This window comes from Cydia pomonella, chromosome 1 (genome assembly GCF_033807575.1).
Source record: "Cydia pomonella isolate Wapato2018A chromosome 1, ilCydPomo1, whole genome shotgun sequence".
NCBI lineage: Eukaryota > Metazoa > Arthropoda > Insecta > Lepidoptera > Tortricidae > Cydia > Cydia pomonella.
Genome location: NC_084703.1, coordinates 35,708,588 through 35,816,179, shown reverse-complemented (window position 1 = coordinate 35,816,179; position 107,592 = coordinate 35,708,588). Strand labels below are relative to the sequence as shown.

Genomic DNA, 107,592 nt, shown 5'->3' with positions numbered 1-107,592 from the left:
ATGCGCATATACAAAGTTTCAAGTTCCGCATTCGATTTTTTTTTATCTCTATACTAATTTTTAACCCCTTTTTCTCCACCTTAAGAGATTCATTTTCAAAAACACTGAAATTAGTTTTCTTGTATTTTAATAATATATCTTTTTAACGAAATTTTAAATCCCTAGCTTAAAATAAAACTTAAACCCCATTCAAACTTTCATCTCCTTTTTACCCCCTTAGGGGTTGAATTTCCAAAATAGTTGATTTTTTTTGTAATCGGGTATTATGATTCAAACTTTCAACTCCTTTTTAACTCAGTTAGGGGATAATTTTTTAAATACGCTGAAATGAATTTTCCTGTATTCTAACAATATGCATATATGTATACAAAGTTTCAAGTTCCGCATTCGAAAAACATTTTGATCTTCATACAAACTTTCAACCCCTTTTTCACAACTTTAGGGGATGAATAATATGCAAATATACAAAGTTTCAAGTTCCGTTCTCGAAAAACATATTGGTGACCATACAAACTTTCAACCCTTAGAAATGAATTTTCAAAAACGCTGAAATTAGTTTTCTTTTCTTTTAATAAAATACCTTTTCACGAAGTTTCAAGTTCCTCGCTGAAATTAAAATTTGATCCTAATACAATCTTTCAATCGCATCTTGTCCCTTTAAGGGGATGAAACACTGAAACACTGAAATCTGTTTTCTTGTATTTTTATAATATATCTTTTTACGAAGTTTCGAATTCCTAGTTTAAATTAAAACTTGAACCCCATACAAACTTTCATCCCCTTTTTTACCCCCTTATGGGTTGAATTTCTCAAAAACGCTTCTTAGCTCTTGTACTCTTTATAAATGCAACCTAGTGTGTAACTTTCAACTGTCTATCATCTGTAGTTTCGGCTCTGCGTTGATGAGTCAGTCAATCAGTCGGAACACGTGCATTTATACATATACATATAGATTACAACTAGCCCCGAGATCACGCTAACAGGCGTGATAAGAAAACCGCGCAATAGTAAAACGTATTTACATATGTCATGATAATCACGGCGATACAAAATGGGAAAAATAACAAATTGGAAACTCGAATAAACTTTATTGTTTCTATGAAATCTTAGACTAAAAGTACCAAGAAATACACGTTTTCGCTTTACCATGCTGTATACATCCGTTACCTGTGCGTTACCTCTAGAAAAGATTCCTTGATTTTATAAGATGTGTGAAACATGACAAGGTTTTATTTCGCTTTGAGATTGTGTCGTAGGTGGGGGTTTCAGACAAAAATTTACCCGTTTTGCCTTAATTATCCTTAATTTTTCATACAAAATGTATTACTCAGTTTTGTATGGCTACGTGCGAAGTGCATGGTGGGGGTAAGTTAAGCGATCCAGCGCATAAGGTGTTAAAAATTAGAACTGCGGATAGCGTCTTTAACATTTCGTATAAGTTATATCATTATATGGCTCGAAATTAAACTTTAATTTACTATTTCTCCTGAAATATTCATTTAAATTGTATGGTGAAAGGAACCATTGTAATCTGTAGGAAATGCTTAATATAACAAATGTATTTAATTTGATAATTATTAATAATGTATCCGTGTGAGGTATAAGGAACCATTGTAATCTGTATGAAATGCTTAATATTACAAACGTATTTAATTTGATAATTATTAATAATGTGTCTGTGTAAATAGCTTTGCAAATGCCACATATTACGTGATCTTTTTCTATCAGTTAAGAATGGGTATAATAAGTTATCCTAGATATACATTTAACATCGCGGACTTTTCTGTAGACCTATGAATGAGAGACAATCTCACCAGTCACCATACATTGTGTTGTTATAGCTCAAACGGATTAGGCAGTGTTTTCGATTAAAGCTCCTAGCCAGGGTGTTCTTCTCCGACAACATTGTTATATTAAAACCAATTTACACAAAACCTTAACAAGTTATATACCTAAGCCTTTCAAGAATTAATCGACGTTTTCCCCTAGACTTGCGTTGCGGACGCTAGTTGCGTGACAGTCGTGCACATAGGGAATTACGACCTTTATGCTTTACCTGTGGTTAGGTATTTTTGTGGTATTTAATTTCTTATAAAAGTGCCATCTCTTGTTGAGTAGCAGCACCAAGAATGCAATGGCGAATCCCTAGATGGCGCTACACGCTTAATCGGCATGGCAAGCGCTTCGATTTTTGTCTGTGGTTTGTTATAGTTCCCCATTTTGCGTTGGTTTAGGTGAAGTGAAAATTGTGCTAAAGCATTTTTATGTAGTGTTGAAGCATTAGAATTAAACAAAAATGGAGAAAAGAAAGGAATCTTTAAGTGATATAAAACTGTGTAGATTTTGTTTAACTCAGGACTCATCATTGACCAGTTTATATGATCGAAGTCGGGACCCCATATTGGTGACTCTACCTTTGAAAATTATGGCATGCGTTTCTATCGAGGTAAATACAGGATTTTTGTATTAAATTTTTGTCTAGATTCTAAAATTCAGCGTATAGCTTAGTTGAATAAACGCCGCTATGAAATACTTAGCTGGGTTAGTTTACCGACAATGAAATGGCGCTTTAAAAAAGCATTTGCTCCGAGTAACTTGCATATTCGTATAGTTTATTTAATATTATTATTAGATATAGATAAATATCAAACGAAGTTTTACTCTATATTTTACTGTTGTTCAAAGTATTGATTAACGTAGAGCAAGCTTTTATAAAGAAAGCTGCTTGGTGCATCCTAACCGCCATCTAGCGAAATGTATATTCTTACAAATGTTTTATACTCTAATAAAATATAGGAATATAAATTTTAATTCTATCTTTGCTTCATTTGAGTGAAATATTAAAAATTTGTCTTATAAATATTTATTTTTATTTGACTTAACCTTATACAAAGATGAATAGAGCATAGGGCCCACCAACTAATTAAACAAGTTGTAAACTAAGTTACTTAGAAATAGAATATTTCAACCTGGTTTAGTTTGTTCTACTAGCGAGAAAGTTAAATTGCCATTACTTAACGCATTCATAGCCAACAACTCGCTAGGTAGGTTCATTTGAAATAGGAATTGGGTGCTTGGCAGGGTTAAATAAAAACTAGTAAATGCTATGCCAACTCTAGTAACCACATAGCTATTCATGAAGCCCATCACAGATGCGCTAATATATATTAATATACCACAAGATACCGACAGATACTGACGGATATTTTATAGTATAGCTAAGTGCCACACACACCAATGATATCAAAATATATATAGCTGTCTGTCTAGCACTAATATATATAACTAATTGTGAGGGAGTAATATACCAAGCCATATATCACAACATATCTTTTAAAATGCCTAGCAATAAGATATTGTAAGATACCAAAATATATATTATACCTTCATGTGTGGACTCTCAAATGGTACAGTCACATCTAAAAATATTGGTACAAACAAAGTCCCAATTATATAAATACACAACCTTATTGACCGTACTTAAAATATATTGTAAGATGCCTTGCTATAACATAACTTTTCTTATATTATCGCTCTGTCTGTGACGGGCTTTAGATGCATCTGCGAATGTAATAAGATAGTGTTTAAAATGATCATATATTATACATTTAGAAATAGTAGTAGAACTCCTAAAAAATCCTCTTCTGGTGTTTATGTACCTGCTGGACCAGGCCTAGACTGAGTGCATCTGCATTGTAAACAAGGAAAAAAAGAACTAGGGATTAAAATCACCTCAAACAAGGCGTGTAATATTTGTATATTTTTTTTATAAAAAAATTCTGAATATTACAATGAATTATGCAAAACTGAGACAGTAAATTACGTTTAATTATAATGTAAGTAAGTAATTCAGCATTAAATAAGCTTTCAACCCATATATATGAATTAAGATCCCTTGATCTTAACCTATAGCTTATGACCTGACTAAAACTTTATGGGCCTGATTTAGTTACATTATGTTTTATCCCTTTCTCACAAATACATTAGTCAAAATGACAGATAAAGACAAACAATGCATAGGTAATTCAAGTTTCGGCATTCACTGTCCCCCTGTAATCCCCGCACAGACGTACATTATCATCTTGCTTAAGAACTGGAACTATAGGTGTGGCCCATACGGAATGTAACGTCGCCTCTAACACGGCTTTTAGCCTATCCAACTCTTCGTAATTCAGCCTTTTAGCCTATCCAACTCTTCGTAATTCGGCCTTTTAGCCTATCCAACTCTTCGTAACTCAGCTCCTGCACATAAGGCAAAAACAACTCAAGCCTGGTTTCAAAGGAACAAAATTGACTTTATTGCCCACGAAGACTGGCCGTCCTCCAGCCCGGACCTTAACCCCCTGGATTATGCCATATGGCAGGTTATTGAGGAGAAAGCCTGTGCTAAACCCCACACTAATCTTGACTCAAGCGGGCCATAGTTAAGACAGTGACGGGATTAGACATGATAATCGTGCGTGCCGCTATTGATGACTGGCCTCGTCGTTTAAGGGCCTGTGTCAAGGTCAGAGGAGGCCATTTTGAATGATATTGTCATATGTAATTCCTGATTTTGTGTACTTCATTTTAATATATAGTATATTCAACTTTCGTTCATATATTTTATGTAGATAAAGATTATTGCAGTAACAGAATTTAGTAACCAACTTAGTATACATAACAATTTACAAAACACACTTTAGGATCAAATGCAATAGCCATGTGATTTACTTTTATTGATTGCATCCCTTCAAACATTAATTCAGAAGATTTCTTTGCTTTAGTTTACAAGATCCAAAAAATATGCGTGCTGAACTTCGATATTCCGGTAGGAAAAACACATTTAATAATTCTCAAATGCAGTGGCTATGTGATTTGTTTTTAATAATGGAGTCCATTTTAAATATTTGTTAGGTTATTTCTTTCTCTGGTGTGTCTCTTGTGTTAGTTTACAAGATCCGAAACTGTACTTGCTTCACTTTGATTACACTGGTAAAATTATATATTATCATTACCTATACCTAAAAATAGCCTAATATATTCAACAAACTATTACACTAACAAAACCCTCAATATTGCCTCATTAAGAACATGAGGCAGTTTGAGATTATCTTCTTGTCATAAATGTTTCTAATCTTCTCCTAATTAAGTACTGAATAAATAAAAATAATATTGCTTTCTCCTAGAATATGGATATAATGAAATTTCTATAAATTTGTACCTTTTCTACAGGTATTTCCATCAGATAAAATGCCCTCCTACATCTGTGAGCGCTGCAGGGTGTTCATGGACATTTGCTATGACTTCAAACAAATTTGTCGGCGGGCTGATGAGTCATGCCTACAATTTGTCCAAAATGGGGTCCCTATCAGTGCTGTTAATTGGCCTTCTTCTCTTACGAAGGTAAGCTACAAATGTTGTATACAAAAAAGTTGAATAGGCGTTAAACAAAAATACTGTACTTTCATTTAGGGTTGCCATCTCTAAAATTTGGAAACCAGGACAAGACGCGTGAAACCCCGGATTTTAGAGTCCAGTACCCGGACATGTCAACAGGTATTTTTGAATAGGTTGTGCGTGTGTCACGGGCGGCTTAAGGCTTGAAATTTTTAAACCTGGACTACAAATGAAGTCCTCCCCGGACGCCCTCTAAAGTAGGACAAATCCAGGGAAATCCAGACGGATGGCAACCCTACTTTCATTTGATACTGGATTTAATTTCTAGTATATTATAATTAATATAATTTTTGACTTACAGATATTTCAACTGACGAAAAGAACAGCATCTAGGCCAATTAACACTGTAGTAGAAGGAGGAGCAACAATTGCAGTTACATCTCAAGATATGTCCGAAAATGATAATGAAGAAGAAGAGACATTCAATATAAAGGTTACTTTTTCATCTTATGTATTTTGCCGCACTAAGCATAAGAGCAGTAACTCATTTTGAAATCTCTTTCATTTGTAGAACATATCATACAAGTTCAAGGTATACAATTGAAGACATTTCAAAATGAGTTACTGCTCTTATGTTTAGTGTGGTGTGGTTATTCTTAACCACACCACACATTCAGTTGTTAAGTTAATATAACATTCAGTTGTGCTTTTCCTCAACTTAAAGGTAGATTTCTAGTGCATTATATAAAATGCATAAATGGCCAAAATAATTACTTTAAGCTATACTTTGTTCATTATTGTGTATTGTTAGTTATCATAACATGTTTTGACAGATTGATGCTTCCCGTGATGGATCCAAGCGTATCAAAGTAACACCTAGTGGAGACAAAGAAAGTTCATCTGCTAAAAAAGCAGGTAAGTCATTCTCCTCAGCTCTTCTCCACATGGTTTAGTTGTTTCTATAATTATTTTCGTACTTTTTTTTTTATTTATATCTGCGTGTGTTCATAGCTTTCAATATTTTCCATCATGTTATTATTTTTATGTCTAGCAGTGTTTTTTTGCAGCATGTTTATCCAGCTATTGATTTTGAGTTGTGGTTCAATTCAAATAAAATTTATTTTTATTGGATTGGCCGTAGATACTTTTGCGCCCTTATCGCCCCTCATTGACACTGAAAATATAATTTACATGGTAAGTATCTATATTTCTACACATGTTTTTTTTTTCTTTTTATTTAATTAATATGTGAAGTGAGAAGCTGTGTGAAATATGATGAGATTTGAATGATATATTGTTTCGTTTGAAGTGTGTTATACTCGTACATTGGGTAAAATAAACGTGTTGGTGGGAGACAGCGGTAACGAAGGGTGTGATGGTGCGCGTGCGTCGGCACTCGAGCGGGCTGGGCTCGTGGCCGTGCGACGAGTGCGACAGCAGCTACTCGCTGCACCAGCTGCTCGACATACACAAGGCCAGGAAGCACCGCGCCAGAAATGTACAATGCGAACAGTGCCATGCGTAAGTCTTTTCATATTCTACCTGAACCGATTAACCTTCCTTTTGTCAGATTTTCCATCTGAGATGTACGAGTAGGTGCGCTGAAGAGTCTCTAACTAAATTGCAAGACCTATACATACATATTTTTACGGTACCTACTTACAACTTTTGTTATAGCTGAAATTACAACATAAATAAATAGCTGCATGACGCAGGGACAAAAAAATATTGCCTTGATATGAATTGATTACTCCTTGTAGACATGCGTGCACGCATGCAACCTTCACGAACAGCTAGGCTCAGCTAAACTATAAAAGCAAATAAAACTAGTTACTGTTAAACTCATAAAAAACCTAATCTTAGCACAAATGTAATGGAAAAAAGTCTCATCCTGAGATTTTTTAACAAGGTTGGCACGCAGTCGTCTTAATTGTGACGTTGTTTCTTTATTTTATTTCGAAGATGACATTAAAAGGGCTTGGTCTTGTTGCTATGATAGCAACATCTAGGTGTCTATTTATACTGTTTTCTAATAAATGCGTTATCTTATCGTGAAAATATTCAGCAGAAACCAAACATTTTCAAAGTTTTTATTTTGTTTCAGTAAATTTTTCTCCAAATATGACTTACTGACACACAAATTACGGCATTCCAACGAAATGCCGTTCCAATGTGTTGCTTGCGATAAAAAATTCAAACGGCTTATTTTGCTTAAAAGACACGAAAAGGTAAACTACTTGGTTCGCCGATTTATTATAACAATATTTTGGCCTCGATTTTAAAGAATACATGAACTATCGTGATCGTTTTCAGATGATGCATTCTAATTTACCGCTACATTTGTGCGAAAACTGCCCCGCCACATTCCTGTCCACCGTGGAACTGGAAGCCCACAAAAAAAGGCACGAGGGCTATGCAAATCGGCAACATGTCTGCACAATATGTGACAGAAAGTAAGATTATTAACGTATTGTTTACCTTTATTCATTCAGTACAGGAACTATGCCTATGAAACTACCGAATGAATGTCCTGTCTGGTGTTAACAATGCAGCATTTGGGTTACTTTGATGTTTTCTTGTAAACCTATTCTTTTAGGGAGAGCTGTACCAACAAAAATGTTTTAAAAAAAGTGCCAGGTAGCAAACGCAATGAGAAAGTCTTGCATTCTTGAAAAAGGATCAAAAATATCGTAGTATATTGCTTCAGGACACAATTGAGTATGTGATGGGCAGAAATCATAAACGTTGTCATTGATGTTTTAACATTAAATATAAGTATAATTTCAAACGCATTATCAACGTGTTGCTTGTTTCTAGGTTTCACAAAAGAAACACTCTCATTCGGCACCAGGACGTCGTGCACGGGAACAAACAGTTCTCTTGCGAGTATTGCCCCCAGCGTGAGTCTTAGAGTAGAGTGCGTAACTGCATAGGACACCTCACCTCATCCCACTCATTTTTATTAGCAAAATCGAAGCTATGAACATGCGCAATTTATTTACAAAACTATCTAGAAGTCGGCATGGTGTTACAATTTAAATGTTTCCTATTGGTATCCCTGCTGCCTTCCAGATCTTGAATCTGTTCCGCGTACTTTGAAATTACATTGTGTGTGTATGTTATTTCCAGGATTTACGTCCGTGTCCAAATTATCACGACACGTGAGGGCACACGCCGGCGACCGGGCGTACCCGTGCAAATACTGCAACAAGAGCTTTGTAAAGTCGCATCATTATACCAGGTGCGTGATTGTGCCATATCTTTTCTGTATAAAACATAAACATATTTTTTCAAAACGCGTATTCCATGGTTATATTCATATAAAACACAGATTTAAAAATAGTGATTGTGTACATGCGCCTGAACTAAACTAGGATTCGCTGTGTTTCAGGCGACATATATGGCAAACATTGTTCATGAAAATTAAGTTTCACTTACAAAGTACACAATAAAATTTAGCAACTTAATACTATAAAATATATATTAATCGAATAAATATCCCATTGTAAATCCAGTCACTGTTTTAAAACAATGCTTAAAATAAATAATTGTCTAACATTGAGTACCCCGAAGGACTTGTAAGGAAGGTTAGAGGGGATGAGAAACAGATTGTTATTAAGGATAGGCTAAGGACTAGTTCACACAGTTAAAGAGCGTACTCATGGAAACAAAATTTCTGTTATTAAGTACTATATTATAAGTAATCCACGTCAATATAATATGACGTGCCTCTGTGCGCATGACCTGAACCGATGGTACGACCTACGATGGTACCATCTACCTACGGTACGGTAGGTACGACGTACCTACGAACCCGCTTTTCTTCAGAAATTCACCCGCGCAAAAGTTTATTTATTTTACGAACTAAAAACAATAAATCCGCAATACTAGTCGCCCTAAGATAAATCTGTCGCAGGCATCTCCGCTTGAAACACGAAGAGCAAGTGCGGCAAGCGCGCGGCGGCGACGCGGAGTTCCGCTGCGAGCAGTGCACCGAGAGCTTCAGCACCCAGGACGAGCTGTACTACCACTCGGCCATCCACGCCACGCAGAACCTCACGTGCCCGCTCTGCCAGGAGAAGTTCGAGAACGTGGACGCCGTCACCACGCACATCAGGACTCACGTCAATGGTAATTACACGTAAAGGTGTACGGTATAATTGTTCCCTTTACTACATAATAACATCATTTTAACATACACTCATTCCGGTCACACTAGTTCATGACAGTTTTGTAGAATGGATCTTTAACTCGATACATGTTTGTTTGAACAGGAATAGAGTTCATGTGCGACTTCTGCGAGTTGGTGTTCACGTCGAAGGAGAAGCTGGACGCGCATATGAGTGCGGCGCACGACGACGAGGCTTGGCCTGGCAAGGTATGACATGGATACTATCCGCCATAAGTGTACACTAAGTCATATCTTAGCAGCATGGGCCATAGCCTTATTCCCTTGCCCAAACCTTTAAATTTTATGTAATACAATGAATCAGTGCTTAATGTAACTAAGACTTGTTAGTCATTTTTGAGATTGCTTCTCTTTCTTAGTTCGAGAACAAGAATATAATATCTAGAAATACTTTATTTGTGTGGGTTGTCGATACATAGGTTATATCATAAAGAATAGGTCTGTATGTGAATATTTTTCGCGGAGAGACTTTAGACAAAGTTTGTATATGCAGGAGATGGACGAGTCGTCGCTGGAGGCAGACGCGATGGACGCGGACGTGGACGATGACGACGATGACAATGGACTCAATGGTAATATGCATATCGCATGTTTTACTGTATATTTTAACACGAATCTCGCGGTAGACGCCAAAAGATTAAGTTTTTCGTCTTGTATTGATTAACAAAGTTTTTGATTCGTCATGAATAATATCCAGATATAACAATTAAAATATTTTTTCTTACAGTTAAAGAGGAAGGCGACCATATGGTGGTAGAAATTAAGAAAGCGGATGGCTATATGGTATGTTTATGTCCAATTTAATTAGTCGCTAGATATTATCATAGAGTAAAATACTGATACTCATATGATTTGATGGATGATGAAGTAAGAAAACGCATATTTAAATGATTTTAATATTATATTTAAATATTTGTTTACAGCTAAAGAAAGAAATCGAAGTTGGACAAATCGTTACTACTAACTCGGAAGGCAAGTAACTTCAATTTGGATTTATTATATCAAAGGTATATTATAAGTAAAGCTCTAATGCAGAATGCCCGTGTTATAAATCTGGAAACGGAATTGAAGTTTTTCTTAATCTTCTGTCTCATCTCAACCGAGATTTTGGTGTGGATGAAGTCATTATGACGAAAACAAATTTATGTCATTTACACACTCAATTGACGATTGGTACACTTGAAGGCATTGCTATTGTTAAGTTGACTGTGTGGACGATGGTATAATCATAATTATAATGTCGGTCTCAATCATACATCAATTTTTATGGTACAATAAAAAGGCAAATTTTCTGTAATTTATAATCTGTTATAGAGACCGTGCGTGTTATAGGGTTTGCCATCTCGTGACCTGAATCGAAAGACAAAACAATTCACACTCCTAACCAGGTGCTGCCCCCTACACTAAAAGCTGGCTCTATTTTGCATAGTATTTGCATTTTGCTTCTATTTGCCATCTAGAGGCTTAAATATAAAAATGGAAACATGCCATAATTCTTCGCGCCAATGAATATGTGGCTTCTGTGCTGTACTGTCGACAGTTCATGCACGCTCCCTTTCGGTACCAAAGTTTCGGTCCCTGATTATATCATTATTAGATTATAAACATAAGACTAGAAAAGAGCTACAAGAAAACGTTGATAGTCCCAAACGCAACATTGCAATTCAATCCTCTCAACAGTCCGATAAACCATTTTGCCAGTAGAAAACGGCGGTAAATTTGAAAAAAAATAGGCGTGACAGGCTGATCTCTCATATAAGTTTTGAATTCGCGTCTCTTCCACTGACTATTGCTTCGCCAGAATACTAACTTAATAGTTGAAATGGACTACACACAGGTTCAGGTGCGAGTGTGTACACAGACAGCGACGCGGTGGAGTGCGCGGAGGCGCCGCGGGAGCCCGCGCGCCGCCCGCCGCCCGCCACCAAGTCCGAGGCCACCTCCTCGCGCCTGCCCGCCGCCAACGAGAGGGTACGGCACACAATACACACGCAAAACATGTGCATTCTTCAATTTACCAAGGCATCCTATAAAATAACGTTAACATCCTCAAAATTAGAATGTGATTTAATCCAAATTTGTGTATTTTTCCTACAGATCAGCATTTTGCGCAAGGCTGAGGCAATGAAACGCAAAGCAGTTGTAAAAGAAGAGTCTGATGGTAAGTCCGGACTTTTAAGATTTTTTGCATGCTTTTATTTACCTGTGCCGTTTCCTGTATGTCTTTAATCTAGTCTTGCAAGCTATAAAAAAAATATATTTCAGAACCATAAGAATTCCATAAAACATTTTTTACAGTACATATGGGGCTACTTTATAGCACTAGTGCGAGAAGTAGCATATTATGTTACTGTGTCGAACATTTAAAGGGCCATATGTACTGTAAAACGTTGTACGATACATGTGCGAATAGGTAATTCGCAACTCGTGTCGATTTAAAACACTCCCTTCGGTCGTGTTTTAATTTATCGCCACTCGTTTCGAATTTCCTATTTTTCGCACTTGTATCGTAATGTACTATAGTACCATCGTTATAGCTAGGGGTTAGTAAGTACAATAAAAAAAAATCCAAACATGATATGAATAATAAATAATTCATAATATTGACATAATAACAATGAAATCACTATTCAAAGTAAAATAAAAATTAGTTGAAATAATTAATACAAAAATAATTAATAAATTAACATGTCAAATTCAAAATAAAATAAACTAGACTAATAATTACGATGTCAAAATTTACTATTTTTAATAGTCCCCACTCCCACTTCCCATAAGTAAGTTGGGTGACATTGCAATATTTTTCCAAATATCTGGCATCTGTTATCTAATGACAGTTAGTTAGAACTGTCTGGATAAGTATTAGTAGACTGTTGAAAAAAAGTAAAGTCAGCCATAAAAAATTGTATTTTTTTTTTCTTCACAAAATAACTTATTTCCACGTAATACATTGTATTGATATGTGACGTGTCTTTAACCCTTTAAACGCCACGACTATTTTATTGAACACTTCATAGTCAATCTTGCTGGAATCAATGAAGGTTAATAAAAAAAACGGCACCCGTGCACTTTTGCGGTACATCTTTGGTGGTCAAAGGGTTATGTATAAATGGAGCCGCTTACTAACAATTGTGCATATGTAGTGCCCCAGAAGAAAGAGAGGACTGCGAAAGTTGACAGCACCACCAACAACGCCGGCTCCAGCGACAAGTCTCTGCGCATACTGGAAAAGGAACTTCAAGAGCTTAAAAGGGTAGGCCCTGTTCTATTTTAAAAATTTGTCATATGTGTACAATACAATACAATTGCACTGTCTTTATTGCACACCTCACACATTTACAGAACCAAATAAAGACAATTGGAAAATGTGTACGTACGCGAATAAAAAGTTACCAATATTACCAATAACAATACTACAAAGTCAATATTACAAACTGTAAATAATTATGTAGTTGTCACTACAGCATATTACAATGTTTTAGACTACTACAAGAGTAGAAGGCAAGCCAGCAAAAGCAGCGGAGGCGAAGAGCAAACGGCAAACCGTTCATACTTCGACGCCAAAACTGAGGTTGGTATACGAACAGAATTGTTCCCGGACGAAGATAGTTTTGTTCTCTACTTGTATCGTTTGCATCTTACAGTTTTGAAAACCATGCAAATAACGCATTTTGCAATCGATACATTCAGAGAAACAATAACGTTATTTTGCAAATTTTTAACCAAGCAAGATAATACAAGTAGTATCTTTTACCAGAGAAACCACTTGGATTACTGAGTAAGTAGAATAATAATAACAAATCACTAAGTACAATTATATTAAGAGATAGGTTTGATATACAGGCTCGATTTTAGATCTGGTGACGAAAAGAAAGCACAAACTACACCCAAGCCCACGACATCAGTGGAAAAGAAGCCTGTGGAGCGCCGCATTCTCAACAAGGATCCTAAAGAGGCCGTGGCCAGGAACACCGTCACGAGCTCGAAGGATGACAAGAACGTCTCCAGCACCAAGGAAGACAAACCCGTCGCGGACCGTGACGACGCCGCCAAGGACAACAATAACAAGAAGAGCAGCAGGGAAGATGAAAACCCGCACGAGAAAGCCAAAATGGCGGACAAGAATGTAGCCGAGAAGGAAGAGAAAGGCGCCAGTAAAGAGGCCAAGGGTAAAGTTACGAAGGAGGACGTACCTAGCTCCAGCAAAAACGAGGCTAGCTCGAGCACCAAGACCGAAAAGAGCGCTCCCGCCAAGAACGAAGACAAGGTTAGCTATCGCATACTTTAAGGCGTAGACGACTGCTTTGTGACTCAGAACAACATATTCATTTGTTATTATTCATTACTGATATATGCATATTTTGTAGACCGTCAAGAACGGCGACACCAGCGGCTCTGAAGACAGCTCGGTACGTCGATCAACTAGGCCATCGAAAATCAAAAACTATGCCAGCATGATTCGTGACAGGTAAACCTTGGACATTAGGGAACTTGGGATTAATGTGCATTTTTCATCAAAAAAATTAATGAATTATAATTTAAAATTTCAGAACACGGATGATTCGAGACGAGGATGATGATGAAGAACTTTCGGATATGGACGAGGAATTCGTTGGACCAGAGCCTGATGTATGACATTTTCTTCGAATTTAAATAGCAAATCCACAGTACTAAATCTACATATTGATATCATCAACCAGGGACCCATAATATGAAAGCTTATAACTTCCAAGTTTAAAATAAACGGAAGTCTCTTTCTAATAAAAGTAGGAGCCTAATTCCAAAATCTGTTATTGATTTGCTATTACTAGGAGATCATCACGCTTGCACCAATATAAGTACTAGCGAGATATTTGGGTGTCATGTCATGTCATGGTACAGTCAGCATCAATAGTAGCGGATGAAACAAGGCGCCAAAAGTATCTGATATTCCTGATAACTTTACCAAAAATCGATAAATCTTTTAATTTCACGCTTAGAAGTATATCTTTTACTGTCTTAATTGCTTTACATATAGAAACCTCCATTTTTGTTAAGCTGTTACAGAATGGTAGATACTTTTGAAGCGTTGTTTGATCCGCAACTTTTGATGCTGACTGTACAAGTAGTCATTAATTTTAAAATTCGATTGTAATTAAAGGCTTGTTTATTAAGTTTTTCGGTAAGTTAAAAAAAACCGGTCCAGTGCGAGTCGGTCTCGCCCACCGGGGTTTTGCCTACTTTTTAGAATAGCGGCAACAGAAATACATCATCTATGGAAATTTCAACTGTCTAGTTATAATGCTGTATAAGATACAGCCTGGTGACAGACGGACGGACGGACAGCGGAGTCTTAGCAACAGGGTCCCGTTTTACCCTTTGGGTACGGAACCCTAAAAAGAGATAACTGTAATGTAACACAGAGTCAAGAGCCGCCCGCGCGCAAGAGTCTCCCCAAGCGGCAAAAGTCGGCGACTCCCGCCCCGGCCGCCGCCAGCACGCCGGTCGCCGCCCCCGCCGCGCGGCGCCGCGGCCGCCCGCGCAAGGACACGTGAGTTTACTACTATTATTATTGTATACAATCGTGATAATGGAGAGCTTTTCAGTTGAGTACCGTGTTTAAGCTTGCTGAGTGGCCTAAGTAAGGTACGAGATTGAAAAGCATGATTATATCACTATAGACCGTGTCATTCACGAAGACGCGTGCCTTGACTCAATCATGTTATTAAAGTTTAGATTTAGTAAATCGTGGATGACACGAACTATATTGTATGTAGGTACAATACTTTAGCTACGAGTCATAAATAATTAAACAAAGGTAGGTAAGTATCGCAGTAGATAAGAATATAGCTCAAAAACATCAACGCACTTCTTATTCATTAAATAGTAGCGTGTAGTACTTGTTTTATCATTTGGCGATACGTGATTGGTGGAATTAATTACAGTTGAGTAAAGCGTTTCCTAAGAAGCCTTTATAGTTCAGTCCGGAACCCATAGTGAAAAGTATGCGATTACAGTTTGGTATACGATGTCTTATTAATTCAACCATTAAAGTCGACTAGTAGAAACACATGTTTTTCATGCTCGGAATGTAGGTCATTGTTTTATATATGAAGTGTGCAAGGCTCGGAAATCGGTTAAATTTCCAGACCGTTCTCATGTACTTACTTGGCGCAAAACCTTTTAATTTCGGCTTCGCTCGAAAAACCGTTGTTTTAAAACCGGTTTTCATGAGAACAGTTCTTGTCTGATTAACTTTACGTCAAATTAAAATTGATTAATTAAAAGAAACCGGTTACGGTTTAGAACAATAAAAACCGGTTTATTCCTATGTCGGTGTCTATGTTTACGGGACACACCACCAGGCCGACCGGCCGTTGGGTCGCTCGTCGAATAAATCGGTTTTTCAGGTTACAATACAGTTCTTAAAACATTGGCGTCATTGTAAAAATTCGGGGAAAACCGAAATAAACCGGTAATTCAAAAACCGGTTCCGAGTCTTGAAAGTGTCTTATTTTCTAAGTACGTTTTTTCACTTTTTTATTTACGATAATCAATTGAACTTTGGTTTTAAATGGATTTATGGTACAAATTCCATTCTGATATTTAACTCCCCATTGCATAAATAACGATAATTTTACTTCCCTCGTATTCAAAATGAAAAGTAAGTGTTTGACTCGTTTGAAAGACACAATTTCAGTCTCGGACTATTGGCGCTCTCACTGCGTTCGAGTGCCAAACTACCTCGACTGGAACGAATCCCTTTCATCCCTTGGTTAACAATCTACTATTGCACGCTTTGTGCTCCAATTATTGTTGTCTGTACTATATGAAGCTTTGAATTCATGTGTTTAGCACAATTTACTTATCTAGTTTGTCTAACAGGACTCCAAAGGAAAGCGTTGAAGACGCTGAAGTAGACACTCCAACGGTTAAGGAACCTGAGAAGAAACCAGAGGAACCCACCAAAGAATCTGAAGTTACGAATAAAGAAATTCCTGCAGAAACCCAAACCACTCCGATACAGGTAAATCGAAGCTAGTTTGCGCTTTATAAAGTATTTTTTTTTATAAGACGCCGACAATTCGTGTGAGGCTTGTCATAAGGGGCATTGGGGTAATTTTATAAATGGTACCTAGTATCCTTGAAAAAGAAGAATTTATAAATGGTATAATGAAACCTTGAAAAAGAAGAACCTAGAAGAAGTGCTTAACACTTTAGCAACTCACCCTACTGCTGCGCTTACCGATGGCATCTTGCTTACTGTTGCTACAGTACACAGTGCTTCTAGTTCAGTTGATAGACTTTATGATTATAACAACAAGGTAAAAAATGAAATGTATAAAAACTTCCGTCTAGCACAAACTAACAATAAATTGGTGCATGTTAGACTCTGTTTTAAAAACATCCTTCTATTCTAGCCAACGACGCCGCCCACGAGCACCGAGCCGCAAGCGAATACGCTAATGTCGCCCACGGGACAAACATTGAAAAAAGTAAGTCCTTTCAAAACTTTCACAGCCTCAGTCTAAAAGGGGAACAGCTAATTGTTGAAAATTATGTTACAATTTCTTACAACATTCTTTATGCATTATTTATTATTGCGTATGTATATATGTAATAAGAAGTCTTCTGACTGCGCTTTAGTATTATATGTATTGTAACACTGTATATGTTCCAGGTGCCTGTAAAAGCTTTACCGCCGGGAGTTAAGCCTTTGCCGCTTCCCCTTAACGCAAGACGTAAGTTCAATAAATATTATGATTAGTATAAGTAATTAAATTATATTAAAAAAGAATTAGAATAAAAATTATTACACAGAAGCTCAGTAGGCATTGACTTGCAAACTGTGATTTTTAATCTTTTGACCTCCAAAGAAGGCTACAGATGCGCATGGTTACAGTTTAATATTAACTTTCAGGCGTGACGTTCAAAGGGTTAAAATAGTAATCCCTGTGTTTAAGTAATATATTAACCCATATTTCTATTCAGCAGGCGATCTATGTCAAATGCAAATTGGAAAGAAAATGGTGAAGGTGCAGAAGATCGTTATGACCAAAGCGGAAGTTGAAGCGATGGCCAAGAAAGGGCTTTTGGAGTTAAAGGTAATACATTCATATTTAGCCTAACGATAGTGTTTTAATGATAGATCTCCCTCTAATCTTAGCACTTTGCCGATTGTCTCTAAAAAGAGCCGCGGTCTGCTTTAGTGACCCCCACCACCACCAAACCTACTGCCACCTAATCTTCAACTCGGAGGGCAGCAGATGGATGGGGATCGGTCCGGTTTCCATAAGGTGTTTCCTTCACTTGTCTTGCACCTAAGTAGTACATAAATTCCAAGAAACTCATTTGGTATAAGCCGGGATTTTAAACCATGACTTCAAATTTCAAAGCTTCTTACTTCTAGGCTACCGGCGCTCGTATTAAGCGACGTGTGGCACAGTGTCGTGTTATGAAGCGTTTGTTAATGTTTATACACTTACAGGACGGGACCATGGTGCTGAAACAGGGCATCAAGCTGCCGGGCGGCGACCCAGCCGTCCTCAGGTCGGGGCTGGTTAGCCAAGGAGGTGAGTGACGCGGTGAGTTTAGTTGGGGTATGTTTTGTATTTACCTGAAAATCACGAACGTCTTCGTGTATGTAATCGACAGATTTAATTTTAAATTGTGCCGAAGGATTATGGATAGTAATATTAATTAATAACATAAAGATTAGAACATAAATATTCGAGCTCTTTGAAATTATAAACCACGATCATATTTTTATTGGATTGTACTATAGTGCCCGTCGTTAGGGTATGGCAGGCTGCCGGAATGCTCCTAACGGCCAATCCAATTAAACGAGGCTGGAATGACGTATGCGGAGTGAAATCAAGACAAAGTTTAATATTTTTGCATCCTTTTTCTTGGCAAAAACTACCGCTAGAAAGTCTGGTTCAGGGAAACATTCCAGCATTAGCTAGTTTTCAGGGAGAGAGATTAAAGAAAATGCAAGCCCACTGAGAACGAGGCACAAAGTCTTACAGAGAGGTCACGAGAACATTAGAACATTTGGCAGTAAAAATATCTTGAAGATAGGGCATCGGCAAACATTCAAGAAAAGTTAAGCCCACCGTCTCCGAAAATATAAAAAATAACTTTGAAATTGCAGGTACAGTCGCCATCAGATATTTCGGAGCGGCCAAGGTGTTCACAAATATCTGAACAAGCACTTTAACGCCTTGACAATAGAGGCGTCATTTGGTCAAAGAAACAGCTATTTTTGCGTTATAGGATTTATGAGGGAATAATCATTTGTGTCTTAAAATGGAATTCCATTGCTAGGTTACTATTATTTTGTGAACACCAATGGTCCAACGGACGAGAATGTTAAATATGCCGAGCATACGAAGTTTTCTAAAAAAGTTTTCCTAAGAAAAAACCAACATTTGTGTTTGCAATTATGTGATACTTTAAAGCCAACGGTGGCCTTAAAGTATCATAATTGCCGTTAAAAATCTTGCATTGGAGTAAACTGTATCGTGCATTTAATGTTTTTACAAGCTTTATATTAACTTGCAATGTACCTATGTATGTACGGGTCAAATCTTGCAAGTTAAATTTGACCGACTTCCCGGCTTCTAAAGAAGCTGTAAATTTGCATACGTATGTAAGTTGGGTGACAATGTAATATTATGGTACTATCGAGCTGATCTGATGATGGAGACAGGAGGTGGCCATAGGAACTCTATGATAAAACAACGCAATTGTGTTTGGAGTTTTTAGAATTGTCTCGATGAGTAATAGTTGCCTGTGGAGAAAAGTACAGTCAGCAATAAAAGCTTGTACTAAAAATGAATTTTTTGCCAAAAGCTTATTAAATACATTATTAAAAAACATGAAAATGTACAGCAACTAACCATGTTGTTCTTATTTAATACGACATAGAATTTTGTCTAGATTTCATACCGCATACGTTATGCAATGTTCTCGGTGAAACATGTTTTTCCGTGCCGCATGAATACGTGGTATGCGACTGAAAGAAGCCTTGATTCGGATCTGTCATACTTCGGGTTTGCCTTGGACGTTAGTACTATTATTATATATGTTTATGTTGATTTTTATTACCTTTTTATACAGTTATTGTAATTATATAATTTGTTTCAGCGATTCGAAAAGTGTCAGCCACTCCGACGCGGTGTAATTTTGAAGGCGAAGAAGCATAATAACTTCTTTAAAAGACCGAAGTAATGATTGTCTTTTTAAGCGTATCATGAGCTCTAGCAAAGAATTACGTGCGTATCTATGGCCAAGCAATAAGAAGGTATAGAGGGAAATGCTTGGAAGACAACTTTTGACTCCGTAATTTTGTTTGGACTAGTTAGGAGGTTATCTTATACCTTTAAACGAGCAATTCTTGTATATATATATGTATATATATTTCCGGGATCTCGGAAACGGCTCTAACGATTTTGCTGAAATTTGGTATATGGGGGTTTTTGGGGGTAAACAATCGATCTAGATTAGTCTTATGTTTGGGAAAACGCGTGTTTTCGAGTTTTCATGCGTTTTTCTTTCGACGCAGAATATGATCGCTAATTTCGTGTTACCGGCCACTGTCCGTCTGATCCAGCGGGTTAAGACGCGGACTGCTAAACGAGTGTTACGGGTTCGAATCTCGCCCGGTGACTAACTTTTTTTTTTTATATGTTCAAGTTTATATATAATTTTTTAATTTTTATTGTTTTAGACAAGTTTAATGTAGTAAAAAAATGTAGATAAGATTATCACCTATACACCACCATATTACAATAAATAGTTATAACCGAGCAATGCTCGGTCGCCCAGGTACTAAATACTTAAATACATAGAAAACACCCATGACTCAGGAACAAATATCCATGCTCATCACACGAATAAATGCCCTTACCAGGATTTGAACCCGGGACCATCGGCTTCGTAGGCAGGGTCCCAATAGGCCAAACTGGTCGTCAAAATTAATTCAGCACCTCCGATTTATACCAAACACGGCCTAGCAACTTCAGTGATGTAGATATCAAGATAAAATTGAGAGCCCTAGATCAGCTTTCAAGAGCGGATATCTCACAAAACCTATACAATTATCGAAAAACTTGACTAAATAAAACTTGTAACAAATTTAATCAACTTTCATTTTATATAAGTGGCTATGAGATATAATCGAAAAACCGCAAAAAGGGATCTTCAAAACCCCCCCTCTCCCCGACAGCTCAAGGGCTACAGCCGGAGACTTCGGGGACCTCCTAACTAGCCCAAACAAAGTTACGAAGTCAAAAATTGTGTTCCAAGCATTTATTTATTGAGCATTCATTGCCTGGCCTACTACCATTCTCGATGTGATTCTAAATAATGAATTTGCATCTTATTAGGTTAGGCGCTTAGATTATGTTACTTTATATACCTAATTATTAGTTAATTTTACGAAAGTATTTTGTTTAAAATTATACATCGTTTTTTTAGCATAACAAAACGGGTTAACAATCATGATGTATCTTTTTATTGAAAAACGCTCTAAAGAAATAGTAACTTTTACTTATGAAACCAAAAGAATGTATATTAACATGTACATTCCATATTTGCTGTAACTTATTTTTCGATAAAAAGACACGTCAAGATTACCATTTATCTAATGCTAAAAAACGAGGTATACAAGTACCATTTAGACTGTGTGAATCTTATTTTGAAGAACGTATCTGAAGGAGTGAACGTATCATACATATGTATGTTAAATATTAAATGACATAATCAATAACCGTAGAGCTCTTATGTAATTGTGGAAAATCAATATTACTACACATGATCTTGTATAGAAAAATTAATGCATCATCAAGTAATCTCCATGTACTATTATATTTCAGTATTTATTGCATTATTTAATTTGTTTCGTTTTGCGGTAGTATTGTGGATGTTCATCTTGACACTTCCTTGGTAACTTTTCGTGAACAGAGGGCTTACCACGAAAATCGAATTTTCGCTATATTGCTCTCTACCCTACCGCTCTAATTAACTAAAGCGATAGAGGCAGATAAGGTATTCTCGTTGTTCGTGGTAGGCATTCAATCATAATATTCGTCGATATAATCGACTGTTTTTAATGAATATATTTTTTAATTATGTCGACTAATTTATACAGATACATATACCTTGAGGGTCTCAACAGAAAATAAGTAATTTTAATCAATTGTTGTCTGTAATCGAATAAACTAAGGATCCATTTGAATGCAAAATACCTAATTACTATGTGAAACATGGAATAATTTAGTTATGAATTTTAAATAGTGTACATTCATTTGTTTAGATAGTAAGGATGACGATAAAATAATTATATAATAAAGGTGCATGCTGCAACAATATGTATTGTGTTTTTCCTAAGACTGCGCTCGAATATCTATCTCAAAATATGAAGAAACCTTTTTATCTTAGACATTTGTAAAATAAAAGTTTTGACGTCCAGCCGTAGCTAGTCGGTACGGTCGGTAGTGACCCTGCTGAAGAAACCGATGGTCCTTTGTTCCTGGGTTAAAATCTCGGTCCGGGTAGGGTTACCAGACGTCAGAAATGTTTACCGATTGTCAGGAATGCGGCCAAAATAGGAAAATGCAAGGAATTTTAATGAAAAAAATATTTTTTTAGAATAAAGTTCTTAAACCATTACAGACTCTTTCTAAATGTGCCATTTTAGTTACATTAATCCAAGACAAATTTAAACAATGTAAAAAAATTACAAATGATATCAACTATAAGCTTAATTTTAATTTTAATTTATTTGGTTAACATTAATTTTTCATTTATTTGCATTAAACATGGTACAATCGTTCTTATACTACAAAACAGGTATATAATATAGGTATATTTGAAATATGTTGTATACAACATAATCCAAATGTCAATACTAAAACTAAGAACAATGAAGTAGAAGGAACCATCTATTTAAAATGTCATTAATATTATACATTTTTTTTTTTTTTTCAATTAGTCATTTATAGTCTTTGGCGGGTTCAAAGGTCAGATTGTAGTCGCTTTCGTAAACAACTAGTGCATACGCCAACTCTTGGGATTAATTACCAAAGTGGACCCCAATCAGCCGGGGACAAGGCTCGGAAGATGTGTACTGTCAGCATCAAATAGTTGCAAAATGCGCTTAAACAACCGACTTTACAACACCGCGTTCCCTGCGTGCCTCATCAAGTCATCACTGGTGTAAGAGAAGAATAATGTTTTGGTTCCCTTATATTCGACGACTCTTCTGTTTCCGCACAGCCTATTTTTAAAATGCTAAAGCTGACTATGCAAATAGTATGCGGAAGTGTCACTAATTCATTATAAACGTCAATATTCTATTAAAAATAGTACGTCTATGGTGGCACTTAGCTTAATCTTTTTTTTATATACATTTTTCTGTCTACTCTAAAATGTAAGAATTTTCGGACGGAATCTAACGTAAAACTGCGCCTTTTGGGGTACGAATCGCAGGGTTCCATTTACTCCTCGAAATTTATGTTCCCCAAAAATAACGTACCATAGAACTTACAGCTATTCCACAAGAGATGGCGTGGTCATTAAAGATACAAATGTTTCCAGTACTTGCGATGGGTGGCGCTACTGTCGGCGATTATAAAGCTATCGCCCATGGACGCGGCTTCTTCAAATGTGCCGCTCAAACGACATCAAAAACTCGCGACAAACGGTTGGGGTGGTTGGACACCGATACAACTTTATAAATAATTACACGTAAGAAAATTTTAAATCAAAACGTGCAAAGTGAAAAAAATATTTTAGTGGTTATATCTGCTTTCCCAGTTGAAGATATTTAGACGACAATTCATTGTTCGTGTTTTAGGTAAGTCATAAAAACTGTAAATGTTCTAAGCAGCAATTTATATTACATACTATATTATTATTATACTAGATTATTTATTCATATTTACTACATATAAAAAACCGCTTGCCTAGTGTTCTCGTAATGTTTGTATTCGTTTAGAAATGTGCCAGAATGTAATTGGTGAATTGGGTTAGATAAGATAACTCTACGCGATGATAATAGGCCAAGTATCATTTCTACTTCTATCTTTTGAGAATACCTGTTACCAAAAACTAAACATTGTAATCTTACATTCAAGTATGGAAAATCAAATTTTTTTTTTGAGTTTTTATCGTGGTAATATCTATGTATATTACAGTCTTAATAATATATTTAGGTCATAATCATAAAAGTTTTCTTTTTATCGTGCTCAACACTTCTTACACCTTTTTTTTTTCTTTAATATGTAAAAAGTTTGTTTAAAATTAACCTCGTAAGGCTAGGTTAATTTTTACAGCTCACATCTCAGGGTCCTGAAATAGGATGTTTTTTTTTTTTCTTTCTATTTTCTGTCATCGAAACTGAAATAGTTATCTACGATACAAGTGCAGAAAATAGGAAATTCGCAACGAGTGGTGATAAATTAAAACACGACTAAAGGGCGTTTTTTAAATCGACACGAGTTGCGTATTACCTATTCACACGTGTATCGTACAAAGTTTTACAATCCATATGGACTGCACTGATCTCTCTAACTTTCGACATATGCACGGAAAGTGCTTATTCCCGCACATGTGCGGGAAAGTAGCACCGTATGTACTGTAAATATTTTTTTTTATTTGCACATAAGTATATCCGTGGACATAGCTAGCTGTTGGCCCTTACGACGTTAAGATGCATTTAACGCGAAGTGTTTTAAGATTCTCGTTCTGCAATCTCGCGAACGCATTTTTAATTTAACCCTTAATGCATGACTTTTCTTTATCTCCAATGAATACGGGACATAATTGATACCTATTGATTGCGGAAAATAAAGTTAATAAGTAGTGTACATACCTGCCTAATAATTTACACTGCATGTACTAATATTTTTATCTCCACGATACATAAACACGTAACACAATGGAATCACGGTAAGATATAGTAAGCACGGTTATACTCGTACATATAAAGGTGGTGTAAAAAGGTTATTTCATGTTTAAAAGGATTGGCTCTTACGCGAATGTTTATTTTTATTGATGATTACTCTGCCGTTATCGAACAGAAATATTTCTAATGCACAGATAATATCTGTAAAAAAATCTCAAAGTGTGAGTCATACTTAACAATTTACATAAAGCGTTATTATACATATGTTTCATTACTACCTACTCAATGAAAAATCGCGGAAGTGCAAATATAGATGAAAGATAATTATTTTCTATGAATATTTTCTAATATTTGTTTCTGCATACTTGACATAACTCTTACCGTACGGTCAGAGCGCCATAAACTTTCGTATAAGTCCGCTGCGGCGACATTTACCTACCCTAAAAGATTATCCATCGCTAACAGTACCTAAAAATATACGTGACGTACTCTTGTTAATGTGCAATAATTAATTTTCATAATTATTTGAAAACGCGTCACGAGCACGAGGCCGGCCCCATAGGAAGAATTAATCCATTTGTCCCTGACGTGAACAAATAGGAGTACATTAATTCCCCCTTGTCCCTGCGGAGGGCAATGGCAAATAATATGTTTCTATTTTTCCCTATTGTTAATCAAGTCACACCTCCATTTTTTTGTTAGCTACCTTTTTGTAGTTGTACGAGTAGGTATGGCATTAAAACAACGGCCATGACCATCTCAGGCTCAGAGTAGAGTTCCGTGGTTGCTCATTCGTCCGTAGCCAAAATGGCAAAAACAGAACCCTTATAATTTCATCATGTCCGTCTGTCCGTACTTATGTCACTGACAGTCGTTTTACTAGAAAACTATAAGATTAAATTTGGAACACAGCGGTGGCAGCATGGTTCCATTTTTATCACTTGTCACTATGCCCGTCACTTTCGCGCTTACACACTTGTTAGAACGTGATAGGCATGGTGACAACTGACAAATGATAAAGAGCCGACCATCTTAGCCCTACAGTAGGGCTAAGATGGTCGGCTCTTTATCATTTGTCACCATACCTGTCACGTTCTAACAAGTATGTAAGCGCGAAAGTGACGGGCATAGTGACAAGTGATAAAAATGGAACCATGATACCGCTGCTGGTGTATTTTAAAAGTATTGTAGAAATAAAACCAGTAAAATGCAACGTGTACACTTTAAAACAAAGTTTTTTGATTAAGTAAATATTTTATTAAATAACCGCTTCGAAAGACCAAAACAAGTGCATTCAAAAATCTACCTTTTGAACCGGGCGTACACACATTTTCAAAAAGTAAACATAACTTCAGTAAATTATATTTCACTTTAAAAACAAAGTTTTTTGATTAAGTAATTTTTTTTAAATAATCGCTTCGAAAGTCCATAACACGTGCATACAAAAACCTACCCTTTGAACCGGGCGTACACAAAATTTCAAAAAGGAAACATATGAATGCTTGAATGGCTTTTTCATATCATATCCTATGAAGGTACGGAACTATAGAATATGGTAATATATAATAGACAAAATAAGACAAATGTTCACGGCACTTCCGTTTTCGTAAGAAGGGATAACTTTTGCGAAAACAAAAAAAAAGCGGCCAAGTGCGAGTCGGACTCGCCCATGAAGGGTTCCGTACCATTTATGACGTATTAAAAAAAAACTACTTACTAGATCTCGTTCAAACCAATTTTCGGTGGAAGTTTGCATGGAAATGTATATCATATATTTTTTTTAGTTTTATCATTCTGTTATTTTAGAAGTTACAGGGGAGGGCACACATTTTATCACTTTGGAAGTGTCTCTCGCGCAAACTATTCAGTTTAGAAAAAAAATGATATTAAAAACCTCAATATCATTTTTGAAGACCTATCCATAGATACCCCACACGTATGGGTTTAATGAAAAAAAAAAAAATTTTATGACGTATTAAAAAAACTACTTACTAGATCTCGTTCAAACCAATTTTCGGCGGAAGTTTGCATGGAAATGTATATCATATTTTTTTTTGTTTTATCATTCTCTTATTTTAGAAGAGGGGGGGGGGGGACACATTTTACCACTTTGGAAGTGTATCTCGCGCAAATTATTCAGTTTAGAAAAAAATGATATTATAAACCTCAATATCATTTTTGAAGACCTATCCGTAGATACCCCACACGTATGGGTTTGATGACAAAAATAATTTTTGAGTATCAGTTCTAAGTATAGGGAACCCCCAAATTTATTGTTTTATTTCTATTTTTGTGTGAAAATCTTAATGCGGTTCATAGAATACATCTACTTACCAAGTTTGAACAGTATAGTTCTATAGTTTCGGAAAAAAGTGGCTGTGACATAAACGGACAGACAGACGGACATGACGAATCTATAAGGGTTCCGCCATTTTTGCCATTTGGCTACGAAACCCTAAAAAGGCTCATTCAATTATATTCAAAATACATAGTTTTGACTGATAGTCCTTAGGGTAGGGAGGATTTATTCACATTATTTGGATTGACGATTCAGAAATTTAAAAGGCTGAGGTGGTGGATTTATTTGAACTGCTCTTTGAGGAAAAAATGCTGTAAGTAACAAAAACTCAACGACTCCCTATATATAGGGAGCCAACGTGTAGGTAGGTACCTTAATTTTATTATCTGGTAGGTAGGTTACCTTAATTTTATTGTGGGCGTGGTTGATATATGTTCCATTTCAATTTTCAGCTAGGTATCAATTAAGAGAGGCTAACGAAAAACTATAGGTATTGAATATTTACAGTTTTAATCACACGGAAACTAAACTATATTTGCAGGGCAGACTTCCAATTCTAACCAAAACCTTCAAAGGTCAAAGTTGGCTTCATAACGAAAAATCACAAAAACAATCAACATATCGTTAATATATTTTTACATCCGAGCAATTTTTCCACCCTTTCCGAACAATCTAAGTTTCAAACATACGTATTCATCGCTCCTTCCTCGGATCAACAAATATAGTCTGTCAAGCCATTTCCATCAGTAGAAAAAAGCGGCAAATTTTAAAAAAATTAGGTGCTAACGGGTTGTTGTCCCATGTCCATATAGGTAGAAAATTTGAAATTCGCGCCTTTTCTACTGATAAACTTGTTTGACCGGCTATTGTAGTTAAATTAGTGAACCATAATTATATTATTTACATTATTTCATAACTCATAACATCTTTATTGCTCATATATTACATTGAATACAGACCCTGTCAGGGCACAGCAATTTATTCTTATACTATAAGTACTTATACTTAAAACTAATCTTATTAATTACATTGCACAGCTATGTAGGTAAAAATAAACCTAAAAAAAAAAAAAAAAAACTAGCATTCTATTTTGTCGGAAAGGTATCTTCAAAAAACTCTTTCAAAGAATAATAACTTTTATCTAATAAATAATTATTTAAGGCGGTTTCAAATGATTTAGGTTTTGCTACTGATTTTATTGCTTGTGGAATTTTGTTATATATTTTAGTGCACATCATGTGAGGTCCTGAATGATATAATGTTAGGTTGGATGTGGGTAGCGCGAGGTTGTTATTGTTTCGGAGGTTTAGCGGTTTTGTGTGTCGTTCTTTGGATTGTAAGAAAAGATTGCTCTAAAATATTTAGATAACAGAAAAACCCATTATGTACCTACACGTGTCTACTTAATAAACATAGTCTAGGGTGGAAATTTAGCTAAAGCCCCCCTTGTATGTGTGAGAATTTCCAATAAATAATTATAACGGACGGCCAATTACGGAACCCTACTCTGAGCATGGTACGACATTCTTGTGGCCGGTTTTTTAACTTCTTTGTCCATACCGTTATTGTAGAGATTGATTAAACTGATGCATTTACTTAAGTACCTATCAATACTAATATTATGCATCGAGCCAGCGGTAAAAATGACCATATAATCCTTTCCAGGTTAACTCAACTTTTCAAACAAATGCTACAAATGAAATGAGGATACCTGCATTTTTTTATACCTGCCGTTAATATTATTAACAAAAAAATGTTTTTCACCTCAGCAGCTCGAATAAGTCTATGCCTTAACACATTAATAGTGGATGTGCTAGATTTTTGGGAAACAAGTGGCTAAAAAGGTAACGGTGTAGAATATTTCTAGAATCGTCTCATAATGCTCTTTCATTTGATATCCCACACGATAGGTTTTGCAACAAAAAACAATTTCTAATCCCATACAAAAATTTAATGACGTCATTTCTCCCAACCTCAGGGGAGGATTTTTAGGAACTAGGGGAAAAATTAAGTGTTTTGGTCTAAAGTACCTGTGTACCAAAAATCGTCGATGTAGATAAGTATGCGGCAAAGCAGCTTTTTTCCATTGTAGCACATCCACTATAAGTTCGCGTTTTGTACGTTACGTTACGTACCCGGATTTGGAACCGGGTACGTCGCTACGTCCTTAAACTACATCTACAAGAGAGGTATGGGCATTGTGAATGTCATCTCGCTTCGTGTGGTAGGGCACAGCACAGCGGATGTCATTCCAGATCTAGAGCAGACCCCAACTGGAGAATTACCTCCAACTTACAGAGAATCGCAGCCAAATAACACTAGACCCTACTCATAGTGTTGTGTTCCTGCCGGTGAATAAGGTTGCCAGAGCTCAACGAGGGGCGGGAGGGGGTTAGGGTCAGCAACGCGCATGTAAGGGTATTTTGCAACTTAAAAACGTGAATATCAGGATGGCGGGTGAACCTCAGCGAATTTTAACGATGTATTTATAAACATATTGTACCTTTTGTGTACCTCAGTGTACCTTTAATAGAATCCAGTTAGGGAGAAGTATACTGGTTTCGTTTCTATTGAAGGCACACTGAGGTACAGTAATATAACCACAGACATTTTGCGTGAAATAAAGGAAGATTTAATAGGTCCACCCGCCAATTCGACGTCAGTTTGGTTCACGCAAAATGTATGTGGTTATACTGTACATGTTTCGAAGCTAGCTTGTAGGGATATATACCCTGATGTCTATGAAAGGTTTCCACACTGAAGGTAAAATATAACTGCATAATTTTAGTGCGGTATATAATGCAACATTTCATAGGTGGGCGTTTTCAGAATTAGTGCCCGTAGCGTAATTCCACCCGCCGGACTGCACGGACGCCAACTAAAAATGGGTTTAATTAAATCTACTATTTCGATATTTTATGAAAACGTTGCTTCCTTTCGAGATACATTTGTAATAAATCACTTTGAACGTAATGACAATGAATGTGAAGATCCATTACGTCACAAATTTTAGGTAGGTTTTAAGAAAAGATCGAAGTATTTTAAGTGAACCAGTCTTTATTTATTAAAATACAAAACAAAATTAATCTTCTAAAAACGAATAACATCTGCAATTATGTATTACAATAAAGTTATTTGACAAAGTCTTTTCAATTCGCTACATTTTTGGTTTTAATCGTTGCTTTACAATCATCTCAGCATAATTTTTTTTTATTATCTTCTTGCAAATAAGATCCAAATCAGTTTCAATTATCCTTATAATTAATATAAATTCTTATAAAATCAATCACAGCTATAGTAAGACAAAGTGACGTTATGGACCATAATGTGCCGTTTAGAAATCAGATGAAAGGTTTACATGTGCGGAAAATAGCTACTTAATTCGGTACTGAATTCGGAATGTAACGATACATGATTTTGTCGATACGAAACCGATAATTATGATGATACTAACAATGTTTTATGAAAATTTTAATATTCTGAATTAGTTTTTATTGTTGAATTGTTTTGTTTATCTGATAATAATGTAAATACAGTTTGTTTCCTTTAAAATAATGTACTTAAAGGTTCTAAAGTGAACTGTAATTGCTGATTTTTATTTACTTTTTCACACTTCACAAAATCGAGCATTTTTCACATTTCATACTAAATATATGACTCGAAATGCAACACCACACCAGTTAATTTACCTACTAGTTAGGTCGCAACGAATATAGCTAGAATAAAATTATTTGTGTCTTTTTAATATTATGATCTACCTACTATATTTTGGCAGCTTAGTTATTACTAAAATGACGGCATGTAAATCGTGCGTTTTTATTCCATACGTCACGTTTTTTTGTTTCACTAATACAACACGTGACGTATAGGATGTGACGTAGGCATGCCGGTTGGTAAATAAAGCGAAATAGCGGTTTGATCCCTTGAATTTTCTTGATTCTAATTATTGGATGTCACACAACACATAATAACCTACCAAAATCCATAAATATTTAGTCAAAATTGGTTTCTTACCTTCAGCTTAATCTAGTTCGTAGTGGAAAAAAAATCTGGACAGCGTGACGCACAACCTAAACCTTGCTTTATTCGAGCCCAACTACCTTGTAAAACCCAAACACCGGGTAATAGAGAATCATAATGTTACAATCATGTAAAAATGCGTTAGATATTAGTAGATTTTCGCAAAGAAGTTGGTAAAAACTCCGTGACATAGGTGGAATCTTCCACTACATCGCTATTAAAAGACAACCATAATTTACACTTTAATGCAATTTTTTGCTTTAGGTGCTATGAAATGAGGTTTTAAATTGATTTTGGCTGATACAATCTTATCACACAACAACAAGGTTCAAGCCTAAAAGGAGATAGATAAATAATACTTGGGTCCAAAGTTTGCAAAGTGTGCACTCAAAAATCAGTTCCCTCTCTTCAGTTTTTGCATTTTTTTGTCTTTAAAGTAACATTTTATCAGTTTTTAAGTCGTGGGACAGTGATATTTGACCCAAATATTTATTTCTGAAAACGCCCAGGTCCACCCGCAATCCTTACCTCAGAATGACCTCAGGGTTGCCTTTTTTGTTAAATATCTTGTTTTAGGGAGAGGTACAGTGGATTCTATTAAAGGTAGGTACAATATGTTTATAAATATTTCGCTTAGGTCCACCCGCCATCCTGATGCTCACCAAGTGGGATGTTGATTCGACGATCTTTGTCCCGATGGTCGTTTCAACAAACGGTCTCATAGCGAAGAGTCTCGACCAACACCTTGAGAGACTCTGGTTAAGTGGCTGGATCAAGGGTCAGATGCAGAAGGCGTAGTCTTGGACACGGCGCGGATAGCCCGGAGGTCCCTCTCTGCGCGCGGCCCATCATATAAAGAAAAAAACATATTTCTATCTCTTACTGTAGACAATTAATATCCTTATCCAATGTCGTAATAAATGTATGGGGCGTTTAAACTTAATATTTTAGATATAGTTTTTTTTTAAGTTACTTATATTAATGTAACTTACGTCCTGCTGGGCACGGCCGGCACAGGCCTTTCAATTAGCCTGCCATAGTGTCTGTCATCCTGGACTGTACACGATCCAAAGAACACGTTTTCTCAGAAATCTAATAGTTGTCGTATGAACCGAGGCATATCCTTACATGGATGTATATTGTAAATAAATACATATTGGCAAAGTAAACTTTACAGCGCGTACTTAACTAGGGCTGGCATTGAGACGTGAAAATCAAAAGTTATATCGGCAATCTTGTTGCAATTATCGCAGTGGTGTTACATTTTTAGTATCCAAAGCGTGATAATTGATTAGCCATGAGCTGCCGGAACCGCGCCTGCGACCCGGTTAGAGACAATGTATGTTCGAATATTTCACGCCGCCCCTCACAATACCCATCGACTCATCCTTCCATGTTATATCATAATACCTACTTATACACCGTGTTCTTTTTTCCCCGTTAATTTCACGGGGGCATTCCTGAGCTTAAATTAAGTAACTTTCTCTAAGACACCGGTGTTCTAATGAACTCCATTTCGAAGATAATCAATAATTTATATTTATCTTATAAGGCCCTTACGTGTGTATACAGTTCGTGCGTATACGGGCCTTAGGGTCTGTTTACATATTGATTAGTGTGTAGTACGAGTGTATATATTTGCTACTAAACGTAAGTAATATCTCGGATTGTTGATGTTCTAAATGACATTTTCAATTGTTTGGTTGAATTAAATGTGATGCCCGTGTTACAATATCGCTATATGCAACATTAAATTACTTAATATAAAAATTAAAAAAATATATCAAATCATATTTTTTTATTAACTATGCCATTTAGTTTCCTTAAACGTACTTACCCATACCCGGGAGTTAACGGAATTCAATAAAAACACGGTGTAGACAATAAGTATTACGTAAATACGATTTTGGCATTCTTTCTTATTTCAACTAGTAAGTAACGAAAAGTCGCAACCTGCAGTAACCAGCCCCAGCTGTTGAATTAATTTAGATACCTTCTTGATGCTTTATCAACGTCATAGGAATGCAACTATCTGTCTCATATTGAAAAGATCATACAATTTATCCGTCTTCATACATATCCACTGTAACAATGCAGAAATGATAACCATGCGACATGTCATGTGGCTGCTGGCAAGTATTCATGTCGGAGTGACGATTGGCCCTGGCACGCAACGGCGGGCGGCTTCTTAGTAGATTTGTCTTACATGACAATTACACCGAGACGAACAAAACTGCTCCAATAACCCAAGTACTACGGCCGTAGCCAATTTGACGTATTCAAGTTGCCCATCACACGGGTGGCTAACATTCTTGTTATATAGTATCGCTATCTTTATGTCTATCTCAATGCGACACGTTAGGACCTAGAAAGAACTAAGTATTTTCAAATAAAATGAGTTGTGTTCTTAACGAATAATCTGAAATTTTGATAAGAGTCCAAGGTTGCTAAATCAAACAAAAGACGCGTAATTTTCTTTTCCCTTGATTAGCGTATCCCTGACGAGAGATTGACGTTGTCATCTCTCTACGTGTCATAAAAATAACCATTAGTGGGTGTGATAATATTTTGCAATAAAACAAAGATTAGGCCTGTTTACTCTAGATAGTAATTACCGCCACTTGAACGATGTAGCTACGTAGGTATCATTCAAGATACTTAAGGCATATTTACTTTGACCAGCTGGAAATATTTATTTAAAGTCAGTCATATCATCTGTATTTTCAGAAAGCGTGTCTACCTTGAAGCGTAATGTATAGAAATCCGTATCACATTGTTGTCTCTACCTGGTATGGGTCACCTCCGACAAACAATTCATAGTATAAAAATTCAATTGCATAAAACACTGAAAATCTTGTGATGCGTAACCACATTCTGAGTGTATCTTATGACTTACGAGGTTTTCGTGCAAATATGTACATAACTTTTCACTTCAGGCGATAAGGTAAAAGGTTATTCTTATAAATAGTCCAAAACGGTGCAAAAATTATGTAATAGTAATATTTATTTAATCTGCAGCGAAGGCGGTCGGGCGGTCCGAGCCGTGAAATACGATATGGAAATGCGGACCGGACTTCCGGCGATGTTAGCGCCGCTTTTCCATTTAGGTATTTTATTAGACTGTCCTTGAACCCCCATAATTTATCACTCACGAACAATAAGAAAAATACACTATTGTATCTACACTCATTTCCTGCTTATTTCGTAATAGCTTATCGCCAAAAATATCCCGTCGTTGATTGATCATGATTGCATTGTTATGAATAAATTATTTACTTTATTTATATGTTTATCCACGTATTACAAATCAATGATAAAGAATAATTAGCATTTAACGATTTAGTTAGTCATGTTGCTTTGTTTGTGCTGATACCTGGATAATAATGAGAATTACTGTGCATAAAACAAGCGTAGTTATAAAAAGCTAATGATCTAAGACATCTAAGTGATAATTAGTGCAGGTCACGCAAGGTGCATGAACATAGTACTACCTGTTCAGAGTACCTCATAGTACCTACATTACTTAGGTACAAACTTAATCGCTGCGTGAAAGACCTGTCTGTCTTTACTTTATCCTATATAGGGTGATAAACAGGAGATACGATACGGTACCGTTTAACCTCTCGTCTGTGTATGATAAGAATCCTGACCAAATTATTAATAAACTTTTTGAATTTTTTCAAGAATGCATTTTTCTGCTCTTCACGTCACGACTGAGGTTTGAACGACACGATTTTTGACCACTACACACATGCAAAAGGGCAACATGCCGAACGCATTTTAAAGATTATAAATTTAGATACTTACTTGCATTTTTATTGGAATCAACGATCGTAAGCATTATCGACCCGTGCGACAAATTGTCCAAATCCTTTATTAAATGTATAACTTTTGGCTGGATACTTAAGTAGTTTACAATAATATTTCCATCCAGCCAAAATGCTTGTCTACAAAAACACAAAGTCAAAAATGACGGTCGACTACAAAATTACGTATTACCGCAACGTCATATTCAATTATTGAGTGAGATCGTGACAGGCAGCCTTGACATTGGAAGCGGAACCAGTTACTGGAGACCAGCAAAAAGCACTGGCTACTGAGCGCATAGATACTTAATCACCTCAGTGATTCATGCCGATTCTCTCATGTTTATGTCATGTTGGAGGCAAACGGCCCGCTTGAACCACCTGCAACTTAAAAATAACCAATTTGCAAGACCGAGGTGATTCCAAAAGTGTTCCGTGAACAAAGTTTTGTACGGAACACTAAAAATAATGGTGTAAGGATTCACAGCGTTATCGCAATATGGAAGAGTGATAGAAAGAGATTACCGTTTCGATCGCTGCGACGCAAGCAATTGACATCTTGGCTACGCCCTCTGTCATATAATATATCGTATTGTTCTCAAAGTATCTGGCTGGAATCATCTAAAATCCAAAGTAACAAGATATTTCGCATGTGTTGTCATTTTCTTTAAAAGATTGCGATTTACAAAACTTTATTTTATTACAGGCTTGCCTATGCGTCTATAGAATGGAATGAGAAGTACAACATGCTATTAAGTCTTGTGTAATTATTCAACTTGAATCACTTATTACAGCAGCATACCTACGGTAATCATACGGTTCATTCGTTTGCTGCCCAGCGGGTAAACTTAATCTAGCATCAACTAAAACTCTTTAACAAAAGATGGTTCTTGAAGACCCATATAAGGTCCTATCCAAGGAAACCCCACACCACAGGGTTGAAGCGAAAAAAATCATCCCCATTTTACATGCAGAGGAGGTAGTCTAGTACTTTTTATTCAGATTTTATTTTATCATTTGGTCAGCGTGGCTGATTTATATACCCATCCATGCCAAATTGCTGCTTTCTATCACAAACGGTCAGTGAGCTAAGCCGACAAATGGACAAACAGACGAACATGGCGAAACTATAAGGATTCCTAGTTGATTATGAAACCCTAAAAAGTATTTGGTTCAGAATATAGGTACCCATTGGACTTTATTCTGGTTAGATATTAGTTAATTTATCACACATCAACCTATATGTCAAAATCTCAAGTGGGAAACTCCAGTGGTAAGGTGGGCGTAGCATTCCTACAAGCAGGCTCCACCATTGTGCTTAGAAAGCGTGTCTGACGAACAACAAAAAATTAATGGAAGTCGAATTTATATTCCGTCCTATTCTTATCCAGCCCATTTGAACGAAACGATATACCGAAGATTTTTTTTTCCAAAATAACTGAGTCACGGACTCTCCAGAGCGTAACCCCGACGTTTTCCTCCTCGGTTCTGGGATACAATTATGTTGGTACGTTGGCCGCGTGATCATTTATGCTCAAGAAACAAAAAAGCTTCGGATAATTGACACTGCGGGCCTCAAGTTCGGCCGGCGTACTCATACATCTCTACCTACGCCACTAGTTGAATTATATTTTACCATTGTGAGTTAAGAGCAGCATCATTGGCGTGGTAAAAGTAGTTTTTAATTTACCCCTATTTTTTTATTTTAAACGACTTAGTGGGTAAAATCTGCATATAGAAACAGGAACTTAAGCATTTCACTGACTGCAGATCATTTTGAAGAACTCTCTTGCTTAATTATAGGATGTCTCAGAGTACCTACAAGATTTATATTTGTGTATTATATTTTCATGTATGTGTCAACTCTGAAATTTGGCAGCTGTCATCTATGATTGTTCCGATTAATAATAAAACCGGTCAAGTGCGTGTTCGTTTTACTTGCGCACTGAGGGTTCCGAAGAAACTTTTAATTATCTCGTGTAACTATAAAGGCAAAAGACTTTTGAACAGAAGTACCTAGTATATTTGTGTACAGCGCCATCTATCGGCAAATTGTCTAACTAATTTGCGCGTATGTTGGTTTTTCGATGATAATTCTCTATCATGTGAACTGATTTGAAAGATTTGTCTTTTATTTGGAAAAGGTGTATTTAATGTAATCTCATAGCCATAGTTAGCGAAATCTTTGTCCAAAAGGCCTCGAAAATTTCATGAAAAGAAAGAATGACCTGTCATCAGAGCCGTGGGGGCCATTTGTCGGATATTTTATGTCATACATAATCGGAACATGTATTCTTTATAATGCAATATAAATATCACAGCTTACTCAAAAAATACGTGTTCTTATTTATAAACGAAAAAGTGCACTCTTATCTGTCTGTACTAAAATATTCTTCTTCAATGAATACGAACAGTTTTGATCAAAGTCGCTTGATCTGGCCTCATTATTTACTATTCTTGTAGCTTCTAGTATTCGTTATTTACCTACCACTAAATACTCGTAGATGGACGAATGCAAGAGAGGACCGGTGATCAATGTCCCTATCCCTATGCAATGTACAAGTAAGTATCTAATGTTAATATATTAAGTGTGTTATAAAATTTATCTTTATTTTAAAAAGATGAGGTAGTGTATTTATTTTATCCTACTACCTAATTTGATTCCCTTCTGTCGATTTTTAATATCAATGGGCATATAATTTGATAGTTGGTTAATCCCGACTTTATATTATTTTAGATTAAACAATGATAAGACGTAAGCGTTGAAGTATTTTCCAATAATCGCTATAAATCTTTCAGAAAATGTGTTAAACTAGGTCGGTTACAGTATTTGTCTGCGCATAGGAACCTATGTCAGAGCGAAATTTCTTTGCGAAAAAATAGCTTGATACGAGTAGGACGAGTAGGCACATTTTGATCCTATTTAGAATACCATAAATATTCGATTGAGTTATTACATACCGAGTTGTTGTAAGTATGTAGTGTTATGTAAATCGATAAGAAATAACCGACTCCACTTGTCATGTGCAAGGTTGTAAGCGGTGCGTAAAGAATCAGATTTCCATCTCATTTCGCTAAGCTAACTGAAACACTTTATGATAAGTGTGGTATATTCTGGGTATATTGCCGCCGCGTTGTTAAAGTATATGCTGTTTTGCTGATCTACCGCTTGTCTTAGGTGATTAGGGAGAAGTTATTATTGTTGACTACATTGCCTACGTAGGGGTCAAAAGAGCTGGTGGCCTAGCGGTAAGAGCGTGCGACTTGCAATCCGGAGGTCGCACCCGGATTCAAACCCGGCTCGTACCAATTAATTTTTCTGAACTTATGTACGAAATATCATTTGATATTTACCAGTCGCTTTTCGGTGAAGGAAAAACATTGTGAGGAAACCGGACTAATCCCAACCAGGACAAGATTGCCTAAATAGGGGTCGAAGGTTTCACGAAGTCGCTAAGTACCTAAGCTACCTCGCCAGACAAACACCCCATAACAACCCCGCCAACCGTCTGAGTCCTTTACCTTCAATCTATGTACATGTAGACATTAGGCACCTAGTCGATGGGGACATCATAACATAAAATCTTTTTAACTTTATACATCATTTAATGTACAATGTACTGCAAGTACATCGTTAATAACATTTTTCGAGGAATCCGATATTCTCAATTATCTTTTTTAGCTGTAGTACTATTCCGACGCGACCGTAGCCGCAGGGCGACGCTTATTGTTCGAGATATAATAGCTGTGCTGGGTAGTGAATAACAGAAAATGAATCTTTGATCACTCAGTATTCTAGCTAGGTATGCTTTACTGGTAGGTTATTAGGTTTAGATTGTTAGAATTCAATTTTATATTCAAATATATGTATATCTAGTACCAATTAAATAAACTTTATATATTTACATATCTAATAAATACGAGTAACACAGTTAAACAAACAACATATTATATGGAGTTGACTTATAAAAGTTTTTTATGTTCCTAGTTGCGTTAGACTGCACGGCTGGTTGGCATTCGACATGACCCACTTCGTACCACCTGTAAGGCCCGTCTTTACGAAGTAATATATAAATATGGCAATGAATTTAATCAGTTACGTTGTTAACTTTAGCATAAGGCCTTATACGGAAGAAAATACCCGGAAAAATGAGCAAAAATTTGCTAAGCTATACATATTTATATTGCTTTCGGTACGAGTGAATCGTAATTTTGTAGTACCTAGCGAGCTTCGAGCATGTCGTGACGAGGACTCTGAGAGCATCGCTCTGTCGTGCCACGGCGTGCCTGCCGCAGGATCCTGCGTGAGACACTACGCGGAAACAAAACATCCAGCATTCAATAAAATTAATATCTTAACAACAATTACCATTATTGTGTACTTTTATTTTGGCAAAAAGGAGAAATAACGGTGAGTCAATTGACATAACACTCAATGGAAGCTTACTTGAAATTCAATTCACAATCTCCTTAAGCGCTGCTTCGGTCAATATCCTTAACCGTGCAAGTATGTATGTATGCATGTTTAAATGAAATTCTCATTTCTGTAAACAAGGTACTTTATTTCTATTTTTGGAAGCATATTTATGAGCATGATCTTGCGAGTCCGGTCCGCCGCCCGCGCCTGCTCGGAGGGAAGCCGGCTATTACCTTATTTCCACATGCCATTTCTAGTTTCCTATGTCTGTCGTATCAGTCACTTAACACTTTATTTAAATAGGACAATGCTACTATGTAAATAGAACGGGGAACGGGCGGGCGGGGGCTCGTGCGTTTATGTCTTTGTACTACAGTTTTGCCTACTGGGATACTTACCAATTTTCATTATTTATTTAGGTTTTATAGTAAAAAAGTATTATTTTTGATGATAGAAAAAGTATTGTATACAATAGTGATATAATCAAGCTATTCAATCTCGTACCTCACTTAGGCAACTCAGCAAGCTTCGTTGCCTAAACGCGGTACCCGACTGAATAGCTCTCTATTATATCACGATTGTATAAAATACTATTATAGTTGAGTTGGGAGCCCATACATAAAAAGTACGCAATTATAGTTTGGTATACAAAATCTTAATTCAACCATATAATATAGTTGACGAGTAGATAAACGGAATAATTGTAGTTTCGTCGTACCTAACCGTAGTCATACTTAAATATATACAGTATATTTATATTGATCTTAATAGAAAACATGCGCAATATTACTAACGAGACAGCTGGTTTAGTAAAATCTTCTTGTTACAATTTGTCCTAGAGATATTCTTGCAGGTCATGCTCATTTTAATGACTAAGTAACCTTCGTGGAAACTTTAGATAAACCCGCGTTACATGTATTTTCCATTTATATGCAATTATTGCATGCCTTTACCATTAATGATTGTATCATTTCCTATTCGCTCACAATGTGTCCGGTGCATGTCATACTCATAAGGCCTCGTAGGTTGCATGGGTTTCACCAGGTCTAGGTATACGGTAATGCATAATTAATAAATAATTCTCGCTACAGCAGTGGGTAATGATTGCATGCAGGTAAAGGCCGCTGGCACTGCGCATCTGTCAATTATGGAATCACGAAGGCTGACAGTAACACGTTTAGTCAACACTTTGCCCTTTGGGACGTTACTAATCAAGGATTCGTTACCTCGTATCCCCAAAGACTGCTTGCGTCATGTTGGATACTTTTACTATGATAGATATGCTTCATTTAACTGCCACCGATGAATTTAAAAATAATCTGATTATTAAGTGCGTCGTGCTACCTATCTACTTGCCAGTTAAATTCGCTTTGTTGTATCTTATGGATCCTTATGAACCAATATAAATATTTATTTTCTCCCTCTTGTAACTTTGTATCTATAAGACGTAAAGAATAAATACAACAAAAAAATTCTTTTGAAATTTTATTGTCTTTATAGGTACTTCTCATATGAATTTTTGTCATAGTCATCTGATGAAGCTTTAGAAAATAATATTAATCTTTTAAAAGAAAAGTAAAATCGAATTCATAAAGATCTAAATAAAATACTATCCTGTTTTATAGGCGCTAGCAACTGATACGTTTGAAGTCGATTTTTTTTTTATACTACGTCGGTGGCAAACAAGCATACGGCCTGCCTGATGGTAAGCAGTCTCCGTAGCCTATGTACACCTGCAACTCCAGAGGAGTTACATGCGCGTTGCCGACCCTAACCCCACCCCCCTCGTTGAGCTCTGGCAACCTTACTCACCGGCAGGAACACAACACTATGAGTAGGGTCAAGTGTTATTTGGCTGCGGTTTTCTGTAAGGTGGAGGTACTTCCCCAGTTGGGCTCTGCTCTAGATCTGGAATGACATCCACTGGCTGTGCCCAACCACACAAGGCGAGATGACATTCACATTGCCCATACCTCTCTTTTGGACGTAGTTTAAGGACATACCCGGGTCCAAACCAAATCTTAAAAACGTTAACACGCCGTCAATCCGAATGCTAGCCCTGGTGTAGTTCGATAAGAAAGCAAGAACCAGTATTGTAACAGTTTGGCTTGGCACAGACTTCAAAGCACAGACTTTGTTTTTTGTGTTATTGATTAGTTATGCATCATTCTGCAAGACTCTTTCTGTCTGACCAAACTGTCATGTTCCTAAAAAAATATGCGCTTTGGTTACATTTCATGTTTCAAGGCCTGGATCTGAAGCCATCAAGTTTTGAGGAGTTGGAACCGATCATCAGAAATAGACCTTAGCACAAATGTTCAGAACTTACTTGCTCACTTACATAACGAAGAGGACAAATCGCCTATTAAGTGAAATATGCGTTGTTAAAGAGTCCCTTTCTGGTCATCATTAGCATTCCACTTTATCAAATGGCACTGTTTTGGATGTAAATGCTTGATTTGATGATGAAAATACTAAGATCGCTATATAATATTTGAGGAGTTCCCTGGATTCCTCGTAGAACCTATCATCAGAACCGAGTTTTGAGTCAAAACTTTTGACAATAACGGGACCAACTAGGGCCTATATAAATAAATAAATTTCTTTATTTCAACTGATCATAGACACAGAGAGTACACAATACACAATTACAATTTAAACAAATTTTGAATATTCAAGTAAAATAAAATTGCATAATACATATACATTTAATAATTACATAATTGAACCTTTAAAATATTTCTCCAAATCTGTTCAGAAATGACGACATACAACGAAAAAAAAATTGAGTCGAATTATTAACCTCCTCCTTTTTTGAAGTCGTACATACATACATACATAAGCAATACCTACAAATTAAAACATTTTCTACACCACCTTTTATAGAACCTGCATACTGGATAATAATAGCAACGTTATTAGACTTACGTTGATAATTTCTCTTATTTTCATCAAATCTATTTCATGAATGCCTTGGTCCGACCACCAGTTTTCCTTTCATATGGAAAGGGTGTTCGATATTACTATTGACTTCAATATAAGTGTTGCTATTATTTATTACATGATCTGTACCCAGGTTTTCCATCTTGAAAATATACCTACCTTAGTAGTACCTGTGCTATCTAGCACAGGTACTACTGACCCAAACGGACTTTAGTTAAATTAGCACATTGCACATTTTTACCTGCGGACTTATTAGTCCCGCTAGATCCTAGTTGCTGTACGACTATTCCAGGATAAAATTAAAAGCAAAGTTATAGTATCATGCGTATAGAGATAATTACAGGCATGGAAGTACCCCGCTCTGCTTATAAAAATATAGCACATCTATTTGTTGGCATGTTGTCACTGAATATCTGTGCACTATTACGATCTGGCCAAGGCTTGCAGTGGCGTCAACAGACGCGTTCCGTACACAAATCATAAACGTTGTTATAGACTACAACTACAGTTATGACTGGAATTACAGGCACGTGGTCGGAGCTGTTATCCAGCGTCCTAGATTTAGCCCGCGCAAGTGCTTCATATAACTTTTCATACTCATAGTCATAATCGTTTGATGCAACAATAGTGTGTCGATTATCAATACAGACACAGATCTTATAAACTAGTAGTTCGCCCCAAACTGAGAACAAACTAACGGTTTTCCAAAAACTATATGAAGCGATTGTTGCACCTACTTATTTGGCAATGGATCGAAAACCGCATGCAATTTATTACAAGTCCACAGACCTTGCCCTTAACTGATATATTTTAATCACCATAGAGCGAAACGTCGGGCTCTAACGTTGGGCCCGAGCAAGAGTATTTTTCCGTTTCACCAAATATCATGTAAAATATACTTTACAAAAAAAAAAAAATTAACAAGCAGGCAGGCAGTTATGACAACTGATATGACCTGTATCCAGTTTTCATAAAGATAGTTATCATATGAACGAGTAGTAGATATATTATAATATGCTTGTCTAATTTATTTTTAAACTGGTTCACATTTTGTGCTGAAACAGTTCACATCTTCTGGGAGTTTTATATACAAAAATATCAAACATTGAACATTATTGCAAGTAGATGCAAAGTATATGCTAAATTAAATTCGGCTAAGGTAAAATTTATAATAACAGAAAAACTTAAACGTCAATATACGCACTGGTGCGAGCATACCCTTGAGTCAAACAAGTTTTGATAACATCTACTCGTAGTAATATCCCGTAAAAAAACAGGAGCGTAACGTATAATTATCAAGAGATCATTGACCTCTGTTTCATAAGTCATAGGTAATCATATAAAAACGCTATGAATAAATAATAAATACATTTTCAACACACCAACTGGTAAAGGTGTTCTTGATTGTTCAAAAAATAATGAGAAAGTTGCAGTTTATCCACATGTGGGCCAAAGCAATCATATGCAAATTTTAGTTGTTTCCTTATGTTAGTTGGTGGAATTGTCTTTTAAATTATACATTTTTTTTACGTTCATTTGGATTATATTTGGTTTCATTTTTTACGTTAGTGTGCTGAACAATTTTGTGTTTCACTCGGAAACAAAGTTTGTTTAACCCTTGAAACCCTCGCAACCCCTTAAAACGACTAGCTATATTGTTCTAATACTTTGTACTTACAATAGAATAAGGTATATCCATGCCTGTATTAGTTTATGTAGCTTCAGATACCATAGTTAAAAAAATACAGAGAATTTAAGTTATTCATACAAAACTTGTTCTTGTTTGAATAACGTAAAAACCTCATGCCATTGAATGTGCAAAGTTTCATTACAATCCAACACGTCCTTTTAAAATGAGAACGAAACTCTGTTTGTATGGGAAGGTGAAATTGGCCTTTGAAATTGGCGCTGATGTTTACGTCATTGACTGACATCTGATCTTCCATCCCTGACGAGTGCCTAGGCCTTATTCGGTTCGTCCGGTTTCCTTTGAGTGTTTTCATTCATTACATACTCCGCAGACCAACTTTAATTAGAATTAGAACATACAATTTCTCTCTCAGCGGCAGAATTTGGCGGTTCCCTTGCAATTTTTGCCATCGAGGTTCCACTGTATATATATAGTATAGACGAATTCCTCAGAGACCAACATTAAATATTACAAACCTCGTATCGTAACGTGTATGTCATTTTGATGTTCACGGGCAAATTATATTCAGCACACGGTACGCGATACGCAAATGTATTATAAACACACGCTCGCGTTTAATTGTGCAATCAAGGAAGTTCAAATGAAATTTTAAATAAACAATTAGGTACAGTCAAGGTATTAAATATCGATACGGACAAAGTGATAAAAATATGTACACACTACCGTAATGTATTGCCAATAAGGTCGTGTATACATCTTTTTGGCACTTTGTCCGTATCTATATTTAATAGATAGAGAGATGGAGATCTTTATTTGCATACCAGTATGATACATAGGTACATAAAGGACCCTGGAAAGACCTGGACCCCTATCTTACTTAGATAATAATTTATTCAAATTTACTAAATTTCACTTCCTTACTTGGTTGGAATAAAAATATTTTAAGTTATAACAAGTATCATTAATTATAACTACTACCCGTGAATCATTCAAAACTGTAATTATAACTATACTTATTTACCTATATGGACTAGAGTATACTATACCTATTAAAGTATTATATTTAAAGTACAAGTTACATATTTACCTTGACTGTACATCCGAAATGTAACGCCGACATATTACTCCGGAAATTAACCATGTACTTACTTAACATACTACATTAGGTAGGTACCCACCAAATTTATGATGTTTATATTTTGAAAATAGATAAATCGCTTTAGTGATTTTAAATAAACCAAAAATTACCTAATCAGTAAAAACTAAGCGACGTACATAAGCGAGTTGGGTACTTTCCATTTTCACTCAAATATTTGTTCAATAATAGTCCTTGAACCTCCTAGCTAATGTTCCCCCATGTCAATATCGACATCGTTAACTTTATTTTATCTGTAACTACATATCTAATCATAATATTTGAGCCATAACGATATATTTAGGTCAAAAAAAACATTGAGGTATTGGAGGTCGACACGATCCGGGGACAATTATTGTGGCTGGAATATTCCTAGATTGTCACCTCCGTAAATATGAATTAAGGGGTAGGTACAAGTAGATCATTGAAGTGATAGTACAATATGTCTCATGGGCATTAGGTTCAGCTCAGCAGCAGCAGCTCGAGGATTGTCGACAACATTATAAAGTAGCTTCATTACCTACACCCATTCTTACTTATTTAGTTACAATTAAATTGTTATTGATTGTAAAATGTCGCTACGGATTATAACATTTTCATAATTTCAAGCATATTACTTCTCGGAGACTTCCTTATCATATAAAATATAGATTCATTAGAACAATACGTACCACGTAATCGTTCTACATAACTACAATTTTTAGACTCAAACTTCAGTCATCTATAATTTCCGTGAATTTAACATTTTAAATAATTATCAAAAATACAGGCATAAAATTTCTTGAAATATACCGAATGAAGACTAGAAAACGTAAAAGGCGCTATAATTATATTATCAATGTTTTCATAAAATATTAGCGACAATACGTATATTTGAACCATGAGCAAACAAGGTAACGTTCCAATATTATCGTACTTCTTAATAAGCGTCGAAGGCGACGACTGGTCGTCCAGCTCCCGGCCAATGGCAAAAATACTATTCATATTAGTTTCGTATATGGATATTGGTTACTAATGCTTGTCGTGAGGTACTCCTACCAACAATGTGTTGTTTGCTTTTATGGCAAGACGTAGGGCCGCGGCCAGGGCTAACCGCCTAAGTAGCAGGCCTAACGGCTGAACTATAGCTAGGTTAAGTATTTAAATTCATTCTGAGGAATACTCGATAAACTTGTGTAATATATATTTTTCATTTCTTATGCTTTGAAACTGGGTCATTGTTTTTTATGAAGTGTGCAGAAAATTATACGTTTCTGCTCTAGACCATTTAGCTTTCAAGTACATTTTTTTAATTTTTTTATTTACAATAAGCAATTAAAATTTGGTTTTCAATGGATTTATTATACAATTTCCATTGTGATATTTATTCATATTTAACTCTCCAGTGCATGAAAAACGATACTTTTACCAACATTTTTAATTGAAAGTATATACCCCAAGAAATACTATAAAGTTTATACTTTGTCATGCTTTGTTTAAGCACTTGTATTTTACTTCCCTCTTATTCGAAATAAAAAATAGGGTGTTTAACTCGGGTGAAAGGCACTATTTCAGCCTCGGACTATTGGCAAATTACCTCGACTATAAATTTCCCCCTCCTTTCATCCCTTTAACATTAGTACTATTTCACCACACCAGCTCGTAAAGGCTCTCTTGATTGTTCAAAACTCATGAAAAAGTTGTATTTTAACCACAAGAGTGGCAAGGTAATTTGATGAAAATTTTGAGTTGTTCCCTTATGTCGGCTGGTAGAATTTTCTTTTAAATGATAATTTTGAATGCTAAATATTAATAACGTTCACTTGGATTTATTTTGGATTCATATTTTACAGATTTACAGTTAGTCTTTTACTCGCGTCGGTGTGGTTTTTTTTTTGTTTCACTGAGTGGCAACATTTGTTTAACCCTCGTGCCCTAAAACCCTCGAATTGCTTTAGATTCCACTTAACGAGCCTCTCGCTATGCTCGTAGTTCAATTTTGGAATCTTTAGCTTACTCGAGTGTCAATATTATCACGAGATTCACGAGCAGTTAAACAACAACCTTGCCCCCGTGTAAAACAAATAAATGTATGATTTATAATTTTTTTATAAATTTTATAAATTTTGACGACCGGTTTGGCCTAGTGGGTAGTGGCCCATTTATTCGTGTGATGAGCATGGATATTTGTTTCTGAGTCATGGGTGTTTTCTATGTATTTAAGTATTTATAAATATTTATATATTATATATATCGTTGTCTAAGTACCCTCAACACAAGCCTTATTGAGCTTACTGTGGGACTTAGTCAATTTGTGTAATAATGTCCTATAATATAATATAATATAATAAAATTTAAACTTCGTATTACCTATTGCTGTAGGTTATGTTAAATGCCTAGTTAAAATTATTATCTCGCGATAACGACTTATACTAGTATTTTTTCTACTCGTCGACTGTAATGGTTGAATTAAGATTTCGTTATACCAGACTATATATTGACCAATCACGTGCCGCCGCGCTCCCATAAAAAAAGACTAAACAGGGTACAGGCCAGGCGAGAGATGGACTTCGCGCGTTTATGTCTTTTGTACTACATTTTTGTCTACTGAGATACTTGCCAATGATGAATGTGATGCTTCGATAAGCATCATTAGTCGATACTAATGATATACTGTTATACAATCGTGATATAATAGAGAGCTTTTCAGTCAAGTACCCTGTACCGTGTTTAGGCAACGAAGCTTGCTGAGTTGCCAAGTAAGCTACCGAGCTTGAAAAGCTTGATTATATCACAATTGTATACAATACTTTTTTTCTACGAATCATCTAAAATAATACTTTTTTAGTAACCTGAACCTAAATAATGAATGAAAATTGGCAAGAACAAAAATGTAGTATTAAAAATGTAGTATTAAAAATATAAACGCGCGGCTATTAATCTTTTCTATGGGAGCGCGGCGGCATTTATAGACTACAGCGTATCGAAATGAATACTATAGTTGGGTTGGGAGCCCATACATGAAAAGTACGCAATTATAGTTTGGTATACAAAATCTCAATTCAACCATTACAGTCGATGAGTAGAAAGAGATATATATTATGTAGTGAGCATTAATATAATACTTATATGAACATGTCTTAGATAAGTACATTAACAAATTATACAGTATACTAACCTGGCAAAAGCCAAAATCCAGCTTTTCCCAAATTTCTTACATGGGACTTCAGAGATTGCGGTAGCGTTTACTGGACTACTGGATAGTTTAACCGCGTTAAAAAGACATTTTAATATTGAAAACAACCATAAGAGGAAAAAGTATTTATAGATTAGAAATGATTCTACAGTGGCCACGTTTCCAATTGTTGACTCTACATCGTAATTTGCTTTTTTTAATAGGTACCAGTACAATACGGAGTATTACTTCAATGTTCTGCCGCCAGAGCGCAGCACTAGCACGTATCTTAAACTATAGTTTAACTTATACATACTGTACCTTGAACTGTATTTTGACAAGTTTTCATAGATAATAAAATGTGACATTGCTGCAGCAAGGCAGTTGGTTTACAAGGAGCCTACAGGGAAACGCGAAAATCGAAATTTAATTATCTGCCTCTTTATCGCGCAAATATGCAAGAGTGATAGAGAGGTTTGATAACGAAATTTCAATTTTATTGTTTCGCGGTAGACCCTCAGATTGTGATGGATTGTGCTAGTGGCGCCCCCTATGCAGAGTTTCGCGTAACATTCCCTATTAGTAGATTATGTATAGGTAACTACCATCATACCTACACCTACCCAACGCTCTATAATTAAGCTTATACAGGAACATGAAATGGCCACCATCAATTAAATTTAGGCCCCGTATCAAAAATGTATAAACGTCAAAATTAACAATGCGGAAATTAGATTTCCCAGTTCCTAAACTGTCACGCGAGCAACGTCGCATGATGGCGCTCGTCGGGATGATGGGGCGCATTCGGAGCGTGAACCCTGTACTAATTAGAATAATTCACGTCCCACCACAATACTACTCGTACCTACGAGTATTCGGCCATTAGCCAGTCATTATACTAGACGGGTAAATTATCGCCGAGTCGCCGACGCTCTTTGTTGTCCACACAACGAGCTCGTGGACGAATTCACTGAATAATGTTAATCGTCGGAACCAACGAATGTTATCTGATTTACTAAACTAGCGAACTATGTCGTAAGCCTTTCGAGTAATGAAGGGGCGTCGAGATTCATACTTATCAGCGTATTCAATCATCAACCAATTTACGCGTTTCCTGCATAAACAGAGCATATCATTAACAGCGTCCATATTTTTTTTTAAAGCTCCACTCGATCCACGGGACGGGTTTATAGACCATTTAACAAAAAAAATGTTAACATGTTTAATTTTTTACAGCATAAACAGTCATGGGTGAGTTGGGCACGAAGCTTGGTTTTGACGAGTTGGCGGGAGGAGCAGCGGGCATCAGCAGGGCGCTATTAGCCGAGTTCATAGGTAAACAAAACACATACTTACAAATACATTCCTAGCTAAAGTCGACTCCATAATTAGGCGGACTAGATTAACAAGTCAATATGCACACATTTCCCACAGTTTGGCTAGTGTTGTTCATAACGATATTATCAAAAAAAATATGCAATAGAGACTACTGCGAGAATTCGCCGCTGGGGGCGCTACTGCCACGCGGCCAAAATAAATGCCACTTTATAAGTACATATCTTAAGTGGAAATACCAGCTGAGCCCCTTTTCAGATTTAAGAATTTTGGGTAATTATTATCTACATCGCGCTGACGGGAGCGGCTCCTAAAATTGCAAAACAACTCCCAAGCAAATTACGTGAAAATCTCAAAAAAAAATGTCAGAAATAATTTTTCGTTCTCGACATATTCCTCCTCTAAAACTTAACTAATCGTAACGAAATGAAAAATAAATTGTCTATCTGACCGTTTTGATTTTTGCGTTTATTGTTGCCGATTTTGTATGCTAGGCGTATGTATACGGCGCATTCGTTTGGCCGTGTTTAGCCCTGTTTAAAGTAACCTAATTCTAGTAAAATGAAGAATAACAATAAAAAACGGATAAGTGCGAGTCGGACTCGCCCACCGAGGGTTCCGTACTTTATAGTATTTCTTGTTATAGCGGCAACAGAAATACATCATCTGTGAAAATTTCAACTGTCTAGCTATCACGGTTCATGAAATACAGCCTGGTGACAGATGGACGGACGGACGGACGGACAGCGGAGTCTTAGTAATAGGGTCCCGTTTTACCCTTTGGGTACGGAACCCTAAAAACGTACAGACACAAGTATTTGGTAATATTGAACTTATACTTATGAAAAAAATATTTATCTAGTCCCAAAATTAAGAGAAGAAAATGTCGAGAACGTTTGTATGGAAAAATTACCAATAATGTTTCCTCTTAAGGTGTTTTACAAATATTCGTAGTTATCTCACAGTAATAACGACAATCATATTATTATAGGATAAAAATATTGTGATTAGATAAATGTTTTGGCAACATACGAAGGTCAGGCCGGCGAGACAAATGTTCAATTTAATTGTGTGGCGTGGTCGCAAAAATAAAAGTAAGGTTGGCGATCTTGTTTCGATTGTAAATGCCAGTCCAGACCGGGCAATCAAATTTTAGATTTATGGTTAGAGTCAAGCGCTCGAAATGAAAAACTTGCCCACAAACGCAACAAGTGTCGATAATTGGTATTTTTGCTTCTGCCCCTCCTGATTTGGTCGGTCAATCGATCAATCAATTTTCTTGTCATGTTCACAAATCGAAATTGTTTATATACCCCTTTATAAGAATTACATGGATAGTGATACATACAACGTTGGTACTTAGGTATCGATATAATCTTATCGACATACGAGTATACCCATGACCAAAGAGTAAAGTAAGCCCGTGACTATGCAGCTATGTTTTATTTGCTATTTCTGGTATCATTTTTATCTGTTAATCTAGTCCACGTAAGTAAAAATAAAACAAGTAAGGTGCAGAAGGCGGTGATCTTGGACACGGCCGTATAGTACGTCGGTTCCTCTTTCTGCAGCCCTGACCACCGACAGCTTGGGCCCTGCCCCGCTGCTCGCGGCACCCTAGGTTAGGTTTATTATAATGTGTTTATATATTTTTGTATTGTTTTGTAAGTGTTTTTATATTTTACTTTTATATCCATATTATAAAAAATCCTTAACTAAGGTATTCAATGAATAAAGAAAATAAATAAATAAATAAAATAAGGCTGGTATTTAACGTATTAAAATAGTAGTAATTTTTTTTACTGCCATATATAATAAGTGATTACCAAAATTAAGACTCCATTTTAATATGAAATTATAACCAGAATTTTCACATCTTGCTTCCTATTTAAAGCAAATGACTCCAAACTAATCTTTGTTAACCCAGACCACCTAAATTTTAACCACATTTTTATTAAATACTTAACATTATTCAATTAATTAATCCACTTTTCTGATAGCAGTTCGGTTCTGCTGTCGCAGTTCTAACCTTTTCTTGTAGCATTTCGTTTCTGTAAGGGTCGCAGTTCGAATCGAACCTAACCTAACCAGAGGAGGGAAACTGCAGCGTTCGGGCGTTCTCGGCTCCATTCGGCTCAGTATGCCTATGAGCAATTATTATATTAGGGTTAGCAAAAGTTGACGTCCCTGTGCGTGCACATCCACAGAAGGGATAATGACTAGAATTTTGACAACCCTAATTAGCCGAAAGGGATAGTGCGATACAAGGAAAGGGACAACATGATTCGACCCTGAATCGCTGTCAAACTTCGGTTTTGTAGGAAGTTCCCTTTCTGTACGGTAGTAGTATTATCCGACTGTTATTTATTTTGCAACCTAACCTAAGCCACTTTTTAACCGACTTCAAGATTTCAAAAGCCGGTTCTCAATTCGGTTGTGTTTGTTTTAAATGTTTGTTAATCCATAACTGTCATTTCTGAACCGCTTTTGAAAATGTTTTTATTGATTATATATATAGGTTGGCCCCGTTTTTGTCAAATTGCAGTTTACTGAATTGTCGTCTTCGTTATTTTTGCTAGGAAATTAGTTTTCAAGACACATTTTTATATTTCTATCCTATTTATTAAATAGAACTTGTGTTTGAAAATAACTGCTACGATTTTTTTTTTCATTAATTATCTGGTGCTTTATTTCATGTCAAATACAGTCGAATACCCTATTGCGGGTATCTTACCAGTCAATAAAATAAAATGTGTCAGGGAGGGTGCAATGGCAAAAAACATACCTACTTTTCTACAAAATTAGGCGTAGGACGCTGTCTTTTTAATATCATAATCAACAATAATGTTTCTTTCACCGGTCTCCCTCATTGAAGTCGGATTTTTTTTTCTTTAAAATTATCTATTCTGTAAAGGACGCCGTTTTAGCACTTTTTTTTTTAAGAGGGGAAACGCTTTTCGCATACCACCCAGGCGCGGGGACAGGCCTGGGATGGTTATGTGGGACTCCCATATAGGCTGATGAGACCCATGGTTTACCCACTAAAACCCCTCTGTTGCCGCCTCCGTGCTATAGGGCGAGGTCCCAGGAACGCCGAAGTACTCTTCCGCAACCTCGCCAGCCGCCGTCCGGGCTCGAACTCGACTCGTGGGGAATAGATCACCCCTTCATCTCAGTGGGCGCGTCGATCATACGTCGCACCCGCCCGCGCAGGGACCCATGTGTAGGCGGCAGACGTCCCCGAGCCTGCCGCCCACAGGTACCTTTATGGGGGTAATCGGCGGTCGTATGCTAACCGCCGCCGCCCCAAGCGGTTGCGGCGCATTGGCTGAGAGGCCGGATCTTCCTCCCTGCCACGCTCCGCCGCCTCCTTCTGCGTCATCACGTCCTCGCAGAAGGAGGCCACAGCTTCCCATCGCCTCTCCTCACCTAGCATGGTTTTCACCACCGCTGGCAAGGAAAGGCCTCCTCCCACTACGGCCACGAGTGCGGCCCGCCGCTCCGCCCACGCCGGGCATACCGCCAGCGTGTGTTGCGCCGTGTCTTCGGCGTCGCCGCAGTCGTGACACTGCATCGTCCGTTCCCGTCCCGCCCTCCTAAACAGGTATCTCCCCAAGCAACCATGCCCCGAGAGGACCTAAGTAAGGTGGAAGGAGAGGAAACCCCCCCCCCCCCCCCCGCCGTTTTAGAACTAACTTAACCTAACCTAACCCACTTTTCAGATATAGCAGTTTGATTCTGTAATGGTAATATCGATCAATTTTATGACAATCAAGTATAGTAAAACATAGTGGTTTATTTAGGTGCCACTTGCGCATTAATCTGCTCGCTAAGATTTGCTGATCATTAATAATATTTGGTATTTGAATTGCAGTCGTGAAAAATAGCTAGAACTAATGTAATTTTAGACTTAATAATATTGGTGTTTAGTATAGTATATAATATATGTACATATATATATATATATATATTGCTGGTTTTAAGTAGGTATATTTTTTTTGTGGTCATTATAATTATTGCCTTTATAAATTTACTTTTGGTAACATCCTAGGACCATCTACGTAGAAGTTATATAGGGTGATATTGACCTACTTACTAGTTATCGGAATGGCATGAAATTTCCCATGCGTGAGTTCCAATGATAATGGACAATCTATAAAAAGCTACCTTGCCTATGACTACTATAGGGAAACAGTAAAGTAGTACCTCCCTAAACGACTTTGCTGCTTGAGTAGTTTTTGTCAATTATAGGTAAATTTTCTGGTGATATTGTAAACAAGTATATTGAAAAATAATAAATATATTAAAGCTATATCAAACAGAGGTTCCAATCACTAACTATAAGATGATTATTGTGAAAGTAAAATTAACATTTTAATTTATTTATTTGTTTAAAAAAACCGGTCAAGTGCGAGTTCGTTTTACTGGCGCACCGAGGGTTTTCGAGGATAATTCTCTATCATGTTGAACCGTTTTCAAACATTGTTCTTTTATTTGAAAAAGGTGTATTTAACGTCATCTCATAGCAATTTCCAGTGTAATAAACACACGTAAAGTTGGTTAAACTGCAAACTAAATTCGGAAATGTTTTTTTGGTATTTAAAAAAAAGTTATAAAGATAGAGAACTGATTATATTTTTCCGGAAAACTTATAATAATGTTAATATAATGTAAAAAAAACATATTTCTTCTTCGGTAAACTTCGGTGGGTATTTTCTTTTTTCACATTTTGCTCCATAATTTTTTTTACGACTACTAAAAAAAAGAACAAAAAATGGTTTTGGAATGTTCAATTTTGAGCCCTTTTAAATGATGCCCCATTTGACCTAATCTCTTGACTTTGAAATTTTGCCTCCTCTTGGTATTGAGCATTTGCCATAGGTAGTTATTAAAAATGAAACAACAAAATAATACTTTCAATGTGTTTGGGTTAGCGTTGTGCATCACTATTCCAAATTTCAAATCGGTAGCTTAAGTGGTTCTCAAGATATTTAGCGTTGTGACAGACGGACGGACGGACGGACAGAGTCGCGCCATAAGGGTTCCTTTTGTACCTTTTTGGTAGGGAACCCTAAAAACAATGCGCCAAAAGCTTCTGCCACCCTCAATTACTTTCCAGATACATAGACATATATCCCGACAGTTCGCGTTCGATAATATTTGCAATAATTTAATTCTTCTAGTTAGGTATATTATGTATGTCACCGTAATTGAAGGGTCTCGGCCCGTATTTGTACCTGTCCCGTATATCGATACCGCATAATTATAGCAACCCAATATATACATATATGGAGACATATTTATTATTTTTGTTAAGCTATCAGACAATGGGTAGGCCATTGATGCTGACTATACAAAATCAGTAGGTTTTTAAAACACACAGAAATAAAACATCTCGTCTGTCTAGATCCGTATTATATGATCAAAGGTAACACAATCGATAAAACTGAAGGGTGTAATGGTACTTATATCTACGACCGTAATATATGTTCTCTCATGCTTATCATTATTATGCATCCATAGAAATCATGAGGTACTCTTACATTTGTTTCATGACATTTAGATTTGATATAAACTTATTTTGAACAGGTAACCTGATCCTCAACCTGTTCGGCTGCGGGGCCTGCGTGAACATCGCGCAGTCGAACGCTGCGACAGACATCGTGCTCATCGCTCTCGCCTTTGGTCTGGCCGTCTTCGCCATCGTCTCAGTGAGTACCTACAAAGTGTAATCTAGAGTGTTTTTACAATGTCCGACCGAAAATACTCTAAACTCATACAGCGCACCTTTATACTATCGCGGGCTGACAATACATCACCATGAATGAGAACCAGTGATAGATACAGGTACTAGTATGCAGTGTATGTTGTTAACGTAGTCGCTACAGACTACAGCTACGATGCCTACGATAAACACAAAATAATTGCATTTAATAAAGAGTAGAAGAGTTGGTGCCTAAATCTGTAGTATCCCACGTTTTCCTACATATATCAGTTATTTCATCATAAAAAATAGTTATTTGGATTTGCCAAACATTTGCATAAGTCCCTAACAAATATATTAATCACCGGGCAAATGTCAATTTTACCCGATCGCTACCCAAGTACCTACCCGAGAAATCAAGTTGTTTAAAGTTCAGCTGGCCTAGGCAATGTGACAATCGTTATCGCTACGACTACGAATCGCGTTGTGTTTCTCTATCACTCTTCCATATTAGTGCGACAGTGACCGTTGCGTTTCGATTACTACAGAGCGTAAGCGATTGGCACGTTGGCTACGCGGCCTTATGTAATAATATTTCTCAAAGTATATAAAATCCTATTGTCGAGCTGGTGAATTGTAAAATAACCTTTAGATGAACCTTTGATGAACCTAAACAAATGTTGTCTTCTAAAAACTCAGGTACTTTCCCTAATAAAAATAGGTAGATGTTTAGAGCCGGTGTAACCTTATTTGACCTTCATATGCGCATTGTAATATGCCTACTTGAAAAATAAACTATCTTTATAATGACATACCTACCTAGCGCTTATACCCTTAAACGTAGTATAGCGTTTCTAAAACACCTTTTATTTATTTATTTAGGAAACAAATAGTCACATACAAATGTGTTTAAACTAATAGATATAAAATTGGATCTATAGTAAATTAAATTAAATGAATAACAACTCGCCTTGTATAATATAACCGTTAATTTGCCCACTTGAATATACCTACAGGTTTTACTTAAACAGTTACACCCACTTCTATTGTTATTTCCAATAATCGCGTCGTTTTGTCAACGCAATGCACGAGAAATGTCACACCTCACCTTTAAAACCCGGAGCTGTATTTGACTTTTACTTGTGATATCTCGTGTTATCGGAAATATCTAAAAACCGGCCATATTCGTATCGGGCCACATATAATGGAGGTATTACATATGTGAGAGTTTTTTTTATTTTTTTATTTTTATTTATTTAAGGTTTACCAACAGATACAACACTACAAAAAATACAGATAAAAACCCAAAAATACATGAGTAAGTGTCTATCCAATAATAGGTAAACACAACATGCGTTAATACTAATCAATCAATTAAGACCTAAAGTATAATGTAATATAACATACTTATCGTTAAATTTGGTACTTCGTTTACATGCAGCTAGCGTTTTTATACTATAGCATTTTTATACAAATAATTCTTATAACTACTTTGACTTAAAAATAATATGTCGACTCGGGATGCTTTAAATAACTTAGAGTTACTTTCATACAATATTTAAAAAAAACTCAGTAATGGATAAGTTTGACTAGATAAGATACATTATTTTGATTTTTGTAGCGATTATTTTAAAAAGTATTCACTACTTATATCAATATATTTTTTAGAATACAAAAAGGCCTGCTACCTAAATATTGTCTGGAAAAGATCGCTTCTTAGCGATAAGACCGCCTGTTGTTACCTAGCTTTTAAGTGTTTTTTTTTTTTCATTTCCTTCCTATTTTTAACTGTATGGTGCACAATAATAGTTATTTACGATACAAGTGCGAAAAAAAGGAAATTCGTAACGAGTAGCGATACATTGAAAAGGATATTTACTTACTTATATTTACTGATTTTTTTAAACTTTCAGTTAGATGTACGTAGTGAAACTTAAAAATATTTTTATTTTATTTTAACTTAAAACATAGTAGCAGCTCTCGAAATATACCTATGTTCCAAATTTCATTCAAATATACATTATATTTTTTTGCGATAAATGGATGTGACACGGAAAACGGACTGACACGACAGACGGACATGACGAAACTAATTCTTCCGTTTTTACCATTTTGACCTCGGAACCCTAAAAATGGACATCCATACGAACATGGTGAATGCGAAAGTAACTCTTTCTGTCTGTCTGTTACCTCTTGACGCTTAAACCGCTGAACCGACATTTATGAAATTTGGTATGGAGATAAGTTTGAGGCCCGGGAAGGACTTAGGATAGTTTTTATAAATCATCATCATCATTTCACGCTGATGAAGTCGTTGGCAAAAGCTAGGTAATAAATATAACATTATTCATATATAAATAAATAAAATATATTATAGAACATTATTACACAAATTGACTAAGTCCCACAGTAAGCTCAATAAGGCTTGTGTTGAGGGTACTTAGGCAACGATATATATAATATATAAATATTTATAAATACTTAAATACATAGAAAACACCCATGACTCAGGAACAAATATCCATGCTCATCACACGAATAAATGCCCTTACCAGGATTTGAACCCGGAACCATCGGCTTCGTAGGCAGGGTCACTATCCACTAGGCCAAACTGGTCGTCATATATCTACTTTAACATTCTTGAACTTTAATGCATTGCGCACAACATTACTGAGCAGTTTCTCCGACATTGTTCATTTTTCCAAAGTGATATGGCAAATAGCCATGTGGCCAACTATCATTTATAATGTGGAATAAGTACTGGTATAGTCTAAGCAGTATACTCATATTCTATAAACAAATGCTGCAAACTTGGCAAGATTTGAATTGGAAAGAAAACAAGTTTGTTTTATTTAGCAGAGAAACAGTGGTTCGTAACCACTGGGCCTTACCGACCGGTACTAATAACGGAGCCAACTAACGTCATCGGAGTATGTGCACTATGCGACACTGCTTTGCACCACCTGGCAATGAGCCCTAGCCATTTGACTAGTAACTCTAATGACAAAAAATAATTTTATTTCTAAAACTATGATTTTGCTTTCTAAATTTTTTCATCCTTAAAGTCATTAGTCAAAGTAATAGGCGTCCAATATTTGTATAGTCTGTATAGATAGTGTCTCACGATTCAGGATTATAGGCGGCACTAGTAAGTGTCGTAATACTGTGCAAATGATAATAAGTGTGTAAAAATAAATAAGGGCAACTGTTGGATAGATACTTAATTAATGTCGTTATGGGTCATATTTAGACAGACAGAAAGCCCTTGAACATACTGGAGCCTAATTTCTGCTTGTGATGTACATTCGGTCCCGACGTAGTGATCGGGTACTTCTCTCTTCTTCGATTATATTGAGATTTGGTTTCCCACACTACCGAAAAGCTATAAAAATGTAAATGTAGTGTTCGACGGCGTTATGTTCCGGAGAGTCTTTCTGGGTAGTGGTCTTAGTCGGAATGTTTCGTCTTAGTGCTATTCAACTTTTGGAAATACCAACGTGTGAGTATGTATATTCCGTTGAGTTAGACTAACCAACTACATATTTGGCTCATATATCGACATAAATATGTCCAAAAATCCTCGTTTAAACAATATCGATCAAAAAATATCAGCAGCATCATCAGATAAGATAATTCATGTTGTAATAATTTACTGAACGAAGCCACTCGCCAGCGACATTTGCTAATGCTTAACAGTAATCGCAAACAGATGTAGATAACGTTCCTTTACTCTCTCTAAAGCATCTGATTTAACTCTGCTTGCTTTAGCCGTATATCTTTGCACAGGTAGCTAAACTAAGGCGATATTTGTATTGACTTAAGAGTGTACAGTAGTTTTACGCCTCTGTTAGCAGCTCATTGCCTGGCTGTGTTGGAAGTTCTTCTTCAGTTCGGGCTTCATTAGTCGCTTATACTTTACCGTGATCGTCCACGGCAACGGCACATTTTACCCTCACAATAAAGCAGGGAAGTTAACATAAATAAGTAGATGTTCACTTTTAAATTACCGTGGCTGATAATTGACGTCCACGATTTGCCTTTAACATTCACGTTAACTAAAAGCATGTGCCGTTGCCGTTTACATCTTCGGTAATGTATACAAGCAATCACAAAACCTGGAATAGATACCTAATCAATAATCATAGAATATAGATCGGTTGGTACTTTGGTACATCCCGTCTTGTAAGGCACAAATTGGAGGCAATCTTTTAAAGTAAAAGCAGTGAAAAGGCTCAAACCTTTTCACTGCTTTTACTCTAAACACCTTATCACTAGTGTTTAACAAAAACTAACCTAACAAGAACCTACCTGCCTCTTTATTATTTTTGACCACCATTTTCATACCATACCTACTTGACGCATTGAAACTAGTAGCAGCGTCGACAATGGCTTTATGTCTTGTAGCTTAGCAATTTTAATATGATGGTTGTGTGCAGGCGATAGGCCATGTCTCGGGAGGACACGTAAACCCGGCGGTAACAGCGGGCCTGGCGTCAGCGGGCCGCGTGAAACCGGCGCGTGCGGTGCTGTACGTGATCGCGCAGTGCGCGGGCGCTGCCGCTGGCTCCGGCCTGCTGAAGGCGCTCACGCCGGAGCGCGCCGCGGGCAAGCTCGGAGTCACCGCCCTTGGCAACGACGTTACTCCGCTTCAGGGCTTCGGCATCGAGTTCTTCCTAGGTTTCATACTAGTCTTCGTTGTATGTGGAGTAAGTATTAATTATTTGTTATAAATTATATTCAATGCAGTGTTCCAGACATCGCCATCTGTGAAAACCCAAAGTCAATTTGTTTCCAATGCCTGTAACAAGCTGTAATGTCACTAGAAATATAAAAATAATACACTTACCTCTGTTACTTGAAATGTCATCAACTGAGCTGTGCCTCATGCGAATTGCGAATATGGCTTTTATAAATCCATTTTCATAATCTATTAAATATTTTATGGCTTGTAATAAGTAACCAGTAATGCCAGCTTTCATTTAAAATTTTTGCTAGCAGTATTATGACGGTTTCATGCATTTTAAATAGATTTAATTGACGACATAATGGTTTTTTCTACTCAATCTATTTATCGTAGTCACCATCGATTAGTCACGAACACGGATTATATATAGATACTGCAGTCATAATAGGTAGGTACGACTATGACCTCCAAATAGTTGCATAGTTATTTACTTAGCTCTTGCATTTATTCTTTTTTTTTTTTGACACTATAAAAACAAAGGACATTAAATAGGTAAATACATACATAGTAAATGAACGTAAAATGTCGTCGACGTGATACGTCTTCAGGTATGTGAGGTACCACATACCTATAGATGTATCATCATTATAGGTATATATTAATATGATTAAATCATCAACTATATACATAGAGTTAAATGCCGTAACATTATTTATATATATTGATTTTGTTTGTAAAAAAATCCACAGCTACATTACCGGCTCAATGACAAAACGTTATCTGCCAGCAGGTAATTATTCAATGTCGAATCCTCGCGCCTGCGGGCTACATGCCTTTTAAAATAGAACCTAATGATTATAATGATATAATAACGTCTACGTCACGCCATGAGTACTTTGCCTATTCTCCATTTTTTATGAAAACACTAACGTGGGCCGCGGGCAAGTATGTTTTTTCTTCAATCTATGCACACTACCACATCAATTATTAGAACTGTATTATTTATAGGCAGGTACAAAAGGGATTCTGGAAAAAATACACAGCTGACCTTCAAAACCTTAACAGTCGAGTCATGCATAAAAAAATTGTTTTTCCTTTAAATCTTATACCTTTAAACGAGCAATTCTTGTATATTTATGTATAGTATACCTGGGCGACCGAGCTTTGCTCGGTTATAACTATTTATTGTAATATGGTGGTGTATAGGTGATAATCTTAACTACATTTTTTTAATAATTATATATAAACTTGAACATATAAAAAAAAAAAACAAAAGTTAGCCATCGGGCGAGATTCTAACCCGTAACACTCGTTTCTAATCGTAGCCGTCCGCGTCTTAAGGTCTTAACCCGCTGGACCAGACGGACAGTGGCCAGTTATTCGAAATTAGCGACCATATTCTGCGTCGAAAGAAAAACGCATGAAAACTCGAAAACACGCGTTTTCCCAAACATAAGACTAATCTAAATCGATTGTATACCCCCAAAAACCCCCATATACCAAATTTCAACGAAATCGTTAGAGCCGTTTCCGAGATCACAGAAATATATATATATATATACAGGGTGGACAAATAAGAAGTATACATTTTGTTTTTAAATTTTAACTGTATTAAGTTCAAAAATTATTAAGTGTTGTTTTAAAAACATATTCTTCAGGGTTGGCAAATTCATGCGAAACATAATGTCTGACATATGTCCACCTCTAACAGCAGGCAAATGTAAGCTCTTATCATCCCAATGTTCAGCATCTATTCGCACATTTTTCGCATTATCTTAGTACATTTGTGTCGAATAGTCGGTTTTAACTGTTTAAATTTCATCAGCTCGTTAGCATAGACACGTAATTTTAGATAGCCCCACAGAAATAAGTCAAGAGCTGCAAAATTTGGGGAATTTGGGTGCCAATCACTGTCACTTTTACAAACAGAAACATTTGAGATAAAATTGCTTGCTGCTAGTGGTAGACATTTGGCAGAAATTATCTTCCGTATACAATTGCCAACCCTGAATAATATATTTATGAAAAAATATTTAGTAAAATTTCCACTTAATGTAATTAAAATTTAAAAACAAAGTGTATCATTCTTATTTGTCCACCTGTACAAGAATTGCTCGTTTAAAAGTATAAGATATTTGCTGTCTCAGTTTTGCACAATTCTATGTAATATTCAGAATTTTTTTATAAAAAACATACAAAAAATACGCAACCTGTTCGAGGTGATTTTGATCCCTAGTCATTTATTTTTCTTGTTTACATGGTTGAATCTTAAAATATACAATTCCTGTATTGGTATTCCCAACCTGCAACTCTACGTGTTTTACCAAACGTACTCGTAGGATGGCAGTCAAAAATTTGTATATCACTGAAAAATAACCTTAGTTTAACGGGTATTAGCTGAAGTACAGACTTGTTGGGAAACTAATTGCAGGTGATAAAATAACATTCTAATAAAGTAGGTTCATACAAATAAACGATTGTACGTATTTTATTAATGTGACTCTGATTTTTACTTCCTTTGGCAAAGTATAATTTTTCACAATCCAGCCGCGTATTTGCGTCTAACGTCAATCCCAAAGTAAACAAGTAGTACGAGTAAATTAAGACGCGATCTAAATTTTAAACTAATTATATTACGTTTTGATCAGTATAAAACAAGTTTTCAATTCATGGCAAACTTTTTTTATTAAAAGCTTTGTATTACATTTTATAAGTCAAAACCTTTGTGACAGAACTTATGGGTCAACTAAGTATAATTATGCACGTCCGATAGAGATAGTAACAGGCCGTCCAAATACGCAATATTTTGTGCGTAACGTCCTTACTTTAATTTTTTACAATCCTGTTCCGAAAATTGATCTACTGAACTGAACGTGTCAATTTACCTGGAAGCCGCATTAGCTGAATCATTCCATAAAATGTTTTCCGACGATTACAAAGAACTAGGTAGCAGATAAATGAGTCATTATATAAAAACCGCAAAGAATATCAATGATACGGCGTTGATTACTACTACTTAATCAATGGCGTCAGTTAATTGTAGTAATAATATTAGGTATACAGTATCAAAGATTACAACTGACTTGGTGCGAACCACGCCTTTATAAGATTACATTTAATACTTACTTATACTTTTTTTTTTTTGTACTATTCAAGTTCCTTCAAACGACTTGCACGACACTTGACCCAGTAACTAGACTGAAATGTTTCCCCCCTTCATGTTGGGCATTTTACATATCCATATCTAATAAAAATAATTTTAAGAATAAAAACTGACTTCACGAGGGAGACCGGTGAAAGAAAGAAGTTGATTTTGGATTTCATCAAAGATTTCATACAATGAAATTAAAAGAATTGCCTTGAAAATCTAATTTACACAGCGAAGAGGACAAAATTATGTCCTATTATTTGGCGAGTTACTAACTCGCCAAACGTGAACTATGCGTCTTTGAAGAGTTTCATTCTGATCATCATCAGCAGTTCCACTTCATCAAATGTCACTTTTTTAAATATAAATGCTTGATTTGAAGAAAATACAAAAATCACTATATGTATGCCTTTAACATTTGAGGAGTTTCCTCGATTCCTCATAGATTCTGAGACAAAAACGGGACCAATCTGTATACATATAAGTATATAAATAAAATCAAAAAAATAATATTCGAAATCGGTTCTGAAATGACGGAGTTATGAAGTGACAAACATTAAAAAAAAACAACCGAATTGAAATGTTGAAGTCGGTTAAAAAGAATAATTTTAATGCGTCTGGGTTAGCCTTGTTCGTAACTAATCCAAATTTCAAATCGATAGTTCTCGAGATTATTAGCGATGTGACAGACGGACGGACGGCAGAGTAACATCATAAATAAAACCTTTTTACCTTTTTGGTACGGAACTCAATGTAAAATAGTTCCATAACAACTTATTAGGATTCTAATTTGCTAAATAAGTAGGTAAACTGTTAACAGCAAAACCATCCACGCCACTTTATGAAACCTACATTTTTAATACAGGTACCTAATACCAACGATATCACTCAAACTACTTTTACGCTGATTATCGTCAGTAATTAGAGTATTGACAAATTCTGCATAGGACACAATGAATCAGTGTATTCGCTTTAACTTAAACGAGCCGATTATATGTGATGTGAACCTTCGTGTTCAGGTGTGTGATCCGAACAAACCGGACGGCAAGCCGACAGCGCCCCTGGCGATCGGCCTCACCGTGACGCTGGGCCACCTGCTTGCCGTCGACTACACGGGCTCCGCCATGAACCCCGCGCGCTCTTTCGGCTCCGCGCTCGTCGCCAACGACTGGGCCAACCACTGGGTAAGTCAATAACCGCGTCTTATGTCTGTTTCAATCTCGATAACATTTAAGTATATTGAATCCTAACAAAAAAGTTTGTAGTATAATTCTGAGGACAAAGTATCTTAGGTAAGGCTCCTGACTGGGCGAAAATGTGTCTAATATACCTAGAGTTGATAACATTTTTAATTTTGACATGCGTTTAACTAAAGAATTTAGTAATATTATTGCTGTATTAGTAATACATTCTATTGCTTCCTAACTTCTGGTTTTCTACTTTCTTTACATCTGTACAACTTTATACATGTAATATAATAACCTAACCTAACCTAACAGAAAACCAACAGAACAGCCCAGTGACGGTAAGCCTCACTGTGACGCTAGCTCACCTGCCGGTCGGCGATAAAAGATACACCATAAAGAAATCTCTCGGTTATTACCTAACTGCAGAACGCCTACGTTTCAACGCTTTAATTAGTGTTAAAGACTGAATCGAATCAGAAAAATGCAGTTCCTGTTATGTGATAGCCAGGGACGATATTGACAATGACTTTTTGACTTCCAGGTGTATTGGGCCGGACCTGTCGCGGGAGGCGTCGCGGCCGCTCTGCTCTACGTACACGGCTTCTCTGCGCCGCCCGTGGACTCCGCGCCGCCGCGGTACCGCCCCGTCGCTGCTGATGAAAAGGAGGTACCTATCAACTTTTAAGCCTCGACTGTGAAAAACTGTATGCGATCGGAGGGTTTTTCTTGGCTCTTAGATTGGAGGTTACGTTTTCAGTTGTTAAGGAACCCTTAATAAGGGTTTTTCGGTTGTCAGACCGGTGCAATTTTACGTTTTGATCTCCTTAAAAATTGGTATTTATAAGTAATCACAGCAGTCATAAAACCCTTACGAACCACGCCGACTGGTCTCCAAAACCTGACCTTACCCGACGAAGCTAAGATCTTTAAAATATGTACGAGTGGATCCTGCTTCCATCCGGTAGTTGAAAAGTTGAAATTTTGTCACAGTGTGAACTTTGATTATTTTATTATAAGACTTTCAACTGAACACCTAGCGTTTAGCGGCCTTTGCCAAGGAAGAGTTTGACCGAAGGTGTCAAGTTCCGGCGGTTCCGCGGCCGGCTCCCTGACACCGCAAGGTTGTGGAACGCATTGTAGGCATTATATGTTAGATTTTCAAGTTTTGTTTTGTAATAATGTAGAATTTTGAGAGATTTTACATGGCTAATAATTATTAATATTTCGAGGGCCCAACTGATGTTAACGATAAATCGTTGGCACATAGGTGGCTACCTACAAAGATAGGTACCCCAGTAAAGTTCATTTTACATGGGATGTGCAGAATATACAGGGTGATTCATGAGACGTGAGCAGGACTAAGCCTACACAATCAGTAAATGTTAATGAACCGTTTATCATCATATTTAAGTAAAACAATCTCGCTTTATTTCTGTTATTTAACTTTTTGGGAAGGACGAATTTGATAATCTACAATCATGGACACCCTACAACACTTAATTAAGAAAGATAAAACCTCTTTAACCGTTATGACAGCAGTTTGATTATGAAGAAAACATAATGTCACAATTGAGTGAGATACGATTTTTCAAAAGTAACCAGACTCCGATGACATTCAATTTGTCACTTGTTATGAATAAAACAAAGAGGGTGACCATACATGGCGTAAATAAATTAAAACATTTTTTTTGAACAGTAAAAAATAAATGAACGTTAATCTCACAAATACTGGTACAAAACAGTTCCTTATAACTTACTGAATGCTCAAGCTTGATCCTGCTCACGTCTCCTGAATCACCCTGTATTTATATTATTTTGACTGTATTACCCATTCTTATCAAGGGTATAAGTACATTCCTAAGTATTGCAATTAGATAAAGTAAATTAGAAAAACCTGCGTGACATCAGTCGACCTACCCAGTTTAAATGTAAAGTAATGAATGGCTAATAACATAAATTGGAGTCATTAGAAGAAGCCATTGGCGTGAATATCAATAACCATCGGGCGTGAACTACTCGACTAGCTCGAGGCCAGGGCCGCGGCGCTCCCCGGGGCACACCCTCGCTTTCCAATACTTTATTACCACCGTAGCTTTTCAAATCAACAAACACTCATAAACTTGCTAGTAGGTATAATAATACACTGAATTGTTTATTCTACTCGTATGTACCCCGTACCCCGTACAATTTCAATTAGTTTTAGCTCAATCAAGAGCATTGAAAACGTGTCATTTACTTCTAACTTGAAAACGTGTTACACTAGTATTTCTAACTCTACACTAGTAATTTGAGCCTCTCTTCGCGGTAATCTATAACACAGTGGCATTAGTTGCAATATTATCCGACTGTACGTAGGTATTATAATGTACATATTTATTTAAATGGCACACAATACAGCCAAACCAGCTTTATGAGTATATGAGGCTATATTACGCCTCCTAGGGGTAGAGATGGCATTTTAGCGATAATAATTAAGGCTGTTGTTTACCCCTGCTTGTGTAAATATCTTAAAGGACTCGCATCCAGGCCATAATTGTAAAAAAAAAACTCTTTATTGTACACCTCAATAGGTGTGCAATAATAGTTATTTTCTCCAATATGCTCGGAAATATTCACCTTATTGTAGCAAAAATTGTTCGAGAAGTTCTTCATTATGGTTAAACTGAAATTAAATTCAAACCATTATTGTCGTGTTTTAGCGGACGGGCTGTTATTACTGTATTGTTTTTTACTTTTCAAAGCATGTATCCACTAAGACAAACGCAAACAGCCAATTAATATAGCCGCGGGCTGCGTCTACATGACCCCGCCGTCAGCATCATTTCAAGCTATAGGATAGAGTCGTATCCTGTAAGACCGTCGTGTAAGATCGTGCGAATATTACTTAATATAAAATCAAAGACTATATAACTTTTATATTTTTTTAAGGATCTCATGCGTGCACATACAGCTTTAATTGCACAATTATGTTGAATGAACGAATGTTGAATGGTACTGAATGGCAGAATAAGTTGTGCCTTTAACTTTTTAAAATATAATTAAAGAGGGAAATTGATTTTGACATTTGGGTTCGATTTGAGTGCTGGTTCATGCTTAAAGTATGATTATTTTACCTTATTTCCTCGCATGTTTGGAAAAGCACTATATATGCCTCGACGGGAACAGAAATTCGTGGATTCGTCTTCTTTGTCGGACAACGCGAAGCGGAAATCGAAACTCATCCACGAATTGCCCTTTCCCGGCCTCTGCAATAATGTACTATTACGATACAAGTGCAGAAAATAGGAATTTCGCAACGAGTGGTGATAAATTAAAACACGACCGAAGGGAGTGTTTTAAATCGACACGAATTGCGAATTACCTATTCGCACGTGTATCGTACAACGTTTTACAGTACATATGGCTCTTTAAAGTTTCGACATATGCACGGAAAGTGCTCATTCCCGCACGAGTGCGGGAAAGATGCACCATATGTACTGTAAAGAGTATTTGTATTGTATTGTAGTTGGGTTCATCTCTAAACCTGCTAGAGTTGCTGGGTGGTATGTATATTATATTAACTTGCCCTGTTAGTATGTATCTAAGTTGGTTAGTGTTATAGGGGGGTCAAATCTTGGAAGCCAAATTTGACTTAATTCCTGATTTTCGATTGAGCCGTAAATTTGCATACATATGTAAGTAGTATGTATGCAGTGTGTATGTATTATGGTACCATCGGGCTGATCTGATGATGGAGACAGAAGGTGGCTATTGGAAGTCTGTGATGAAACAACACAACCTAATTTTGTTATGGGTTTTAGAATTGTCTCGATGAGTATTAGTTGCCTGCGGTAAGAAAAGTACAATCGGCAATAAAAGCTTATTTATCCAAAGTTTCAGCTTTTATAGAAGCGTTTAATGAGTCATAAAGATTGAGTCAATTCTAACAAATTCAAACTCAATGACGTTGCGTTGATTTGTCACCTAGATTCTAGCTACTTACTTGTCAATAATGGAATGGAATATCGGATACCTAATGGATCTATGGGTCATTTAACTTCCAAGACTTGCCTGGCACAAACATATTAGGGCAAACCAAATCAATTAAAAATATATAGGTTTCATGTTATGAAATATTTTATTCCACGTTGTATATTGTATCTATGAATAACTGAATGACTTGTATTGCAAGCGCGCTGGACGCCTGCCCGCCGCCACCACGGCAGCTGCCACTGCTTGGACAGTGGAGCAGAGCGTAAGTTCTCGTGTAGACCTTTAGAGGCAACAAGATTGCACTTGCACTATTAGGACATGCACCATACCGATTTACAACGTCATTGAATTGTTTTGTATGAAAAAAATAGGTATAGTTCTCTTTGACATGACAGCTGCCGTCGCCGTATTTAACGTTGAACAAATCGTTCATTGTACGAGGTGCATCTCACCCTTAAGATTTGTCTAACTACGCCTCATGAAATCTATAGATTGCAAAAAAAATAGTGGGCCCCTTTATAAAGTTACTCTACAAGTGAAACTGAGAAAAAGCCCAAGTTCACAGATCAAGAGCGTGTCAAATGCGTCGATGTTGCCGGAGTACACCTGTGGGTACAAGCGTTTAGCATTATAAAATCGAGTCCAGCTCGTGTTACAAGTTTTCATAAAATTAGCCCAAGATTTGGCGAAAGCGCCGCGACTGCACCTGCTTGGAAAGTGCTCGCTAACTGCTCGGGTGCATTTTGGTGTATGATGTGCAACTCGCGTGCGGTGCGCGAGCGGTTTGTGAACAGCGACAGAACATTGCTACAGACCTTTAGGGAACTGGCTCGTAATTTGCACTTAATTGTCGATAGCTTCGTATATAGATAGACAAATTAGTGTGCCCAGTGAACGGAGTTAAGTTCTTCTTTTTTGAATTAGATAATATTAAGTTTAAGTTTAGTTCCTCTTAAAAACTATCGTTGGTAGTGGAACAACTGTTTTATACCTATAATTAAAAAGCACTTGTTTCAACTATTGCCATGCCATGGCCAACTCCAATCTATTTTAAAATAAGCTCACGCCATGCTACGTCAGCCGACTACTTAATTTACTTTATTCAATTTGTCTTGATGATATCTTTTAACATAATTGTATTGGGCACATTTTGTTAAATGTGTATCGCATCAGAACAGCAATAAAAGTGTAAGTAGTTATAATAGTAACATTAATGAATCGTCGATATTTTTGTTGAAATTAAACTACAAATATCAAGCATCGCGATATCACGACCATGTCGCAAGACCATTCAACTCTGTCGAATTGAGGAGTCCCTAAAAATGTCTAGTCTTTGCTTGCATTACCTAGTAGCGTTAAACAAACTGTAAAGCAATTATTGTGAACGATGCACCTGTATCAATTTATCAAGTGATTCAATCATGTGTGTTCTGTGCAGCTGAAGCGGCTGGATGGCGGCAAGGCGGAGGAGCTTGCCTGAAGCCGCGAGTCGCTCGCGCGGCCCCGCCCGCGGCGTCGGCGTCACCGTCCCCAGCGAAACAAAACCCTACTACCGTCAGCAATATTGAAGCCAATGCTCTACCCGCAGACATATAGCTGACTAGACAAGCACACGCAAGCACGTACTACGCGTGCCAAATAATGTTATATACGGCACCTTGCACAGATTCGGAATAAATTGAACTCTTGTTCTAACCGTTTAAGACGTTGATAAAGAATAGATTCTTCTGTGTGTGCTCTCGAATTAGTCTCTAGATTCGAATTATAATTTTAATACAGAACAATCAATAAAATACATAAAACTGTAAATAGTTGCACACGTCCGATTCGTTAAGTTTTCATATAAATCTGGATACGTGCGATCGTCTATTTAGATATATGTCTGTGTACTTTGATTTACACCGTTCGTTATAACACTGTCTTTAGCATTTTTTCATGTTCACATAAACATATTTCTATTGAATTAATTTTATCTTTACAATCTGCATTTGTATTCTCTAGCCACCAATACGATTTTTCAGAAAAAATATTCAAAATTGGTAGAATGGAATAGAAGACCTTTTTGGGGGGCTAGAGGGTAGGTGTGTGTGTCTTCCAAGTCACCTCATAACTCTAGTTACGCTCTATATCTGCGGAGCTCTATCTTGCACTTATATACTCGTACCTACATTTACGATTAGGTGCAAACTTTCCATGAATCGATTTAGTTAAATCAGCACTGGATTACACAATTTATTAACAGTAGGAACAACGAAACAATACGTATTAAGTTATCTTTTTGTATGTTAAAGTGATTATGGAATATTAAAATGTAATATCTTAATGCTACTACCTCTATTAGCACTAACTAATAATGAAACAATTTCCCAGTGCAGAGAATATATATTATAATTATAGTCCTGGTAGAGGCCGTAGTGAATATAATTAACCATATATTTTACGTAATCAACTTTTTACCGAGTATGGGAATCTTCTGATACAGTATGAAGAATGAAGTGAATAGAAAGTTTCCTTCAATTTGAATAGTACATTACGATACAGGTGCGAAAATGAGGAAATTGGCAACGAGTGGCGATAAATTAAAACCCGACCGAAGGAAGTGTTTTAAGTCTACACGAGTTGTGAATTGCCTATTCACACATGTGTCGTATCGTACGTTTTACAGTACATATGACCCTTTAAATTTTCAACATAGTTATGTAATGTGCTAATTATCGCACGAGTACGGTAAAGCACCATGTGTACTGTAAAATAATATAAATGCACGTGTAGTTAGTAAGTTATCATCTATTATTATATAATATTAAATTTCTTCTGTGTATGTATCGAAATTGCATAACATTACCGTACGATAAGTGTATATAAGTATTGAAGAGATGGTTTTTGCTTTGTGAAATATTTGAAGTAAGCTTATCAATATAATATTCGAGATTACTCACTGTCGCCTGTACTTATTGTACCAACTCTGCATGTGTTCAGGTTGCGGGATATTCATCTCAGAGTCTTTTGACCGCCGCGTCTATTTTATATAACACACAATTGTAAACTTTATTAGAATGAATTAAGGTTAGTTTTATACTGTAACCATTGTCGGTTAAAGCCAGCTGTGGCGGTCAAAAGGTAGGGTCGCCTCACTAGAATTTCCGTGAAATTCCTTCCCGCCTAGTGAAGTTTTACCCGTCAATTTATACGTGTGTATCAGTTTAACGATGTCTTAGCAAATAATTTTGAATAAAATAACTATATTTTACCGATCCAGTGTTTTCATTTTATGTTTTTTTTTTAACTATCGATCTTTACTATATTTTTACAGTCGAATTTAATAGTACACTGTGCAAAGAGGGGACTAAGAGAAATATTGTACACGAGGGTGATAATTCCCGATAGCTCCAGGGTGGAGGCAGGTTAAAGACCCGAGTTACACGCAATGTTTTTCATCACATTGGCGAAGAACTAAACTAAATTTTAAGCGAATGAATTCTTAAATACGGTGACATTTTAAACATTCGTCCCCCATATTGTCATTGTTTGACAGGTTAGGCATCGAAGGCAGAGACCTATCTGACATTCAGCCACGATTGAAAATTGTGTAAAAATATTTTTAACGGCTAAGTATATAATGAAATTAAATCTTTTTATACATTAACAAAAATATTAAATTAGAAACGTAGGTTTTAAAAAGTAAATCTACATGGTTTGTATGCATTTTCACAATCCATATATCCCGCGGGAACAATGTAGGCCCTTTTCCTTTAGTATACCTGCATGAAATATGATCTATTTGAGCAAGTGTGATGAAAAGATTTTTACAGTAGTACATATGGTGCTACTTCCTTCACGCGTGCGGGAATGAGCACTTTCCGTGCATATGTCGAAACTTTAAAGAGCCATATGTACTGTAAAACGGTATACGATACACGTTCGAATAGGTAATTCACAAACTCTCACAAACTCCCTTCGGTCGTGTTTTAATTTATCACCACTCGTAGCGAATTTCCTATTTTCTGCACTTATAAAAACTATTACAAGGGACTGCGGCTGTTACAAAGCGTGAATTGAAAAAGTTAAATGTTTGATACAAAATTTCTATTGCAGGCACTTGTCTTTTGTAATTTATGCTAGTAGTTTTTTTTATAATTTATATGGTTATGTAAGGGGTGACTAAATTAAAGGCATGTTTATGTATAAATGCATATTTTATTAAACACGTGCAACATTATGTGTCTATAAAACTATTAAATATGTACATACAAATTATGATAGTTTTGAATACCCGAACAGCTTAATAACATATTCCGCTAAAACTTTGCTGAGAACAAGTTCTAATAAGCACTTACGCTAGAGGAGGTGTACCAATACTACCAATCATTCTAGAATTCTAGGGAAATTCTGGAATTGCCGGCCTAGTGTGACAAAAAGGGCCGAGCGAAACGAGGACAAAGCGTGAACAAAGGGCTGCTAATTATTATCCTGGCTTCGGTAGATATCGTTTTTTTTAATGAGTGCATGTAACACTACCACCTAAAAGCCAATTATAACCTTTAGTACAATTTACGGCGCGGTTGCCGTATTGCGGCGTAGGCCTGAAATATTCATCGAACACTAATGCACGCATGTCGGAGAAAAGAGATCATTTATACAATAAACGCGGAAATCTTGTTAATGTACCCCCAAAAACTTCAGATTACTCGATTTACCTAAATACCGCTTAGGCATTGCTAACGCAGCGTTATGGTTTGATGAAGTCAGAGGATTCACACACTTTCCTTTTCTTAAAGCCACACCGATGGAGCAGTCGTTAGAGTGGAGAATTAACTGCAATCCCAGTGATTTTACCGAATCTTCTGAAATTGTCTAGGCGCAAATGAAGATTAGGTATGGTATTTAAAGTGGTACACATTTCGTTTTACCTCGACGCTAAATTCATAGTAGCCCAAATTATCAGTCTTTAATTTTTTTTACGTCAAAACACCATTTATTACTTAATGGGAATGATCGCTGCTGGAGATGTTTCACAAAATACAATCAATTCTCGTTCTAATGTATTGTAAGGGTCTAATTTTAAATACCTTTGTATAATATTTTGCACGCTTAAAATAGTATAAAATAAATTATAATCAAGGTCTTGTGTCACTTAGGTAGTTGACGTTTTTTTATCCACAAAAATTAAACGAATGACTAAATATTGTCTGGGTAAACAGAGTTGTCATATAACTAAAATATAAATGATTAAACAAATATTAAAATAAGTGTTCTTTGAGATACATTTTACATCAACAAACTAGTTATAGTGCCTACTTTATATTTACAATAGAAACCTAGAAAAAACCAAGTTGTAATACTTAAGTACTCTCTATTCGATAATTGTTTAATGATTGATTACCAAAATCAGTTATCCACCATACGTGTGATGTCCACTAAATCAAATAAGCGTGAACTGATTTTTAACCTTATCATAGCATTATCTACGTAGATTGATGTTAAAACTACAGATATACTTAACTATTTTTTCAGTATAAAAAAGCATATAAATTATAAACTAGTGACTAAATTCTTAATATCTAAGGGCACATTTAGCTAGTGCGAAAACTCGCATTCGAGTTTCATATTCGCAACATTGGGGTTTTTGATCGGATCGCTGACTTGAATATAGCCTCAGTAGTCCGCAATGTAACTAAAATCGCATGCGAGTTCGCGCGCCGTGTAATTGAGCGTTAAGATGGCGAACTGTTAAGAGTATTAGAATTAAGGCACAAAATATAATTGCCAGGATTGGCTGATTGTTGATATTACCCATCTGCTCACTTGCCAGATTCGTTCATTTCGGCAGTTGCAACTTTAATCATTAGTGCATATGATATATTATACAAATTAAACCGATCCTTACTTGACTTTCATAGAGATTTTTGTTATATTGTTTAGCCATAAGCATTATAAGCAAACATAGAAGTTTTTGTGGCAAAATAAAGTGATAGACAAAATCAAATATCGACATGTCTGTTGTCGATGTTCCCTTAGCGTTATCAAACAGAATTTGAAATAGAGGTGGATTGTCAAAGAAAATTTTGTAGCCATAGCAAATTTACTTCCATCTGCACCATCGCTCGCAACGACGTCGCCATACCTTTGGCCTATGATCTATTAGATGGCGCCACTTTTTGATATTTAACAAATTTAACACATAATCAGTGAAAGAATAAGGATCAAAGTCAAATGGCGTTCTAAAAGTTTTAGTCATGTGTCAAAAGATGGCAGTAAATTTACTGTGGCTAGAAAATTTTCTTTGACAACCACCACTATTTCAAATTGGCGTTATACATATTTAACATTGTATGTATAAGATAAGAAAATAGCTACTGCGAAATACACAAAACGTTCGATATCTTCTTTGATATACCCATTAGCAGTTAACCATTTTTTTTACACTGTATTCTAAAGTTTACGTATTTATTTTTAAGTAATATAGTATTTTATACAATCGTGATATAATAGAGAGCTTTTCAGTCGAGTACCGTGTTTAGGCAACGAAACTTGCTGAGTGGCCTTAGTGGGTATGAGATTGAAAAGCTTGGTCATATCACTATTGTATACAATACTTTTACGTACATCTAAGAGTCATCTAATTTTGTATTAAATAATTCATGAAAATGTTTCATTTTCACATACACTCGTTTTTTTCACAAATATTTATATATCATGTCTGGCTACAAGTGAAGATACTCGTTTGATAATTGAGATAAGTATATGCACGACATGGTTAATTACCCTAGAGGAGAAAAACATGGACCGATATGTCACGTTTACTGTCGCGCAATCATTTACAACTGTTGATTAAGACTATCCAGAACAATCCCCGTTTTCAAATTCTAAAGCAGCTTACAACAATAATTTGAATAAATAAACCCCATCCAGATTCTGCTGGAATAGATACTTATTTGTATTTATTTACGTACTTAGATTACTTATACACTTTATTTACACTCCCAACAATTCTACGAGTATGTTCTACATTACTGACTCGCCATGCAACTGAGTAAGTATTTACATTATAGGAGTACATTTTTTATTTCAAAAACATAAGTTATATTACATGTAGAACAGCCCTATATTTCAAAAGAATAGTTTTATACTTTGACCCAATTGTAATACATATATCTACCTGACAAGATTCTATTCGGCCCTGATGTAGTGTCGCTACAAGCAGCTTTCATATAGCAATAACGTCATGTATAGTCATATAAAATGTCAGTACCGGTCATGTCAGCGATTAAATTAAGCTACACAATCATTCGTTCTTTTATTGTCTTCAGTGTAAATGTTTTATTGTGTTCCAACGAGTTTTTCTTGCTTCTTTTTCTTATTATTTTTTGGCATTTTGGGGTAAAATCGCTTATAATTGCGAAATCGTATCTTCTTGTTTACATCGGTAAAATTCGATAACTTTTCTGTTGTCAAAGAGTCTCCTCCTTGCCAGTAAATCATTATTTGATTGACAAGGGGGCAAAGTCGATTTTTAACCGCTTGTGTTAATAATGGTATCCGAACAAGCGAAATATTCCAAAATTGAACCACGAGCATGGCGAGTGGTTCGAAAAGTGGGATCTTGAGCGTTGCGGGGGTTTCAAAGCCTAGTGCATCTTGGTTAAACTAATTTTATCACCGAGTAAAACACAAAAATGTTCACAACACCAACGCGAGGAAAAGAGTAACCCCCTTATTCATAAACGTGTACTGAAGTTACGATGCCGCTAATCATCGTTTGTCCCTTTCCATCATACCGATACGTCGGAAAGGGACAAACGATGATTAGCAGCATCGTAACTTTAGTACACGTTTATGAATAAGGGGGTAAGAGTAAAAGATTAAATAAAATGAAATCCAAATTAACGTTATTTTATTAAAATATTTATCATTCAAAACCAGCCAACATTAGGAAACAACTCAAAATTTGCATCAAATAACTTTGCCACTCTTATGGATAAAATGCAACTTTCTCATCCGTTTACGACAAGCAAGTCAGCCTTTACGAGCTGGTGTCGTGAAAATAAATTAGCAACGCAGAAAATGCTCAACATGGCGAAGGCCAAATAAAATGTTGCCGGGGTATACTATTTTTTGATAATAAATATAATAAGATTCATTTTTCACTCGTTTGATAAGTCAATTCGAAATATCGATTTAATAAAAATAGCATCCGTACAGAGACCATAGTCATGGTATTAAAATAATACCAGTATAATAATACCTACCTAGATAATACAAATAAGTATAGTTCATCATAATCATCATAAATCAAAAATCTTACAACAGGCTACAGAACAAAAGTATCAAATTAAATAGGATTGCACCACTATCACTAGGTATACGATGTATACCCCAATAATATATAGCCTGACCAGTAATATAATATGATCAGCGCCATATTGCGGAATTTCATTGGAACCAAATTTTTCATACTAAACTGAACTGTCACCACATGAGAATAACAGCGCTGTCAATGATTATAATATTTATAATATTTCTGATCGGGCTATAAACACAATGCAAATCTTTAAAAAATATTATAGAACGTATTGGTCATTCTAACATAAAGCCTCGTTATTATTATTAAAGTTACACATCATCAATATTTAAACTAAGTGTTCTAATGTGTCATTCACAAATTATTTACCATAGTATAATTAATAAATATGTACGTATAAAAATCAAAGTCAACATGGTCTGTGTACATATTCTATAAAATATAACACTAATGCGACATGTTTCCGGTGGGGCATTCCATGAGAATGTCGCTTACGAAATGCTTTGTAATGCTCAAGAAAATTACTTTATTAACCAAAATTGCTAAATTTCGTAAGCGACATTCTCGTGAAATACCCCTAGTATATTACTACTCAGTTTTTGTTAAATAAACGTATCTAAATTTTAATCTGTATGTTTTTTGTTAGAGCTTGGCTGTAACATTTTAAAGTTTTTCACCTACCTTTCAATCGCCACATAACTTGACATCTTCACTTCCCATATTATAGTTCAAATTTTCTGAGGTGACTTTTTCGGCTCTAACCTTAATCTGTGAAACAAAAGGCATTAGTTATTTTATACAGTGCAGCTAGCTATTAAATCCCTCACGACTAAAAAGAACAAACCCATTCAAAAATAGTTATTTACTATACAAGTGCGGAAAGTACGCACTCGCACGTGTATCGTACAACGTTTTACAGTACATATGGCCCTTTCAACTTTCGACAAAAGCACGGAAAGTGCTAATTCTCGCATTAGAGCGGGAAAGTAACACCATATGTACTGTAAACAAATTTTACAGTTCTACTCATATGGTTCAAATTCATGTAACAGCTCATTCGTAGCTAACATGTTTGGATAATGTCATAGAGAAATGAGGAGAGGAAGAAATGAGTAGTTAGGAAGTGGTTTGCAAATTTGGAAGCCAACTTTCATAGCGAATCAAATAAAAACTTGTAAAAAAAATCTCGTATTATTTGTACCTAAAATCTGCCTTTTACCATGAGAGGCAACTTTTGTTTAAAACCGATGTATGACCCATAAATTTCCTTTAAACGATTAAATAACCTTATATAACGTATTATTCACAGAGATTATCAACTGTTCTGCATCATACTACGTATGACTGACCGCTGCGCGTTTCGTGAAAACGGCTGATCGCATAACAAAATGTTTGATACGTAACATGTAGCAAATTTTATGCTTTTCAATCTTACCTAAATGGTATCATCATTCATTTGTTATGGTATTTGACCTTGAATAACATCCAACGCACACAAGATCTATGCTATATCTATATTATATTATTCGGTACAAAGAAAACACAAAAAACTTAATGTAGTGTAAAGACACACACCAGTGACAACGACAACTCCCTTCTTAAGTGCGGACTGCGCGTCACGCGGTCGGGTCGTACTAGTAGCACAGGGACACTAATCTGCACTTAACTGCTAAAGGAAGACGGTAAATTATTGCATAACCGCGGGATGGATTTATCTTCGCTTCAAAAGTTTCGGTATTCTGGATGATATTTCTTTTGGATATTTTGAATTTAAGTGTATACGTTATGTATATTGTTATTGTCAATAAATACTTACTAGATAAAAAAAAAGTGTATACGTGACTAGTTAGTATATATTTAAAAAGAATACAGGCTGAGAAATTTTCCACTCTCAGTTTTTAATACTTGTAAAATACATACATTTGGGTATGTATTTTTTGGATATTCTTACCCACTACGCCAAATTATATTCTAAGATCATATAAGAAGAAAAAAATGACAGAGCAATTTTCCGATGAAAATGAGCGTCAAAAAAAGGAATTATCATTTTAAAAAAATCTTGTGTTTGACAAAATTTATTGATTTTTTTCTAGTATGACATACTGATACAAATAACTTATTTGGTAAAATAATTTTGGACAGAGGAACTACTCGGTTAAACATATAAACAAATTTATATATTTACGTATAAATACCTAACTTAGGAGTGTTTTTTTTTTGGATATTTATATGTTAGTTTCGGCTCATACTATACAATAATCAAGCAAAATTTCATCGACTGAGAAATTAATGCATGGGTTGCTTCATTTCCTACACTACTTAGCAGCACATTTTGCGATTCAAGTTTATTTTCACGTCAGCAGCTCGAACAAGGGTATTTTGCTGCTTAAAAACAGTGAGCAAAATCGCATTTTGCTCACCGAGTGAGACAAAATAACATTCAAGTGACCTTTAGATTCGAATGTCATTTCAACGTGCGGGGCCTAATACAAGTTCGAAATATTTGGATTCTATTGTCTTTGTCCCTTTTACGTCATTAGCAAAAAGAAAGGGACAAAAAAGTGCATACGTAATTCAACGGTATATTGACGGTTTATAATAGACCCCGAAATAAGTTAGACTGCATCGTTCCAAAACACCCTACGAGTCTTCATTCGTAATAATTAATTAATGTAATAAAAGTTTAAAATTTAATAAAAACACCATATTTTGCGTATTTTATCATACAATCAAAACAATGAACTTATACAAATTTACGCAATTGTTACGCAGTAAATAATTCTACTTAACTACTTTTAACGATCTCTACTATAGTTGACAAATAGTAGTATCCGCAATTCGGACCGTATCTTACAAAGTTTTTTTTTTTTACAAAAAAAAGTTGTCGGTGGAACTGACAATTGATGTTCGTTAATTCATTATTTTCGTATTATTTCATTGAAATTTCTTTCGTTTAGTTTTATTGCGGTAATTAGAGTTAATTGTTAGAATACCTTCAGAAAAAATTAGTGAAATAGTGATCCGTGCGTCTGGATTACATTTTTTCAGGTTGTATTTTTTGATGGCTGACTGACGTGAAAATTTTTGTGTACTACACGAGATCAAAGTTATTTACATCTCGTGCGCTTTTGAGTCCCTTGCTACGCTCTAGATTCTAAATTAGAGAAGAGAATTAAAATAGAGAATATTATAGAATCTTTCGCTTGCACGGGACTCAAAACAAGCACTCGAAGAAATATCAAACTTTGCTCTCTTGTTGTACAAATAACTATTGTATAATTGATAGATGCATAAATGTAATCACTAAGTTTTCTCGTGATTCGGAAAGTACTCACAACTCCTTGCCATTGAAAATTGAACCGTATTTCATCTAGAGCGACTTCGATTACTCGTAAGCGGGCGAACTCTAAATGATCTGAGCGATCTGTGGGATGCGAAGTAATGGGTCCTTTGTGTGCTAAGTAGACGATTAAAATTAGCACGCTTATATGCTATAAGGGTACCCCTTTATAAGGATAAGGATATTTGAATACTAGTCAAATCTGTTTCTTTTTTGGAACCGTCAAAACGATTTACCACTATGGAATTTATATGAAACATTATACAATAGCGTCACGGTCAAGTTACCTACTCTTTATAGTTATTGTTCTATACGATTTATAGAATAGACATTGTGTCTAAAAATAACTTCAGTGAACGCTTCTCAATTAATGTTCTGGTGCTTTATTTCATGCATGGTGTGAAATAATTTAATTTAAATTCAGTCAACATACTCAATATACTATACACAATACTACGTCGGTGGCAAACAAGCATACGGCCTGCCTGATGGTAAGCAGTATCCGTAGCCTATGTACGCCTGCAACTCGCACTGCACCCTCGTTGAGCTCTGGCAACCTTACTCACCGGCAGGAACACAACACTATCCCTATTATAAGCAACATGCAAAGTATTAATGAGCGAATGATAAGGGCTTTAAAAGCAAAATGAAAGGGTTATATCGAGCAAAGGGTATGGTGAGTTAAGCTTTATGTAAAACCCATAAAAAACTCTTTATAAGAGATAGCGGGCCTCCGCCTGCAGCGAACTACTTCTCTCGTGCGTACGTCTATTCGCTTTTCTATCGCTTGAATATGCAAGTAAGAAATATCGATGTACGTGTTAGTTCCTCTGGCTCCAATATAGCATTCCACTTCGTCTTCATACCGGTATAATGAATCGTTTGGGTGCTGACCTGCGCGTTATATGAACTTGAAACATTTCTGCTTGTCGTGTGGAATGCGCGTTTTGAAGAGGACGGAGTCGGCTCGGTATTGTGTCGACAGCAGTGGAGTGTAGCCCATAACCTGGAACAAACAAACAATAATTGATTTACAGAAAAAACTACTTACTAGATCTCGTTCAAACCAATTTTCGGTGGAAGTTTGCATGGTAATGTACATCATACATTTTTTTTAGCTTTATCATTCCCTTATTTTAGAAGTTACAGGGGCCCTCTCCCACTTAAGACACACGTTTTACCACTTTGGAAGTGTCTTTCGCGCAAACTATTCAGTTTAGAAAAAAAATATATTAGAAACCTCACTATCATTTTTGCAGACCTATCCATAGATACCTCACACGTATGGGTGTGATGAAAAAAAAAATTGAGTTTTAGTTCTAAGTATGGGGAACCCCCAAAATTTGTTTTTTTTTTTCTTTTTTTGTGGTAAAATCTTAATGCGGTTCACAGAGTACATCTACTTACCAAATTTCAACAGTGTAGTTCTTATATAGTTTCGGAAAAAAGTGGCTGTGACATACGGACGGACAGACAGACAGACATGACGAATCCATAAGGGTTCCGTTTTTTGCCATTTGGCTAAAAATGGTAGAGATTGAATGTATAATAATTTAATATTACAACACCAATAACACATGCAGTATGTATTCATGCTACATATTCATATGCATACACATTTTTACGACCTGTCTGGCCTAGAGTAGCTGACCGTGCCTATGAAGCCGATGGTCCCGGGTTCAAATCCTTATAAGGACATCTGTGTGACGAGCACGAACATTTTGTTCCTGAATCATGGGTGTTTTCTATGTATTTAAATATTGATATGTATATTATTTAAAAATATTTATATCGTTTTCTAAGTACCCACAACACAGGCCTTGTTGAGCTTATTGTGAGACTTAAACAATAAGCGTAATAATTTCCTATAATAGGTATATATTACTTAAATAATTCAATCATTAACAGTTAAAAGTAATTACAAGTGCGCTTCACCGCCGGTGAAGAGCGTGACAAGCATAGAGTGCGACGTTACACATACTCTTAAACAATACACCAAAATGGGAAAACAACTAGATGCAGTTGTTGTGCCTCTCTTTTAGGGGCGTCCAGTCAAAGAGAGCGTTACGGGCTACCCGGAGCGACTGAACGCCTAGCATAACGTTTTCTGGTGCTCATATTCTTAAGATCCCTCTCTTAAACTAAACACGAACCTGAGAAAAGAACTGGATGCACTTGTGCCTCTCGTGGAAGTGCGTCTCGTCGGAGGAAAGCGTGACGGGACAGCCAGGGCATCGGAACGTCCAGCGCGACGTCACCTGCGAACACGCACACATTGTTGAATCTACTATTAATTTATACATTACAACCGGCAACTTTTTAAAAAGCCTGGAATCAAAACCAGCAGAGCAACTATTGTTAGTATGGCCGCCGATATCAATAGCGTACTTTCCTACTAGTCAAATCAATTTACTTTTATGAAATATAATAAGATTTTTTTTTATATAAAAACTGCTCAAGTGACGTCACGGTCAAGTAATTTACTTTTTTTAGTTCTATCCCATTTATTAAATACAAATTGTGTCAAAAAAATAACTACTGTCTATGTTTTTCTAATAATTATCTGGTGCTCTATTTCGTTTATGGTGTGAAACAATTGTTTTTAAATACGGAGGACATCCCTATTTATACGCGTTTTCGCAGAGCCGGGAGATGGTTGTGGCATTGCAAACAAATTGCTATGGGTCAACTCTCTGCAGCTGACTGTGCATTGAACTTTCTATATCTACCGATTCAGGTATAGGATACCCCCGCGGCATTTCTGCTTAAAAGCGCTTAAAAGTCAAGCTTTAACAATAATGCCCCACCTTCACAGGCGGCTTCCTAGTGATGTGCGCGACGAGGAAGTTCATGGCGATATCCTCGCAGTTCATGAACTCGTCGACATAGTCGCGTATGGCGGCGGGCAGCGCGCGCCAGTACGCCCACAGGTAGTAGCGGTGGACGAACGCCGCGCCCGTCAGCACCATGCTGAGTTCGCAGCTGCAACAATAATATTCCTTACCGACTTTTCATAGTTTGCCACCACCACCATGCTTTCATCTCATCCCTGACCACCGGCGGTGATCAGCTATAATTATTTTGATGGTGTTCTCACGTACCCGTTGTGCGCACGGGTCTTTGCCAACAAGATCGACTACGTCAGCCACACGAGAGCACATGAACGCCAACAAAGGAGTTGAAGCAGTCGCCGTGGCCGAAAACGGTCGGTATATACGTGTGATAATATTGACACCCCAGCAAGCTAAATATTCTAAAATTGTACCAAGAACATAGTGAGTCGTTCCAAAATTGGTATCTTAAGCGTTGCGAGGGTTTCAAGGCACGAGGGTTAAACAAACTTTGCTACCGAGTAAAACCTAAAAATTTTTACCTCACCAACGCGAGGAAAATTCTAATCGGCATGATGACATATTTAAACCATTAGAAATCATATCCAAATGACGCTATTCAATATTTACGAGTTCACTTAAAGATGAATTGCAAAAAATAATTACATAGTTAAGGAGCTGTAATTAGTCTTAGGGCCTGTTTCACAATGTCCAAGTAAAGTCCTAAATAAGCTACTTGCCACTTATCGGTTGAATAAAGTCATCGTTGGCGTTTCACAATCTTCAAATAAGCTGAAGTGTTTCTTTTGTAGGAAGTTTTATCTGGCAGTTAATTTATTTGTTAATTAGCTATCCAATACTTGGACATAGTGAAACCGACCCTTAAGTTAATTGACTTCATAGTGTTACGACAATTAAATAAACTGTTTCTACTTAAATTACACGTATGAAAATGTGTTGGCGTATGCATACAATACAATTTACATGGTTAAATTTCGTAACACAATGGAATCAATTAAGACGAAAGTGGAGGACCCGCGCGAAATCGCCTTTTCATACAAATAAACGCGCGTAGTACTCATTTTCCTCTCTAGATATTAACATTATTGAAAATATTTTGACATAATATGTTGTATATCAACGACAGCTATGCCCCTACGTTAGATTCTTTTCGAATTTTTAAATATTATTAAAATTAGGACCATTTAAAAATTTGTATGAAATCTGGTTTTTCGCACCAAATATTTACAATAATCAAAAAATCCAAAAAAGTCATACGTGGGGCATAGCTATGATTAATAAACATCAAATTATGTAATAGTTATTTACGATACAAGTGCGAAGAATAGTAAATTCGTTACGATAAATTAAAACACGTCCGAAGGGAGTGTTTTAAATCGACACGAGTTACGAATTACCTATTCGCACATGTATTGTACGTTTTACAAAATTCAAAAACCCTTTAAATTTTTGACATAGTTACATAATGTGCTAATTTACGGACTAGTGCGGAAAAGTAGCACCATATGTACTGTAAAAATATTCTTCATACTGTCAATATCCAGAGAGGAAATGGGGACTACGTTTGTATACAGAAGCGGCCGTCCCCTTTCCTCTTAAGACCAAATAAATATCCTTAACTATGCTTAACTACCTACATATTTTTTCGCAAATCACCCTTAAAAGTCAATACTGCCAGCCAACATGGGAAAATAACTCAAAATTTTCATTAAATTACTTTGCCCGTCTCGTTTTTTGAACAATCAAGAGAGCCTTTAGGTACGAGCTGGTGTGGGGAAAATAATATAGGGTATTTCATGCAGGCGTAGAGAGCAGGAACAGCTGATTCCACTCCCAAGAGACTTCATGGTTTTTTACGTAGGTAATATCGCACGTGTGTTGGTAGCTAAACTATGAAGAAATATTAACTTTAAACATAATAATACATTTCCTTTATTTCCGTTAAATTCCGCTTTTTACGTATACCTAGCGACTACTAATCTACTGCTAAAAGTACCAATCTCTCAATAGGAATAAAGACAGATATACCTTTCGGTTTAGTAGTATTGCAACATGTTACTGCACGCTTGATTCACAAGTAATGATTTAGCCTCGTTGCGGCTAAGGCTGCTTACTTTCTTCCTAAATGGTTTTCAGTTCACTTGAATATCAGTCTCTTGTATCATTTCGTCAATGCCTGAAATTAGCTGTCGCATTATACACTTGGATGTTTAGCAACTGTTGAACTACATATCCTTTTCCTTACTACCTATGAATTCTTATAGCATATAGGGCATTCGCCCATCTGTGAGTGATGATAGTTCCTAGTAAACTCTCTTTTTTACGTAATAGTCGGTAAACGACGACGACGAGCCGCCTGATGCCAAGAGGTCACTGTCACTCATGGACACAAGCAACGTCGGAAGAGCCATTTATGCATCGCCGATCCCGAACCCTGTATACCCGCTTCTTGAAGAACCACATGTCGTAGCGCAAAGGAAATACCTCAGGAGGTAACTCATTCCACATTCTGCACGTTCTGGGAAGAAATGAGCGAGATGCTCGCTTGTCCTTGGTGTGTCGTGTATTTAAGTGGGAATTTGGGGAAGCTTTGCTCCATTGGCGGCTCTTACGGCGTGACTCGCAAAACTACTTTTAGAACTACATGTTACCTTTACATCTAAAATAAGAGTTACCTGTAATTAGAGTTGTATAGAAATCCGTTTTTGTAGTTGAGGTCCCAGGCATGGTACCGTCCGGGGAACCCAACAATGCGGTCTCGGTGCTCGCGCCACACTCTGCAAAACATTCGAGTGGGTTTGAATTAACATTTTTGATGAAAATCATAGGAGCCTATTCCTACACCCTTATTAGCGAATGCCGCTAAAATAGTCTCGTTGTAGTTCAACATGAGTTCAAGTAGTTAGAGAACGAAGAGAGAATATATAATAGTATAGAAATACAACGTACGTGTGGAGCGTGTGGCAACATTAGGATAGGATTAGCTGCACTCACTTTTATAGTACCATAGGCTATTGTCAGTTCACTACGCTACGGCGCTTAAGCGATGTCAATGTGAATACTTTTTATGAAAAAAAAAATCGACTTCAATGAGGGAGACCGGTGAAAAAACGATTATTGTTGATTTTGGATTTCATACAATGAAATTAAAAAGACAGCGTCCTACGCCTATTTATGTAGAAAAGGTTACATGTTTTTTTTTTGTCACTGCACCCACTTTGACACATTTCAGATTTTCCCTATGGTTGACGGGTAAGATACCCGCAATAGGGTATTCGACTGTATTTAAGATAAACTATTTCACATCCATGCATGAAATAAACCACCACATAATTATTAAAAAAACTAAATAGGATAGAAATATTAAAATGTGCCTTGAAAACCTAACTGCTAACATGCCAAGAGAACAAATTGCCAAACGTGAACTATGCATCGTTGAAGAGTTCCGTTCTGTTCATCATCAACAGTTCCACTTCATCAAATGTCACTTCTACAAATGTAAATACTTGATTTGTTGATGAAAATACTAAGATCACTATATATGTATATGCCTTTAACATTTGAGGAGTTCCCTCGATTCCTCATGTACCCCATCGTCAGAGCTCGAACTTGACAAAAAATTGTCTTGAAAATTTAATTTGCTTAACAAACACAGCGAAGAGGACAAATCGCCAAACGTTTACTATGCGTCGTTGAAGAGTTCCATTCTGATCATCATCAGCAGTTCCACTTCATCAAATGTAAATGCGTGATTTGTTAAAGAAAATACAAAAATCATTATATGTATGCCTGTCACATTTGAAGAGTTCCCTCGATTCCTCATGGACCCCATCGTCAGCACTCGAACTTGACATAAATTTGTCTTGAAAATCTAATTTACTTAACAAACACAGCGAAGAGGACAAATCGCCAAACGACTACTATGCGTCGTTGAAGAGTTCCATTCTGATCATCATCAGCAATTCCACTTCATCCAATGTCACTTTTTTAAATGTAAATGCTTGATTTGTTAAAGAAAATACAAAAATCATTATATGTATGCCTTTTACATTTGAAGAGTTCCCTCGATTCCTTATGGATCCCATCATCAGAACTGAGTTTTGACAAAAACGGAAGATTCAACCAAAAAAATAATTTTCAAAATCGGTTATAGAGTAACAAACATGAAATCTTGAAGTCGGTTAAAAATAATCTGTTTCAAATTACAAAAATACCGTGTTGCTCTGTTTTGAAGTGGAAAAACAGTGAGAGTCAGAATGGCGGGTGTACCTAAATACAATTAAATGAAAACCATACCATATTTCTGTACCTAATTTGTACTATTTAGTACCTCCTTAAGCTCAAATAACTCAGAAAATCATGTCTTTAAAAAGGCTAGGCGCCAATTCAAAGAATTCTTCCTGAATGATGAAATTCTGACCTTAACAGATTAAACATTAAAGGTACAAATTCCTGGCGTAATAAAAATAATTGTACCTTATCGTGTTTCTTAAAAATGAGATCATTAACCTTAAAAAATTATAACGCCTGCAAAATTGTAATAGCAAGCAAAATATAAAAATGACTAAAACTTGGAAACCACAAATAAAATGGCTCGTATTATAATTGAATATGAAGGTACAAAAAATGTACAAAAATTTGGCTTTTATAGAATTTATCAATAACCACGGGAATATAGCGTAATAAAGTACACCCGCCATTCTGACTGTCAAGATGGCGGTTGTACTGTTTTTTGATGATAACTTTACGTACCGTGAGGTACAAATAGTACAAATTATGTACAAAAATATGGTATTCTTTTCATTTATTTTTATTTAGGTACACCCGCCATTCTGACTCTCACGAAAAACACTAGCCGAACAAGAAATATCACACATGAAGCGATTTCATACCATCGGTAAATGTTATTTCATTAATTTATTTATATTTTTTACATAATTGGATTTACGCAATAGTTTTTGTACTAATCAATACAAAAATGAACTTAATGTAAACACGATAAAGTCGACATCTAGGTATATAACATGAAACTGCAGAACGTTCTCGAATATGACAACTTTTTCGCGCTACTCACCGAAGAAACGAAAATACTAAAAAATTTACAAGTGTAAAAGAGATAGAGCATAGACGCCAGTTTAGTGTTGGTTAAGACTGTAGAGTCCTGCTCTACTTTAAGACTCGACTCAGTTTTTCAAACTCTTATAATTAGGTCGAAACTCGAGTTATATTCGACTTATTAGAGTCCTGACTCTTTTGTAGAGACTTGAGTCATTTTCGGAGAACTTGTATTTTTTTACAAATAACTTCGAAATACTGTAGTTTAGGTAAAACCTATAAAATTGTTGACTGAGTCTTTACTGTCTTTATTCGGAGACTCGAGTCCTTTTGAGTTGCACTTAAAAAAAACTCAATAAAGGACTCGACTCGGGAATTAAAAGACTCAGAAGTTTTTTAAGCTCTACCAACACTACGCCAGTTGCGACATCTGCTGTTGAGTAGCCGAAGTTAAATGTGTTGTAATGTGTTGTCGAGGCTCGGCTAGACGATGCTAGATAGCACTATCTCTGAAAAATTAAATCATTGTGTAATTTCGATATTATTTCCATAACTATAAAGTTAAAATTATCGTAACGGGCGAGTGTTCATAATTTTTATTTTATTTCAAACATATTTCCATAACATTACAGTCGCAACCAATACGTCATGAAATCGTCAAAAAACTACACAACAACAGTTGAGGGCCTAGCATCCATCATCTCACAGAATCTCAGGCATTCCCTTCTCACAGCCGCCCATCGCCACGCAATCAAGTCGCACTCCGGTGCTAATGTCAAGAGCGCATTTAATTGTGAGAGAGAGCGAAGCAGTGGAGAATTCATGCGCGACACGGTGCGCGCCACCGGCACCGCCAACAGATCGCGTCGCCGCGGTCTTAGTGCAATCCTAGGAACGTCCGGACCATGCAGTCGCACCAGTCGACTCACCAGTTCCGGATATAATATTGACGACAACGGCTTTCATAGTATTTCAGGCTCAGGGCGCTTCCCTTAGTTCTTTATTCCGTGGTCGCAGAGCACGCTCTATATCTATATATAGGTAGGTATATATATATATATATATATATATATATATATATATAATAAGATAAGATAAGAAGCGGTTATAGACAGAGTTGCGGGATACTGTCTGCGCCATGTTGGTGTAAATACCTGAATGCGAAAACGATCTCATCGTGCCTGAGGTGCGCGTCGTCGTCGACGCAGAGCACGGCCTCAGTTTCGATGAGGTCGTATGGCAGGAAGCGGTTGTTTAGCGAGTTGCGCGCCGCGCGCACGACCGCCACAGGCGCGCCGCTCTCTGGCCAGGCCAGCGAGGCGGACGGCGGAGTGCGCCCGTTCCATACAACCACCACCTAGAAAACCCCCCAAAGATTGAAGTACAGTTAAAGCGACACAACCACATCACATGCGAAACATAGTACAAAACAAACATGCCCATTGGATATTCAAGTGTTCAATATGATCATGTAAGATTTTATCTAGTGTAATCGCCGCTCACCTTGTTCAAGTAGGGCAGACCACGTAGGCGCGCGACGGCCGCCGCAAGCACCGCCTCTCGCTCGTACGTGAGGATGACGACAGTGAACTGCTCCCGCGGACGATCGCCGCCCAGAGACTCACTGAACTCCTTGCCAGCGCCGCCCGCACCCGCGCCCACCGGCCTGAACCCGGCTGCCGATCCCATGAAGCGCGCCTCCGATGTCACAGGTGGGTCCCAAGGCGTCTGCGGGTACAGCGCAAACGGGTCCGCCCACTTGTTCCACAGTTCGTACCCGTGCACCAGCCCTATCGAATAATTACGGCGGTATGTCGGGCTCGCGTACGGCGCCTCCAGCGGCCCGAGCGTCTCCTCTGGCTCCGCGTCTATCGCCGGCGGTTCCAGCCGTGGCGGGTAATACGACTCGTTGAAGGCCGGTGTCCCTACTGTCGGCGCTGCTGGCCGCGCCGGTATGTTCAGGCGTGTTCGGATCACTGCCAACAGTGAATCCACCATCACTTGCACTGAGCTTAGGTATCTCTCCCAGAATAATCGCCCCTGTCTCCGAAATGCGAGCAGATCAGCGTCAGAAAACGATCGTATCACGAAGTGCAACTCAGGAACTCGTGCCTTGGGAAGTAATAGTACTGCGCGTCGCCAATCGAGCACTTCATCATAAGGCAATGTAATTCTGTCTCCTCCTAAGATGACCGGAATTGCACCGGATCTCAAACCTTCATACAGCCTTGCTTGCAGTAATGCTGTCGAGGTATAACTTGGATCGCTTGGAGCAAGAATGACGACGAAGGTAGAATCTTTTAACAAGGCGCGTCTCGAGCGGTCCGTACCGCATAACGCCCAATCACCAATAGGAATCACTGTACGCTTTTCGACGGGTGGGTCGCATTCAAATTGCAGGAAAAAGACATCTGACGTAGAACTCGACTTTGCAGTCTTTTGGAGTGCATCGATCACAGATTTATCCTCATCTTTATTCAATCCACTAAAAGGAGGTTGCGAGCCCTGAAAACTAAACGCAGCTAATGTATTCGGATCAAATTACTATTATTATATCTATTTATTTTATTTCGACTTGTAGATGATCACACTTACCTCAGCAAATACTTCCGTCTGGCGGGAGCCATTGGACCGCAGTCGAGCCATACGTCACCGCCCGGTGGGCCGAGCGCTGGGGGAGTAACGATATCGAACGCAGGCCGGAACTGGTTCAAAGTAAACGTAGACTGTGCTATCATGGCTCTGCCCGTCATAGCGCTCTTAAAAGCGTCACCAGCGCCCACAGACAACTCCCTTCGCGCCAAGTTAATAAGGACGTGGTTGCGACCATCGCCACCCCAGTATGGCAAACTTTTGATTACGGTTTCATTTAGAGCCAATTTATAGTTGGCACCTGTTGACCTGGAATAAATCTGCTATATAAAATATATATCATATCCACGATACTGAACATTTCATTCAGGTAAACAGGATAATATTACAAGAAAGCGACACTTACATTGAATTCCTTTCTGAAGAGAAAGCCTCTCCTACTAGGACTAGATAGATACAAGCCTCTTTGGGGTCTTGTGTAATATGCGCATTGTACCCCAGTGTCTGTCTTACTGTCGTTTTCAAGAAGCCATCCACTTCCGCGCCAGCAATGGGCGCATACGTATCAGGGTCATAAAAGTATACTGGAAAGCCGGATGTAAGTGAGCAACGGGAGTGATCAAAGCAGGAGTGCATGCGGCAGTGATGTTGAGAAGCGGAGGGTAGGGGAGGGAGGACGGGCGGAGGTTGCGAGGGTAGGAGAGGGGAAGGTGGAGCGAGCTCTGGTGAGTCTCGGCGGATGGCCTCGAGCTGCGCGAGGCGCGCCTGGTCGGCGGACACGCGCAGGCGCTGTAGCTCAGCGGCAGCCCGCGAGTGTTCGGTTTTGGCGCTGTCGGCACGCGCGCCCGCAGCCGCCGCTTCCCGCTGTAAGCGCGCTCGTCGAGCTTCTAGCTCACGGAGCTCTGTCGATACTGATGCCTGTACAATGAAATAGTGATTGACGATACAAGTGCAGAAAATAGGAAGCAACTCGTGTCGATTTAAAATCTATCACCACTCGTTGCTAATTACATATTTTCACGTATATCGTACAACGTTTTACAATAAATATAGCTCTTTAAAGTTTTGACATATGCACGGAAAGTGCTCGTTCCCGCACGCATGCGGGAAAGTGTAAACAAAATTACAAATACTTAGTACAGAAGCCCCAATTTTTCAAAAGTAGGGTTAGAGATAGATTTGATCTATGTTAAGAGACCATTCGACATATTAAGAAAAATAGAACGTCCAACCCTACTGCCTATTATCCAGAGGCCGGCATTATAACGATGTGACTTCTCATTTATCGACTTCCAATGTACATAGTGACATGACATACTCTACCGTTTATCTACATACAGGCTGTTGTGAAATATTAAATCGTAAATCGTTTATTTCTCCCTTAATAATGTGGCGTTTCGAATGAGACTTTTTACATTTTTATAATACCCTAATCGACACGTCCTATTCATCTATGTCCAGAGAGTAGAGACACATTGTATATTGATACGATGTAACACAACAATTTAAAAAAAATTGAAACAGATATTTGACTGTAAAAGAAGTAATTTAACCAGATAATAACAATGGAAAAATTAGACTTAGTCATAAAAAAACTTTTGTTAACACTAAAACAGAACTTGAATATGAGACTGAAAAAAAAAATCAACTGATTGTAATTAAATGTGGAATTATTATCTATTAAGTTTTTATTGAATAGTAGAAGGTAAAGCCTGACCAGGAATATATGATCATTGTCAAGAGGGCGCTATTTTTCTGATTTATATGGCAACAGTTCAGTATAGTCTGAATAATGTGGATTGGCAACTCGTTATTTTGACTTACATAGTATCAAAATCAGAATCCAAATATTTGGTGTCCACATTGTTTTAATCGTCGGTACTTGTTTTTTTCGTATCAAATTCATGTATTTTCTTACGTATCACACATAGATCAAAATAGTCTAAGTGTATCTTCTTTTTTATTTTTAGTTTGCTTTTCTTTGCCAGCCTAAAATCTTAGGAGGAACGACCTTCTCTCGTAATCTCCGTCATCGATGGTTCTGATTCATCTAGAAATTTGATTAATGACTATAATTACTGCAGATAAGTAGTTACCTATAATACCTATACTTAATTTAGTCGTAACATACCATACCGTGTGGCCACAATTAGCCACAGCATCAGCTCAGCTCAGCTCTATAGCTGAAAAATTATTTCGTCTATCAACTAACTACATCCAAGATTGGCTCTGAAAAAGGCCATAATGATAATAGTTGGTAGGTATATTCCGTAACCTTGCATAGGTTCTGGTACATAGTCAATGAATAAGTTTGATCATATCCAATATTTTTCAAACTTAAACTCATTTTTGTTACTGTAAGTATTTCCTCGATTGAATAACATGTTGTTGTCCTATGGTACCCCATTGGTCCAGAGAGCCTTCGTGGAACGTTGCGATCCGCCCCTGTCCTGTACCTCGCGCTCCGCATCCCTCCAACTCAGTCCGACTGTCCACAATTATATAACACAATACTACAATAACAAAGTCGTTGAGTCGTGTTTTTTTTTTAATTAAAAGCATTTTGCCCACTTCGGCTGAATATATTATTTGGTGCCGAGACTATAGTGACATTTTGATTTGTTTACCTGTCAGCTCTGATGTTGTTTTGGAAATGTTTCGTAGCGAAATAGCGAAAGGTTCTTTTCCAGCAGTTTATTATTTACATCATTTACAATGTTTCGACCTTGATTATGTATAGTTTTGGGCATTTTTCTCATTTATTATTTAATATTCAAGTAAACCGCCATAATAACACTGACAACGGTGACAACCTATCATTAAAATTATTGCCAGTGTAAGAAATTAGTTCCAATGAAATTCCGAAAAATTATTACATGATTAAATACCTATACATACAATACAAATACATAAATCAGTTTTTGTTTATCCTTACCTTAATTCTAAGCATTTCTTCTATCCTAATCTTGAGATCTGCAGCATTCATCAATGAAAAGTCTCCATAGGCATCCAGAGTATGGTGCATGGGGTTGCCATCAAAGGAAAATGATAATGAATCATACTGGAACAGAGAGTACAAGTTCAGTTTAAAATCTTCTACTTGTTTACTTATTTATTTTAAACTTTATTGCACATAAAAAAAGAGTATAACAGGCGGACTTAATGCCAATAGGCATTCTCTACCAGTCAACCATAAGGCAAAACAGAAAATCTTCAAGGTGGGTGCAGTGAGAATTAAACAAAAAACTGTAACCTTTGAACGAAAAAATTTTTCAAATAAATACTACAGTATGTTTAATTATTACCTTATGACTATGAGTACACTAATATATACATATATATGGATAAACAAGGATAAATACATACACATACAATTGCATGTGTGTTATGGTGTGTTTACTTGAACAATATACAGTCTATACCTATGTAGAAGTATTTCTTTTAAATATTTGCAAGTTGCTTTAATACTTTTTTTATAATTGCCATGGCTTGTGGGAGCCTAGAGTCCAAGTTGCCAATAATCTAAACTGTTAAGATTGAATTCAATTAGTGAATTGTAGACAGTTGGAAATAGTCCATCCCTTGCATCAAAATTTTGAAATAAATACAGATAAATAAATTTTATAGGTAAATCTCTAATTATTGATGTATGATGTATGGAACCCAAAGGTCTGCAAAACTCTGCCAATGTATATTTTGTTGTGGTTGTGTGCCTTGTGTATTTAGATTTAAGAGCAGGAGCCTGCTGGAGTGTGCAGTTGCCTATCAAAATAATGTATAGTATGGCTGACTCAGAAAGGTATTGCTGCCAGCATCCTTAATACAATTCCACAGGATCACACTTGTTAAGTTTTATTGTTTTATAATATTATTATACATCATAATAACCATACTTTGCATGTGGTCTTTCAACCTCATTCCCTTGGAGGATTTAACAACGGAGACATCTTGTCTGTTTCTATACAAAACAGTTTGCTGATTGTATGTAATGCTATTTGTATGTAACATACATACAAATGAGGTGACTCCAGTTATTAAATTAACCCTCCAAGCTCATTCTGCAGTGGATGTTTTGTGTCATTTCACTTCATACATTAAATAAATACAGATAAATAAGATTTACTGTAGATAAGTTATTATAAACCTATTATTATTATTTTTTAGTTTTGAATGTTAATGTATTGTTCATAAGTTTAAATATTCTCAATTCGCAATTTTATGATTTGCAATGAATGGCAGAGTACCTCAGAATGTCTATAACTGTAAACATTTAACTTTAGAGGACACAAGCTTTAATAGTATATTATTGCAGAGGCCTGTAAAAGGCGATTCCTGGATGTGTTTCGATTTCCGGACGATGCGAAGCCGAGTCGGACAAAGAAGACAAATCCACGAATTGCTGTTCCTTCCGAGGCATATTTAGTGCTTTTCTCCAAACATGCAAGAAAATCAGGTAAAATAATCATAATTTAAACATGAACCAGCACTCAAATCGGACCTTCACATCAAAAACGTCAAAAACAATTTCCTTCTTTAATTATTTTTAAAAGTTAAAGGCACAACTATTCTGCCATTCAGTACCATTCAATATAAGCTGTATTTGCACTTATGAGACCCTTAAAAAAATATAAAAGTTATATAGTCTTTGATTTATTACAGTATTCACATGATCATACATGTCGGACGTACACTACTTTATCCTATAGCTTGAAATGATTCATTTTTCTTAGTGTAAAAAGTAAAAAACAATACAGTAATAACTTTCTCGTCTGATAAAACATGACAATAATGGTTTGATTTTTTTAGTTTAAGTGACCATAACAAAGAACTTCCCGTACTATTTTTGCTACAATAAGGTGAGCATTTCCGAGCATATTGGAGAAAATAAATTGAACACAACTCACAAGTTACCAGGTAATCTAAAAAACTGAGTCTAGTTACAAAAGTGATGACTACAGACTTAGAGTCAGACCAAGCTAAGTTGGCAGCGATTTTGATAGCCCAGACGGTGCAAGTGTTAAGTAAACATCAAAATTTCATAGAAGTTTGACGTTTAAAATAACTCTTGCACCATCTGGGCTATCAAAATCGCTGGCAACTTAGCTTGGTCTGACTCTTTAAGTTTTTACTAACACACTAGTAATAAAGATTAAGAAAACTGACAGTGCAGCAAATACAAAAGTTCAAGTAGTGGAAATTAGGGTGCAGTAAACATAAAATACTAAATATTAACTTATTTTACCAATTTTGTGATGGGTACCTATATAAAATTCAAAAGCTGAAACGTTGCTTACCTTGGACAAATAGTAGTGTGTTACAAGGGGCACCACAAATAATATTACAGAGACCATTAAAATTACTCGAGACAACTTTAAATGCCCTAGCCATTGGCATAGACGGTCATTGAGTAACATTATGCACAATTTAAGTTGTATCACATACTTCTCAAAGGTAGTAATTATAAAAATGTATTACGCTAATAATCATCCCTAAATACCCGAGTCTGTTTTTTGTTTATTCCACAATCGTAAGAAAGTCGCATGCATTCATTTCGTACAAAGTATTTAATAAAGTAAGTAGTAACAACTCCGCCGTGTATCTTGAAGTCATAATGACAGTCGGGTCGGGGGGTATATAACAAAGAGCATATAATCACTACGTTTTAAGAGACGGGACTTCCATACTAGCGAGTGGAATCAGTTTGTTTCGCAAATCTTTACCAAAATATACGACAAAGAACTGTCAAAGAACCTTAGTACCAACATAAGCGATTTAAATAGTAAATAATAATAATAAATAAATAATTATTATAGGACATTATTACACAAATTGACTAAGTCCCACAGTAAGCTCATACCGGCTTGTGTTGAGGGTACTTAGACAACGATATATATAATATATAAATATTTATAAATACTTAAATACATAGAAAACACCCATGACTCAGGAACAAATATCCATGCTCATCACACGAATAAATGCCCTTACCAGGATTTGAACCCGGGACCATCAGCTTCGTAGGCAGGGTCACTACCGACTAAGCCAAACCGGTCGTCAAATAATAAATAGTGTATTACGCTACACGCTTGCGATTCTTATCGATATCGATAAAATGGGGAGGGTTGAAACCAAGTTGAAACATAGGCTCCAGTCTATAAATTTTGTACTCGAAATCAGAGAGCCTACCGCGAAACCCGAAATTCGCAAATTGCGAGGATCTTTCTCTTTTACTTTCATTAAGACGTTATTAGAGTGACAGAGAAAAATGCCCGCAGTTGACGAACTTCGATTTTCGCGGTTATAGCCCAGGTTAGCATCGAATCCACATTTAAGTTGTATGTTATATAGTGGATAGTTCTTTGAGTGGACTAATATCTGGTCGGGCTTAATGTGGAGCCGAATTATTTTAATACAGTTTTTGAGTCGTGTTTTTTTTTTAATTAAAAGCATTTTGCCCACTTCGGCTGAATATATTCTTTGGTGCCGAGACTTGGCAAGCGTCAGGGATTTATGCGTTAGAGGGAGCAAATGAAATTGCTATCTTATTCGACCGCATAGCTGCAACACTTAGCAATAGCATGTCTCGGCACGAATGTACACAGTTATAGTATTAAAGCCCATCCAGGCGGGATGATCTAATTTTATAATCTGGTTATAGTTACTCCAACTCTTGAGTAGTATTCAAACGTAGTGATTATATGCTCTTTGTTGTATTCTTTAAACTCTAGCTATAGAGAAAACTCGAGTCACTGACACACGCTCGACGCGACTTCCGAGTTCATCTAATTGTCTATTAATTTGAGTAGAGTCCACAAAATTAGGACTCCAGAACTCGAGTTTTTTACAACTCATGCCACCAGCGCTTTGTGCTTTGTTGTTGCCATTGGTATTAGAAGAAAAACGAATAGAGAAAATGCAAACTTTTTTTCTTTATTTATACTTATTGCCATTGGTGATATGGGCACTAATTAACATTTCTTATATTTTAGATTTAGAACATAAACATTAAACAAAAAAAAATCATTAGTAACATCGTTTGCAGACGTTTCTGCTTGTTAAAAATTAATGCGTCATACGTTTATTATTTACGTATGACGCATTAAATAATACATTTTGAACATTAGGTATACTAAAGTACCTACGTCCCTAATTAAGATACGAAAGTAAAAAATCCACATTTTTTATATGTTATCGAGAGATCCTTAAAACTATGTATATTTATTTATGACACTTAACAAATATTACTAACAGAAATGGGTTTGTCCTTTTAAACTCTGTATATATCTATTACAATTGATTGTTTTTAAACTTAAATTATTTATTTGTTTAAATACTTAAAATAAATTTAAATAATGGTTTTCTCATTTACTGACTCATATTCCCTTGGTCGCAATCTATTTCAATTATATCATACTTATAACGGCGTCCATTATTATTGTGATGAGCTAACAGATGAGTAAACAAGACATTTGGAGTAAATAGTAAGTCACATTTTTGGCATTTTAATTTAGACATTTTGGGATTTGATCTGCACACACCAAAATGCCTAGATATACTACCTTCATTTAAAAAATGCAACTCGCAAGTACACTTGTAAAGTTTTGCAGTTTCTTCTTTGATAGGTTCCCTCGTCAATCCTACTGCATTTGCATCATCACGAGTACTTGTATCATTAGCACGCAAGATTTCCGAATCAGAATCGGTATTGCTATCTGAGAATTCAGAATCTTTGTCTTTGCTATACAATTTAGTGTCATTTTTATTCTTATCGACAGTGCACGGATCGAATGAGATTATGTACATATTTGGCCGAAGAAAATCAGGATCTTTTTCATGCCACCTTTTATGCGTCTTCAATCTTCCAACAGAAAAATACAAGCCACATTTTAGACACTTTGACCGTTGTTTTCCAAAACGACAAATGTGTTTAGGCATGACCTCCTCATTCCTAATACATATCTCACATTTATTACATACAAAAATTTTATAATCATATATTGCGCCTTTGAACTTTAATTTTGAGTTGACTACATTTTCACTCTTCATTTCCAATAAATTTGCCTCGCCGAGGAGAATGACTTTCATGTTGCTATAATTAAAACTGATAAATTCTTTGTGCGTATTCATATGACTATCATAGTCTTTCATATTCAGCAGCAATGCGCAATCTGGGCACTGCTTCACATTAGTGAAGTCACATTTATGAATGTCTTCCCGGAGTTTATCAATGATTACATCACAATTTCTGCATTTAAATAAAACGTAATTTTTACGCAAACAAAAAGAACGATTTATCTGCAAGTCCCGTTCCCGATTGAAAACAACTATTTTGTACGACTCCATTGTAACGTCAGGACGATTATGAATTTTTTCGTGTTCAATTCGAGATGCAGACGAATTAAAAGGTATACCACATACAGTACAGGGATGATATCTCAGCTTAAAACAAGCATTATCTGAATGCTTAAACAAAGCACTTGGTTCGATGAAACAACCACATTGATCACATTTATAAACAGTTAAATTAGGATCTCCTTGTTGTATTACATCCATCTTAATCCTACACTCGAACCTGTAGATAGAATTTCTCAAAATATCTATGACTTTTTCACCAGGAAAAGTTTCAAAAATGTGTTTTATCCACAAGTTATTATCTGCAGGCAAATAGTAACTGTCAAAATGTAACAATTTGAACTGGCTTCCTTTTTCATGTGCATTTTGATGTTCTATGTAACATGCTTCATCAATGTTTAAGTTACAAAAATTACAAACTATTATATGTGTCTCATGTTTCTCAGGCTCGTAATGACTTTGACTATGCTCTACTGCTTTATCATATGTATCAACAGAAACAGAGCAATTTCGACAAGTATAAACTATATTTTCTATACTATCTGGACTTCTTAATGGCGCTTCGGCGATTTCAAGGGGGTTATGTAATTCTGTTTCGTGGTTTTCATGATTAGATGTGTTAGTTTCGTTTTTTTTTTTTTTTTCAGTTCCGTGTTTGTCAATATTTTGATTTAAATTGATATTTATAGCACTCATAGCGGATTGCACATTATTTGATTCTATTATTTGAGTGTTATCTGCTATATATTGATGAAACGCCATATGCAATTTAAAAGCAGCTTCGGAAAATCTGATTTCGCAAATATGACATGTTAAAGAAGATACGTCGCTGCATATGTGGCTATTCTTAGCTGTAATAGTTAGAAAATGCACAGCACAAGAGGTACATTTTGGATATTCAGGCAAAGGTGGATTCATGGGTTGGCTATTCTGTAGGTCAAAGAATTTAAAATTCTTCAATGTCAAGTTTCTTCTTTCTTCGTGTAGACTTTTATGTATTACAAAAGAAGCGTTACTAAATATTAGGCCACAGTATTTGCAAGGCAATCTGGCCATGTTTATGCAACTTTCATGTATGTGACCTTCTTTCTTAATTAGGGTTTCGAAGCATTTACAAGTTGCACAATAGTAATTTGACAAATTGCGTTCGTCTACAAATCGATTTCTATTTACTACTTCAAATTTAGAAGCCTTAATTGGTTGACCATTAGTTAGATTAAATAATTGAAAATTTTTGACCGATAAGTCTTTGTTTTCCTTATGTAAACGTTTATGTGTCATCATAGATGCTTTAGTGAACCTTAGACCACAAAGTTTGCAAGTTGTTTTGGAAAAACTCTTGCAGCGGGCCTGTAAATGTGCATTTTTCGTAAACTTGGTCACAAAGCATTTACAAGTTTCACAAAAGTAATAGTTCAGATTACGCCTTGGATGTTTGCCTTTAACATTTAAAGATCGCTTTATATTTATAATTTCATCTTCTCTACTTGCAGGTTTTATACTTGCCACTTCCGCTTTAACATTTATATTTCGTTTCTTGTTAAGAACTTTCAGTGTATAAGAATTCATGGGTTGGCCACTGTGCAGGTTAAAAAGCTTAAAATTATTTAGTGTGAAATCTTTTCTTTCTTCATGTTGGCGTGTATGTGTTAATATAGAATTTCTAGTAATCGTTAGACCACAACTTTCACAAGTCACTTTGGCGAAGTTCTTGCAACGTGCCTGTAAGTGGAAAGCTCTTTTATATTTAGTTACGAAACATTCACAAGTTTCACAATAGTATAATGTCATATTAAGATTTGTGCGCCAATCTTGAGTGTTTCCAGGTAGTTTTACATGAAGAGCTTCAATTTCATTGTGTGAATATAGTGATATATCCACAATTTCGAGGTCTTCAGATTGTTTCAATTCGTTAACTTCTTTTATAGGGGGATTCATTGGTTGTCCATTATATAAGTTGAAGAATTTAAAATTGTTTAATGTTAAGTCTTCCTTTTCCACGTGAAGACGTTTATGTGTCCCCATAGAACCGTTGGTAAAAGTTAGACCACATTGATTGCAAGCCATTTTCGCTAAATTCTTGCAACGAGCCTTTAAGTGGGTATTTTTCCTAAATTGAGTTACAAAGCATTTGCAAGTTTCACAATAGTAGTATTTCTGATTAAACTTTGCACTCATATCGGTATCGCCATCGTATGTTAAAGGTCGTTCTATTTCTGGAACTTTTAATCCTACGTTCACAGCTCGTACAATATTTTCACCTTCAATGTCTTTATCTCGATTTATACTGTCATCTTGAGCTTTATTACTCATAGGTTCTTTACTGTTTAAAGGAAGTTTTATGTTTGTATCTTCACTGATAATAGAGTTTTCAAAATTTTCAATTTCGGTATTATTGTATATGGGTATTATTAAATTTTCAACTGCAGTTCCAATTTTTATAGATGGTTTTAAATTTTCAGATTCAGCATCATTATTCACAACTTCTTTTATATTTTCAATATCAGATTGAACGTTTAAGGGAAGTTTAGTATTTAAAACCTCAGCTTCAATGTTTATAGTTTGTTTTACACTTTTAACTTCTGCTTTATTGTTTACAAGACCTATAATATTTTCAACTGCAGCTTGAATGTTTGAGGGGCATTTTGTATTTAAAACCATAGCTTCATTATTTACATGCGATATTATATTCTCTACATCAGCTATAATATTTATACATGGTTTTACATTTCCACTTTGAGCTTGATCTTTTGAAAGTTGTTTTATATTTTCAACTTCAACCTCATTAATTATAAGTGGTTTAAAAAATATATCTTTACCTTCAACGTTCACAGGCCTGTTTATATTATCAAGTTCATCTTTGTCGTTCATAGGTCGTAATACACTTTCATCTTTAGCTTCAAAAACGTCATTAGGTTGCTTTACATTTACTACTTCAGCTTCATTATTCATAGGTGTTTTTACGACTTCGAGTACAGGAGTATCCATTGAATGGCCATTGTACAGGTTAAAAAATTTAAAATTTTTCAATGACAAGTCTGTTTTTTCCTGGTGTAGACGCATATGTGTAATCATAGACTGCTTGGTGAACATTAGACCACAGAGTTTACAAGTCGTTTTAGTCAGTTTACTACACCGTGCTTCTAAGTGGACATCTTTTCTAAATTTGGTTACGGAGCATTTACAAGTCTCACAATAATAATACGTAAGATTACGCCTTGTTTTCCAGTTATTGATATTTTTCGCAGATCGTTTTTTTATTTTTACCATAGCTGCATTATTCACAGTTCCGTTTAGAATAGCATTTGCAGGTGCAGGCAGATTCATGGGTAGGCCATTATAGAGGTTATAGAATTTAAAATTATTTAAGGATAAGTCCTTTTTTTCTTCATGTAGTCGTTCATGTGTCATCAAAGACGCAGTAGTGAATCTAAGACCACAGCGTTTGCAAGTCTGTTTGGAAATTTTTTTACACCGTGCTTCTAAGTGGACTGTTCTCTTTAATCTGCTTACGAAGCATTTACAAGTCTCGCAGTAGTAATATGTTAGATTACGATATCGACGCGAATCTACTTTCTTTTGGTTTCTTACTGTAATTTCTGCCGTTGAATTAAATCCAGGCTCATTGTTTTCTTTCTGCAGTTCTTGTGACTTATTACTAGTTTGTTCACAAGAATTGGTTTCTAAATCGCTGAGTGTGTTTACATGTCGATTTAAATTTACAACTTCACGTATTGGAGGACTTGTGCGCAAGCCATTATAAAGATTGAAGAACTTAAAACTTTTCAATGTCAAGCCTTTCCTTTCTTTGTGTAGTCGCATATGGGTTTTCATAGAGGATTTTGTAAAAGTTAGACCACAGTGTTTACAAGTCGTCGTAGTCAAATCCTTGCACCGTGCCTCTAAGTGGAATTTTTTCTTAAAGTTAGTTACGGAGCATTTACAAGTTTCACATAAGTAATATTTTACATTTTTCTTCATACTCATGTCTCCATTATTCGTTTCAACTTCAATATTCGCAGGTTGTTGTAAACTTATAACTTCAGGTGCCCTTACAGGAGCATCTATGGGTTGGCCATTGTGTAGGTTAAACAATTTAAAATTTTTCACTGTCAAGTCTTTCCTTTCCTCGTGTAAACGTATATGTGTCATTATAGATGCGCTTGTAAACACGAGGCCACAATGCTTACAAGTCGCCTTAGCTATTTTTTTACATAGCTTACGTTTATGGAATATAGTGGCTTTATTAAACTTAGTTAAAAAGCATTTACAAGTCTCACAATAGTGATATGTCACATTACGCCTTCCGAGTCGCGTTGTACTATTCACAAGTCGTTTAGTATTGCAACCTTCAGGCATGGCAGGATTTATGGGTTTCCCATTGTACAGATTAAAGAATTTAAAACTCTTCAATGTCAAGTCTTTCCTTTCCTCGTGTAGACTTCTGTGTGTCATCAAAGACGCAGTAGTGAACGTAAGACAACAGCGCTTGCATGTCTCTTTGGAAAAAAGTTTACAGCGTGCTTCTAAGTGGATTTTTCTCTTTATTCTGCTTACGAAGCATTTACAAGTCTTGCAGTAGTAATATGTTAGATTACGCCTTCGGTGCAAATCTATCTTCTTTTCGTTTCTTACTGTAGTTTCTGTCGTTGAACGAAATTTAGAGGCATTGTTATCTTTCTGCAGTTTTTGTGGCATATGTCTAGTTTGTTCGTGAGAACTGGATTCCAAATCGCTGAGAGACTCATCGGAGGACCATTTTAAATTACTAGATTTATTGGGTGTATTTGTATCAATTTTTTGTAAAACAACTTTCACCTCACGAAACGACTTGAGTAATTCTTGTAACTTATCCTTTGCTTGGTATTTATTTGCCGTCATCTTAACAGGGTTATCCGATATAACATCACTTTCGATAATAGTATAATAGTTAGGTTCCGTATGTTCATATTCATGAGAAGTTTTTAAGTTGTAATCCAGTGACATGTTACAAATTTTGCAGTGAACGGATTTAGAAACTTCTAGATCGCAGTCTCGGAAATGATAGAGAAAGCTACTTTCAGTAAAGTGTACTGCACATTTAGAACACTTGAATAAAATTTTTGTAACATCTAGATCTTCCAAGTTATATACTAAGAAGTTGTTTGAAACTGAGTGCTGTCTTTCGTGACTTAAAGCATCCTCTTTTTTGAATATTCGATTACAGATAGTACACTTCCAATTAATTAACATTTCCATATGCTCTGCATGGTTTGCTGCAAATTGTGATGAAGTAAAATTGATATCGCATTTGTTGCATTTAAACAAAATTGACTTCAATACTGGAACAATTTCTGTATTTTTTCTTTTCATCTGTAGAATGTCATACAAGTGTTCAATTAGACACTTCTGCGTATCGAATGTTTTTTTGCAATGAAAACATGTATTACTCCATTCCGAAGTTATATCATGGTTCACAATTTGACTATCTAACTCCTTCGTAATATTATTTTTGGTATTTTGTTTTTTTTTATATGGGACTCCCGCATAATTCATTTTATGAATATTTATAAGATGCGTTCTTAATAGATGAGGTGCAATGAAGTTTTTGGCACAAATTGTGCATCTATGTAGGCGCATCATTTTATCCAAGACACGTCTGTATCTTGGTCTTTCTAATATTTTTCCATTATTCAATTTATGAATATTACTTAAATGATTTCTTAATACATGAGGCGCAACGAATTTTTTGTCGCAAATTGTGCATTTATATATACGGCGTTTATTTAAATCAGTCGCTTTGTGAAATATTCGTACATGCTTCTCAAAAGCATTAAGTTCTGGAAATAAAATCCCACAAGTGTCGCAATATCTTCTTGATTTGTGTAAATAAGACTGTATATCAAGCAACTCAACTTTTGGTTCGTAAGATGTAACCAACTCCTCAAAATAGTTTACGTCTATTGACTCTGTATTGAGTTTTGAATCCTTTTCAAAGAATGCATCATTTTCCGGGAAAAGTTCAGCAGAATTTTCAAAATGGTCTTCATCATCGCAAACTAAGTTCGGCTTAGAACCAAGTATAATTTTGTTGGAGTTGAGAAGTTCATCTTGATAAACTTCGTTATCAGGAATTTCTGAGCTCAGAGCTTCAAATGTATTTGGTACAATTTCCTCTTGTAAATATGGTTTTCTGTCTTGAACTGAACTTGTTGTAGATTCAAATTCTGGAAGCAAAATAATTGATATTGAATGAATTAATCCAAATGATGTCACAATTCAATAATCTGATAATTTTTCTGAAACTACTGTGAATGAATAAATAATTGAAATATGAATTATCACTCTTATTTTTTGTATTAATTTAAAGTAAAGCACACTCACAATCACGATATATATTCCTAAGTATTTACCTAGCGTAATTTTAAGTGAATTTATATATTGTAACATAAATAAATAATATCATATCATATAATTTATAACATGATATCATTTATAGCAGGCATTATCTAAATTTAGTAGGTAGATAGATATTTACCACTATCATAAAAATTAAGGACTTCTTTTTTTATCACTATTACAGAAAACTCAGGTGGGCTTTCCCTTAGGATTTGACTCTCCATTACATCAGGTGATTCTTTATCAAAACCATCGGCCATTTTAAAAACTGCAACAAAAAACAGAGTTTCAATGAACATCACCGTACAGATGTAGTAAAAAATTCTCAGAAACTTTCATATTTGCCATGCCACTTCAGTCAACCTCAGTATGTTTTGTAATGAGACTGACTGAAATAATGTAACACCTTCGTCCATTTCCGTGTAAAACTATTTTAAAGGATGATTCACTACATCTGTATACTATTATTAGTGTTCATTACTTTCAGCTTAATTAGGTTTGATAGCACAGGGTGTGCAAGTGTTATTTTAAACGTCATAATTTCATAGAATTTTTAAGTTTATGACAACATACCACACTCTATCTATGCTATAAAATATACCGTAGGCTGACTCCAATATATTTTTATTCTTCAATCGAGCTTGTGCAAACATGCCTGATGCGCTGCAGAAATGGTAAGAATAGGTATATTAAGTTATCCTTAAAAGATAGACATTTAACATCGCGGACTTTTTTGTAGACCCATGAAAGAGAGACAATCCCACTATACATTGTGTTTTTATAGCTCAAACGGATAAGGCAGCGTTTTTGATTAAAGCTCCTAGCCATTGTTATATTTCAACCAATTTATACAAAACCTTAACAAGTTATATACCTAAGCCTTCCTCAAGAATAACTCTATTGATAGATGAAAGTCATATTGAAACCTGTGCAGTAGTTTTTAGTTTTGGAGTAGTTTTATAAGATTTAGTGAATTGACGTTTTCCCCTAGACTTGCGAAGGCTAGGTTGCGTGACAGTCGTGCACATAGCGAATAAACTCGTTATAAACATAAATACTAATCAATGTGTAAACAAAACCCAAATGTAAATGCCAGCCACACTACCCCATATTGACCCTAATGAAAAGTATGTTGCTACAAACGCGTAATTTTCAAAAAAGAATAATCAGTATAAAATATCAATGAATTCAATGATGGAATTGATAGCAGTGCCTACTGTTCTGTTTATTCAATTCAGTGGTAGCCAAGTGAAATTACGAAAAATGTATGCAAATGTGCCGTTATCAAAACAAAAATTCAACCAACTAAATTTACCAAATGTAGAAACTTTTGATTGAATTGCAGAAAACTGATCTGGCGATATCATATGAATATATAATTAAAAAAATAGAACGAACTTACCGCTTATTTTCCGCATTTATTCCTGACACATCTTCTACTTTTCAGCCACTTTATGTCTGTGAACTCTGTGATGCGATGGACTCATCATGAAGATCTATCTACCAGTGTTTTTACCCTTAAGAAAGTAGAAACATCTAGAGGCGTTAAGTGCCCGCCTATAATTTACTTTCCTCGACGCGTTTATTAATTCCCGTCAAAATATTCAAAGAAAATTCTTATTTATACAGATTCACTTTTTCTGCTAATTATCTTGAGCGACTTCTCCGCTCAAATACCTCGAATAAAGCAGTTGAATAAAATATAACAAAAAATTAAGCCTGAATTATATCAGAAGGCCTACCGCAAACCACTTCGTTCGATGGATCGTCTATCTCCATTGCCCGAATAAGAGCGATAGAGTGGGAGATAACGGAATTTCGATGTTCGATTTTTGCAGTTGGTCCTCAATTGTTTTTTTTCTTCTAGCAACTTTTTTCAATAATATCCTTCTTGGTAGTGCCAATTACATCCACACTATATCAGGCCCGACGTCGGGCCCGAGCAAGAGTGTTTTTCAGTTTTATCAAATAGTAGCGTTTAACGAGCCCGATAGTCCCGAAATCGGGCCTGATAATCGTTTTCCGTTAAAAAATACTTTGTCTATTCTATCGATGTGCTGATACAAAATAAAATAAAATATCACCTACCCGGGTACATTCTTAAACTACATCCAATAGAAAAGGGCCCGCCACATTCCTGCGCGTATCGAGGTGCGAAGCCCTCGGAGGGCCCTCGCGTCGATTTCGCAGATTGTTCACGCCTTCGCACCTTATTCCCCGTTTTTTGTCGGTATTTGGCCCGCGTCAAAGGAGACGCGAAGCGCGAACTTGCAAGACTCCACCAAAGAATATGGACGGCTACCGGGAAAATCGAAATTCGTCAGTTGCGGGCATTTTTCTCTGTCACTCTAATTACGTGTTAGTGAGAGTAAAAGTAAAAGTTTGCGGTAGGCCCCATGAATTCACTATCTAGATAGAACGTAGTGATTATATGCTCTTTGGATCTAGATTGATCTAGATAGATTTGCAAATGACATTTGTTTGGGACTTCCTAGTATAGGGAGCGTGCATGAACTGTAGGAGGCAGCACAGGAGCCGTCAGATTTTTGGCGCGAGGCGTAAATGTGATGTTTATTGTTCCGATGTAGCCCACAAGATGGCAGAACCTACTATGCACAAGAAAACACTTGACGTGTAAATGTACATGTTTTTGGTTCCGATTCAAGCCTCAAGATGGCAGACCAACGCGCACGGTCCCTATAGTATACAGTTAGTGTAGTCAGTTATGCCATTTCCGTTAGTAAAATAAAAGCGGCTAATTAAAAAAAAACCCTAAAAAGGCGCTAAGGGTTATATAGCCATAGAAAT

At 36.3% G+C, this 107,592-nt stretch overlaps 4 protein-coding genes across 10 annotated transcripts; 2 read left to right on the top strand and 2 right to left on the bottom strand.

The window, feature by feature from the left end:
- Window positions 1-2,109: 2,109 nt before the first annotated feature.
- LOC133521365 (zinc finger protein pita-like) lies at window positions 2,110-21,921 on the top strand. 6 transcript variants are annotated; one of them, XM_061856294.1, is made up of 29 exons: window positions 2,110-2,446; window positions 5,215-5,385; window positions 5,741-5,872; window positions 6,213-6,294; window positions 6,738-6,900; window positions 7,484-7,607; window positions 7,693-7,832; window positions 8,197-8,279; window positions 8,509-8,620; window positions 9,296-9,510; window positions 9,654-9,757; window positions 10,062-10,140; window positions 10,296-10,351; window positions 10,492-10,540; window positions 11,406-11,539; window positions 11,666-11,729; window positions 12,712-12,821; window positions 13,051-13,139; window positions 13,326-13,346; window positions 13,424-13,835; window positions 13,936-14,036; window positions 14,119-14,197; window positions 14,971-15,098; window positions 16,433-16,574; window positions 16,969-17,043; window positions 17,229-17,289; window positions 17,540-17,652; window positions 18,036-18,120; window positions 19,697-21,921. In XM_061856294.1, the coding sequence occupies exons 1-29, from the start codon at window positions 2,297-2,299 to the stop codon at window positions 19,753-19,755; spliced, it is 3,333 nt and encodes a 1,110-aa protein (XP_061712278.1). In that variant the 5' UTR covers window positions 2,110-2,296; the 3' UTR covers window positions 19,756-21,921. The 6 variants fall into 6 exon arrangements, with proteins under 6 accessions (XP_061712278.1, XP_061712310.1, XP_061712288.1 ...); XM_061856326.1 differs by having other exon boundaries at window positions 18,036-18,132; XM_061856304.1 differs by having other exon boundaries at window positions 2,112-2,446; window positions 17,543-17,652.
- A 1,266-nt stretch (window positions 21,922-23,187) lies between these two features.
- LOC133521337 (aquaporin AQPcic) lies at window positions 23,188-71,167 on the top strand. Of its 2 annotated transcripts, none has more exons than XM_061856255.1 (7): window positions 23,188-23,299; window positions 49,120-49,218; window positions 54,808-54,929; window positions 59,359-59,628; window positions 63,774-63,938; window positions 64,483-64,608; window positions 69,352-71,167. In XM_061856255.1, exons 2-7 carry the CDS (start codon window positions 49,131-49,133, stop codon window positions 69,391-69,393), a joined length of 813 nt encoding a protein of 270 aa, XP_061712239.1. In that variant the 5' UTR covers window positions 23,188-23,299; window positions 49,120-49,130; the 3' UTR covers window positions 69,394-71,167. The 2 variants fall into 2 exon arrangements, with proteins under 2 accessions (XP_061712239.1, XP_061712231.1); XM_061856247.1 differs by having other exon boundaries at window positions 23,208-23,408.
- A 923-nt stretch (window positions 71,168-72,090) lies between these two features.
- On the bottom strand, window positions 72,091-96,592 carry LOC133521297 (exostosin-3). The gene is made up of 11 exons (XM_061856181.1): window positions 95,349-96,592; window positions 92,990-93,115; window positions 90,461-90,972; window positions 90,058-90,363; window positions 88,966-89,974; window positions 88,617-88,819; window positions 85,083-85,184; window positions 82,363-82,537; window positions 81,709-81,813; window positions 80,450-80,561; window positions 72,091-76,983 (listed from the first exon to the last, which is right to left on the bottom strand). Exons 1-10 carry the CDS (start codon window positions 95,466-95,468, stop codon window positions 80,457-80,459), a joined length of 2,763 nt encoding a protein of 920 aa, XP_061712165.1. The 5' UTR covers window positions 95,469-96,592; the 3' UTR covers window positions 72,091-76,983; window positions 80,450-80,456.
- A 371-nt stretch (window positions 96,593-96,963) lies between these two features.
- On the bottom strand, window positions 96,964-106,663 carry LOC133521280 (uncharacterized). Its single transcript, XM_061856156.1, has 3 exons — window positions 106,187-106,663; window positions 104,924-105,052; window positions 96,964-104,612 (listed from the first exon to the last, which is right to left on the bottom strand). Exons 1-3 carry the CDS (start codon window positions 106,200-106,202, stop codon window positions 97,420-97,422), a joined length of 7,338 nt encoding a protein of 2,445 aa, XP_061712140.1. The 5' UTR covers window positions 106,203-106,663; the 3' UTR covers window positions 96,964-97,419.
- Between the last annotated feature and the right edge of the window lie 929 nt (window positions 106,664-107,592).

Coding starts and splice junctions, on each gene's coding strand:
- LOC133521280 (XM_061856156.1), bottom strand. Junction 104,613..104,923: donor CCTTAATTTTTATGATAGTG/GTAAATATCTAT, acceptor TTTTGCTTCCAG/AATTTGAATCTACAACAAGT.
- LOC133521297 (XM_061856181.1), bottom strand. CDS start 95,468: ATGTTACTCAATGACCGTCTATGCCAATGGCTAGGGCATTTAAAGTTG. Junction 88,820..88,965: donor GTCTGCCCTACTTGAACAAG/GTGAGCGGCGAT, acceptor GGGGTTTTCTAG/GTGGTGGTTGTATGGAACGG. Junction 81,814..82,362: donor CTAGGAAGCCGCCTGTGAAG/GTGGGGCATTAT, acceptor GCGTGTTCGCAG/GTGACGTCGCGCTGGACGTT.
- LOC133521365 (XM_061856294.1), top strand. CDS start 2,297: ATGGAGAAAAGAAAGGAATCTTTAAGTGATATAAAACTGTGTAGATTT. Junction 10,541..11,405: donor CGTTACTACTAACTCGGAAG/GCAAGTAACTTC, acceptor GACTACACACAG/GTTCAGGTGCGAGTGTGTAC. Junction 11,540..11,665: donor TGCCCGCCGCCAACGAGAGG/GTACGGCACACA, acceptor TTTTTCCTACAG/ATCAGCATTTTGCGCAAGGC.
- LOC133521337 (XM_061856255.1), top strand. CDS start 49,131: ATGGGTGAGTTGGGCACGAAGCTTGGTTTTGACGAGTTGGCGGGAGGA. Junction 59,629..63,773: donor TAGTCTTCGTTGTATGTGGA/GTAAGTATTAAT, acceptor CTTCGTGTTCAG/GTGTGTGATCCGAACAAACC. Junction 63,939..64,482: donor ACGACTGGGCCAACCACTGG/GTAAGTCAATAA, acceptor TTTGACTTCCAG/GTGTATTGGGCCGGACCTGT.